Source organism: Argiope bruennichi, chromosome 2 (genome assembly GCF_947563725.1).
Source record: "Argiope bruennichi chromosome 2, qqArgBrue1.1, whole genome shotgun sequence".
NCBI lineage: Eukaryota > Metazoa > Arthropoda > Arachnida > Araneae > Araneidae > Argiope > Argiope bruennichi.
Genome location: NC_079152.1, coordinates 13,334,280 through 13,478,458, shown reverse-complemented (window position 1 = coordinate 13,478,458; position 144,179 = coordinate 13,334,280). Strand labels below are relative to the sequence as shown.

Here is a 144,179-nt window from a genome sequence, read left to right as displayed (position 1 = left end):
ACTCACAAACAGCACATGGCGTCACTGAGGCAACAATACTGATTCTTTTCCAGAGTTTTAACAATCAAATAAATATTATATTTCAGAGTTCTTTTTGCAACAGCAAAATTTTTGAGCCAGATTTTTTGAAGAGACACTGAGTTAAAGAGTCAAACAATATAGAAACAAAATATAGAGTACTTAATAAAAAAATTGATAAAATATTTTGCTTTTTCCTATATGGATTCAATGCAAAAAAAAAGTCAATAAGTGATTATTTAAAAACTAAATAATTAAGAATAATTTTACTTGCGATTATAAAATCTATATTTATTTAAATAAATATATTTCATTCAATTTTATCATATTTAAACAAATATTTTTGAAAAAATTTCTCAAAATAATTTATAATTTTGAATAAATACGAAAAAAATAACTTTTTATGCCTTAACTAATGATTTCTACCGAACAATTTGTAATTGAATCATATAAACACATTTATTTTTCGATAAGTGTAGATAAGATTAGTTTTAATGATAACACTGATTAGTATTAATAATACTTGTGATTATTAATAATAAATGGTCAGTGTGATAAATCGATGAATAATTTCTATCTGTTATTATTAATAATAATCGACTAATCAAATTAACCATAACATATATATTGCATATTAAAATATTTATCATACATTAGCACACTTAATGTATATACAAGGAATATAATTACGTTTAATTTCCTACACTATAAAACCCACAATCCTTACGAAAGGGCCCTAAAAATAAAAATCTGAGCACTGGTGTTGAAAATCTTTAGTTTTTACTCAGGGGAAAGAGTTAATACCCTTTAATTGAGAGGTCGGTATTTTTGAGAGTATGGTTAAAACATGATAACTGCAACTTTCAAGATGTTACACTCTTTCGGGCAGACGGACGGACGTAGGGCAGTCCAAGACCAGTTGAGAGTATGGGAAAAAATTTCAAGACCATTTCCGTCGTTTTTTTTTCCAAATTTGAAATGTAATTGAATATAATGAAATTAAATGAATGAAAGTTGAGGAATTTAATGAAAGGTGAGGAATACAAGGAATACATTCTAACAATTCCTATCACTTCCTCACCTGTTGAATAGTCAAATATGGCTTAATGTTTGGGAAATCTACAAATGGAAACCCACGATAAGTAAACAGCTGCACTGAACCCACTGGCCGGACGAGCGATGACACGACACCTCGCCCTAAAGTGCTAACGCACGTGCTTTAAATTCATCGTCTGCACATGCAAAATGTTTGTCTAAACAACACCTGCACATCTCTGAAGAGAATGAAATCGTTTGGTGATGTGCATCTATCGATGTTTTCAACATAAGACTATCGAAATTATCTTTCCCCAGTTTAATAAAGATCATGATCTAGATTCTCTCATTTTTATTTTCCCATACATGAAGTTTAAAGAATGTATAGCAATAATCGAAAAATTCGAAATTTTGTTGTATTTCCACGTTTTCGACCTCCCTAAGTTCGAAAAACACATTCTTGGCTGTCTGTGTGTGACAAAGATAACTCAAAAACGCTTTCAGCTAGACGGATGAAATTGGGTATACGGTCTTTATACCAAATTCCGTCGGGAGGAAGTCTGTCTGTTCGCCTGTTTGAATATAAATTAACACGATAACTACAAAACAAAGTGAACACGTGCTCAGGTAACGATGACGACACCTGAGCTGGCACCTCCCTCTCCAATCTTCTCCACAATACCAGCACGATAACATTTTTTCAATATTATTCAATAAATAAAATTCTGTACATAGATTTCACATCTGCAGTGTAGACATCTATTAAAGTTTGAGGCATATCAAACAAGTTGTTGACAGTATGTCAGTCTGTACTTTCAAAAGCTTGTAAAAGCGATATCTGAAAAAGTCAATTACTTAAAACTATTAAATTTGGTATGTGATTTTTTGACTACAAATACCTCGCCAAAGATGATGTGATGGAATAGGTAAAAAATACTAAATGCACGCCAAAGGTTAATATTTCGTAACTATTATACGCCAGTGCCATACAAAGCGTTCTCTGAGATAATTTCTTTATTGAAAGAGTGCGTGAGAGAGTTTTGAGGGGACCACTAGAGCTCATTATTACCAACTATCTAATATGCCTGGCATTTCACAGTTTAAAATATTTTCATGTCTAGTAGTGAAGAATTCCGCCCACCTAAGAGAGTTTTGCAATACTGAATCTAATAATAATTTTTCATTGACCCATTTTCAATGTTCATTAACTGCAAATATTAAATATGAAATGGGACCCAATTCTTTTTACTTCAACCAGTTAACTTTTTTTCTTCAAAAAAATAATGTTTTTGAAAAGTTTTGTGGCATTGTTCACTTTGGCAGATATACTTCACATGTCACTTTGGATTGAAATATTGTGAGTTAAGGTGTAAAAGCGTTGTTTCCTAGAAATTCTATAAACGAAAAGCTGATCTGAAATTCGTTTATTTTATTAAAGAACAAATTAATAAACTGACGATCATTATTAAATGAATTTACGATAACAAAGTTAAACAAATACTATAACTTCAGCGGCAATTTTTTAGTCCCACTAGAAGGAAATAAATTCATTAAGGAATAAATAAGGAATAATTCATTAAGGAATTAAATTCATTACTATTTTTTCAGTTTTAAATTCTACAACCCTTAAAACATAAAACACTAAGGCGTCATTAACATTTTCCAGGATTATAAGGGCCAGAATTTTTCCGTTTCTTTTATCTCTAATATTTTTGCAAGCTTCTGAACCATTATTATTCGTTTTCATCAACAATATCGAAATGTTTTTTTTTATTCATTTGCACTTTTCAAAAATTTTATGTCAATTTTTTAAGTAGTTTTGACTTTCTTTTAGTTAAAATCACGGATTTGCTTGCCGATTTGGAATTTTTTTTAATGAAATAGACATGGTGCATTTAAAAAAATAGCGTCAACTAATCCAAACCGACTAATATTTGTTGATTTATTCAATTCAGTTTGAATGGATTAGGCTTAGAAAAATGGTCGGTTAACTTTCGAGTACCCACCAAATAGCCTGGCTAGTGCAGGACGTGTTCCGGGAATTCTTGTTTTAGGAAAATCGAAAACCGGCTTCCTTGTAAAGTGATTTTACGAAAGATTAAGTTGTAGAAATTTGTGTCGATAAAGTAGATCCAGGAATTTTCAAAGATATCCCTTCTTCCCTGATTTTTGGTTCCGCTGCAGACAATTTCAAGGATTGCTTTCAATTGATTCTGGCTCTTTTCAACAAGTTGCTTAAAGTTTACGCATTTTGTAAGCGTCAAACGTAACGTAAAAACTAATGTAAACAAACTTAACGTAAAAACTAACATAAACAAATTTAAAGTATTTTGTAAGTTGTAAAATTTACAAAATATATTATTAAGTAAAGCGTTTTTTGTATAAGGTAAAACCGTCAACAAGAAGCTGTAATGAGCCACACAAAATGTATTCTTCCAACAGGTTTCATTTTGATTAAATATGGATAAATTGACTAAAATAAAAGTTCTATTCTGATTAAAAGTGCAAGGCCTAATACTATTTACAGATGGAAATTTTTATTATTATTTTCGGAAGGAGGATTTTAAACCGGTGGTCCGAAATTCTATGAAATGTATCAATTGCTTTCAATGTCCGAGAATTTTTGAAGAATGATTAAAAAAGGAAAATGTGGCGGAAAGGGTCTAATCTGATACATGATTCTTCCACGATATTGAGAAATGATTCAAAGCCATGTGTCGTACCGAAAACATCTGCGCGTGGAATTTCCTCTGTGCGATATGACCCTTTCTTCTCATTTTTTAATGCAAAAGCCACTTTTGTATAAAATTTATAATAGTCAAAATCCTATACTGATCTGAAATTATTTTTTTTTACTTAAAATGAGAATATCAATTGAACCAGAAGATTATTTATTAAAATAGCCGATTTTCACCGTATTAATAAAACTAAAAAATATTTATTCCTTAAATAAATCAGAAATTATTTGCTTTTAAGCTTTTGTTTTCGAGCTCTTCCAGCATTCCAGTATGTTTCGGAAAGGGTTCTTCTTTTGTATATTTGATATTTAATAACAATAAAAAAACATTGTTGCCCATATTATACAAATTGTGTTATAAAAATAAATAAGATAACTTTAAAAAAATAGAAGTGAATGCCAAAAAATAAAAAATGGAACTAATTCAAATTCTTATTTTTTTCGAGCAATGAAGTATTTACAAATTTTTTTTATTTGAAAATCGTCTGTGTCTGTTCAATTAAATTCTGAAACTTTAATAAAAATGGAAGCAAATATTCTCAAAATGAAAATAATCATTGAAAAAGAAAATTTTTCAGTCTTGAGCTGATATAAAAATATTTAAATGACATAATTTCTTCTATATTACCGTTGAAAAACGACAATATTTCGGTAGATTTTTTAATTAATTAAATATTTAATAAAGTTTTCACTTTGGAAACTTGATAATTTTCTTTATATTACCTTAAATAATAAATGTATAAAGATCGATTTAATTTGTCTCGGCTGTTTTGCAGAACATGTGGAACATACAGTGGCTCAAACAATGGAGAGTACACCTTACTTTTACTTGATAAATTCGACTTTCAATATAAATAACACATTACCGGGAAGTGCAAACGTGGTTTTATTTTTACACATAACAAATGATTCAATTTAAAGTAAAAATAAAGAAAAATCAACGAAATATTTTTAAATTGAAAAGTTTCAGAAGCACTTTAAACATACGCAGCTTTTTGCCTCAAAAAATTGAGAATACAAAAATGAATTTTTTATAATATCTCGCATAGAAAGAAAGTGTCAATATTTCGTTGTATGTCTTTTGGTTTATAATGGTCTCTAAACATCGTGATACCGATTCGACCCCTTTTTGTTGGTATCTGAAGATATTTTACCCAATTTTTTTTGAAACATTTGTTTTAATTGGGTTTTGTTTCTAATTTTGCGTTTTTGGTACACTGTTACGAGTGTGACCCACAGACATTCAATGGCCTTGACTTTGGGGTACTGTGGTGGTGTGTGTAACTGCTGTTTTACAATGAAAAAAATATCACATTTCGATTTCACGTGCATTCTGTTTGGGGTTGTTGTCCCGCTGGAAAAGGAAAGATATTTTTATACACTTAATATATTAAAAAAAAAAAGCATTTTTTAAAATAGAACTCAAAAATTTTTCAATTATTACTTACTTTTTTAATTGCAAGCTAAATTTAAAACTTAACTGCAAGCATAACAAAATTTAAAAACTTTATTAAAAGCACACTTTAAATAGAAACCTACTAAACGTGGAAATATGAGCAAATCCAAAAATTCATTTTTTTTTGTTATAATATTTTAGGTAGTTTCTTTGGAAAAATTTATAAAATTCGCTTAATTTTTAATGAAATAAAATTTGAAAAACAAATTATTCTGATGTGCACATTTTCTCCAAAGTATATTTGAGCCAAATTTGGTAGTTCATGGCCTAAAGGTTTTTTTCCTGCATAGTACTAGCGCACGCAGGAAAAAAAACCGTTAAGCAAAATTCAAAATATACAGATATAACAATAGTAGTGCATACAAAATGTATATATGGGCAATGCATTTGCAGTTCTTTCATTTTAATTAAAGTGATTTCCTTTCGTTTTAATTCAGTTCATTTTTCATTAATTTTTACATTTTAATTCATGTTAAAAGATTTCTGACGTGATTATGACCGCACGACAGAAATGAACTCGGAATAGATGCAAGAGACATTCCATTTAGAAAATCATTAGGGAATTGAACATTTCGAGATCCACAGTATCAAAAGTGTGCTGAGAATACCTATTTCAAGATAATCTCCCACCATGGGCAACTGAAATAAATATATAATGCGTCTTTATTACTAACTAGCCGCCTTTGGCGACCAGCCGGTTCGCCAATCTTAATGTTCATTTAAATTTTAATAATTAAATAGGTTGAACCGGAGTTTAACCCCCTTCTTCGCCCAGTTGCGATAACGCGCCAAAGCTGACAATCTCTATTATGCACTATAATTGAATATATGCTCCTTTGCTTTTGAACATTTCGCAAGACCGTTGTTGGCGATTTTTAAAAATTGTGCCACGCAGGGGTTAAACTCCGGTCGTACCATTAAATATTTTACGCAATTCCAACTTTAATAGATTCTTCAGCAAAATATTTTAAAACTTCAAATTTTGATAGTCATATAATTTACTCATAATATTATAAAGGCCTTCAGTCATAGCGTGATAAGTATCTCTCTAATTTTCTGTTACCCCTAGTAGAAATTATGCTTTAAAATAAAGTGTAAATGATTAATCTGCAATTAATATAATAATATTTTTTACTGAAACAAAGCATTTTTTTTAATAATATGATTACTGATAATAGAGTCACTGAGCGTTTAAACTTTATGGGCACTAAAGAATATCTTTCCTAATTTATGTAATATCTCAAGAATTTGTCCACAAAAATTTCTCAGATTCATCAGGAACAGATAGATTCATTAATAATGTTTCATTTTAAATGCATCAAACACTAAGAAAATAAAATGAATCGTTTAAAATAATCGGTCGAAAACAGGTTTAAAAAAACTACTTAAAAAACGATGTACTTAAAACTATAAGCATATACAAAAAAATATATAATTAACATAAATACAATTTAATTACAAAAGCATGCAATTAGCCTAAAAATAATTTAAATCATTGAAAACAGGTTAAAAAGAACTACTTAAAAAACGATGTATTTAAAACTATAAGCATATACAAAAAATATATAACTGACATAAAAACAATTTACTTACAAAAGCATGCAACTAACCTAAAAATAATTTAAATCGTCCGTTGGTTGTCATGCCAACAATCAGAACACAGTGCGCATGCGTGAATTTTCTTCGCCAGTTACGTTAACGCAAATGCGTGAATTTTTCTACGCCAGTTGGGGTAACGCTATGCAGATTATACATTTTTAATTTCCTTTATTCTGTGTTATTTTAATTCAAAAGTACTTCAGAATGAATCTGAAACAGGGATTAATTAACAATGTTTAATTTTAAATGCATCAAACATTAAGAAAATAAACAGAATCGTTTGAAATAATCCGCCGAAAAATATTAACCCTAGCCTCATTACTGTTGGGAGAAAAAAAAACTAAAGCCTTACTCATTTGGCGATGGAGAAAATGGAAGATTTTTTTTGGCGGAAAAGTTGGCGGTGGGGAAAATGGAAGATTTTTTTGGCGGGAAAGTTAGTTTTTAATTAATAATTAAAATTCTAATTAAAAATTCAAAAAAAGGCACCCGAGGTGCACATTCCCGACCTCTAAGGTATACATGTACCAAATTTGATAGCTGTATGTCAAATGACCTGGCCTGTAGAGCGCCAACACACACACACACACACACACACATTGAGCTTTATTATAAGTATAGATAAAGATGGATATATATGTTTTAGCGCTGTACAGAATAGACCTATAGAACAAAATTTGGCATACATACATTTTACAAGCTTAAAATGACTTTTTAAATTTATTAGAATTTATAATTAATTAAAAATTAAGTGAAATTTCGACATCTTTTTTTCGAAATAAATCCAGAAAATATTATTATTTTTTCTTCTTCTGAAAATTTGACTATATTTTTATTTTATTTATCTATTTATTTACGTTATTTTTTACCATGAAGTTTCATTTTTGTCCTGAAATTCAAACCGCTTTTATTGTTCCGTCAAATATTTAAAAGCGGGATTTTCTTCCATTGTCGAAATTTAACGAGAAGAATTCTGTTTTATATCGGTGTAGTTTACATGAGGAATAAAAAAGTGATGTTAGCATAAAGTGAAAGTTATAAAAAGAAATTCCAGACATTTATGTTTTTAATCGGCTTTCGTCGGTAAGCGATTAAAAACATAAATGTCTGGAATTTAGCAGGAGTGTCCTGCATTCCTACAGTCATCAATAGATGATTCATGTTTCTTTATTATCATCTACGTCGACTGCATATAAAATAACAGATAGTAATTAGAAATTATATATGAACACCATACACACACAGATATATGCATATAAATATATACAAAAGTTATAAAAACCAAGTTAATAGGAAAAAATCAAAATTAAACCAAATAAAAAAAAGAATCCGACCCGAAGACTTTTTCAAGGGTCACCTTCAAGCAGGGATTAAAAAAAAGGAATTTTTTCTGTGAAGGAATGCAGATTAAACAGTCTAATAACGATTCCTCGTAACCCAAAAATCCCCTGAAATTAGGCCTAAGAGATATACCATTTTAACAGAAAGGAAAATACAAAACAATAAATTAGAAGAATAAATCCACTAATTTTAGCAAAAATACAACAACAAAAATAACACGAAATAGCCATATAATAACACTCAAACCAGTAATGTAAACAAAAAGGAAAGACCATACCAGCAGCAGGCAAAGACTATGGTGCTTTTCCTGTTCATTTTTGGTTTCAGTTTGAATAAGAAATAATTTTTTGTTGCGATTCCAAAACTATTTAGTTTCGTTTTCAAAATATTTCTAACTTTAGATTGGTTACTTATATATATATATATATATATATATATATATATATATATATATATATATATATATATATATATATATATATATTATATATATACTTATTTTTTAAATACTCTTTTAAATGCATTTAAATCGAAATTTTTAAAAATTTCTTTTTGCATTTTCTCTTGTACATGCACATGCTAATATTTACATTTTGTAATTTTGAGAAAATATATATGGTATTTATTTTTTAAATATGTGTGGCATGGAAAAAAGGATTAAACTGATAAAAGTATTAAATATGTATATATATATTTTAGTTAGAAAATCTTTAACTAAAAATTATATATATATATATATATATATATATATATATATATATATATATATATATATATATATATATATATATATATATATATATATATATATATATATATATATTATATATATACTTATTTTTTAAATACTCTTTTAAATGCATTTAAATCGAAATTTTTAAAAATTTCTTTTTGCATTTTCTCTTGTACATGCACATGCTAATATTTACATTTTGTAATTTTGAGAAAATATATATGGTATTTATTTTTTAAATATGTGTGGCATGGAAAAAAGGATTAAACTGATAAAAGTATTAAATATGTATATATATATTTTAGTTAGAAAATCTTTAACTAAAAATTATATATATATATATATATATATATATATATATATATATATATATATATATATATATTATATATATACTTATTTTTTAAATACTCTTTTAAATGCATTTAAATCGAAATTTTTAAAAATTTCTTTTTGCATTTTCTCTTGTACATGCACATGCTAATATTTACATTTTGTAATTTTGAGAAAATATATATGGTATTTATTTTTTAAATATGTGTGGCATGGAAAAAAGGATTAAACTGATAAAAGTATTAAATATGTATATATATATTTTAATTAGAAAATCTTTAACTAAAAATTATATATATATATATATATATATATATATATATATATATATATATATATATATATATATATATACATACATACATACATACATACATACATACATACATACATACATACATATATATACATCCATACATATGTATATATATACATATGTAATTTTTAGTTAAAGATTTTCTAACTAAAAAGTAAATACATTTGATTATAATAATAGGCTGAGGAGATCCATAAATTTCGAACAAGTATAACAGTAAAAATAAGGAACACCGAAATAAAACTTATTAAAAAAATTTTTTTTATATTAGTTAAGTATTTTGATAATTTATTATTCTAAAATTTTGCATAATAAATTTTAATATGGTAATTATTATAAAGTATAATTAAGTCTTAATTTCGCTTTGATTTATTTAATATTGATTTTAATAATTCAATTAAAGCTGCAATATGTAACCACATATTACAACTTTAATTTTTTAAACTTTATAGAATTTGAATTTTTTACAAATTTTTAGCAACTAACTACTAACATATTTTAATCGACTTTCAGACATCTTTTACTGTCTGGTCTCGCAGGCATGCTGTTCCAATCTACCTGTACTATAGACGGAATATCTGTTTACATGAAATTCGAAATCTCTGCACTAAGCAAAATTGCAGTGAAAAGGCGCCATCTATTAACATTTATGAGAGTGAAAAGCGTTCCAAATTTAATGTTTATGCAACTGAGTATACGAAAAATTTGTTTTACTAAGCAGTTAAATCACGGATGCTTACCGATATCCTAAAATACTCTAAAAAGTATATAGAGCATTTTACAAAGCTTCAACAGACTCTATAACTGAAGAAAAAAATATGGAAAGGGAGCATGAATCAGTGGAAAGTTGCATGAAATGAAACCTAAATTCATTAACAACCTCAAAATAAATATGATTTTTTTTTCAACAAATTTGAGTAAAAAATATTTTAAAATCAAAAAATAGAAACTGGTGGGAAAGTTTTTTCTGAATCCATAAGTCTTATAAAAGATTTTTTTAGAAGAAAAATTCTATCAATCTTTGAAAAAAAATTCTGAACATGACAAAAAAATATTAAATAAATAAATATTCTGTTATAAAGAAACCAATAGCAATAAATATTGGTTTAAAAAAATAATGATATGTAGGAAAAATAAAAAAAACCCATACTTTCTTTCCAAAAACCAATCTTTTCCAAAATTTCACAAATCAATTACTTTTGATTAAAATTATATATGATAACTCATGAAAATATGTAAAATTTTACAGAAGGTCAACAAAGATGAAAAGCCGATTTTTGATGAAAATATTGTTTTTTTCAATTTATTTTTATTCAATATTTTTAATTTGCACAGCTATATAAAGCCATTTAAATTAAATATTTTTCATTCATTTTTTGGAAAGTTATATTCATTTCCTTATTTCTGTTACATATGTTTTGATACTATTTTAAATATTTAAATACAATATTCTCATGTCCTTAAGTTTAGCAAAATCTTCTTATAAAATATATTGCGTAGTCAAATTTGAATTAAAAAAAATATTACTTACGTTTTTCATTCAACTTCGCTATTTTAATTTCTTAACATACACTACAATTCCTTAATAATAATAAAAAAATTATTTAAGAAAGATTTTGCAGTTGTGTTAAGGCTTCATAATATGAATTTTTTTTTAAAAAGTCAATACTATTTCTCAGGCGAACCTTCGTATTTAAATATTGGACAGAAACAAATTTATTCCTTTGTTCAGAAAACTATATAATATATTTCTTATATCGTATGTAAAATTTTAACAAGTCTTTTGATAAAATTCTAAATTAGAAGTATTTAATTTTATTTCCTTTTTTTAAAGCCAAAAATCCGAATTGTTGGAACATTTTTCGCTTTGAACTGATGATGTTATTTTGCTTTATGTTTTGATGTACTTTCGCTTTATACATTTTATTTTAAAATTAAATATAATTATACTATAAAAATTTTCAAAATTTTCATTCCGAAAAGTCTCATACCTCAATTTTGTTCATTTTCTAGAGAAACATTTAAGAAATTCATAAAGCTCCAGAATTTATTTTCTTACAAAAGAGAGAGAGAGAGAGAGAGTTTCTGATTACCCCAAAAATTATTTGTCCCATAATTCCCTTACAATAAATAATTCCATGCAAATGTTTAAAAAATATTTTCTTCTTCTTAAATTATGATGTAGATTAATTTTAAATCACATTTTTAAAAATATTATTTAAATTTAAGAACCGGTGGGAGTGGTCTGTCCGAAGCTTTTTCTTACATTCTTTAATAAAGATGTTGTCTCTTCTCTCTCTACATAAAATTGTGGACTTTGTTAAAGACTGTGAAAACCACAAGTACTCAGATTTTTATTTTCAGAGTTCCTCACATGAGGATATGGAAATAGATTGAACATCGAGAGAACATATGAAAGAATTTCCTGATAAAACATAGTTCAATGATTGTCGTAAAGCTTATTAATAAACAATCCAAGCAGTATTCAAGTTAATTGAAGCAATATCCAAGTTAAATCAAAATAGTTATCCAAACATAAATGTTTATTGTTTGTTTACAGTGATGGAATACAAAATTGAAGACAGAAGCGAAGTAAATTTAAAATTTTGTTCACTTTTGTGAAAGTTACTTTAAGGATATCCTTCGTTACAAGGATGATTTCTAAATAATAGCCAATTCCACTATTACGGTATGCATATGGAATGCATTACGGGATATATATCCTTGAAATTAAGACACAATAATTACTGTCAGAAGATTTTGTTGAACCGCAAGCATAACTTCACAATTTTAAATGATTAAATCCGATTTCTTGTAGACATTCTGTACATGCTTTCCATAGACTAATCGTGATAGAAAAATCGACCGAAATTCGCCACAGAAATTTGCCAATACATTGGTATCAATGGTTCCACCTCACTATGTCTCAGTATGCCTGAAATGTTAACTACATTAGCAATATTAACCACATAGGGCAATTATTACTTTTACAAGTAAAATGGAAGCAAAATAAATATTTGCTTCAATTTAGCAATTATTAAAGTTAGTTAGTGACGTTTGCAAACTAAAAAGAAATAAAATAAACATAAATCAGAATCTTCTCAAGATAAAAAAAAAGTGCTCAAATGAAAGCCGAATAAATAATTGGCAATGAAAAAAAATAATAAAGTGGTTTTTTTTTATTTAATATTTCCTCACGGATATACATTCCATTTTTAAAATACTGGCGAAAAGATTTTAGTCCTTTTTAAAAACATAATTAAACGGCGATTTAATAACTTTTTATTTACTTATTAACAAACTAGAAGCATTATTTCCTTATGAAAAGGATTGATTCTCCAGGTAGTAAATTAAATTATTTTGTAAGCCAAAACTATGTTAATCAACGAGCTAAGTTAGCAGCAGACGATATTTGAAATTTAATAAATGTCTTTAAGAACAATTCGATTGGGTTAATTCTAATAGGTTGAATTCATAAATTTTTTGGCTGCGAATACTTAAATGAATGTTATTAGTAAACAAATGTGACTGTAGCTGTAATAAAAAAGAATAATTATAAAATCTTTCGGATTAGGTTTTTAATAAAATTATTCACTTATTATATTATTGATTTAGTAAGTTTCATCTTGTAAGCGCATTATTTATATATTGGCGGTTTCTTTTCAAACATTCAATATCTTACTTGAGTATTGTTTCTAGAAAATTTAACCATTTTTCACATGTTTATGGAACAAAGAAGACAACAACATTATCTTTGAAAAGTTGGCATTGAAAATATCAAAGTAAACCAATAATTTACTAAATATCGAATACGATTTGACAGTTAAACTGAACACTTTTCGATATTGGAAACAATGCGTTCCAGGGTGGAAAAATTCGTAAGACTTTTTAGAAATAACTAAATAAATTGAATGAATTTACACTTAACACAGACTAAATTTGAAGTTCATTTATTTATTTTTTTTATTTCATCTAAAGTTTTCATTCACTAATTTTTATTTTCCAGAGAAACCTCAAAAACACTTTTTTACTGTTCATATCCTTTAGGGAAACGCTTTGACTGAGTCCTACAGTCACCATACAGAATTCGGCGATGGTCACTTGTCCCATTTCCTATCTTCCATTTTCGAGAAATATCGAAAAATAAGCCTTTGGTCCCCCAGAGCTCTTATCCTCAACAATTATAACGAACTTCTTTTAGCATTTTGCCGCGTTAATTTTGCCACTTTTCAAACATAACTAACAGAAAAGAAAGTGCAAATTATTTGTACAAAGTATGGATAATCCGATTAGTACAAAAAACGGATAATCAGACTCCAGTTAAAGAAGATTTATTACATTGCAGAAATTCATTCAGATGTCATATTACTGTCCTTCTAATTAAATCAAATTCCTTTTATAATAAATTGTAAAGATTTTAGTAAACATTGAATACATATTCAATTCGCTGCCATTTTACACAGAAAAAAAGCGGTTGTGCTGCCATCTAGTAGACAAATTAGATTAAAAAGGTTTTAAGAGATTCTTCGAGTTGCTGGGTGAAAATAATAATAATAATAATAATAAAGGTAAGAAATTTTTGCAGCGATTGTACTTACACAAAAAAAGAACATTAATAAAGATATCAATTTTAAATTATGCATGAAAAAACTGCTAAATAAATAAAAAAAATTAATAATCAACTATTAGTGATGTTTAGTAATTTCTAATTAAAAAGACTGTGGTTATTTATATGATGAAAAATAGTCTGTAATTTTCAAGAAATAATATCATTCGATGCAACTATTTCTGAAATTTATGTTTATAAAAACAAATAATTTAAAATTTTTACATTTGAAAAACTGATATAGTATTTTATTTTGAATTTTAAGATATTTCATGTTGAAAAATTGAAACTTATTCAATCAGATGTTATTTGATATTCATAATTTTAATTGCATATTTGGAAGCCAAACACTAAATACATTTTAAATGTTAGAGTTACTATGATATGTTTTTATATTAAAAAATAATTCCTATTACGATGCTTCATTATTTTAAATAAATAAAATTCAGTTTCGTATAATTTTAATTAATTGCTGTTTTAAATATTTCCATATAAATATTTTCTATTCTTAATGAGCAATATTGATTGTTTAAAGGGGATGGTGGATTTTGCAATAAGTAAAAGTGGAAAGGAAACGGAAATTTTCTTTTTACTGCACCAACATTAAAATATGTTGTTTATATTCAATTAAAATAGCATTATAAAATGTACTGTTCAATTATATGAATATCTGAAGGGCCTAGAGAAAAAAAAAGTAATTATTAATGACTTTTCTTAAAATGCTATTCTAATTGGATTTAAATATCTTTGAAATGTTCTAAGTGTCTTAAACGTTGAGGAAATGAAATAAAAATGATAATACAGATTTCAGTTAAGCATTGAAAGAAAGCTGGGTATGAATTTTACGTTTCGAATTTTTTTAGATAGTTAAAAGTCAAATTTTTTACAGAAAAACATAAAATTCTTATAAAAAATTCAATACGTGTGCATAAAAATATTTTTAAAAACTTAACATTTAATTGAAATTGCAAAATCATCCATAATTCTGCTGCAAAGGAATTTTTATAAGATAGCAAAGAAAAAAATAGAAACAAAATTAAGTCACTTAGATTAATAATTAATTTAAAAATATATATATATATCTTTTAATTTTTTTTAATAAATAACATATTTTGCTTCAAAGAATTTTTTCAAACTTTTGACCTATTTATATTTTAAAACATACGCATACAAAATTTTCATGACCTTGAATGGATGATTCTCAAAAATGCCTAATAATGCACTTTTGCGTTCTGTCTTTGTCCCTATACATTAATCATGACAGTGTATCAGTTTGTCTTCGTGTTGGATCTGTCTTTAAATCTGATATGCGAGCACAACAGTGATGTTAAATCTATGTACCGAATTTTATTCATTTTCCTCCCTTCGTTTGTAGTTACCATGATAATTTACAAGTGCAAGTTAATCAGGCCTACAGATGATCAGTCCGTTATTGGATTTTGCTCAAAATATGATAGGTGCTTACAATATAAACATTAAATATATGTACCGACTTGTTTGTTTTGTGGTTATGGTGTTAACTTATATTCGAACAGTCGGGCAAGTCAAGCAACTGACTCTCCGACTCTCCACGAAGACACACGGATTTAAACCATAAGGCTGTATGACCGGACCGCCGCAACAGCAACACTGGCGCGAACTGTGGTTGAGTCCTAAGGGCCATCACCGGCCACGGTACAACCCTTCCCTAAGGAAGTACGTCCTGTCATCGATGGGAGGAGTCGGATCCCCCGCCTATTTGTGTACACTCTAGGATGGCGAAATCCAACCACCATGCCGGAAGCATCTCATCCTCATTTCGAGGTCCCCCCCCCCCGAGGGACAAACAGTCGGACAGACAGACTTCTTCTGAACGGAGTTTGCCCAAAATTTGACCGACCTCACTAGCACATATATATTGTACAATATGTTATGATATTAAACAATATTCGCAATATTGTATAATATCGTTGAATTTTGAGTAATATAAGGTAATATTGTGCAACAGGATAGGTTACCAAAGGAAAGCTACAAATTTGTCGTAATACCCGTATATCAAATTCATCCATCTAGCCCAAAGCGTTTTAGTGCTATTTTTGTCACAGACAGACAGACATTTTGCAAAGCATGTGCCTTTCAAACACAGGGAAGTCTGAAACGTAGAGATTCGTCAAAATCTGGAGTTGGAATTTATTGATGGTTACAATTTTTTCTCTGTGCTTTGTATACAAGAAAATAGAAGAAAAAAATATAGTTTACTTTTCTACTCCTTCATTTCTAATATCACCCAAGGCACCCACGCTGGGTTTCCGCCTTTCTGCGCATTGCTAAACGAACGTGTGCAGTCAGTGGATTGTTTGTCCCTGATCATCGGGCTTGCATACAAACACAAAATTGGGTGTCACTGATTTATGTAACATGAATAAAATTCAGCTTCATATCTCCCACAGGTGGGCACACGTCAGTGGGAAGAAGTGGAAAAATCAATAAGATTTAACCTCCTCGGAATTCGTCTCAGTCCAAACACCACGCGTGGGTGTCGACCGATGATCTAAACGAAAGCAGCGTGCTGCATGTTGTAGTATGTGGGATTTTATCTTACGACGCATGGGTAGAGGATGATAGCTTTTTTATTCTGCGAAAAAAAGTGAGTCATCTTCATAGTTCTAAAGATAGATCATCGCGTTAAACTCCGACGCTTTGAATATGTGATAGTTAAAATATCCCCGGTGGTAGTGTTGCGAATATGTAATGATTTGGAGTTTAAAATAATGGATTCAAAATAAAATTGTATCGTCGTTTGATGAAAACGATTTACTTCTAATGAGTTATGTGGCCACGCAATAATCCTATAACTCCATCCACGCGTGTTGATACTTTATGTTTGAAGGGAATGAGGAGGTTAGTTCTTTAGTTTAGTTATATTAAAATACCATTTTTTAAACCGACCCTAGGGACATTTGGGGAAGAACTTCGCAAATTTTAACAGCGGTCAGAGACCGAGGACGAGACCTGACCTCATCTCCAATCTTTCGCAACCATTCCAGCGAGAGACATTTGACATCGGTGGGGTAAAGAAGTAATCAGCAGGAGTATTCTCATTTCGAGATTCTTACACATTCAGTGGCGGATTTGGTTTCCTAGTGGACCTAGTCATAACGAATTATGAGGTCCTGATTTTAACAAGAGGACAATTTAGTTCCACATTTCAGCACATCTGTAACATGTTAATAAATTATTTTAATATTTTTCTATATTTTACAAACTTCGTGAATATGTTTTTTTTATTTATCTATCACAATTCATCATGCTCGCCATCAACATTTGTAAATAAATTATTAAAGTAGATGTTCATTTTATAAATATTCTAAAAATATAGAGAAAATACTGAAGTATATAATAACCTGGTCAATTACACTTGGTAAATTTTAATATCATTATTAATCGAATTTGTAATTCTTATGGATTTTTTTATTCTTTAAGTAGGAGAATAAATTTTTTAATCGATTTGCTTGTCATCCTCTTTCAGCCCTGCAGTTCTAGGTAGCTGCCTAATCTGCATAATTGGAAATCTGCTACTGGATGCACTTATAAAAAATAATTGGATTCGAAACAGCTCTATTTCTTACAGAAGCTAACTAAAATCGATAAAGTTCTATTAAGCCTTTTAAATTCAAAACGACGTCTCGTATGGCAAGTGAAGAAACATGTACCTATTTTAAAGTGACTATAATGAATTTATTAAAGCAGGTTATATCGCTCCTATGTTAGGAAAGAGAATTAAATATAATGGAGATCGGTCAGAAAGTGCGGTTTGAAAAACGTACGCTATACCATAATAAAAATGCAGGAATTTCATGGATTCTGTCAGATTGGAGGAAATATTTGCGATTAAAATTATAAACTTTCTTTGACTTGAAAATAGATCCGTCTTAAAATATATATATATATATATATATATATTTGTCGTGTGACTATTTAAGCCAAATTTTCCTCACTAGCTTCTGAGGGTAAAAACCCCTGAGCCCCCCGAGGGCAGAAGTCTGACTTCGTAGCTCAAACGAAGATAGAACACACACACTCGCTTGCACAACCCCTTTTTACATGGGGGGGGGGGCTCATTCACGCACCTCACAGAAAGAACACAAGGAACAGAACAACCATACCCGAACCAGGTCTCGAAACCGGGACGCTTAGATCATGGGGAGGAGGCCACAAAGCCGGCTGCTTAATATTAATAATAAAAATAAAACCGAAAAACGCACTCGGAGGGTGGAAGAAATCTGAGAAAGCATTTTTCAATTTTAACTGTTTTTCAAGTCACAAAAATTAACTTTAATCGTAAATATGACTGCCACTTTTAAAAATAACTCCATTTTTCTGTATTTTTTTTATTATGATTTCATTGTTAATCGATCTCTTTTTGTATTTTGAGTTATTTTTTGTATCTAACTTATTTTCCCATTAGGGATGCTGCAATCTGTTTCAGTAAATTCATTATGGACACGCAATAGGGTATATATAGCGTTAATATAGGTACATATTACTTCCCTGCCTATACAAGATGCCCTTTCGAATTTAAAGGGTTAAAAAGGATGTATATATCGTTTTACCCTTTCTAGGGCCGTGGGAAGTATTCTTCCCACCAAATTTATAAATCTTTGTTTGAAATTTAGATGCTTCAGTTCTTTATCTCCATCAAAATGATGTGTCTTGATTTGTTACTTAATTATTAATTAACACAATTAATTAATTAATCAAATTAAATTTATCTAATAAGTAAAATGAATCCCTTTTCTTATTCTAATTTCAAGCCTCAAAATATTTTAACATAATATGACTAGAAAAAAATGGCCCTTTAAAGGGTTAAGATCGAATCCTTGATGTTAATCCCTAATATGTTTTAAGGCTTATTCTCTCTATATTTCCTATATTAAAGAGTGCAAGCATATTCAAATGTCCACGTGTTAAGGTCATTTTATTAATTCTTGCTATATCTGTCTACAAATTAAATGATTACATAATTTACGTGTTTACCACGCCATATATACATAAATAAGTAAAACTTTCCTCTGAAAACATTATTTATGGCCACTGTCAATAAAATGCTTTCCCTTTTGTAAACCACTCAATCATTGTAAAAATGAGTAGACACTATCATTAAAGGAACAAGAAATTGTTTCGCTACCAGTCATCAGAACTCGAACATTAAACGTTGTCCTGAATGAATAAGATGGAAATACGAAATCTTTTATGTTTATCCGTAACTGTGACTGGCATAATACGAGCCTCGGGTTAAAAGGTTGAGCACAATCAACCGTCCTACTTTAGAGGCAGGAAATATTATTTTTCTCTATATTTGTAGAAACAGACGTCCTTCCTCAAGGTAAGTTAGAACGATTACGCCGTTCCAATTTCTACATTGGTAATTAATCCTGGACATAAAGCTGCATTCATTAAGCGATAAAAGCCAGTACTGAAAAACTACTCATATTAGAAGAAACGTATTATTTTAATTGAAGTTTAAGAGAAAGAATGGTCTTCAGAAATAAGCAGGTAAACATTCATGTATTTGAAAGCGAGCATATTTTTATTTTTTTAACAAAGGACACATTATAATTGTCAAAAATGACGATCTCAAGGATTTGATGAATCTCCAAGTTACAAATGAATCCGTAACTGAAAAATGCATTTTTAATTCCTCGTATAAGAAGTAAAGTGAGAGTAATTTAATCATAAAAAATTCGAACTCGAGATTTTGACAAATATCCACATCTGAGACCCTGAGTTCGAAAAACATATTTTTGGCATTATGTCTACCTATTTTGTCTCTCTCCTACTTTATGTCCTACTTATGTATTTTTACATTGATTAAATAACCAAAGGTAATAGTTTCAGAGGAATGAAGTGGTCTGATGAAACTGTCTGTCTGCCTGTGATGAAGATAACCCTTTAAAGGGCCATTTTTTTCTAGTCATATTATGTTAAAATAATTTTAGGCTTGAAATTAAAATAAGAAAAGGGATTCCTTTAGCTTATTAGATAAATTTAATTTGATTAATTAATTAATTTGGTTCATTAATAATTAAGTAACAAATCAAGACACATCATTTTGTCCGAGATAAAGAACTGAAGCATCTAAGTTTCTGTCTTTCTAAAAAAATGTGTCAGAACTTATGCCAACCTACATAATTTCATACAAAGATTGATAAATTTGGTGGGAAGCATACTTCCCACGGCCCTAGAAAGGGTTAATGCAAAAACACTTCGGGCTAAACGGATGAAACTTGATACACGGTCTTTAAACCAAATTTATAGAACTCTGTCAACAGGTTTCGAAGAACAGGGTTTGAGCAGAATCTGTTCAAAGGAAGTCTGTCTGTCCAACTGTTTGAATATAAATGAACGCGATAATCATAAAATTAAACTAGCTAAATAGATGAAATATGGTACACAAATTAAACATTTATATTGTAGACATCTAACAAATTTTGAGCAAAATCTATCTAGGGGAGGACTGTTTGTCGGTCTGTACTGTCAGACACATGTAAATACGATATGTGAAAAATACAATGATTTAAAACTCAAATGATCAAATATCAAACTATCTGACTATACATTTAGTTCTGTGTTAAATTTTTGTTTCAATAGATAGAGAAAAACGCATGTGAAAAAGATAATCGATTTTCGGATACTATTAATAGGATCCAGGGATTCATCGCCAAAAATCTCACCAAGAATGGCATGATAACTTCACTAACTTCATTCTAAGATTAATATTTCGCACCTATTGTTCGTATGTGCCATGCAAGGCGTCCTCTGGGACATTCATTACAGAGTACGCGAGAAAGTTCCGAGGCGACCCATCCCGCTGGTTGGAATTATGTCTGTGTGTTTGTTGCTGTGTCTGTTAACAAGATCACTCAAAAATACTTTAAGCAAAAAGGATGAAATTAATCTGTGTCTTAAAATCGAATTCGTAAAATTTTTCTCCACTTTGAACGATATTCTTTGGTAGAAAGTTTGTCTATATGATTGTTCAAATGCAGGAGGAATATAATTACAAAAAATGTGAAGAGAAAGACGGACAAAATTCTCACACAATTTTACCGTCTAAACTGGAAATCAATGTCAAATTTTCAACCTAATTTATCAAAGGCTTGACGTCGTCCTTCAATAAGTTGAGTATTCATCGGTTCGTACTTTTGATGCAAGTCAATATGATGATCCAAAAACTCAATATTTAAGATAAATGAAATTTTGTATGTGATCCTGATACCAAAATTCTATCCTATATCAAATTTTTATTTCAATTATTTGAAAAATACGCTTTGAAAATATACTTTTTGAATGTTCCCTATTTCGCCGCTTGGGGCGATGTTACCTGTGTCTATAAATTCAGCATTATCACTTTACTATAGGCCCACGTTATTTCTTTGACTACATGAGATGCCGTTTTGAATTGAAAAGGTATAAAAGGACTTTATGAATACCTCTGTATACCTTGAAGCGTGCCAAATTTGGCATCTGTAAATCAAACGGTTTTCCTTTAGAGCACCCCACCCCCAAGCATCAACATTAAATGTTTTTAATAGTAGAAATGGAGAGGGAGAAAAACTTTGTCTAGGCGAAAAAACTTTTGCAAAATGAATCATATATTGATTACCATATAAATAAAAATACTTCGTGGTTATATGTTTTTACTTATTATCTTCGAGTTAAACTAATTTTTCTTTGACCTTGCATTGAATGCAATTCAAGAAATCTCAAAAGGAGTGATAAACATGTTTTCAATTATTTTAATTGAAATTGATACGCATCGAGCTATATTTAATAACAAACGTGACTGGAGTTAAAATTTATGACGTTTTTTGATCACACCATGTCAATTATGTAGCAAAAAGAAGCTATAGTGAACAAGAAATTTTCTTAAAAATGCATGATTTCTTAAGTCGTGAGAAAAAATTACTTAAAAAAATTCACGTTTTTAAGATCTTTAAATTTACTAAATGTATTTTCTATAATTCTGATCTAGTACTGTTTATTTTTATTGTCAGAAATTCTAAAATATTTTATTCTGTCTTTAAACTTGGCGAAAACTCCACCTATAATTTTTTGTTTATATATTCGTTTAGTTTTATACTTTGTGCCAAACAATGAGAAAAAAAATGTTTCTTTCTTTTTGTTACGAATGCGAATCATTTTACATCTGAAATTTAGAAAAAAAGCTGCTTGTTTTCTATCAGAAAGCAATCGATTGTTAAAAATGTAAATTATTTCTAGTAATTATTCAATTTTTTTTTCTTTTGTGAAAGTGAAGATGTTTGTAATGCAGACATTTTAAATTATCGGAATGCAAACGATATTAAAAATGTAAATGAAATCTGGTAAAATTGTAGATGAATTAAGAAATGTTGTGGACTAATTTTTCATAGTTATCAGTTTTTACTTATTACTTTATTTTTATTTTTTGATTAAATTTGTATTTAAAAGGCTTCTATCAATTTGTCTTTTGTTGCTATTATTTACAGTATCATTAAAAAGTTTAAATCAATTGTTTCAAAAAAAACTATCCAGTTATTTTATAAAATAGCGACTGAAGTTATTATACTTCATAATTAGTTAGGAATTTAGCACATTCTTAACTTATTCGATGGCATAACTAATAAATAGTTGGCTAATTATAAACAGAGAGATTGAGCATTTTTTTCATTGGATACAAAGTTAAATACATATTTTAAAAAAAATATTACTTTGAAAGTAATTACAAACCGACTCCCCAGACCCGCCGGAAGGTGCACGGAAAAATCTGAATGACCGGACCGCCGCAACAGCAACACTGGAGGGGAACTGTAAATGAGTCCTAAGGGCCATCACCGGTCACGGTACAACCCTTCCCTAGGGAAGTACGTCCCGTCATCGATGGGAGGAGCAAGACCCCTTACCTTTTTTGTGTAATCACCAATGTAGCAAAAACCAACCACCATGCCAGACGCTTCTCATCTTCAACTACAAAGTGCCCCTTCCTGTGGGACTACTTTTGGAAGTAAGTAAAGAAACTTAATACTGGCACGAAGAGAAGACTATTTCGGATGCATCGTCAGTACAAGATAAATCCTTTATGATTCGTGATTATAATTATTAAATACATGTCGCCGTCAAGTGAAGCTGTCCCTTCCCCATCATCTGTGTGTATAAAAAAGAATTTAAGAAAACTAAAGAACCGTCCCAATCCAATACTCGAACGATTTCGCCAGTTTTTATTTTACATGACATTATTGCCGCCAACGGTCACATGAAAGTCAAATAAATTTCTTATGAAATAAATGGCACTTTTCTCTAATTAACATTCATTTCCCAGAAATATTTTAAAACATTACTTCTCTGTACACACTTTGTGAAGAAAAACCTTAACAGATTTCGTTTTCTAAAACTGCTAAATAAAATATCTAAAGTACCTACTTAACCAAGTTTTACATATCTAGGAGACAAGAGTTTCCATCTAAAACCAATTTTATTGAAATTGTTTCACTGGTTTTGGCTGGTGAAATTTGAATCGTTTGGCATCAAAAACAGAGAAAATGGCGCTTTTTTAAATTATAAATACACATAATTTCACGTGAAAAATCATTTGTTTTTAAAATATCGTCTGCGCTTTAGTGGTTGCCAAGTTATTTATTTGTACAAATAAATAGCATCTGTCTGCTTTCTTTTCTGAATTTTTTCATTTATGAAACCAATCATTTTAGTTCATTGGTTTAAAAAAATAACTAGTCAGTTCAAAAGTCAATATCCTTATTGAAATGGCTAATGATTGAGGTTAGTTACTCAATTAGAATAATTAACGTCTGTTTAAAAATTCAGCATCAACATAAATATTCAAATTAATACCCACGCATTCCACTTGAGATGTAAGCAATTCAATATTAGCAAAGGTGAATCTTATAAAAATAAAAAGAATCACTTTTTTCAATTAAGAAATGTTTTTTGTTTCTTACTTGTTCCAAAGTTGTGATTAACACCGATACATCAATTAGGGAAAAAAAATAGTGTTCTGAATATTTTTAATGAATTAAATATCAATAAATAATTAATAAAGCATGCTTATTATATTTAAATTAATTTAAACGAAGTTGAAAAAGATATGTAACCCTTTTATTAGATGTAAAAATTATTGTTCACAACATTTTAATAGCAAAATAGCAAATTCCAAATAAGATAAACTATTTTTTTTTTTTGGATTTCTTTTTAGAGGCTAGGACATATAACCAAATGTTTTTTAGATTTCCACACTTTATTGAACACAGTTTATAATAATACTATAATCCAAAAATCACCTGGTTATGTATGATATTTGATTATTATTAATTATATTATTTGATTATTATTAAACGTGACAATTTTATTTATATAAATGTAAGCATATAATCAATAATAATTGGAAAAATTGGCAATGCTTAGCAATAGATCAGAACTAACGAACATACACAGGATAAAAATTTTCTATATTAAATTCACAGCTGTGATTGAATTTTAGCGGGAAAGTAGGCAGCGCCATCTGGTGTTTATCTATGAAATGTAAATATCTGCTCCTGCTCTATAACTGAGAAGCTTTACAATGAGTTCCAACTCCAGTTAAACCTTCATATATCATATTTCCATGTATAAAGATTTTCTAGTAAGATTTTCTGCGTTTTAACTGTCTACCGAAATCTTTAATTTTTAATAACAAAACTTTTTGTGTATACCAAATGAAAATTCTGCAAGTTGAATAATGATGTGTACCTATTGCAGTTTAAAAGCGTCTATTACTTTCGTGCATCATTAAGAATATAAATTAGGTAGAGGCAAAAAACTTACTGGAACCTGGATTCTTAAAACTGTAAGTTAATAAATGTGTGCCATTTATGAGGTTTCGTTCAAAAAATCCCTTTTCTAACTTGTTGAGGGACTTTAAAACTAAACTGAATTTATAATTTATAGCCAAGAAGTTAATGTAAAAATAGATATGAGAAATAATTTTTAAAGATCCGTGTTTGTTAAAGAACCAAGTAGTAAAAAATATTTTTTGATTACTTTCTACTTTTTAATCCAATAGTTTTTACAGTCTACTTCTACAAATATATAATTTATTGCTATAAATATTAAGGAATCTTAAAATTAGTTATTTATTATGTCGTAGGGAATCAAAATTTAATTAAATTAATGAATCGATTGATATTTAAGTTCCTAAAATATTCAAATATATTATATTCCCAACAAGAACACATAAGACTACGTTATTTAAAAGTTCAGGCTTCGGGAAATGAACAAAACTTTATTATAAAATTTCATGTTTACATATCTAGTTAAATAAAAATATATAGAAAAATAAATAGTTTTAAAGTATTTTCTTATAAATAATACAAATGAGAAATAATTATTTATGCGTATTAAATAAATATGATTAAAAAATTAAGAATTGTAGCAGATACATAATTTACTACAACTTCAATTAAATTGCAAGCGATATATTTCAAAACATCATGAAATAAATACTGAATAAATTTTAATTTTCAACTGTTTTATCGTTTATATTCTTAGCGACTGTAAACTGTCAGCCAATTTTCAAGAATGTTTTGAACACTCAAAAACTCACGAAAAATAAATAAACGTTTCCAAACTTTTATAAAATTGTATTTATTCATTTTTTACATAGAATCGGCTCTTTAAAAAAAGATCCCGCTGACAACAATGTTTTATCAGTAGATGTTTCTTCCACACTGACAGGCGGCCATTGTCGACAGCGTGGCAATTGTATAGTCTCACGTTTTTCAAAGTCAACGCATTGTTCTGCAGAATTTTATGAGAATAAAATTTACCGTTTGTTGACATCATGCCAAGAGATTGCAAAGGGGATTCCTGCGGTCACAGTGATGACTCTGAAATGAGAGACAGCAGATTTTTGGAATAACTGAATTCACAATTGACGGGATTACATGATGAAATAAAAAGATGCTGCTGTTTCCATGTAATTATATTTATGAAATATATGTTAAGCTTTAAAAATCTTTTTTCTGAGTTTATATATATCTAATGATATTTTAAACTGTTAATTTAATCCAAATTAATTTCCAAGATTTTATCTTAATTTAGCCCATCGTAACTTCATTCTAAAATATTCTCTTATTTCGTGATCCATTTCCACTTTCGGTATAATTAATCCCTTTGTAAAAATAATGCGCCATCAGTACTAAGTATCAAATGAAAGTGATATCTTCTGTTCCCTTGAAAAGGTGTCAAAGGTCACCACATTGACGCGTGGCCAGAAATCCTAGGTTATATAAGACTAGTGATCATTTGTTCGGGCCTTTTCGCTCTTCTTTCGTACTTCTGCTTGTGTGCCGCGCTGTTCCTTCTTGTGTAAAAAATCATGCCTACGACTCGAAACAGAATAAAACGAAATTAAAAATACCAAGTCTCTTCACTGCTTCGAACCTGCATTCTACTTAAACCAAAAATTCATTACATATTATTTAGTCTACAGGATTCGAAAATTCATTACATATATATACTTTTTTTGAATACGAAGTATGAAAGGAGAAAACATTGTAAACTTATATTCGACGTCGAGAGTTTGAAGAAATCTTCACTTTTCAAGCACTCAGATAGCGAATTAGATCACAATCATATTCGAAAATGTATACGTTTAACTATCAGTAAACATGGTAATTTCAAATAGTTTCGAGCTTGATGAATGGAATTTTGTATGTGGTGCTTTTTATTTTCCAAATTACACACATGAGTGCTTTGTGTTTCTTGATATAGAAAAAAAGAATGAATTTCGAAAGACTTTTTTTAACCGATTTAAAACCAAAATTTAGCAGAGAATAGAAATTTTAATTAAAAAAAATTACAAACCTTTTTTTTTCAAATTACAAATAAAACATCTTGCATAGAATTAGTAAACAGTTCATTAGAAGAAATCAAACAATATTTTTTTTCCAAAAATCCACATTTGATCAAAATATACCTGCTAAATATAAATGGCCTATAATATTTGTATCAGATTTTCTATATAAAAGGTCCTTTTGGAAGATCCTTCCGGAAACTTAGAAAGTGAATGAGTAGCCGGTTGAAATATCATCCATAGTTCGCAATCATGAGATCTTTAGCAAGTCCTTGCGTTGTTTCGAAAGCGGACGTAATCTATGCTAGTTATATAGCAGATCTATGTTTGTTGATATAGTGTAGATATAGTAAACACAAAATTTATAAGCTCGAGGTATAAGAAATTTCTAAGAAATAAAGGATAATATAAGGTAGGTAAGGTTCCTAGGGAAAATAAGGCATTTCCTAGTTAAGATTATATTTTATTTAAGGAATAAGGTAAACATACCTTACTGAAAGGAAGTATAAAGGTCAAGTTGCCAACTAATATTGTTTTATATAAAATAATTATTGTTATATTTAAAACTAAATAAAGCAAACCAAAGATTAATATAAAATTATTGTTTTATGTAAAATTAAATAAAATAGGGTAAAATCTAATAAATCATTATTGCTTTATATCAAAATAAATAAAGCGAATTGAGAACGAATATTCCTTTTAATTCTAAACATGGGTGAGATGACAGTAATGACTTCTCAGCTATCATTCCCCTTTGCAAACTTCTGCACCATACTAACGAAACGGCTTCAATAACAAAAGGATGTCTTTGGATTTTAATAAATCAATAGATATTTCAAATTCTGTACTTTTCAGGAATACTATTTAAAATTTTCCAGAATACCGAAATTCTAGATTTAAGAACCAACAATTAAAAAATAAATGTCTAAAGATTTTGGAAAATCAAAAACCAAAAGATAAATATTCAAGGATTTTGAAAAATCAGTAATAGAAGGATAATTGATAATTGGGAAATTAATAAACATTTAAAAAAAAGGCTAAGTTTTGCATGGCGCCTGCAAAAAAAATTTCTACAAATTTCATATAAAATATATTAACATATAGAAAAATCTTTTAATTATTAAAGTGTTAACGCAATCAGGATTTTTATGGCGTATGTTAACAAATTTTGTCTGAAATTTGTAGAATTTTTCTTTCAAGCAGTTTTTGTAATGACGATTAAATTACTATATTACATCTAATCGTTTGAAATAAGATATATTGAAATTTTATTACAGTTTATTTTTTCCACTATAACAATTTTTATTTTGTATGAAATCATCAGTTAATTTTACATAAATAATACAACTTTAAGCACAGGTACTTATAAGCAAATAGATAAATAAAACGAGACAACAAATCATAAAAAAACTATTTATTTTTTGCACATAAAATTTCAAACAAACCCTACTGTTACCAGGACAATACTTTACTTATAGTATCAAAAAATAACAACAATATGCAGCTTTGTTGCCATGACTACAGTCCATGGCCTCTAAATAATAAATTTTCTCTTCTAAATGATCAAGTTGTAGATGTATTAGAAATGGTTGTACTAGTAAAATATGTTGTCAACTATGTATACTTAGACAATTTACCATTTTCGTTTCGATATTCTTTAAATAAACAATTTGCATCCCCTAATGTATCAGGGGATAGAAGTGGCGAGGGAGGCAGACGAAGTCCAAGTCTTTATAGATGAACCTGCATTGGTCGAACCCCTTTATATAATTTTGGTCTGTGAGTTATTACTCAAAAATGCACGAATAAGAAAAAATAAGCGTGTCCTTTTCTCTTAACTCAAAATTTGAACATTTTTGTCAAAATCTAGATGAAAGACAATCCTTCAGTTTGTCCGCACGCATGTGAACTCGATAAGTCAAAAACGTAAAGAGCTATGGGAATGAAATTTGGTACACAGGTTTTTCATCAGAAATGTAAATATATATTGTACTTTGCATCAAATCTATGCAAGATATGTCCTTTTATTTATTTATTTATTTTACCGGCGTTTTGGCATAGGGGTAGCGCATCTTCCCCGTGATCTGGCAATCCCGGGCTCGAATCCCGGTTCGGGCATGGTTGTTCTTCATCTGTATTCTATCTGTGAGGTGCATGAATGCGCCCCCCTGTGAAAAGGGGTTGTGCAAGCAAATGTGTGTGAGTTCTTCATATGAGCTAGAAGTCAGACTTCCGCCCTCGGGTGCTCAGGGGTCTTTACCCTCAGAAGCTACTGCACCCCCTTTCCGTGGAAACGCGGACACGACATCGTCATCATCATATGTCCATTTTTGAGTCTGTATATTCGCATATCTACAATTTTCATGTAAAAACTATATACCAAATTTCATCCTTTTAACCATAAAACTATATACCATAATTTCATCCTTTCTGATTTATCTTTGTCACAGAAAGACAGACAGACTCACATTTTTCAAAAATGTGTTTTTCGAATTCAAGGTGGTCAGAAACGTGGCGATTCGTCAGAATCTCGAGTTCCAATCTTTCGAAGGTTACTATTCTTTCTCTATAATATGAATACTAGAACACAGAAAATAATTGAGCATCTGTCGATTCGTATTTTCGAATTCATGGATACGAAACCAATTCAAAAATACCACGACTTAAATCAATGAAATTTGCCAAGTGTTCTTGTTGCTAAAATTGAAGTTCTCTGCCAAATTTTGGTTTTAATAGGTCGGGAAAAAAAGTTCAAAATGCATATCCGATTTTTCTTTACTAAGAAGCACAAAGCTCTCATATGTATGACTCTGAAAGTGAAAATCTAATCAATCGTGGCATTCACACCTTTGATCAATGCGCACAATTTTATGCGAGACCTTGATGGAAGATATGCGAGCAAATTTTGACGAGACCATTCCCATTGGTTTCTTTAAACTTCCATGCAGTAAGTGACCACATAGACATCTTCAAGCGCTAATGCAACAGGTGTCTCATTAACAGAACTTTTAATGTTGTAATCGGCTTTTTAATATTGATTTTTATTTTGAATCATTGTCTTCTTCAATGTCATTTTGGAGACGCGTGCTGAAATAAATGGAAGTGGAAAAGTTTCAATTGAATATTCCTATCTTAGTCACGAAGATTTCCGGATCAATAAATAGCTGCTCAATATATATTCCCTTAAACTTAAAACATTTTATTGATAAGTTGAATGTCATTTTGCTGATAAAAATCGTTTGTAGGTCATTCTGATAGAATAACAAAATATTTCTTCTTTCTCGTATTCGAAGTATAGAAAAGGCATTGTAATCATCTCAATATTCGAACACCAGATTTTGACAAATCTCTACATTTTAAGGATGAGAGTTCGAAAACACGTTTTTAGAAATTGTTCGTCTGTCTTCCGTCTGTTTGCCTGTCCGTCGGTATGTCTATGGCAAAGATAACTGAAAAACGCTTTGAGCTAGACGGATGAAATTTGGTATACGGTCTTAACATCACAATTGTAGATTTCTGTCTAATTTTGATCAAAATTCATTCAAAGATGGTCTGTCTGTCCAGCTGTTCGAATATTAGTGAACGCTATAACTGCAAAACGAAGAGAGCTAGATGGATGAAAACCGGTACACAGATTTAATATCTATAGTATAGACACCTATTCAATTTTGAGCCAAATCCGGCAAGGGGTGGGCTGTCTGTTGGTCTCTACTTTCAAAAACTGGTAAAGGTGATAAATGAAATATTTAATAATTTAAAAATATCAAATTTGGTATGTGATTTTATAGCTAAAAGTGTAGTTCGGTTGAAATTTTTGTTTCAATTGGTTTGGGGAAATGTGTCTAAACCACAAATTCTATTTTCAGTTACTATTATCCGCATGCCAGTGGTTATTCGACAAAAAATCTCCCAAGAATAACATCATTGATTCAATAAAAATGCTAAATTCACACCAAATGTTAATATTTCGTCACTATTGCAAGGCCATGTAAGTCGCTCACTGGGATAATACCTTTCATAGAAGTATGCAAGTAAGTTTTAGGAAATCGCTGTCGATATTTTTTAAAAAGTGAACAGTGTTTTCGTTGATGTGCGCAAGATTATTGCAGTATTTTTATCTTCTTCGATGTGCGCAAGATTATTGCAGCATTTCTATGTTCATTGATGTGCGCGAGATTATTGCAGTATTTTTATCTTCTTCGATGTGCGCAAGATTATTGCAGCATTTCTATGTTCATTGATGTGCGCAAGATTATTGCAGTATTTTTATCTTCTTCGATGTGCGCAAGATTATTGCAGCATTTCTATGTTCATTGATGTGCGCGAGATTATTGCAGTATTTTTATCTTCTTCGATGTGCGCAAGATTATTGCATTATTTTTATCTTCTTCGATGTGCGCAAGATTATTGCAGTATTTTTATCTTCTTCGATGTGCGCAAGATTATTGCAGTATTTTTATCTTCTTCGATGTGCGCAAGATTATTGCAGTATTTTTATCTTCTTCGATGTGCGCAAGATTATTGCAGTATTTTTATCTTCTTCGATGTGCGCAAGATTATTGCAGTATTTTTATCTTCTTCGATGTGCGCAAGATTATTGCAGTATTTTTATCTTCTTCGATGTGCGCGAGATTATTGCAGTATTTTTATGCTCATTAATGTGCGCAAGATTAATGCAGTATTTTTATGTTCAAAAATTAGCTAAGTATTTTAATTCTTTTTTTATTAATTAGAAAGAAATTCTCGAAATTTATAAGATGGATAACCAAAAAAATAGGAGAACTTCAACATATTGCGTACTAGTTACTCTTGGTGACCAAGTGGCTAATGGGGAATTTTTTTTATGTGTTTTAATTATTAATTAAATCTTTCAAGCATAACATCGATTCATTCCCTCAGTAAAGTATTTTTAAACATCAAATTGTATCCTACGTTAAGGTCATATTTCTATAATAATTTTGCAATAGTTTGCATCATTTCTGTTCATTTCATACATAGGAATTGCTAATACCGTTAAATCACTTGCAACTCATTTATGCAATCATTCCATTTAAAGCCTAACCTGTCCGTTTCATTTATTTGGAATCAAAATTTGTTAAGGTAAGGTAATTTCATGTTCTGATTTTTCATATAAACTAAACAGAATCTTTTTTTTTTTAGTTTACAACAATTGGTTGAAAATTTTAAAAATCATGCAAACATATACTTACGAAACATTTTTTTAAAAAAAACCATTTGCTTAAAAAAACGTTCTAGCAGTATTTATTGCTTCCTTGTTGGAAAAGGGCAAACACATAAATAACACCTACATAATTTATGAACAGGTTGTAGGTGTGTCTGAACCGTGATTGAATTCCCCAATGCAAATGCCTAAATCTAGCTCTGCTTCGAATCCCCGATTTAAATTCATGATGACGTCTTGCCAAATATCATGAGTCATTTCAGATTTCAAATCTCCATCCTTAATTTAATAAATCACATATTACTATTATGTGAAGCTGAAACCTATGATAATGTACTTACAGTATAATATTTACTATATCTAGATACATAGATTTAACTTTCTTTACTTTCTAGTATACAAACCAAAACTGCCTTAATTTTCAATAAACTCCAACGCGACATTTTTATATATTGTAGCGATTGAGATGCGCGAGGATAGAACCTGGGACCTTGTGGTTCGCAGCTCAGTAACATGACCACGATACAAAAGCAAATGCTCGGGTACAGTAGTTATTAATTGGCTTATAAGCTATTCACCACAGACTCTCCCTCCAGTGAGTCGGAGGTGAGACGAACGATATGTCTGTTGAGTGGTGATGTATTAGCTGTTGATTCTAATGTGCCTGTACCCATTTGAGTCGCGCCAAGCGTTATGGCGAGCATGTGTGGGTGAGTGGTTGCTGATGTTGTTGCTGCGTCAAGTGAATCTGACGACTTTGGGTTGCTGCGGCCTTTTTGTGTTGCTGCATCAAGTGAATCTGACGATTTTGGTTGCGGGTAGATGGCGCCACAACAGCGGTTCGAAGGTTAAAGGTTCATCGTCCGAGGTCACCAAAGTGGCGAGTTGGAATGAGCGAAGATAGAACCTTACAGTCCAGTAACATGACCACAATACAAAAGCAATTGCTCGGGTAGCGTAGCTGTTAACTGGCTTATAAGCTATTCACCACATTATCTCCTCGTTTTCGACTTCCAGAGTCCGAAAAATGCCTCTTTGGAACTATGTTTATCTGCCCGTCCTTAACCATAATAACCCAAAAACGCGTTCAATTATGGCAATGAAATTTGATTTTTTGAAATCTTAACACCATATTTGTAAATTCTTATCAAACTGTGAAAGACATGTCTGTTTCTCTTCTTATATGTGTATATGTCAACACAATAACTTAAAGAGTTCTCTTCGGAGCTTTCTCTTAAACTCCCTAATGATGTTGTTAAAGAAATTGGTTTAAAATTTGATATATAGATCGACTATTTGGATACATAAACTATGCAACAAATTTTACTCACCTAGATCTTGGTGGTTTCTAGTCATCATATTTCGTTCATTTGGTTAGACAACTTCTTCTGGATGTATTCCGTTTAAAATTTGATAAAATCTAAAAGTTTGATGATAAGACTACATACTGAAATTCATTTGTCTAACTCGAAATGCTTTTAAGTTCTTGAGTTGATAAAGAAACAGAGCAACATAAAAAAAGACATAATTCCAAAAATGTGTTTTTCGGATTCAAGTCTGAATTTCAGGCCAAAATCTCGAGGGTAAAATGTTTTTGACGGTTACAATTCTCTTTGTGTACGGGGAAGCAAAACTCAACAAGTTATAGTGCTAACATTTGGATATAAATTTATCATTAGAATTTGGACCAAATTTGCAAAAGGAGTAATTATTTATGTCATAATATTATCTGGTATATGAAATCGATATTCAGAAAAAATAAGGGCTTAGACAAATAAAATTTGGTATCCTATCTGTCATGGATAATTGTAGATTATCAAATTTCGATCCAATAAAAGGCATTCAAAATGCATATTCAATTTTTTCATTACTTTATGAAGCACAAAGCGCGCAATATTACGTCTTTGCATCTAATGAAGAGCCATTGACGCGGACTTAGATGAACTTCGAGGATTCGCAGCTTCCCTCTTAAAAACCCTATAATGGAATGCAGAGGAAAATAGAAAAGAAGATGCAAGATTCTCTAAATATACAAGAAAATCTAAGACCAACATTTCTAATTGGACTGTTATTATATTAATTTAAGGGTCTATAGGACCTGTAACTGTTAAAATAAACATCAAAATGGGTCAAATGCGACCCTCCCTAGCGTAAGAAAAAATTCTTAATATTTTTTACCACAGTTTTATAAGATGTTTAATCTTATAATTATGAACTTTTAAGTCAGTCAAATAATTTCATTAATCAAAATATACTTGGAAAAAAAAGAAACTTATTTCGTATAAATTGTTGAAGACAGAATTTACTTGCGAGTAAAAGTTTTCAGAAAATAAGCAACTTACATTGACAGATATTGTACCAAATTACTCCCAAAGACATAATTTGACAATCAAGCAAAGTGATAGATATTTTAATAGATTTACTGGAGTTATGTTTTTAATACATGATAACGCTTCAAACACATTTTTAGCATATTAGTAGCACTAAAAAAGTATATGTAATAATGATTTGATTTTGCATAATTTTCTTTCATAATTTCATAAGGTTACCTAAAAAAATTTCATATGGATACTATGAACCATTTTTGCTAAATCCTGTGTACAAAATCTGAAAATATAATATTGAGAAAAATAATTTTAAATTAAAAACCCCTTTATTAAACTTCTCTGTTTACGAATGCCACAGTCAAATACCACTTACCGTCACGTTTCTAAGTGAAAAATCAACAATGACATCACACTTTCGATTATATCTTTTAAACTAATTAACGTACACACATTTGCAATACTTTAAAATATTCAGGTTTCAGCTAAAATGAAACTATAAAAAAAAATCGAAAATTTAAAGATTTAAAGGTCCTATAGATATGCTCTTTCTTATGTGATTTATAATGACTTCAGAATCAAGGTGATAATGCTTAAAAATCTTATTCAATTTTCATTCAAAATATGACACTATCTTTTGGCTATAATATACGTATCTCCTTTTTAATCTAAGAAATAAAAATACACTTTCATAGATTTTTTTCTAGATAAAAAAATAACTTCCTGATGTAGAGTTTTTATTATTAATAAATCTATTGCGAGTTTATATTGACTAATTTTGTGCAATCTAAGAAATGTTTGCGGAAAAAAATTCAGGGAAAACTTTCAATTTTGAAAGAATTCACAATTTTTGATCTAATTGGGATATTTTACTTATTAACTTGTCAAAAATTCAACTGCAAAACTATCAATCTTTTATTCGAAAAATCGTTTGTTTTTAAATAACAATTCAAAAATCAGAATTATCGGCTAACAATTCAATAATTTAAATGGAAAAATATTCTGTCTTAATAATAAAGAGTTCCTCGAGCAATGTTTCAATGTGCGGTGAATATTTCCTTTTATAAAAGATTATTTGTACGTGAATAAAATAAGGGTAATGTATCAAAATAAATTATTCTGTAGTATCAAAATATTTAAAATAAAATATCCTTGCTAAGTTCCAAAGCAAGCACATCTAAATTTTTTCTAAATATCTATCTTGAGATTCCGGAATCTGCAAAACAGTTATTATTCTATTTTAGTATATAAACCACAAATCATTCAATCAATTCATAAGATGCAAAAAAAAAAAAATGTTAGAAATTATATTTTTTTATACATTTAAGAACAGGCATTATAATATTTTAATATTCTGCTCCAATTTTATGCAAATAATGCAATAATTTTTATTCTATTTTTGTTTTATAATAAAATGTTTAAAAAAAACATTTATAATAAATTATTTTGTAGTTTCGAATATTCAAAACAAATTATTCTTGCTATGTTTTAAAGCAAGCAAATCTAAATTTCTAGAATTTCAAAAGAATTATTTTGGAATTTCTGTACCAATATTATTAAAATGATTCAATAATTTTTATTCTGTTTTTTTAATAACAAAATGTTTACAAATCTGATCAAAACAAAAAATGGTGTATTGCATTAGTAAGAGAAGTATATCTCAAAAAAGACTGTTTTATCATGCCAAAATATCCCAAAGATGCCATTATTTCCAAAATCCTTAATATAAATAAATGTCAAATTCCTCCACCACCTAATGACTGAAATAAATTACCCTTCAATTTCAAAAAAATTTACAGTTTATATTCAACAATGAACATTACTTGTATAATTAAACCTAATTTAATATGACAAAAATATTCAAAAAAGAAATACCTAAAATAAATTAATCTGCCATTTTAAAATATCCAAAAAAACATTTATTTTTCCTAAATTTTAAAATAAGTAATAGACAAATTGATTTTTAACATCGAAAACAAACTCTTCCATTTCAAAAACACATGCGAATTTCTTATTTAGACTTTGTATTTAATAATGACTTAGAAAATGTGGAAATTTCATTAATCTCCGAATCATTAATCTAATTAATTTCATTAATCTAATATTATTTCCTTTCTGCAATTTGAAAATATGCAAAAGAAATCATTATTTCTAAAACCTGAAGTACAAATAAAATTCAAATTCTACCTAAATATCCAAACCAACTATTCTTCAATTCCAAAAACAAATAATTTTGTAATTTTTATTTTAAAATGGACTTTCGCTTAATAATAGAACCCTATAATAACAAAAAAAAACACCCTGAAATATCTTAAATAAATTAATAAACATTTTGAAATGTTCAAAAAGAAATTATTCATCCTGTAATCCAAAGTAAGTAAAAGATGAATGAATTCAAAAAAAGAATGAATCCATCAGGAAATTCAAAAAAGTAAAAAAGTAAAAGATGAATTTTTTCTAAACATCAGAAAAAATATTTCATTTCAAAAACATACAAGTCAATTCTTTATTCAGTCATTGTATTTGACAAGAAGTTTGTTAATGACAGAACATTCATAAATCTATGATTAGCAAAATCTTAAATAAGGCTATATTTCTTTTTCTGCACTGCTTCTGAGGTCACGCAATTAGAGTTTTTCTTAACTTCACAAGAAATATTTTTTTCTTATAATTATTTTTCCGTGGATATTCTGGACATTAAATCTGTGAACGATAAGTTAATCCAGAGCACGTACGATTTGCGTGTTTGTAGACCTCCGTATCCATGGAGTCGAGAAATTTTCGAGACTCTTGGTTTTTGCTGAAAAGAAAATTAACCATCGGATTTTCCAGTAAGCTTTTGTCATTGCCAGAGTGGCAATGAAAAGGAACAGATTGAAATTTTGTTGGAGCTTTGTTTCGAAGCTCCAACTATCTTGGAAAATCGTCTGAAATTCTAATTTCGTAATGGTATATTTGAAGATTATTTTGCATTCTAAGAAGTAGGCTAAATTTCGCTCCATTCAAGCTTAAAAGGTAAGTTCTAGGATCGTAACATAATGTTAAATATAGCACCTATGCCTTTTGTCCTGATTTTATTGACAGATACGCGCACAAGTGTTACACTTATAATCTATTTATAGTTCTGACCGGAAGAACAGTTGTTTAATCTTTTTTTTTTCTCTCTGTAGAAGAGTTTATCAAATTGTCTGCAATTTCCTGTGACGTGTAAAAGAAAAAAATTAACAGAATGCTTTTAAAATTGATTGTAGAATATAGCTCAGAAACTGAAATGTTGATTTAAAGTAAAAGACTTTTATTTTGATTAGCAAAATAACTTAATTGGTTAAAATAACTTAGCTTGGTTTTCGATATTCACCAAAATTATATTCCACGAAAACAATATACATATTCTAAATACATGCTTTCTTTTCTGTTAAAAATGTAACAGTATTTCAAAAGTCTCTATCAAGTATTTTATTCTATACATTTTCAAAAATTATTCCTAGTTAAATATTCACTGATTCAATCATTATTATATAAATAATCGATTGCAGTTAGATAAAAATCCAAAAAATTATTTAGAAAATGCTGTTATTCTATTTTAGTTCCACCTTAAATTAATTATTAATATCCTATTTTTTTTCCTCCTTGATATATCATTCATTCATCAGAAATGGATAATTAATTTACAGTCTTTTTTTTTTTCAAATTCGAATTCTAGATGTTTGACAATTGCTTTTGTTTATTAATATTATTTCAAATCATTTCTAATTTTGCGCTTTCTTTATCTAATAGATTTAATATTCTCGAATGATCAAACTGATTAAAGTAGAAATTAAATCAAACATTGAATTCTTCTGAATGTCGAATTTTTTACCTTCATTCAAGATTTAATTTGATTGAAATTCAAACTCGTGTTATTTAGGAATTTTAAACAGATATCATGCAATTTAAAGTCTTGTGCAATCCAGAGATAAGTATTTTTTATTTTAAATGAAGTTCACTCTTTTTTACATTTCTAATTATGATTTCAAATTTTCATGGAAGTAATAACTTAACATAATGTCAGTATATTTTGCGAAAGTTAAATTAAAAAGTCTAACATTTGTATTTATGTTGCATTCCTTAGATAATTTAAAAAAACTTTTTTTATTGTTGCTGCGTTAGCAATATTCTACTATTTTTGCATAATTATTTCAAGGATGGATTCAATTTGTGATCATTTTCAAAAATATCGCCAGACGTAATTTTCTTTAAATAAAACCCTGAAGTTTAATATTTAATCATAAATTATTTTGAGATGTAGCACGTTTAGTTATTTGCTTTTAAAACTAATACTGTTCTAAGAATTGAATAATAGTAAAACTAGACCACCATTATCTGATTTGTTTCTTATTTTTCACTCTTTTGACCTTGAAATCAATTTGTGTTTCAGGAAATAATTTCTAGCAGGCACTCGGCGGTAAAAGAATTAATTCCAGCAATTATTCAAACTCTGCAAGAAATGTTGATTCTTTCTTATCTATTGAAGAAATACTTACTAAATCGGCCAAAATTAAAAGGAAGTTATTTACAAAGGATATTATATTAGTAAAAATAAAACCAAGTTTTTCATTTTTTTAAATTAATTTTAGTCATTCGTTCCACTCTTCCTTCATTTTTTACCTTCTAGAGCACGAAATAAACAAAACAGTAAAGAATTATACACTGTAACTGTCAAAAACTTTGAACTCGATATTTTGAAGGATTTTTGCATTTTAAACCTCTTTGAATCGGAAACATTCATTTTTGAGGTTGTTTTGTACATGATCTTTATTTAAAATTTGTAAATTTCTATCAATTTTTAAATGAAATACTTTCAGAGCAAGTGCGTTCGAAATGTCGACTGTTAGTATGAATTTAGCATTTTTATTGAATTTATCATGTTATCCTTGGTAAGCTTTGTGGTGATTAATCCCTGTTATGCGGTTAATATTTCCAAAAATCAGATTTGTATTTTAAATATGTTTCCCCCAACCACTTGAAACAAAATTTAACACAGAAATTACACTTGTAAACACAAAATCAAAACCAAATTTGAATATATTTTAGTCATTGCATTTTTGGGCTATCGCATCTGCATACTTCTGAAAGTACAGATTCTCATATGGTCATTTCAATGTTCGATTGCACTCAAAATTTGACAAGTTTCTATACTATAGATTTAAATCTGTGTTTCAAATTTTATCTGTTTGGCTCCCTTTGGTTTGGGGTTACCGTGTTGATTTATAATCCAACATTCGGACAGACAGACTTCCTTTGAACGAATTTTATTCAAATATGATGGATATCTGTAAGGTTGGTATAAAGACTAGATACCAAATTTCATCTGTATAACTGAAAGCGTTATTGACATAACGCCAAAAATGTCTTTCTTGTACTCAGAGTTACAACTGTCATTCAGTTAAAAATTCACATACCAAATTTGATATATTTAAGTCATTGTGGCTTTGAGTTATCGCTTTTACATGTTTCCGACCGACAGACTGTCAACCCCTTGTTGAATTTCACTCAAAATTTGATAGATATCTTAATTATGGATATTAAATGTTATCCACTTTGCACTCTTCAGTTTTTATTATCCTGTTAACTTATATTCGAACAGCCGGACAGACAGACTTCCTCTAATTAGAATTTGCTCAAAATTTGATAGAAATTTGCAACTTTCGTGTAAAGACCGTGTATCAAATTTCAAAAACCAGCTCAAAGCGGTTTTGAGTTATTCTTGATAAACAAACTTATTTTTAAATGAGTTTGGGTGATAGGTGTCTATAAAATAGGTTTTAAATCCGTGTACCGAATTTTATTCCTGTAGCTCCCTTTGTTTTGTTGTTATTTTGTAAATTTCTATTCGAACAGCTGGACAGACATACTTCTTCTGAACGGATTTTGCCCCCAGGAATCTACAAATTTGGCGTAAACCCAGTATTTTTATCCTTCTAGTTCAAAGCATATTTCTGTTATATTTATCAAAGAATCACAGACATAATGCCAAAAATATGTTTTTTTTTTGTACTCAGGGGGAGGGGTGGGGGCTTAAAATGTGGAGATTATTCCCCAACATCTCGAGTTGGAATTTTTTGACGACAACACTACTTTCTTCATATTTCGAATAAGAGAGAGAGAAAAAGAAAAAAAAAACTTCTTTTTTCAACCTGTTTGCGCAACTTTTTTCTACACCATTCAGAATTCTATATGAATTGCTTTTAAGCGGCTCCGTCGCTTCCTATTAATTCGACGCTTCCTCAATTTAAGCTTAATGGCTGTTTTCATACATATTGGGACGAATGCTTCGTGGAAACATTATTTCTGTCCGTCTGTCTTAACACAGTCAGGCCGGCTCAAGGACGTACGTTTCCATGGTGTAAGGTTAGTTTTCAAGGATGCGGTATGTTAATACGCGTTAATAAATTCGTATTCACACAGAAGGAGGTCACCACATTTGGGACGGACAATGGGTCGTGTCCAGCCAGAAAAAAGGAAATGCATATTAAAGCCGGTATTTCAAAGATAACAAGAATTAGTTAAATTTACGAAAAAGGAGGAGATTTTAATTTATTTTTTTGAAACATCATGTTCAGTTGATGAGTCATTAATTTCAAGTGTGTCAGGCTTAACATTGTCGACAAAATATTAACGTAACTGAACTATCTAAGCGATAGTAGAGATAAATATAAGAAAATGTGTAAAAATCTAGGTACTTATTTACTTCTAGCTTAATTTTAATTAAAAATTAAATGAGTGAAATTAAATGACATTATAATTAAACTTTAATTCATTTCTACTAATAATAAATGAGAATATATGCATGCTGATGCTCTACGGGAGATCATTTGACTTAAGACAACGAAATTTGATCCAGATTTATTTTAACCCTTTAAATGGACATTTTTTTCTAGTCATATTATGTTAAAATATTTTTAGGCTTGAAATTAGAATAAGAAAAGGGATTCATTTAGCTTGTTAGATAAATTTAATTTGATTAATTAACTAATTTGGTTCATTAATAATGAAGTAACAAATCAAGACACATCATTTTGTCTGAGATAAAGAACTGAAGCATCTAAGTTTCTGACTTACTACAAAAATGTGTCAGAACTTATGCCAACCTACATAATTTCATACAAAGATTGATAAATTTGGTGAGAAGCATACTTCCTATGGTTCGCAAAAAAAATTTTTGTTTGAAATTTTTATTTAGAAATTTTAATAATTAAAAAGCAATGATAAATCTAAGAAAATGAGTGAAAATCTAAGTATTTATTTATTTTAGAACTCTGTTAAAATTTAGATTAATCAATTGTCTTAAACGGCAATATGTAAACCATTTTAAAATTTCAAAAAACTGGAAATTTTTATGACATCAATTTAATTTCTAAACTTAATTCCAATTCATTTCTCAATCAATTTTTTTCCCTAAATTTTCGCAATCTTCTTTAATTATTTTTTACCTAATTTTCTACAGTAAATTTTATTGTTGTAAAGGCATTTAAAATGTTTTAAACAGGATATTTTCTTCCATTGTTGAAAGCGTAGGAAGAAATATTCTGCAGATTATCTATGCAATTAATATGATGAATTAGAAAATGAAATTACATTAACGCAAAAAATATCATGCAATTTGAAATAGATGACAAATTTTTTTAATGACACTCGATTCCATTAGAAGATAGAAGAGATTATTTAGTCATTTATAATGTATCATGATTACGCTACTTTCATGTTTATATTCAATATTATTTAAGCTGATGCTCGGTGTCAAGATATTATCGTTTATTTTGCATTAATTTGCTGTTTTGGTTGGCAACAGCTTTTTGTGGACGATCTTATTATTAATTTTAATTCGAGCCAGAAGTTATGCAGAATTCTTTTTGTAAATATAATTTACAAATTTTATAGTTTCGAGGTGGGTTTTTTTTCAAAGGCATTTTAATGGAATACCCTATTATTGTTAATGGTCTGGCAATGTTAGTTGTTATTGTTAATGGTTAAAGCAGCTAGTTTTTTATTGTTAATGCTAATTTAATTATTATTGTTAATAGTCTAGCATTGTTAATTATATTTGTTAATGGTTAAAGCAGCTAGTCTTGTAAGGATAATTACTTACAAACTGCTAGAAATAAATTTCTACAAAATTATAAACCGATTTGAATATAAATGTGATTTTTTAAGGATGATTACATAAGAACTTCTTTAAATAAATGTGTTTTAAAATTATCAACCTCTTCGAACACAAACGCATGCTTTTAAGGATAATTACTTATGAACTGCTTGAAATAAATTTGTATACAAATTATCAACCGATTCGAAGACAAAAGGTAATACTCAATGTTTGTAAGTACTTCAATTACTAAGTGAACGTATTTCACCAATTACACTTGACATAGTGTTAATATTTTCCAAACATTTTTGTAATTTTTACAACTTTGTTTATTTAGCAATTTGGCTAAAAATATTTTTTGGAAAAGTAAAGCAAAGTATGATCTTCCAGATAATTATGACATTATTAATTAAAACTGATAGGTATTTTAACACCAAAATAATGTTTAATTTCCAGTTACGTTTCATATAATTATTTAAATGCGAAAACACAAGCCAAACTGTAATCATTAAAGATAGCAGAATATGACTACATTATAATTTATTCTAACGAAATCGAGGAGCAGAATATGATGATGGCGACGGTTTCTTAACAAATGCCAAAAATTACGCCAGCCAGATAAAGAACGATATTTCTTTTCTGAAGACATCTGGGTTTCCTAACAGTAACCCTATTGCATATTCAGCGTATAACGACCTCAAATTCAAGAACACAATTCAGGCCTTGCAAAACTCGAGATAAAACTGAAAGAACAACAACAACAACAAAAAAATGCAATGAATTTTTTTAAAAAATAGCAATTTCAAACTTGATTAAGTTGACAGGATACGCAACAAACTATCCGAAATTTCCTCACATTATTTCTAATGAAGATATAATCCCCCTTTTCCTCGCCTAAAATTGGAGACCTTGCCACAAGATTGATAAGGCTATGGATGTTCAAATTTTTATTGTCAGAGCCCCGTACATAAGAGTTTTCTGTTCTTTAGTATAATAGAAAAAACAAAATATGCATTTTTGACGCCTTCCTACCGTATGAAATCAAGATAAGCAACAATTGTATTTACACGCACCAGATTTCATTTATCTAAATCATTGCATTCTACAATTTCAGTCAGCTCATTTAACATGCATGAGAAACTGCAGATTGACAGACATACAAACTCTTGATGGATGTGGCTCATATTTTGATTTATTGTTTTCACTTATACTCCTTTAAAAGAAAGGCTTCTAAGTGTATTTCGCACAAAATTTGATAGAAATATGGTTTTGAGATCGCATACATTTCATCTGTATAGCTCCAATATTAAGTTACCAGTTCAGCTATTACTTTCTTGTTAGCTAGTATAGAGAGAGAGCATATCTTCAAAAAATTTGAACTCGAGACTTTAGCGAATCTTCATGTTTTAGGCCTTCTGAGTTACAAAAATACATTTTTAGAAAATATCTGTCTGTCTGTCTGTGAAAAAAAAATAATTTAAAAACGCTTTGAGGTAGATGAGGTGAAATTTGATATGCGTTCTTTACACCAAATTTGCATATTTCTATCAAAATTTGAGTAAAATCTGTTCAGTGGAAGTCCGTCAGACCGATTGTTTGAATATAATTTAACACGACGCCTACACAACGAAGAGAGCTAGATAGATAAAGTTCAGTACACATATTTAACATCTATAGTGTCGTATCGAATTTTGAGGCAAATCCAACTATGTGTTGGCTGTCTGTATGTCTGTACTTTCAAAAACTAGTAAACAAGATAATTCAAAAACGCAGTGACTTGAATATATCATATTTGGTATTTTAAGGGATTCAGGTTATTTTAAATATTTAAATAAAATTAAATGTCTAACCTAGTTTAATGTATATTGGGATTGACGACAATGTTTTATTTTCAATTGACTAGTCAGAATAGTAGAAACGATTCTTCTGTTACACGTTACTATGATAAGAGAAACTTTCCATGCTATTTTAACATGTTTGACAAGTAAAAAAAAAATCCTTATTCTGTTAAATAAATATCTAATAGACATTGAGATTTATTATCACTTCAATTAAAAGACGAATCCATTATAGTAGACTGCCAATAAGGTACAAGCTATAATGTATGTTGACCTTAAAAGCTCTTAATTTTTTTTTCATTCTCATGTACGATACAAATAGAAAATACTTTTTTTTTCAGTTATTACGCTTACATACCTTCGAATAAACAAATCGATAGACGGTCTATTCATTCGCATGCTTCTTCATAAAGTAATTCCACTTCGATTGTTTCAGGAACCTCCATATTTCAGACCCTTCATGAGTCCAATAAATACGTTTTTTCCCTGTCCGTACATAAGATAATAAAAAAACATTGGGCTAAACGAATGAAATTTAGTACGTAACCTTCACACGAAATTTAAATTTGTATCAGAATTTGAATCCAATCACAAGAAGTTTATTACCAATCTATCTATACTAAGCAAGTGAATATTATAATTACAAAATGAAAATAACTTTATAGATAAAATTTCAGGTACACACAGATTTAATATCTAATGTGCATATCTGTATTAAATTTTGAACCAAATGCTTCATTAAGTTGACCGTCTGTCGGTTTGTGCATTGGCGTACAAGTAAGTGCTTAGCTCGGGAACTAGAAAACGCCCATGTGAGGGAATTAGAAAATAAAAATCCAAACACTTGTGGCGTTTACAGCCTTAATCAAGATGTACAATTTTGTACTATAGTGAGAGGGGAAAATAATATTTTTAATAAGGAATTGAGAGAAAGTTTTGGAAAGATCACTGCTGCCGGCTTTGTAATGTATTTTCCTTGTTCACTTATCAAACACAATAAATGCTACGATTTATTTAACTATAGCATTGCTTTAGCATATAAGTAAGTGTATTAAATAGCACCAAGGATATATCTAGACATAATTTAATTTCTGTCTTTCATACAACAAATCTTGTTGGTCAACCTTTTGATTGTTTTTATTTGATAAATGATTAGCATTTTCAAATCTTAAGGCAATCAGTATTTCAATATTCGTTTGTTAAGAAATCGATTTCCAGTATTTTCTCGTGTGTCCTGAAATTTTGTTTAATTAATTTTTTTATGCAAAATTTTCCACCTGCTTCAGTGCGCGTTGGGTTCATCTCTTACCACCTGCCTACCTTTCGTAACTCGTACAACCTACGCATCTCTGAATCACCACTCTTAATTTTTTTGTTTTTGTTTCGATTGTTTCTTTAGCAACTAACTCTTCTGAAAGACTTCCTGAGAGGCTGAAAATACTATCATAACCATATTAGGAAATTTCGATAAAATGGATTATTAACTTGTTTACTAGAGTCAAACTGGTTTGATTCCTTCTAGTAATTTCTATTTTGGAATAATTAATTTTATTTATTTATTATTTTCATGTACTATAGCATTAAATAAGCAAAAAAAAAAAAAAAAATCAAACTCAAAATTTTGATTGAGTTTTATGTTTTATTGCATATAAAATAATTGAAACTGTAATAATCATAAATAAAATATGGCAGCAACTTTTTTAAAAATGTGGAAATGAAATGAAAAGAAGCATTGCAGTTAAACTGATATAACTGATTTTTTTTTTATTTTAAGATGAAAATATTTCGCCTGTTAATATTTATGGATATAAAGATTTAAATTCTTAATTACAAATTATTGAAAAAGATATTTCGATCGTTCTGGTTTTAAAATTAGAGAGAAATGTTTGAATATTTTGATCGAATTTCATGTTTCATTACCAATAAAATAAATAAAATTGTAATAATGATAAATAAAATATGGAAGTAATTTGTTTTTAAAATGTTTAAACCAGGAAACGAGGCATCGCAATTAAACTGATATAACTGATTTTTGTTTTTAATTTTAAAGATGAAAATATTTCATCGGTTAATATTTATGGACAGAAAGATTTAAATTCTTAATTAATTACAAATGAATGAAAAAGATGTATCAATCATTCTGGTTTTTTAAAATTAGGGAGAAATGTTCGAACATTACGACGAAATTTCATATTTCATTGCCAATAAAAGAAATAAAATTGCAATAATGATAAATAAAATATGGAAGCAAATTGTTTTAAAATGAGAAAACCATTACGGTTAAAATGATGTAATTGATTTTTTTTGAATTTATGATGAAAATATTTCTTCGGTTAATATTTATAGTTAGAAAGTTTTAAATTTATGATTAATTATAAATGAGTGAAAAAGATATTTCGATCGGTTTTGTTTTAAAATTAGAGAAAAATGTTGTAATAATTGCCGCTAAAAATTTGAAAAAGATCATGGAGGAATATCGTTTTCAGGGAACTTCAATTTTAATTATTAAAACGTTTCTGGTTAGGAGATTGTTTTTTTTTTTTTAATTTCTCGATTTTCTATAAAATACTAAATGAGAAATATCAATTAAGTTAGAATTTTAATTGCTATATTCTCTTCAACGGTGCACTCATTTTTTTCTTCAATTATTGTCAGATAAATTATCGGAAAAATCACAACTTTCTTTATTAATTTTTAAAACTCGCCGCCAAAAATCGAATCACTATTAGGAATGCCTGTATGTTTCTTTTCTTGCATGACAAGAATGGCAATATTATAAGTTAGAAGGCAATATTATAAATAAAAAGGCAATATTATAAGTTAGAATTAACAAAGCATCACTCAAAAAAGACAGTTTAAAACTATGCCAACAAACACATTCTCTATTTCAGCATTTTGCGTATTTATTTTTCATCACAGAAAAGTATCTCATTTTTTTTCACTAAAGGCAGCTGAAATTCGGACACATCTGTCCGTACTACAGGAAAATATTTACAGACGAATTTCACCCTATCCCACACCCCCGTTCTTTCTCGTCACCATTCCCCGTCACAATGACAATAAATAAAACTCAGGGTCGAGCATTCAACAAAGTTGTCTTTGTTGGCGAAACGGAAATTATTTTCATTCACGGAATGGCATCATTATCTTGATGTCAATCAGAAGCACATTAACATCCATATTTAGATAAAAATGGAAACGAGTTTGTAGAATTTTAATTTAGTACAGCATTTGATTAAGCAACATCATTCATTTAAAGGAAATTAAAAAAAAAAAGAATTTCTGCTGTTTCGAAACAAATACCAGACTTCTGAATCGTATATCCATCCCTACTAACAATAAAGATAAATTTATGCGTGTTTTTCTTTCTTTTTTCTTTTTCTCTCTCTCTTTTTGTGTATTGGTGTTCTTCAGATAGTACCTTTTAACATAAAACTATCAAACCTGGCGCATATATACTTTGGAATGTACAACTCGGAGTGTTACTTAGAATATCTAATAGAATAGTAATTAAAAATTAAGCGGAATTTCGGTGTTTTTCTACGATAACTTCGAAGAATATTGTTGCACATAAATGGTTTTTACATCCTCTTAAAATTCAAAAAAGTTATATTTCCAATTATACTATTTTTTTTCTATATTTAAATGATTTTTAAAAATATCATTTGCATATTTTATAAAAGTATATTTCATAGTTGGAGTGAAACAAAAAATGTTTTTATTGTTGTCAGGAAACTAAATTTTTTTAATTATGTTTGTCTGTAAATACAACAGCTCAAAATTTTTTTGATCTAGATAGGATGAAATTTGGTATGCTATTTTAACACCACATTTCTGTCAAATTTTGAAAGAAATCTATTGAAAAGAAGTCTATCTGTCCAATTATCTGAATACAAGTTAACGTTAATAAATTGAAAACAAATTGAACAAATGAATAAAATTTGGTATAAGGTTTATTATCTAAAATGCAGATACGTATTAAATTTTAAACCAGATCCAACAAGGAGTTAGCCGTCTGTTTTTCACATACATGTGAAAGTGAGAATTCAAAAACACACCAACTAGGATAAATGAAATTTAGTACACCAAATGAAGCACATAAATTGTATATTTTTATTAAATTTTGAACAAATCTATGGAAAGGTTTACTGTGTATCTGTTTATTTTTCATATGCATGCAAACCAGATAACTCAAAAATACAATGTCTTAAAAAAGTGAAATTTGTTATGTGATCTAATGATTACAATTGTAATTCTATATCAGTTTTCGATTTCAATCAGTTAAAAAAAAGACGTACATTTCGATTTTCGATTTTCTGATTCATGTGTATTGACCACATCCCAAAGATTAATCCTTTCCTCCTAAAGACCGCCATTGATAACACTCTAATAGGTTCTTTTGTAACTATTATTCCACAATGGCGGTTAATACGATACATGTAACTGGATTTCTTTACTATTCTATGAAGCCCCCCATTCTCATGTTTTGTATTCTGAAAATGAAAACCTGAGCATTCCTGGCCTTGCCGAAAGTCCATAAATAATGTCATGCTTTTCACAATGAAAGTTCAGTGTAATAAGAAAAGGCCAAAAAAATGTAATACATATACGAAAAAAATTTAGCATGTAATATGGAAGAAAAAATGTTTCATTATAAAAGTTCGTGTGATGAGAATTTGGAAAAATAAATTCACAATGAAATTTAGTGTAATATAAAAATAAAAAAAGAATTAATATGAATTAGCCATTTTTTTTTAACAGTGAAAATTCATTATAACGCAAAAGCGAAAAAGAAAATGAAATAAAAATTTGAGTATTCGCAGGTTCACAGCCTTGTCCCTAGTTTTATGCCCGGAGGGGGGAGGAATAACTCCTTTATTAGCGAATAAGTGAGAGCGTTTTTTGAAATTGTTAGTTGCTTTTTTTTACACTCCCATCTTTTATCACGTCTAAATTTCATCCATGAGGCTAATATCATGTGGAAATGTATAATATGAATTCTAGTAGCTCGATTCAGATGTGGCCACTGAAAATTGGGATGTTTTCTTTCAATAAAGATATATTGTGACAAACAAAAATAATTTTCCACTTTTAAAATCATTAGAAAATAATATCTGAGTTCTCTATCGAGCTCTCATGGGGTTATTTATTCTTCATTTTTCTCAATAATAATGAAAAAAAGCATAATAAGTTGCAAAAGGAGTAATAGAAACAATTCAAGGTGGTTAGAAAAATTAGGAATGTCTGCAGGATAAAAAATGAAATACGAATGCTTTTTTGGTACGGAATGCCCCCCCCCAACTGGTAGAGAAGAAAGATAAGTTCAAGTTTATATTATTATTATTTTTTATTTTCTTGCATACGAAGTATAGAAAAAAAAAATACTTTAATCATCAAAAAATTTGAACCCGAAGTTTTAACATTCTTTTCATTTCAGATCTTCCTGAGACTACATTTATCGAATAAAGTGTGTCTATGAATACTATAACTCACAAGCGATATGAGCTAAATGGATGAAATTTGGTACGTAAACTTTACATCAAATTAGTAGAATTTTATCAAACGAAATCCATTAAGAAATTCTTTGCCTTGCTGCCTAAGTGGAAATGGCATCGATTATGTATAACTTAGAGAGCAAGATGAATAAAATTTGGTACACAGGTTTAGCGCTTAAGCTGTAAGTAGTTTCAAATTTTGAATCCAATCCTTAAACGGATTAAATGTCCATCACTCTGTATTTTTAATTCAAGAATGTAGTGACCTATATACATGATATTTATTGTAGATTTATTACGAAAATTGGAGTTCATTGTGAAATTTTACCTTTGATTCAATGAAAAATATAACTAAATTGCATATTTGATTTTTTTTATCTCATTCTATAATGAAGCACAAAACACGCATGCGCTTGACTCTGAAAATAAATTCTAAACGCGGGTTGTTCCCTGTATCGTCCGTCATTTTATTTCAAGGTCCATCATTTTTATGTGGGGTCTTTAAATTTATTGGAATGCGAAAAAATTTCAAGGGGAGTATTCCCGCTGATTTTATTTCCAGCGGTTAACTAAATATTATGAATTAAAAAAAACAAACATTTTTTTTCATTACTTTTTTTTCACCATTGATTCATTCAGCAACTTTTTTTTTGCTTCAATTATTAACCTATGCTTTTCTTGCCATGTGTTTGCGTTACATTTAGCCGTATGCTTTATTCATAAGTACACCTGGATAAATAATTCCAGTCAATTATTATACATTTAGCGTAGGAGACAATTAGATCCTAATTATACAAAATTATTTCCTGGTAAGCATTTCACATCATTATTTACCAAACATTTTTTATTTTTAAAGAAAGAATGAATAGGAATTGCTTCTTCCAGATAGAAAATCACCCGCTTGCTGTATTGTATAAAAACATAAGAGAACGATAAAAATATTAATATGCATAGACAGATAATAACTTTATTAATAAAAGTGGGGAATGGAAATGAATAGGGAAAAAAGAGAAAGAAAGAGAGAACAGAGGAAATGTTCTCTCCAATCGCTCTCGCACAAAAGTGACTCTCTAATAAAGATATTGTCTTTCCAGCAAAGCAATTGTGAACCTTAGACAAGATAATAGTAGAGAATATTTCATTTGAAAGCATAAATTACTGTGCTATACAATACAATTATTACTATACAATAAAAGGATGCTATACAATACAAAATTAATTTCAAAACTCGAAAATTGAATAAACTTAAGATTATTTTCAACTATGCAACTTTATTGTCATTGCCAACTTAAACTATAAAATTACTTTTAACTATAATAATCTCTCCAACTAATATTTCCTCCAAGCGTTTCGATGGTAGCGCATACATTCATTATTCAAATAGCATTTAATGCTGTGTGAAGGTTAATTTAGTTTAGATATGTTAACGCCCCGTTTTAAAGCAACACTAGGGCTATTTTGGAATGGGACCTCGTCATTTTGAACCAAGGTCAGACGACGAGGACGACACCTGAGCTGATATCCACCTTTCCAAACTTCAACGTCACCGCGATGGATAATGCTGTGTGAAAAACGGGATCTTCTTCAGACTTAGATATAACAATAAGCATCCTAAACATTGAATTTATTTATTTTATTTAGTTTGTTATTTTTTACTTTTGCGTATACATAATATAGAGAAAATATGGTAATCGTCACAAAATTAGAACTCGAGATTTTTGACGAATCTCCACGTTTTGGATCTCCTTGAGTTCCAAAAAACACAATTTTGGAAAATGTTCGTCAGTCTGTCTGTGGCAAAGATAACACAAAAACGTTTTCAGCCAGACGTGAAATTCGATATGTGGTTTTTATATCAGATTTTTAGATTTCTATCAAATTTTGAGCAAGATTTGTTCAAGGGAAGTCTTTCTGTCCAACTGTTTGAGTATAAGTTAACATAATAAATACAAAAGCTATATGAGAGTATACAGAGCTATATAGATAAAAGTCGGTGCATAGAATTTACGATGTCGATACTTACCAAATTTTGAGTCAAATGCAACTAGAGGCAGACCATCTGTCGATAATGTACTTTTAGAAGCAAGTGAAAAAAACACTCAAAAACGCAAGGACTTAAATATATTAAATTTGGTGTGGGATTTTGCGACTACAAGTCAAATTTTGAGTCAATTTTTTTTTCAGTCGATTGAAAAAAAAATGTCTGAAATATAAATTCGACTTTTAGATATTGTAAGTCCATGCCAGGGAATAATCGCCAAAACACTCGCCAAGGATGACGTGATAGATTCAGTAAAGAAGCTAAATTCATGGCAAAGGTTAATATTTCATAACTACTGTACGCCAACTTTGGATTATTTATTAGAGGGAATGTGAGGAAGTTTCGGTGTGCTCACTCCCACTGGTTTATATTTGAAATCAAGAAATCTGCATATGATATAGTTGCTCAAAAATTTTTCAAAAGGATAATAATTCAATCATTAAAGTGCTGAAAATTTTACACTACCCACTCATACTCTCGATAAAGTTCACTTAAAAACATATAAATTATCAATTGTATGTAGTTTTCTGAAAAATCAATAGAAGGTTTTAAATAAATGACATTTTAATAATGAAAAAATACAGTATATGAAAGAACAGGAAGAAAAATTGTCTTCGTAAAAAAATGTTTGTATGAAAGGAATCATTATTTACGTAATAATAATAAGGATAGAAGAGGATATAAATTAGAATATTGAATCAAAAACTACATTTTTTTTTTAATATTTAAAAGAAACAGGTGACTTATTATAAAATTTGAATATTATTTTCGAGAATCATAGTTAGATTTGGCTCAAATTTGACAGATGTCTACATTGTAGAATTTAAATCTGTGTATCAAATTTTGTCTATCTAGCTCTCTTCGTTTCGTAATTATCATATTAACTTATATTCGAATAGTCGAACTTCCTCTGAACAAGTTTTACACAAAATTTGATAAAAGTCTAAAACTTTCGTGTGAAGACCGTATACCAAATTTCAATCCATCACCTTTTCAGTTATCTGTGCCACAAACAGACAGACGCTCATTTTCCAAAAATGTGTTTTTTTTTTTAACTCGGGTAAGTTAGAAAGTGGAGTTTCTTCAAAATGCCGATTTCGAATTTTTTGACGATAACTATACTTTCTCTATACTACATATGAGAGAAATTAAAAACATGTAATGGATATTCTTTTCAGAAATTTCAGAGAAAAGATTGTTTAATCAACAAACATAAAAAAGGGAAAGAATTGGCATATCTGAAACTTGTCTCGAAATACGAATGCAAACTTTTTATTTTTATTTTGCTTCGGAACTTTTGGAAAGACTCTTTGAGTTCCTTGTTGTTTTATAAATCCAAAGTCTCAAATATAATTTTATGGTTTAAGCACTGATGGGCAGATGCAATTGATTACTTTTTAATACGTACTTTTGACTCATTAATGATGAAATGTCAGAAAATAGAAGAAATTGCTTTCATTTATGCCTTCAATTTTCAATGCTTCTTTTCCTTGTAAAACATCAAAAAACAGCAAAAGCCAAATCTTTAAAAAATGTCATTATATTTAAAATAAGATATAGAAAGAATGACGTTAGAAATGTTGGATAACTACGTAAAACTTTTACACTGAAGCAAAAGCCAAATCTTTAAAAAATGTCATTATGTTTAAAATAAGATAGAGAAAGAATGACGTTAGAAATGTTGGATAATCACGTAAAACTTTTACTCTGAATGTAATAGTCTCTGAAACAAAGAATATATTAAATTTTATCAACTGCAATTTATCTTCAAACGGTGGACATTCACTTTGTGTTGGCTTTTCTCTTCACACCAAAAAAAAAAAAAAACAGTAACCAAGTGTGCCTGGAGCATTCGAACCTGTTTTAAGCATTGCACAATGTTAAACAGTCTTAAAAAAATAATAACTTTTTCAGAATTTGGTATACCAAGAATTCGGAAAGTTGGAACTCTCCAGTCAACAAGTCGATGTCAAAGATTTAATAACGTCTTTTGCATATTTTTATGATCGGATATAGATAGGCTCTGAAGACAGAATACACCTCCATTTGTCGTCACTCGGAAGAGCGGTATTGATAACGAAACCGCAGACAAACTTCCCGGTCAAAAGACGTAACAGACGGGCCGTATATGGTCTTCCTGTATATAGGACAACTTAACGAAGTCTTTGGTAGACCGTTTGGAGCCAATATTTCGCCAAACGACTGCTAACATTTCCGGTTTAGAAGAGGTTTTCTTTCTCGTAATACTTACCAGGTTAAAATAAACGCAATAAAAATGACAAATTCATAAAACAGTAATTAAATAAGGATAAAAAATAAATATTTTTAGTTTTAATTAATTTTTTTAGTCTTTAAATGGTAATCAATTGTTTTTACTAATAATAAAGAGAACATGTATGTATGTATGTTACTGCTCGATGGAGTAATCTTGTGGCGCAGAGCTTCCAAATTTGGCGCAAATATGCATTGGAGAGTAGTAATGTACGATTTGGAGCAATTTCTAAAAAAATTAATTACAATTTTAATAAATTAAAAATTAACTGAGCTTTTTTGTGTGAATTTTTGCAATTATTTCTTCAAATATTGTCGCTTAAAACAATGTTTTGCATCATTTTTAAAAGTTAAAAAATTTTCTTTAATATCAGTTTAATTTTCGAGCAAAATATTCAGGAATTCTTGCAATATTTTAAAATATTTTCTTTTGCATAATATTCGTTAATAGACTTCATTATTAAGAGGAATTTCAAATCTTTTTATCTTTTCATCGAATATTTAATCGCGCAATTTTTTTTTTTTTCATTCTTGAAAATGGGAAAGAAGAATTCTGTTTAATATGGCTGTAGTTTATATGAGGGATAAGAAATTAAAGTTATAGTATGGCAATTGTTGGAAGATAAAAGAACCGGATAATTAAATTTTCAGACTTGATTCCATTTGGATGGCTCAAGAAATAGAATAGGTGTAAGGCTGTTAGAATGATACAGATTTATTGCCTATCACAATTTAATGCATAAAAATATTTTATTGGAATAAAATGTTATAAAACGCTATTAATTAATAACCAATTTAAACCCAATTCCGGTTAGTTAATACTATAAACCCGGTCTACATATATTGCTATTTTTTATGATATTATATATACCAATCCCTAAACGACATCATGGTCTCACATTATAAAGCATTTTGAACTGAAGGGATTGGAAACCAGGTGAATAAAATAACACAAAAACTAAGCATTTTTGAAAGATATTGGGTAAAACTCTTGTATTTAGATGCAATTATTATAAAAACTTGTAAAATTTTCATTCGAGAGCATAAACCTTGAAAGATATTCGGGATTAACCTTGAAGATTCGATCTTAAAAGGTAATTATTAAATATGACTTTTTTTTATTGCATGCGAAGTATAAAGAAAGTATCGCAATCTTCAAAAAATTCGAGTTCAAGATTTGACGAATCTCCATGTTTTAAACGTCCTTGAGCTCGAAAATTTCATTTTGGCATTATGTCAATTTGTTTATCCATCTATGACAAAAATAACTCAAAACCGCTTGGAGCTAGACGGATGAAATTTGGCATACGGTTTTTAGTTAGTAAATGTGTAGATTTTTATCACATTTTGAGCAAAATCCGTTCAGAGGAAGGCCGTGTGTCTGGCTATTAGAATATAAACACGATAATAACGAAACAAAGAAAGCTAGATGGGTAAAATTTGCTGCACAGATTTAACATCTATAGTGTAGACTCCTATGTAATTTTGGGCCAAATTTCCACCAAGGGATTGATCTCATGTCTATTTGAATTTTGAGAAACGCGATAAGTCAAAAACGCAATGACTTAAATATATCATATTTGGTATGTGATTTTATGATTGCAAGTGTAAACCTGTGTAAAATTTTTGTATTAATCGGTAAGAAAAAACTCTCCCGAAACAGAAATTCACTTTATAGATACTATTAACCGCATGTGAGTGATTAATCACCAAAAAAATCGCCAATGATTGCAGATTGATTCAGTTCACGCCAAAGGCTAATTTAATACTTTGTTACTATTGTTCGCCAATGTCATGTATGTGTTCTTTTGGACAGCACCTTATTAAACAATACGCTAGAAAGTTTTAAGGAGATTACTCACATTGGTTATGTGAAATTTTCTAGCTAGAAATGAACTATTTGCTTAAGGAATGCGCGCTCTCTTCTTAATCGAATTTGTCCAACTTTGATATAAATTTAATATTTTTGAGCCGATATCATTTACAGAGTTTCTTTCTTCTAATTTGTCGTGTTTGTTTTTCATCGAATTATGATTGACCCAGGCACAAGACTTTCTTGACCTTTCAGATTCTATAAAATCAAATTGTAGATATAATAGATATTCATCAAAATCACAAGGCAGAGTTTAGAATTTATAGTTGATTCCGAAACGATGTTGATTTCTATTTTAAAATATTAATTTTTGGCTAACATATCGAATATTATTTTATTCATTATTTTAAATCTTAGAATAATTTCTTTTTAAAACTTTCGAACTTCGTTTATCATTTCATTCTTTGAAAAATTACATTCATTTTCATGTTTACATAATTTGCATTTAATTGCCGTTTATATCTAAATGCCATTTCCACAAATTCTAAATTTTGGTAAAATTTCTTATGAAATACCTTATTAATAAAAATCTAATGATCGGTTTTGGTTCATATTTAATATAATGATTTTTTATTTTTTTATTTTGTTGATTCATAATTCAAAGGGAATATAAAATTTCATGTCACTTAACTGTCGAATCAAAATATTAAAAGATTGGATAGAATTTCAGTCAATATCTTAGCACAAGAATTAGGTAGTATATTTTTTAAGTGCTATCAGATTTTGAGCAAATCATATGATAAATTGTTGGTCTAAAAAGATTTTGCTTTATACCACTTTTCAGACAAAATAAAAAATTCACACTTTTTCCAATTCTCAATGCAAATCGATTTTTAACTGACATATTTTTATTTTATAGGTGATTTTTCAATCTTTTTTATGCAAAAATTTAAAATATTAATATTTTATAACATGTTTTAAAAAATCACACACAAGCGAGAAATGGAAAAAGGTGAAAACCAATTTAGTATTTTTTTCTACAAATTCCATTTTGATACATATGGCAAAAATTACGTTTGTTTTTCTGAAAAGCAAACGCCGACGGAAAATGAGAAATCATCCAAGAGAATCACTGTTTCACACCGAAACTGCAATATAAGAACAGTAGAACACGAGATTTTTAGAATAGCAGACGATCATTTTGCCGCCATAAACGCAACACACAATTCCACACCTTCCCCTCCTCCGAAATCAAAGGTTATACGTGAACGGTCTTCATGGTTTTTCTCACGAAGTGGTTTTCCATTTCGATCAAAATGTTTGGCCCAGTTTTTGCGAATGCTTGAGACTCGTTGCCTTGGTTACCGCTCTACAAACTTCCCGCCCTCAGTTTGCGAGAAGCAGATGAACGCCACGGCGCATGCGCCTCAAACTTGCCACTGTTGCGAAAGTGGGATAGTTTCAATTATTTTTACGTAAATGGGTGGATGAAAATGTTGTGTGTTAGATTCTGAAATGAGAAATTAATTTATTATTTCACTTCAGTTTGCGTTTCAGTATTCAAATACATCATAAATGTGAACTTGCATTCAATTCCGGTTTATATTTGAAGTTTTTTTTTCAGCGTGTGAAATTTATAAACAAGGAAATGAATTTCAACAATGGTTTGAAAATACTTAAATATAATTATCTGAAATGAAATTCAATTTAAACTCGGGAACGTTTTCATAAGAAAAACAGAGTATATCTTGAAAGTTAATTACTTCAAACGCCTGAATATCATCTAAACATTTTGGAAATTTTTAAAACTTTAAAGGAAGTAAAATTTATATATTTCTAAAATATAGTATGTTTATAAAAACATTTGTCTATAAAACATTTCAAAATCTAAAAATAACAATTTATTAATATGTTTGTCACCAGTTTTCAGTTAAATATATTTGTTAGCCAATTTTTAAGGAATTCAGAATTTTAAAAATGTTCAAAAATCACGACTGGATATATTTTTTTTAATTCTGTAATTATATTTTTATCCAAAAAATAAATATATAATTGAATGAGCATTGATTTCTCTAGGAAAAAATCATGCAAAAAATAATTTTCTAAGTAATTTTCTTTAAAAAAATTTTTTTGAGTAGAAAACATTCGAATTAAATTCTATTAAGTATAGCCATTTAAAAAAAGAATAATTCCAATATTTACATACTATATTATATTATCTTAAACCATTTTATAATCAACTTCATCTTCGTATTTTTTTAGCATTTCATCAGATTTTTATACACGTTGCCACCAAATGCATTTCAAATATAATAATAAAGGAAAATTTCAGATTGTGCATCAGAGATTATTACATCTGACTTCCGATTCGTTGATTGTATCATCAAATTTAATTCAAATAAAATTCTCAAAATAAACTGCAAACATATAACAGCTCAAATTTTGATCTTAAATTAGTGTATTTTTTAAAAAAAATTAATGGCATTCTTACTATGTAAGAAGTAATTAAGAATTTATTTTCTCACGTATTATTTTATACAACACGTCAGAAGTTTCATTCATACATCGACAAATGAATTTAAACTATTTTTTTTACCAGATTAAAAGTTTTAAAGCTAAGCAATGCGTTTTAAGTTTATTTAACTAAGCACAATTTTACAAATTTTTCAGCAGGCATACCTAAATGATTCCACGAATCATCAATTTATTTAAAACATGATGTCAAAACCGAACACTCTACACCTCATCCTGTATTCCATCCCATAAAGAATAAATCTGTCAAATCGACAGAATGAAAATATGCTTCTCCAGTTCGATTTCGAAACTGAAAACTTGCCCGATTCATCACCAGAAAGCGAAAACCAACGCATGCGCAACGCCTTTCGGAAAGCCATGCCTATTATTTTTCCTTTTCGGGACGAGTGTGGGACAACTACTACACAGGCACTATGTCACAATGCAAACCCAGGCAAAGTTATGAGTTAAAAAGGCTGGAGAGAGGGAGAGAGAGAAAACGAGTTTTGGAGGAGAACACGCAACGGAACATTTTTATGATACTTAATTTATTCGTAGGAGATTTCGCCCGGGGTAGAGTTGCAAAGTGATCCGAGGAGAAATCGCTCGGTGTTTAGAACAAACGGTTTTGTTTTGAGAGCGGACGGGTTTGTTTGGGAAGGAGAAAAATCGTCTGCTTTTAGAGTTCCCGCCGTATCACGCAACATAAGTAAGTGAATGGAATATTTTATTGAATTATGAAGATGGTTCTTTGAGGAGTTTCAGTGCAAGCGTTTTATTCTTTTTAAATATTCCACCACCTGTTTCCACTTAAATAAATACTGAATATCATTTTCGTTTGGAAGGATTTTGGTGAGAATTCTTTGTAACTGCTGAAATGCATTTAAATTTTTCGAACTTATGAATAATTTTTATTTAACACAATTCATTAACTTACTGTTTGCGATTATATTTTGTTTATTTATTTTTATTTTAATGTTTATTTTTTACTAGTCTCCTATTTCTAATTTAACGAATGCGGAAAAATATTCCGTTTCATTTTGATTCAGACTGATTTTTATCAGATATATACATTTTGTTCGAACTGATATTTATATATTTCATTTTCTGAATTATTTTAATTTTAAATTAATGAGAATATTTATTATTTGCTATTTGCTCTATTTTAACTAATATTTTATTCTTTTTTTCTCAATTATAAACTTCGAGTGAAAATCAATCAGTTTTTGTTTACTTAAATTAATTACTTATTACTTATTATATTAATTAATAATATAATAATATAATTAATTACTTATTACTTAAATTATTTGCTTATTTTACAAAATTTCACACAGTTTTGTTAAACTGACAGCGTATGAATCATGCTAAAGATTCCTTTTTGGTAAATGATTATTTATTAAATATCATGTTTTTAAAATTCTTCTCATTGGAACATTTTATTTAAAAAAATATATCATACTAATTTTGTTCATTAGTTAGAGAAATAATCAACCTAAAATCATCCAATATTTTTTATGATACGGTTTGAATGCTCTTTATTTAAAACTCATTTTGAAAGAATGTGACAGAAAAAATGTATTTGACGAATTATTATCCAAGTTTTTCGACTTGTTCAACGCAAAAAATGCTTTCTAATATTTACATTGTATTTTATAGAAAATGTTGTCAAAGTTCCTTATTATAAAAAAGTTGACAGTATTTTTGCACTTCTATTATATTCCTTAGAAAAACATTGATATAAATAGTTGCTTCATGTGGCCAAATTTAAAATCATTGAATGAAAGAAATATATCTATATACATATTAAGGTTTATTTTATTAATCCGGTAATATCAATAATAACAAGTCAATATGATAAATCGATTAATCAAATTATATACATATCAGTTATTATTGTTAATAATATTAATTAGTTTCATTAATTTTCTATTTTGTTATTTATAACCGATTAATCGCACTGACCGTAAAATGATGATGTTTATTTGTGAATTTTTTTTATATAAATCGATATTTTTGCCCAACTTGGTGAAATTTGTCACACGTGCTGTTCAAAGGGAAATTACTGTGAACAATATTTTCTGACAAAAATTATTTTTGCACTATCTTAAAATACAAAAATTGTTGTTTTAATTATCTTAATTTCGGTTCTGCACAATTTTTTTTCGAAATTTTTAATCACTATTTATATTTAATTTTGCATACAATAAATTAAAATGTTTTTATTGCTACGAGGAGATTCGAATTAATTTCATTTTCGATAAAACCATACAGTCGCATATTTTTGTCGACATTAAAATTAAGAATAAAAATGACTTTCTATGCATATTATATCCGAAGCCCGCTTTTTATTTCGTAGTCTATACACTTTTTAACCTGTACCCAGGAAAATTTGTAGTAGTCTAATTCCATGAAATTCTCATTTTTCAATCATAACAAATAAGATGAAATTTTAAATGTATGCATTTCATGTTAATAATTTCACAGCTAGAAGAGCCAACAAGTTGGTTACCACAGGCGATTACTTAAATATATATATATATATATATATATATATATATATATATATATATATATATATATATATATATATATATATATATATATATATATATATATATATATATATATATATATATATATATATATATATATATATCTGTTATATTTTTCTTTATAAATGTGCAGAAAATAAAAGCCATAAATTTAAAAAAAAAGTATTCTCTTTTACTGGCAATATATGAAAATGGAAGCATAATTTTATTAATAAACCAACGTGTTCATTCTATTTGTCGGAAACCAGACGCAAGAAATTAATACTAAAGTGTGAAATGAAAACTTTTATAGATTATCTTTATATAAAAACAACTAGAAAGCTTTGGAAAATTACTTTTAAATATAAACGATTAAAAAACATCGAAAAATTACTTTCGAATAAAAATGATTAGAAACTTTTTAAAAATTATTTTCGTCTAAAAACAATTAAAAAATTAGGAAACTACTTTTAAATAAAAACTATCTTTTCAAAAACATGCTTTTCTTTAGCATGCTTAAAACATTTTTATTTTATTTTATTTTAATAATTCTATACTTTTTATTATCAAATTCACTATTCGTTATTTTTAATATTAGGGAAATTTGTGTCCGTTTTTGTTTTCCCAAATCTTACCCAAATGGCATCATTCGAATAGAATAAAAAAATTAATAAAATTACTCTATCGACGGATAGTTCAGCTCTAAAAGTAATAAAATAGAGTAATAATAGAATGTTCATAGAATAATATCAACATCACAAACTTTGAAAATATTAGCGCATCCAAAACTAAATGCAAAATAGGCCATAAAATTCCATATTTACGAATGTGGGGCAAAAAATTGTTGAATAAAAACGATTAAAAATTGTCCCTTTTGTTGCCAAATATGAAGAAGTAATTTTAAAGTGCTATAGCAACGTTCAGAATATGAAGTGAAGCGTCATATTTATAAACAAACCAACGTGCTTTCTATGTGTTGATAAAAACATAAGCCAGATAGCGAATATTAAAATGTTAAATATAATTTTTTAGAAAGATTTGAATTTCAAAATAACTTTTGGAAAATTGAATATTTTTTTGTTTCCTTTTATAATGAATTTATATTATTCAGCGATTTTATGTAAAAATTAATAGAGATTATAATAAGCCAGCGGAAGTGGCCTCCTACAAACTTTCTCGCATAGTTCCTGATAATGATGTTATGTCCCATCTACCTCTTAATTTTTTTTTAGTTTGGATAAGTACATGAATACTAAGAGTGCTTATTTTTTGTTATTTAATTTATTTTTGCATTTTATGTTGTTTGCTTATTATTTATATTTTGTTACTTAAATTTATTTTTGTACTTTTGAGTGACTTCTCTTACATTCATGAGAACGAGTAAACTGACAGGAGGTCAAACCCTTAGCGAATTTGTTTCAAAATTTGGCACAGATATGCACTTTAGATGATACAAATTGCATACCAAGTTTCATCCCTTCCTGACTCTTTATATTTCTAAGTTAACATGTCAGCTTAAGATCTCATACTAAAATTCATACGTCTAGCTCAGAGTATTTTTGAATTATCATACTCACAGAAAAACATAATTCCAAAAATTTGTTTTTCGTACTCAAAAGAGGTCTGAAATATGGAGATTCATCAAAATATCGAGGTTGAATTCTTTGGCGATTACAATATTTTCTCACTGTATTCTTTTTATACCAGAAAATTAAAAAGAAGATATTATATATTTTCACAAAACCATTTTCTATACAAATTTAAAAAAATAAAACGAATATTAACTGTAATCGCTCCGCCGAAGAGAAATCAAACAGAAATATATGGTTTTTGGCAGGTGCTAATGAGAAAATAAAAAGAGGAAATATAAAAGAGTCCATTGTATCAATCCTTTTAGATCAGACATTTTTTTATGAAATGCTAAGTAATTTTACACTAAATTTCACTGTTCCAAATGAATAAACCTGCAGATAATATAATTCTATAAATGTATATATCAGCTTTTTGTGACCAGATGGTCCGCCGGGAATATTAACTTTGTTTATTTATTTCAATTATATGATTTGCACATAACTTTTTAAATTCCTTCAAGAAAATATTTTTAAGCATAAAATTGTGATAGATGTAGTCTGTTTTAAACTAGCCGCCTTTGGCGATCAGCTGGTTCGCTGGGAATATTGTTTGGGTTATCTTTTTATTAAATCTCTCATACATAACTTAATTTTCATGATTGCCTTAAGAAAATATTTTAGAGCAGCAAATTGTGGTAGACATCACAGCCGTGATATTTTAATATCCTTACACTTGTTCTATGCATTGTGTACATGAACCATCCTAATGCAGTTAAGTACCATGGCGTTATAGACCTATTAAAAATGTAACTGTCTAAATAATTTATTTTCTAATATTTCATATACCGTAACTTCACTTTCTTATGCATTATATGAATCACATAGATGTTAAACAAAATCCTTCTTTCTTTATTTTTAATAAAGAAAAAAATTAAGGAATTAAATGCTTAATAGAAACTTATTATTGCAAAAAATATAAATAATTTAATATAAAAAATGTAAAATTTACTATCGTAAATTATGCAAAAAATATTTTTTAATTGCTAAAATCCAGAAAAAATTTGTAAAACAAATTAATATATATAATTTAAGAGACAATTTTTTTAAAATTTTTAAAAAATATAATTTTTTGCAATAATATTATGAGGATTTATTGCGGAAATGAACCAAAATTTTCCTAACTTTTAATTATAATTTAAAAAAAAATTATAATTAAAAGCTAGTTTCATGACCATTTAATACCGTAATTTTTAATTATAAGTATAATTTTTTAAAAATCATACATTTTTGTCTTTATCCATTTAAGAGGTACATATTTCTGTCTCCCAAGGTATGCATGTCCCAATTTGGTAATTCTAGGGCGACATCCCACATAAGCACATATTCCTCTTTATTATCAATAGAGATAGAACTATAGAACTTGCAATATTGACAATTCTTTACTATTGATGCCATTTTCACAAATTTCTTTCAAAACAGTTTTCTGCCATATAAATAATATCAGTGTCAATAAGTGCTGTCTGGGACATGCAGCTCCCGCAACAAAAAAAGGATTGTAACTTAACAAAACCGCATCTGAAACGCTATTATGTCGAAGGGCTCTTTACCGGAATATATTCCATATACAGAAGTTGAAAGAAAAGTGGTTCTTTGTCATTTTTTGTCGTCATCAAAGCTCCGTCAAGAGCTTCTTCGTCATACTTTTTTTATGCTGTGTGGGTTGTTCTTGTTTTCCTTTTCTTTTTTTTATCACCGATAGAATCTTTTAACTAAATGATATTTATATATTCAGTTATTAAAGCCATGTTTGGTTGCATTGCTTGATTTACAAGAAATATATATATATATTATGAGGCATACATTTTTGTTAGTAACTTTTACCATTTTTTAGAGTGAATAATCAGCCATAGGAGTACAAAACAAACAAAAAAAACTGGTTATTTTAATTATGGTATAGTGATAAAAAGTCTTACGGGCGTCTTTTTAAAAAATATTCTATCTAAAATTTAATACAGATATTTTCATGTGGTTTCAAAACCAGATGTAGAATGCCTTTTATCTAAATTCTTACATTTTTGTTTTGCATTTATACAAAATCTATAAATAGAAAATATCGTAATGCTAAACAAATTGTCATCTCGATATTTTGACGTATCACTACATTTCAGTCCGGAAAACATATATTTGAAATGACGTCTGCTCTCACTCACAATGTCTTGATTAAAAAAATGAGCTAGATGAATGAAATTTGGTATATGGTATTAGCAGAAAATTTGCAGGCTTTTGTCAAATTTTAAATTAAATATATAAAATCTGTTTACTTATTTATTCTTAAATGCGAAAGCTATTCAACGTAGAAAGTTAAAGAAATATGATATATTAAAAATGTGATTCATAATTTTAGCACTTAAAACGACATCCGTATCCAATTTTGAACCAAGTCCGTATTCGGGTTGACTGTCTGTCAATCTGTGCATTGCATACATATTAATGCGATAATTCTTAAAATGCCCCAACTTAAATTATTGAAATTTGGTGTGCGGTCTTGTAATTAAAATTGTATTTCAATCAATCATTGAAAATAAATATTGAAACATTGAAAATAAAAATCGGAGTATTTTTGGCTTTTACGACCTTGCCTACGCTGGTTGAGTTGCCGCGTTCATATATACCCAAATATACATTCAACGCGTTTACGGATTTTATCTAAAGTCTGCCATCTATTTAGAACTCTGATAATAAGACGGTATGATAAGTCTCATGCATCCTCCTTTCAGCTATCATGTTTAACATGGCCGAGTAAATGGATAAACATCGCACCCGTGAATATCGATCATATTTTGATTTGGTATTAGCCCTATAATTCACGATTTTTATTTTTAATTTTTTTTTACAAAAGAAATTTGTGGGGTTTTAATAACTGCATATAATTTAGGAAAAAATGTTTTTTAATATAATTATTTTTTCGTGATTTTTTTTAAAAATTGAAATTGTGCTAAAGGGCCGTATTATGAATTAAATAATATCCCTGTGATAAAATCACACTGTAATTATTCTGCAATAAAAATAAAAAAAGACCTTTTTCAATATATAGTTTACAAAGCTGCTTTATATAAAAAAAATGATAGTATTTTTAATGGTCAAATTATTTATACAACAGCCATCTTGGTATTTTTCCAAGTTTCCAGTTTAAATCTAATTCCAGTACCGCTATTACCATATGTAGCTCTTTTTTTATAAATATTTATAACAATGAATTTAAAAAAGAATTTTGAAACACTCAATGTTGCCGTTTGGAACAGCCATGTGAAGCTTATAAATGGAAATAAAAAATGTTGTCAAGTGTCTACACGATGCACTTTTGGATTAAAACCACATACTGAACTTCAACTTGAGTAGTGCCTTTGTGTTTCTAGTATTTTTTGGTTTATTTCTAATTTAGAAAGCTTTAATAAGTGGATATAAAAACAAATCTAAAATTGGAAATATACAACATTATAATATTTATATAATTCCACTTATATATCCACTATTAATCGAAACCAATATATCTACTATTAATCACTATTTGTATATATCCACTTATTAATCGAAATCTTTAATAAGTAGATATAAAAACAAATCTAAAATTGGAAATATACAACATTATAATATTTGTATAGCTCTTGCATACGAGAAATTAAAAGGCTTATATTTCAAAACAAAATGTTATAGATATTCAGATCACTGCGTTAATCTACAGAAAATCGAAAGCAGAAGTAACCGATTAGGAAAAATAATGTTATTTTTAGTGTTTGTTTAAGTTTATCATAAAAACAACTTTTAAACATGGAATAATGAAATACCATTGCATATTTTTATTTTTGATAACACCCTTATTTTTGAATATGAGAAAATTTTGAGAAGACCAGCATGCTGCTTGGAATTATTCTTCAGTTTCTTCTTTATATGTGACCACAATAAATGTTTAATGAATTGAGCTAAAACGCTGACCTTTTGTATATGATTTTTACGTTACAACTTTAGATACATAAAATCTGTCAAAATGAAGGCTGAATGTTTATCTGTATCTTTTCTAAAATAAATCAAGCAAATGAATGTTACATGAAATAATAATAGTCTTTGAGAACCTTTCTATGAAAATGTAAAAATAATTATAATTATAATGTACTATTATTTATCTAAGATGACAACTTTAAAAGAAACTCAAGTTGTTTTATGGAAATTATATTGAAATGAATATTTAAGATTTATTCCCAATTGTAAATATTTAATTACAGACATTACTGAATGCTTTTATGTAAATATTTTATGTTATTTTAATTTGCAAAATTAAAGTGTGTTTTCAGTTTAAAATTTTTTTTTTTAATTTGGTACTGCAGTTTTAGTTCCCGAGGTTGTTGTGGCTTTCCAGAAATAACCTGGCGTTTGCTGGAAATACACTTTTACATTCGTCTGATCAAAAACCAGAATAAACTGAAAATTCTTCCCATTAATATATATATATATATATATATATATATATTAATTTAAATTTTTATTTGGAAAGCTATAGATTTTCTTCGTCAAAAATCAAGTGTTTTCTTGAGGTAATATTATAGAAAAAGAATAATATAATAGAACAGATTATTAAAATGTTATAGAAAAAATAATATTATTATGTATAATATATACATAGCAGCGACAGAAGATGGAAGGTTAAAATACTTGCGAAATCTTGAATAAAACTGGATATATTATTACTTTCTTATTTTCCTCAAAAAGAAAAAAATAGTGTTGTCTCAAAAATTTCGATTTCGTAATTTTAACAAATCTCCACGTTTTACATCTCATTGGATCCGATAAACACGTTTTTGGAATTATGTTTATCTGATGAAAGATAACATTAAAACGCATTGAGCTAGAAGGATGAAATTTGGTATTCTGTCTTTATACTACAATCGTGGATTTTTAACTAACTCGAGAAAATTTCTGTGTGAAATTCTCATTGGTTGGAAAGAATCACGTGTTTTTATTTTCCTGATTCTCTGTGAACAAGATAACAAAAAAAATCATTGAATTGGAGCGATGAAATTTGGTAAATAATTCTAATATCAAATTTATAGATTTCTCTCAAATTCAGGTCGAAATCCGTTGAAGATAAATGTTTCTCTTTCTTCGATTATGAACACGAGAGCTCTAAATGGGTGTAATTTGGTTCATAATTTTATCATTAGAAAAGTAAATATGTATTATATTTTGGAACAGTCGGTCAACAGAATTATCACCTATTTGTTTGTTTATTTGAACGTAATTACTCGAAAACCCAACGATTTAAATAATTTTTTTCTGCGATTTATCCTTAGTGATAGAAAGGGGGGTATTTAAAATTCATATCCCGTTTTCTCCACTATAATAAGGGACGCGAAAAGGATATTGAATCACTGCATGTGTAGGATGAAAGGAAGAACTCACTCTTGCGGAGTTACCATGACTTTGGAGGATTTGCCGCATTTCTTCCCACTCTACTCCTGCGATATAATCAGGATTTTACTACGGAGAACAGAAAGAAATCCTGTATTTTCCAAGTATAAGAGAAAGCTAAAGGGAAGAAAATCCTTTAAGTTTATTTCATTCTTGAAAAAAACCTTTTCTTTTATTATTTTAAATTTTATGAAGAATCCTTCTAGTCTCTCTTTTCCTAATTACATGCTATTAGTCAAGCAAGTCTATTTCCTCTTGTTCACTCGATCTTTAGTGTGCCAAATGTGATTGATTTGATGTTTTTGATCAAAATGGAGCCAAATGTAATCTATTTTAAGCTAGCCGTCTTTGGCGATCCATTGGTACCGTGGGAATATTCTTTTGGTTTATTTTGGTTTAAATCCTCATGCATAACTTAATTTTCATGATTTCCTAAGAAAATATTTTAAAGCAGCAAATGGTAGAAAACGTCATAGCTGCATTATTTTCATGTCCTTACACCTGTTCTGCTCATTGTGTGTATGAATCATCTGAATACAGTCAAATCCCATGACACAATAGTGCTATTAATAACGTAAATATCCAAATAATTTATTTTCTAATATTCCATATTATTATAAATTAAATTCCTTGTTTCTCATGCAAAATATACATACAAAACAGAATAGTTCTTCCTTAGTATTCAGCAACGGAAGAAAACCACGCCGTTAAATAATTGATGAAATAATGAAAGCGGTTTGAATTTTCAAATAGAAATGTAATCCTATGTTGAAAATAGGGCCAAAAATATTTTTTAAAAAATGCCAAAGTTTGAAAGACAATTTAAATTAAATAATATGTAGCGGTTATATAATTCTACTAACTTTTCTTTTGATACAACAGATGGCGCTACCTTTTTAACATCAAGATATATTTTCCATTATCCTTATTGGGGGGGGGTCATTGTTAGATTGTATCCTATTGAGTGTCGTGTATTTTCGTGTTCGTGTTTGTTTTGTCTTATGAAATGTGGAACTTTGAAAATAATTAAATAACTGTTTCTGAAACTTGTCTATTATTTTCATTTACCTCATAATGAAGTTATAAAGAGTCTCGTCCCCCTCTTTTTTCAAATTTTTTAAATGGCATACTAATTGGCTTTTTGCAATAATATTTGAAACAGTTACTGAGGAGCAACTCGAAAATTAGGCTTAATTTTAATCGATTAAAATTTCAAAACTATCGCTCCTATTTTCAACCAAAAGAGTATAATTATGGCAAATTTGGTGGTTTTGGATCAAATGATCTGTTTTGGTGAATATCAACACACACGCGTCCGTACTGCCCCCCTTCACTCACACTTTTATTATTAGCACAGATTAATGTGTCTTTAAAATTACATGATAGTTATTTTTAACGGCCCTCCTCTGCACAAATCATGTTCATCTCTCTACAAACTTGCACACCACACCATCGATTGGATATTCTCAAATATATTGTATGTGAACCAGATTAGAGGAACACAATAAATGCTGAAAAGAAACCAGGCCACTGCGACTAACAAAAATATAAAACTAAAACAAAAACCATTAAAAAACGGAGAATAACAGAATTGTATTTTCTCACTAAATTTCCATTTAATTTTCTTGATAATAACAAAGAAACTGTCTACTATTTTTTTTCCTTTGTTCAAAGAGGATTAGTCGAAAATGGTACTGTTTACAATGACTCGTTTTTCATTAATGTAAACAAAAAGTAGAACGAAATGGAGAATGGTAGGTGTCAACGAAACAGTGCTGCTGCTACATAATGCCTTCATTATGCTTTTAAGCGAAAGCTTTGCAATATCGATTGATATGTCAACGTTAGTGTATTCATTATCGGTCGTGATAATTTGCCTTTTAATATCGATTATTCTTTCAAGGAAATAATGTTTTCATTATTTCCGAAATATCATCTAAATAATATTATTTTTTCATAACTACTAACGTGGAATAAAGTAATAAAATGCAATAAATGACAATAGAATCAACTATGAGATGAATTTCAAGGCCATCCTTAAAAGAACTAGCTGCTAGTTAGCTCTTTAAATATTTGTTTTTCATCAGAAAAGAAAAGAAGTAATATTCTCATGAGATTTAAATCATTATTTTCTTCGCACTAAATTGGAACTTCGTAATTCTTATTCCTAATAAAATATTTTTGATGCAGAAATAAATAGCGAAGAATAAAAAAATTTCGGATTAAAGTAGTTTAAAAAAAAAGGCAAGCATTGCTTTGCTCTTTGTAGGTTAATACGCTATCTCTTGGGTTATTAATACCTACAAGCAATTTGTTTAAAAAAAGTAACCATAAAAATATTTTTTTCAAAATTACCAAATTTAAGGGGTTTCTTTTATATATTTTTACAAAAAAGAAATCTGTGACCCGGAATCATCCAGAGAACGAAGAATGCCAAAACGTGGAAAAATTAGCTTCTGGCCACGATTAGTATGGTCATCCTGTAAATAACAACTTTATTATTCAGTCAAGGATCTACGAGTGGTAATTATCCGAATACCAAGGAATGTGTAAACGCATCAAAATAATTATTTACAAATCTATGACCAGTAATCATTCAGAAACCGAGAAATGCAAAAACATGGGAAAGTGAACTAGCTACTGGTCGAATTTAGAATGAAAATCCTGTATATAACAACTTTATTACTCAGTGAAGGATCTATTACCGGGAATCATCCCAAGAACAAGGAATGTGTTCTCTTTATTAATAAGTGAAGGATCTATGACTGGTTATCACACAGAGAACGTGAAATGCAAATATGTGTAGAAATTGCCAGATTTAGTGTGGATACTATGTAATAATAACATTATTACTCAGTAAAAGATCTACGATCTGAAATCATCCAGAGAACAAGGCACGCGAAAACGTTGAAAAATTAACTATTTATTGATCTATGGCTGATAATCATCATGGACAGAGAGAAGAAATCATAGAAAGATAAACTCAAAAGCGTGGAAAAACTATTGACCAGATTTAGAATGAACATCCTGTATATAATATATTTATTACTCAGTGAAGGATCTACGACCGGGAATCATCCCGAGAACAAAGAAAGTGCAAATGAAAATTTCTAATTCCAACACTATTAGAAATAATAATTATATTACTCAGTGCAAGATCTATGACCGTTAATCATCTAGAAAACGAGAAATGCAAAAACGCGGGGAAATGAACTAGCTGCTTGTCAGGTTTAAAATAAATATTCTGTATATAATAACTTTATTACTCAGTGAAGGATCTGCGACCAATAATCATTCAGAGAATGAGGAATCCAAAAACGTTGAAAATTTTACTACATTTAATACAATTTTAATACAAGGTCCACAATTCGCACTGCTTCGCTTTAAATATGTGGTTAATTCATTAGGAAACTTAATGTATAGAAATACGATTGACACTATGATCTGAAGTATTTAGAATTACAAAACTAGTAATGCTATCCTTTTATGCTCTATGTATTAACTCATTAATTATATCTGCGGTTATTTAATGCGATCAATTCAAGTAATTATTTTCTCATAGCCCAGCCAATATTTAATTATATATTGTCTGCATGTTTTTGGTGACCAACTGATTTACCAGAAATGTTGATTATATCTTATTTAAAATTAAACTTTTTATGCATGATGTTCATGATATCCTAAATAAAATATTTAAAGATGATAGACATTAAAGCCATGTTATTTTAATAATCTTCCACTTATTCCTTTTATTGTATGAAAATGGATTCAAGTCCATCTATGACTGATACATCATGATATCAATATAAACGTTATAACTATATGTAAAATTCTTCATCCATTAAGCAATTATTAATGATTATTTGTTTCATTTTTTCTAGGAAACTCCATCAAGATTGATTATCAAAGCGTACGAGGCCTGAATCCAAAAGCTAGAGGAAAACAGATAACGTGCTTAAAATGTTGTTTGCTCCAATGATAAGCATTATATAGATCTTCCGTCCACTCAGTACTTTTCAGGAAACAACCGCCGCGATGCCGTCTGCCCGCAAGAAATGCATCTGTCAGATATGTACCTGTGGGTAAGTGAGAAACAAGACTTATTGAACCTAATAAGGACTTCCTCCTTCGAAATTGTGTTAAATACGTGACCGCGGAGAAAGTGAGGACTTAAAGATACATCGTAGTCAACAGTGTTCTATTTCTTAATGGTGCTAGGGTCTAAAATCATATTCTAATTAATTTAAATGCAAATAAAATTCTTTTTTTCACAACATCTATGATATAGTTTTACTTGCAGATTAAAATTCAAACAAAAAAAATCTGGCACAGAATTAATCGCAAATAAATTAACGAACTTGTTTTTGGAACGAAATTGTTTTTGTAAAACGAGGGTTTTGAGTTCCATACGTTGGAAAAAAAATCGCGGTAGATAATAATATGTATATTTATATTACTAGAATCGTGTTTCAATTAATTTCAATGCGAAAAAGAAGCTCTTTTTTCAAAAGAATTGTAACAACCTTATACTTTACAAATGAGATGCAAACGAAGAAAAATCTGATACAGAATTAAGCACCAATAAATTAACGAATCCTTTTATAGAACAAAACTGTATTTGCAAAGATCAGATATTATTTGAGCTCCAGACGCTGCAAACACATCGCGGTGGACAGTAATTTGTGTATTCACATAGTAAAATCATGCTTTAACTAATTGTAACAACCTTATACTGCAAATGGAATGTAAAGGAAGGAAAATTTGGGATAGAATTTATCTTGAATGAATCAATTAATCCGTTTATAGAACAAAATTGCATTTGCAATGGGAGGATTTTATTTTAGTTCCAGACTTTGGCAACACATCGCGGTAAATTGTGATTCGTGTATTTACATTACCAAAATCATATTTTAACCCAAAGAACTTTTTAAAAAGAATTGCTACATCTTTTTTCTTTGATAATGGAATATAAAACAAGGAAAATTTCAGATAGAATTAACTGAGAATAAATCAAAGAAGCCATTTTTGGAACAAAATTGTATTTACAAAGAGAGGATTTTTTTGAGCTCCAGACGCTGAAAACACATTAACCGAAGATAATAATTTTATGTGTTTACATTAGCAAAATCAGATTTTAACTAATTCAAATAAAAACTCTTTTTACAAATTATTTGCTACATCGTTTTCCCTTGCGAATGAGATGCCAAACGAAGGAAAATCTGACATATAATTAACCCCGAATAAATTAACAAACCCGTTCTTGGAACAAAACTGCATTTGCAAAAGGAGGGTTTTATTTGAGTTACAAACACTGAAGACACATCGCGATAAACAGTGATTCGTGCATTTACATTACTAAAATCACATTTTAACTAATTTAAATGCAAATAAAAAGTTTTTTTCCAAAAGAATTGCAACATCTTTTCCTTTGAAAATGGGATGCAAAGTGAATTAAATTATGATACAAATATATTAATGAACCTGTTTTTGGAACATAACTGTATTTGCAAAGAAAGAGTCTTATTTTAATTCCAGATGCTGGAAACACATTGCCGAAAACAGTGATATTTTCCTAACGTTGCTAAAATCATATTTTAAGCAATTTAAGTTTAATTAGTAACTTTATTTGTAAGTGGGTTGTAAAACGTAGAAAAAAATTCGCAGATAATGAAGTTTCTAGAACAAAATTATATTTGAAAAGTGGGGATTTTATTTAAATTCTAAACGCTGAAAACGCATCACGATAAATAGTGATTAATATATTTTAATTGCCAAAATGTTATTCTAACTGAAATGTAAACATAAATTTTCTTTAAAGAAATCTCAATATCGCTTTTCTTTGCAAATAGAAGAGCAAAGCAAAATAAAATCCAGTAGAATTAGCCACCAATACATTAAAGAAGACGCTTCTGAAATAAAATTGTTCGTCGAAAATGCTTTTTTTGGCGAAATTTCAATTACTGTCTGTTTTTTTCTGATTTCAATATTAATTTTATGAAAAGATAACAGTTTTTATGTCTTGTTTTGTAATTTTTTGATGAATTCTACGTTTGAAACTTTTTTGAGTACGAAATTTATGCAATTATATTTGTTTGACTATGTATACGAGATCTCAATAATTCATATATTTGTTTTGTATTGAAAAAAATAGATTAAAATAAATAATTAAATATGTTGATTAAGTTTAAAATGCTCTGCAATGTGAAATGAAGTTTGTAAAAGAGGATTACGTAATATGTACTTAGTAGAGCCACATAAAATGTCAAAATTCATTCAGTCAAAACTCATTTAACTAAAACTAATTTTCTTGTAAAAAAATTTCATCGAAAATTTGAAAGAAATCTAGAATTTTGATGTAACTAAATTTCATACACTCGATAAACAGATAATTTTCTAGAAAAGAGATTTCTTCGAAAAATAAAGACAAATTTACAATTTTGATTTAACTAACTCTTTTGCATTGGCATACAGGTCATCGTTTTTTTTTTTTTTTTTTTTTTTAAAGAAAGATTTTTTCCAAAATTTGGCAGAAATCTACGATTTTAGTGTTGAAAAATCATAGATTCATGCATTTGGCAGATAAATATTCTTGTACAATGGGTTTTTTTTTAAAAATTTGACAGAAATTTAAATTTTTATTGTAACTAAATTTTATGTATTTGGCACATAGGTAATTTTTTTGAAGAGAGATCTATCTCTTTGAAAATTTATCATAAATCTATAATTTTGGTAAAACCAGATTTCATGCATTTGACAAACAGATAATCTTCTTGAAGATAAATTTTTTAAAGATTGTAGCAATCTAAATTTTGATGTAAATAAAATTTCGTGCTTTTAGCAGGCAGTTAATCTTCTCGTAAAGAGATTCTGTCGAATATCTGATAACAATCTATAATTTTGGTGTAATCAAATTTCATGCATTTGATAGACAAATAATGTACTCGTAGAGGGAATTCTTCGACAATTTCACAGAAATCTACTGTTTTGGTGTGTGTAAATTTCAAGCATGTAGTTCGTTACATCTTTTAGATAGACTGTTCACCAACTGATATAATACCAATCAGCTATGGTGATCTTTCTGCAAAATTCTTGGATATTCCCTAGTAAAATTGTTATTCCTTTCTACTTTAAATATGGTGGACCTTAGACGATGCCATTACCTACAAGGGTGACCAGATTTTTATTTAGACAGTAACACGAACGTTTTGCGCTTCTTTGTATAATGAAAAAAAAAAAAAAAAAATCTGAGGATACATTTTGGATGTTTTTTAAGTCAGTCCACTAAAACTAGAATAAGAAGAACTTTATAATAGGATTTTCATATTATAGATTCAAAACTCTGACTTAAATAACAGGATATCATATTATAAAGACTCAAGATTCTGAGTTTAATGATATGATCTCATATTGTATAGATTCAAGACATTTACTTTAATAATAGGATCTCATATTCAATTTTACTTAGTTAAGTCTGGGCCGGGATAGCCTGGTTGGTAGGGCGTTCGCATCCCTCGGGTTGTGAGTTCGAACCCCGCCGTCCGAAGACTCTCCGTGTGTGTGGCGGCTGACGCACGCATAAATCTGTCGGGGTCACAAAGTCCTCCATGTCGAGAATAATACCACTGGGAATGCTGGTTCAGAGATGGTCGATCTCTGATTCAGGTCTAAATTACGATCTGTGAATGAAATGCATGAATGAACCCTGTAAAAAGGGTTGTGACGCGTGAGTAGCTAAGACGTATCTTTGACCCTAGATAGTGCTCTGAAAAACAAGAGACGATCTTTTGGCTTAAAATCGCTGACTTCTTCAGCGGGCTAGTCTATGACAAGTGCCATTAGAAACAACACTTATTTATGTCCTTGCCTTTTTGAGTTATCGTTTTCATGTATACATTCATATAAGAAACAGATAATCAACCCGTTGATAGATTTAATTCAAAATTTTATGGAAATCTATATTTTAGATTATTATCTACATTTTTATTTATTCTAATTCTTTGAGCTTTGTAATTCTCATGTTCAATTTCTCTCAAACATAACAGAAATATTTCTTGAAAATGGATTTCTTACAAAAATTTCAGAAATCAGCAGATTTAGTATGAAAAACCGCATATCTAATTTCATCCATTTATCTTAAAGTGTTTTTGATCAGTCTTGTTCACAGATAGAAGGACTGAATTTCGAAAGTGTGCATTTAGAAATCAAGAAAAAGTCTGAAATATAGCGATTTGTCAAATCTCAAATTTGGATATTATTGACGTTTACATATCTTTTTCTTTGTATATTTCGTATAGGAGAAAATAAAAAAAATTTCATAGTGGCATATGGATGGGTATATAAGAAATAAATATAGTTATGTAATAAAAAATGGTTATATAAAATATACAAAGCGTAAAAATGACTGCATAAAATATGAAAATTCCCCAAAATCTGGTGATTAAATATTTTATGATTAGAATAATTTCCCTATGTGTGTTTGCATTAGAAAATAAGAAGAAAAAAATTACTGTTCTAAACCAGATACAGTACCATCGTTGAATACAGCATAAAATCAATTTGACCTACATCCTCTGCAGAAACGTACTTTCCTAAAGAAGGGGTCAGTATGCCGTGTCGCGGGACCTACATTTCCGAGTCCCTTTTACACAAATATTGATTTTTTTTCAGAGCCATATTCGTTTCCGGAGATGAAATAATAATCAAGATAAAATTACATTTCGTCGCTTCTTATAAATGGAGGTTTCATCTACAAATGGATTCCATTCGTGTTTTAGCAGCCATGTGCAAACGATTCGTGTTTTAATTTTTTTTTTTTTTTTTTATGACCGAAACAGCATTTTTTTTTCTTTTCGACAGAAAGGGTTATTATTACAAGCAAATTCATATTTGATCGCTTTGAATTTAGATGTCTAATGTTTAATGCGATGTCAAAAAAAAAAAGAAAAAAAAGGGAGAGAGAGAGAAGAAAGGTAAAAAAAATTGTGTAAAGGGGAAAAAAAATCTGACTTATGTTAGAAGAGTTAGTTAATACGTTTTATCATGTTCGAGCGTACTATAGCTTTGAGAATGATGTCAATGGTATTTGAATAGGCAAAAAATATTCCTTGCAGTCATTAAAGTACGAAAAAGATTCTACTTTCAAAATTTGCTTTTATAGAGTTGTTTGAATGGTATAGTTTGTGTCTTACTGACTCATTTGGTTATAGTATTATTATGTTGTCACTTTTGTCAACAAGTTAGTTTGCTAGGAATATTGATTATATTTAATTTTAATTAAATTTCTTGTACATTATTTGATTTTTAAGACAACGTTAACAAAATATTTTAAGCATCAAATTATAACAGACATCAAGGACATGTTATTTTAGTAGTTTCACACCTGTTCTGTGTATAACATACGAAAGCCTTCCTAATAGAGTCGAGTCCCATGACATCATAGTGCCATTAAAAAGTTAAATGTCAGATCCTAATTGTACATTGTCTTTTGTCATTATGTTATATAATTCTCCGATTCCTCGTGTAAATTGCACGAAAAAAAAGGGGGGGGGGTATTTCTTATTTTCGACAATGGGAGAAAAATTAAGCAATTAAAAGTTACAACAAATTAACTATTAAAATTTGTCAAATTTTACTTAGTAATATTAACGTCCCATTTAAAAGCTATTAGAGTTATTTTGGGATGAACCTCGTAAATTGAGACGTAGATGACGAGGATGGCGTCTGGACTGCTATTCCTCCAGCAGCCCGAGAACATTATGCCCCGATGTATTTTATGAATACCAGAACGGCTTATGCAACGGTTCTTTAATGGAATCGACTCCCAAACTGAAATTGTCTGGCTCCTAAGCCGAAACCGTACCACCAAAACGCCAAGGACTCTTAAAAATGCTCAAAATTTAGAAACAAACTGCACGGGAATGGATAATAAGGCTTAAAATGCAGATTCGTGAGGTATTTTTTTATAACATTTATTTTGAGTCAAAATATTAGCGAAAGAATGTAAAAATCTGGCCTGATTTTTAATTGATTACATTTTTTTTAAATGTTCCAAGGTGCACATTTCCACCCTCTAAAGTATATCTATTGCAAATTTAATTATTTTAGGTTAAACTACCATATATGTGAAATATTTTAAACTCTTACACAAATCCTTGAAGTATGCTTAAAAAAATGGATAAATTTATCTTAGTAAAGCTAGACCTAACTCCTAACATCATGTGTTAGAATTCTACTAACTAAAATATTAATAACCCCTTCATGGAAACCAAATTTATCAGCATCGACGGACTTGCATTTAAAAAAATGACTCTTTAAAGTGGAGTGTTCCATAATAGAATAAATTTACTGCCTTTGATAAAATTTGAAAACAGTTTTTGAGGCTCACAAAGTGGGTGATTGCTGCATTCATGAAAAAAAAAAAAAAAAATGTCGCCCACACATTGTAACTGGTTATCCTCTGCATTTAGGTTCGCGAAGACTGATTTGAGGAAGGAAGGTAAAAAGAATATGCTAATTTATACTGGTGACGCAACCACCTTTGATTAACCACATAGTTAAGCGATTGCAAAAGGTGAAATCCAAACTCGCTTCAACCAAAAGTTCCGGTTTGAAAGGGCGGTTGAAGATCTTTTGTCCGATTCGTATTTCCAAAGCGAAAGACGCCATTTCAAAATAAAATGAGATTCTATCCAATATTGCTCTCGTGACAGAAAGTCTGCCTTCAAAGTATTCTAAGAATGTTAAACGAAATTTATCACATAATACATATCAAAATCACAATGCTAATTTAATTTTAGAATCCACTGTGTACCTAATGGAACGAACAAATATGTGATGCCAAGGCAATGTTGAATTTGGAGACAGATGATGCGTGCACTTACGTTTATCACGTGATTTAAATAATAATCGAACACTTTACTTAAATTTTTTCAACAAAAACTCTTCCAAAATTAATATTTTATATTAAATTATATTTTTATGATGAAGCTAAATGAATTTCATTTTCAATTTCGCAATATCTGTTGTTTAATTTTTTTTATTTTCAAAGTGGAGAAAAAGCTAAAATTTTGCCATGCCATGATAAATTAAATTTAGAATTTTTTTCAAAATTTAATACAGTGGAACTTCGATCATTCATAGTTAATAGAGCCGAAATGAAAATTCTAATTAAACAAAACTAGTTTCTCTTTAATAGAAAAGAAAACAGAAAAAAAGTAGGATTATCGAAGAATTCTAATTTTAAAAAAAATGAGTTCGAATAGGCAAAGTTTCTCTGTATTTTCTAAATTTCTATAATTAGCTTTTCTTATAAATGATTATTATTATTTATCTTGATAGCATTTTTTTAAAAAAAATTAGTCTCATTTCTTGTTAATTTTAAAATATCCTCTAATTTTATCGCATTTTATGTATATATAGATTGTTGAATATTTTGACTCTAATATATTTTGATACATTTTTCCTTTGTTAAACTTTGACATCGAACTACAGTAACTAATTCTGGTACAGTAACTGACTATCCATTCTCTATAGTTATCAAAACTAATTTATAAATAATAAATTATTATAAGATGATGCTTTGACAAGCTTCCAGTTTGTCAAGTTCGTCATACGTTTCAACAAGCTTCATGTCAAGTTTATCACATAAAAAAATAATAAATTTGAAAAATTATCTAGTTAAAATAGGTAGGCTAAAATATGTAGGAACATATGAGCAGATTAAACAGGTAGGAGACAGTGGGTAGATTGAAATAAGTAGGAGCGCATGGGTTGATGAGGCATGATAAAAAGATAATGATGAGGTGATTGAACATTTTTACATGCGTGATCATTAATTGCATTTATTTATTAAATTGTTTGATTAATATATACGTAGGTAATAGATGCTATTCGCTGAGTTTTTGATACTTTGAAAATAATTATGAGTTTTGTATAATAGAAAATTATTCAACAAATGGATTTATTCTTTAATTGCTGTTGAAGCGCTAAGTTGAAGCGCTTCGTGGGTGCGGTAGAAGCGATTGCTCGGGACTAAACGAATGTCATGCGCTAGACGCATAGGCCGTAACCAATGGTTCTGCTCGACGCATATATCAGTCCTTCGCAGTTAAAGGGTTAAAGTTGTTAGAATATATATTGTGCGATACCTCGACCTAGCCAGAGGCCATGCAGGAAACTTGATGGGGCTGCTTAAGAGCAACCCCACTTAGCACGTAGGAACAAACGACACTTGATGACATTGGATCCTTGCAAACAATAAAGAACCCTGTAGAGAAAACGCATATTGGTACAGAAAAAAAACATTACAAGTTGTTAGAATAAAATAACTTTATTATAGAGTAACGAAAATAGATATAGTTTACGACACCCTTCCCCACTACAAGTTACGTTGTTCTTATAGCATTGGAATTGTTCGTTTGTTTTTTAATCTTTATTTGCGTATCTTCCAAATATTTGCTAACCATCTATGTGGAATAACATTACAATGATCGGTTTTCTTAAGTGTTTTCAATTTTTTATTCTTTCACATATTTCCTAACTAGCTGTCTGATCCACCAAGGATATTTACTGTGATTACTTTCAATTATATCACAAATGCATAGCTTTTATGATTCAAGAATTTATCCTAAAATCAGACATTTCAATTTTGATTTTAAGATCATATTCTAAAATTTATTTATGTTATAGCGTTTTTATTTTCTCGTATACAAAATATTTCGAACTCGCGGTTTTGAAGAATCAGGCCAATTTCCTTCCTTCAGCCAACCTTCCAGTTAAAAAAAAATGCATTGTGTTCGTCTGTCTGTCTGTCCATCCGTGTATCGGTTTGACCGTCTATCTGTCTATGGCAAAGATAACTCAAAAACACTTTGACCTGAACGGGTAAAATTTGGTGCATGGTCATTACACAAAATTTGTAGATTTTTATCAAATTTGGAGCAAAAGCAATTGGGAGCAGTCTATCAGTTCGGATATTCGAATATAAGTTCAAGCGTTAATTGAAAAACGAAGAGAGCTAGATGAATAAAATTTGGTATATTGATTTAACATTTTTAATATAGACACCTACCAAATTTTAAGCCAAATCTAATAAAAGGCTTAAATTTAAACGCGATAATTCTAAAACGCAATGACTAAAAATATCAAATTTGATATGTAATTTTGTAACTACAAGTGTAATTTTATATAATTTTTTTGTTTCAATCGATTGGGGAAAACGCGTCTAAATCACAAATTTGACTTTCGGATGCTATTAACAGCATGCCAGGGATTAATTGCCAAATATTCAATAAAATACTACTCGGCAATATTCAGATAAAATACTAAATTCAGGCCAAAAGTTAATATTTCATACCTATTGCACACCAATGCCATGAAAACGCTTAACAATTTTATAAGAGAGCTTGCGAGAAAATTTTGTGGAGACCACTTCTTCCAAGTTTAATTATTATTTCGGACATGATATGAAAGATTGACCGACGCACAACCATATTTTGAAGGATTTAATAAAAAATATATGTGTATATTGTTTTGATAATAAAAATCTTATATCGAATTTCACCGATCAAGCTTGTTATATTGCCTAATTATCATCTTAAATAAAATGAAAGACACTGAACGAGCGAGTGGCGAGTCCTTAGTATTTCTGAAGAATTCATTTCTTAAGAAAGAGTGTTGGAATTTTCGGCCATTTACCTGAAAAACCTACCTTCCCAAAGGCCTGCTCACCCCAACCTCTGCAGTAATGTGTTTTGAGGCACGATCTGCTTAATATGCATTCGACGTAATAACTCGTCTGCACGTAGGCGTGGACATTTCACCTTGACTTCCTCGTAGCTTTGCTTTTCCTTTTCTTTCTTTTCGCATTCTGGGCTGCTTTAAATGTGTCTGATCTTTTTGACTCTTTTGCGGAGGCGCCGGCTTCGTACCTTCGCGGATGTTCGGGGCAAAACAGAAGAAAAAAAAATCAACTGTTTAGTTTTCTGCTTAATCTGTGGCTTACGTCACAGACTATACGTATGCCCTTGCTGTGCAGCAAAAGAAAACAGTCATAACCAGTGTCGGATTTAGGCCTTTTGTAGTTCCTGCTGTTTAGTTTTTAGTCCCTCATTTCAAAATCCATACGTTTCAGAGACCATACGTGTGAATTTACTGTAGATTACCAAAGATGAAGCAATAAAGAACTTGATAAACATTGGTGGATTTAGGCATTTTGAGATCCTAAGAAGTGTACATTATAAGGCCTTCTATTAATTGCTGGTCAATTTAGTAGTTTCATATTTCAACAAATTCGTAATATAATCAACATATTAATGATTGGTGTTGAGTTGATATTTTATGAGAATTACTTCTTGTAAATGTTAGTGTAATTGGGAAAAAATTTTGCAGATGTCGTAGATGTCAGAAAAAAAAAACCTGCTGTTATTTTTCAGGATATACATATGCCTTTGCTGTGCAACGAAAGAAGACAGTTATAATCAGTGTCAGGTTTAGGCCTCTTGTGGCCCTGCTTATTATACCCCTCCGCTCAGAGACCTTACGTGCGCATTTACTGCAGATTACCAAAGATGAAGCAATAAGGTACTTGGTAATCAGTGGCGGATTTAACTATTTTGAGACCCTAGGAAGTATACATTGTATCATCTTCTTTTAATTTCTTGTCAATTTAGTTACATATTTTAATATATTTTTAACATTATCAACATGCTAATGATTAATGTGAAATGATTGGTTTTTTTTTTGTCATAATTATTTCATGAAAATGTTGATGTAATTGGGAAAGAATTTTGCAGATGTTGTCTGATTTTTCAATTTAAAACAATAGTATTAAATATAAAACTGGTTTTATAATTTTTATGAGTGAATAATAATGTTCTGTAAGGTCATTAAACAATATCCTTTTCCCTAATTTAATTTATGAATTATTCCCCCTCGATTTGCAGGTACTTTCATAATTACTCGGGTGTGTTCCCAATGACCACAAAGATTATGGGATAGTTTGGAATCCATGTTTTAGCTTCTGATCACAATACTGAGATGACCTTAAGAGGATGCATTTGAAATGATAAGAAACCAACTGTATATTGTCCCAGAAAATAATTTGCTCTCCGCTCCCAATTACCCTAAAATATTGTTTTTCACTGCATTTCTTTAAAAATTAGTTATATTTAATGAAATGTCATATAGTTATCATAATTATTTAATAACTTCAATTTTGGAGTAATTTATAATCTTTGTATATCCAATTTTGCTGGGAAATGAAAATTCATAAAAACAGAAATAATTGAATATTATTATACATTAGAAGGAAACGATTAGGATTTAGACATACACGCTAAAATTATTAGGAACTTGTAGTCCAATTTAGTAGTAGAAAGAAGAGCTTTCATTTGAAGTAAAACGTTCAATCCATTTTTCTTAGACATTTTCGATATCTGTAAAAACGCATACTTCTATACTAACATCTAATTTGCATTAGGATTTGTCAATATTGTGCGGCTCTAAAAAGTTTCAAGTGGTTCTTCATCTCAAAAAAATTTTGATTTAGCCAAACTGGTGCTCCTATAATTTTTTACAGCCATTTCACTTCTGCAATTCCATCAATCATAGAGATATACGAATAATGGGTCTTCATTTTCTACCTTTAACATAAATTACTGAAATATATATATTTATTGAAATTTCAAGCTTGGATGATAAGGGATAAATTACCTCCATCTCTACAGTCTCTGTTTGTTTGTTTTTTGCTGATGTTAAAAAGAATCAAAATTATTATCTTCCGAGTCCTTCATCAACATCACATTTTCTTCTCTCTCGATTTTAGTTTCATGATTTCAGTTTGATATCAGTTTTCTTCCAAAACTGATATCAAACGGCTTCAAATCATTACAAATAACCAAACTGTACACGTAAAAAGTAACATATGTGTAGATAATAAGGTATATTCTTTAATATTGTCAGTTGCTAATAAACTTTATTGACTGTACAGAGGGCAAACAAGTTCCTGGATTTGATATTCCTTTTTAACATACAGTAATTACTCTGAATACATTTAATAATATCGTTTGTATTACATTTAATTATTATTTTATTTCATTTTTATTACATTTTTTACATCTCATTTCCCAGTTATCCAGGGTAATTGGGAAATGAGAATTGTGGTAATTGAGAACATTGATCCGTTTCATTGGAGATAATCCAAAAATGAATATTGAATTTAACTGGTAACTATTACATCCTACATATTAAGAAATTTACAATTGCATAACACTGTTATTCTAACTAACCTGTATGTTGAATTTTATTAAAGGAGTTTCCTTTAGTTTTTATAAATCCCTTTTTTTCGTTCGAACTTTTTTCCAAGAACAATATTCCACTCACCTGCGGAGTTTAAACCCTCGCCCACCCGCCCATGAACGACATGGCCCTCACCCTGAAAAAGAACAGAAAATCTAAACGCCTCCGCTGAGTTATTACTCGATAGCGTGGGCGCTGACTGTAAGACTAATCTCGAACTCAGGTGGAGGTTATTATTTTGTAATGTTCTGGGAAACGACTAGAAAAATCAGTAGCCCTGTGCGTTTTTGCACATAATCGAATCAGTTTTGATTTTATCGAAATAGGGAAAAGATACCGGATGGAGACTTCTACATTGAGCAAATGTATAAACTAGATAACTCATTGAAATTTTTAGTAGCCATTAATTTCAACGAATCTGTTGATTCGCCGGATTAATGATTGCTAAAATTACTCTATTAGCATATATTATCATTGCCAGTTTAGTTCTCAATGATTTAATTAATACTAGTCACCTTTGTCAACCAACTGGTTCGCCACGGTCAACGGTTCTAAAAATTTCATGAAATATTTTGCACAACTGATTTTAATGGTTTCCTCTGCAAAATATTTTTTCTTCCAAATTTTGATAGATATATTATAAAAGAGCAGAAATAGGGAAAAGAAAAGAATAGAAGAATATTCATTGAGCAAATGGACATCCGGGATATCTCAATGAAATTTTTAGTAGCCATTAACCTTGGAGAGTCATTTGATTCCCCTTATTACTGGTTGCTAAAATTACGCTATTAGCATTTATTATGATGACCTGTTTAATTTTCAATGATTTAATTAATGCTGGCCACCGTTGGCAGCCAACTGGCTCACCAGGTTTTGCATAAATGGTTTTTATGGTTCCCTCACCAAAATATTTTTCAAAACTTTTAACGGATATTTGATAAAAGAGCAGAAATAGGGAAAATATAACAAATGGAGGAGTCTTCATTGAACAAATAAACATTCTGTATATCTCATTGAAATTTTTAGTGGCCTTTTACCTCAGAGAATCAATTGATTCTCCGTATTCTGGTTGCTAAAATTACTCTATTAGCATTTATTATGATAATCTGTTTAGTTATTAATAATCAAATTAATACTAGCCACCTTTGGCAACTAACTGGTTCGCCAGGTTTTGCATAAATAGTTTTAATGATTTTTTTCTAAAAAATATATATTTTTCAAAATTTAACAAATATATGATAAAAGAGCAGAAATAGGGAATAGGTAACAAATGGAGATATCTTCATTGAGCAAATGGACATCCTGGACATCTCATTGAAATTTTTACTAGACATTAATCTCGGCAAATCTACTGATTCGACGGATGAATGATTGCTAAAATTACTCTATTAGCTTTTATTATGCCTACCAGTTTAGTTCTCAATGATTTAATTAATACTGGCCACACTGGCAACCAACTGGTTCGCCAGGGTCAACAGTTCTAAAAATTTCATGGAATATTTTACATAACTTTTTTTAATGGTTTCTTCGGCAAAATATATTTTATTTCAAATTTTAACAAATATATAATAAAAGAGCAGAAATAGTGAATAAGTAACAAATGGAGATATCTTCATTGAACAAATGGACATCTCATAGAAATTTTTAATAGCCATTAATCTTGGAGAATCATTTGATCCGTCGGATTAATGATTGCTAAAATTACTCTATTAGCATTTATTATGATTACTAGTTTAGTTCTAAATGATTTAAAAAATACTAGTCACCTTTGTCAAACAACTGGTTCACCTGGGTAAACGGCTCTAAAAATTTAATGAAATATTTTGCATAACTGGTTTAATGGTTTCTCTGCAAAATATTTTTTATTTCAAATCTTAATGGATATACTCTTTTAGAAATCTTAGACCATTCTGTTGATTTTGCTATGATTTTTCCAACCTATATCTAATTCCAATTATATATCCATAAATAGCTGCAATGCTTAAAAAATGATACATTTAAAAAAATATCGCTATTGCTTGATTCTGAAGTTAAAAATTATTAATACAACAAAATTTCAAAGCATTTGTTATCTTATACTGGAAATGACTCATCATGGAAAAATAAACCGAATCTGCATGCCTTATTTATGAACAATAGACAAGAAACCAGGTTTAAATATAAGCAGTGACAATGAAAATGGTTTGAGTTTTTATTCAAAAATAAAATATATTTCTGCAAAATATGTTTAAAATATTTTTAACTTAATTAATAATAGGAAAAGAACTATACAGCTCAAAACTTGGTATAATCGAAGAGATAGTTTTTTTGAGTTTCCAGAAGATGTAAAAATCTTTTTGTGCTGTAATATTTGCAGAACTTATTGCAGAAAAACGCCAATAATTCGCTTGATTTTTAATTACTGAAAACGATAGTTAAATTTTTAAGAATCGCTCAGAGGTTATTAGAGGTCATTATTCAGAAGTTATATTATACTAAAAAAATGAAAGTGGAACTTTCTTTATAATCTTGCTTATTAAGATTAAAATTTAAATGAAAACTGTATGTATGAAAAACATTTTTTTTTAGTTTTTGAAATTTTTTTCTGCATTTTATTGTTTAATACACAATGTTGTCTAGACTTTCAGTGTCTTCTGTAAAGTTTGTTGTGTGCCAGTTCCTTAGTAACGTCTGTTGAACAATAACACATTTTTATTTATGTTAACAATAACTTATTTTATATAGAACTGACTATTCATATTTATTCTATTATAAGGAAGATAAAAGGATAGCATATCCCAAAATGTGTGCATCTATGTAATATAACTATAGTTTGTTGTTTTTAAAAATGTATAGTTTTCAAAATGCGTCGGAATGTTTGCGTTAAGGGCTTTGCTATCTGATTGCCATTTCGAAATTTCGTAACAAATTTGCTAATTTTTGCGGTTTGTAGGATCTTCAAAGAAAGTGAATAGATGACCTATATTAACCAGTTAAATATTGCCCTAAACTATATAAACGTTTCAAATTGATCCTAATTTTAAATTAAATATTCTATATTACTCCATTTTTTTCTTTTCTCAAATCAGAATTTTTTTTTTTTTAAAAATATGATTTTATTTTTATAAAATAATCTGCATAAAAATTATTTTTAGAAACACCTTTTTATTAGTTTCTAAAGTTTATTTATTTATTTATATTTTAAAATAATCGGCAGAATCTAAGAACCGGCCTGGCAACTCCAAATGTTGGTCTGATTTCGTTAAATTTTATTTCATATAAAAACTCATAACTTCTAGATTTGCCACCCTTTTGTCCTTCACGAGAGTTAATATTTTTGAGGAAAATCTCAAAAACACAATCTCACCATTTCTATGGGTAAAAACAACATGATAGTGTCCTTCAGAACCCATCATTGCACCGATTTCACTCAATTTTATTTCATATGAAAACTTTTAACCCTTCGGATATATCACCAATATCCTTTTTTCTCTCAACAAATAAAATTAATATTTTGTAGGAAAATTTCAAAAACACAATATCACAGTGGGTAAAAACATCATAACAGTGCCCTCCAAAACCAATCACTGCATTAATTTCGCCCATTTTTATTTCACATGAAACTCATACCCCCACCCCAGATATATCACCGTTTTGTCCCTCAACAGAGTTAATATTTTTGAGGAAAATCTCAAAGACACAATTTCATCCAATATTCTCTAAAGGTAAAAACACCATGATAGTTTTCTCCAGAAACAGTCACTACACAGATTTCATCAATATTTATTTCATATGAAAACTCATAATCCGTCCCCAGATATATCATCAATACTCTTTTGTCTCTCAATAAAGTTATATTTTTGAGAAATATCTTAATTTCACTGTACATTTTCTATGGATAAAAACACTATGACTGTGTTCTCCAGATTCAACCATTGTACCGATTTCACCAATTTTTGTTTCACATGAAATCAATATTCTTCGCTATCCTACTTTTAAGAGAAATTAGATAACCGTTAGTTCACATCTTTATTAAAGAGTATGCGAAAAAGTTTTAGAGAGACCACGTTCGCTGGTTTCTGCTTGTTATTTTGAATCGCTTTATTTCATTTTTAATTAATAACTTGCTCATTTATGGGTTATTTGCAGTTACTATCCCATCTCATTCCGCTGATGAATGGGATTTAGTGTTTCGCTATATAAAATGCAAGTATCTCCTCCTGTATCTTTCGTCTCAGCCTTATTTTTATGCCACCCGGCCTATTCTCAAATGGTAGGTTGGTTTATGCAATTGAGAATGAGCAGTACTGTTCATTTTTGAATTCGGAAAGCTTCCGTGCTTTTGCGCATACGTCAGGGGGAATTGATTTCATAACAATAAAGGTGAGATAAAAGAAGACAGAAGATTTAAATCTAATAATAGGTTGAATTCTGATTATTTGCGGAATTAAGAAAAATATCTGCTCTTCTTTTTAAGTTGTTGTTGTTTCTGATGGCACTTGTCATAGACAAGTTCACTGACTTCAAGAAGTCATTTGTGGTTTTAAGCCAAGTGTTCGTCTCTTGTTTTTTCAGTAGCGCCATCTAGGGCCAAGAGTACGACTTAGCTACACACACGTCACATCCCTTTTTACGGGGCGGACTTCATTCATGCATTTCCTTCATTCATCCACAGATCGTAATTTAGACCTGAATCAGAGAACAATCACCCTTGATCCAATACCCCCAGTGGTTTTACTCTCTAGATGGAGGACTTTGTGACCACGACAGATTTGTACGTGCTTCAACCACCACACACGCAGAGAATCTTCGGCCGGCGGGGTTTGAACTCGCCACCCATGGGACGCGAAATCAACCAACCAGGTTACCTCTACCTTTCTTTTTGCGTACTACCACTTAGTGAAGTGGAATCGTAGAAAAGTGTTAATCTCAGAATAATGAAACGAACAGTACACTTCGTTATTTACTACAAAGCTCAGAATAAATATACGGCCCACTCCCTGCTCTTAGCTGTTTCCTTCGTCGTCGAACGTTGGGGAGCTTCTGTGATCAATCACTTAGACCCTTTTCGGTTGCTGACCACTTCCTTCCAATCCTTCGAAGGAGAGGAGGATAAGAAGTACGTCCATTCTGTCTCCTGTGGAAGGACATCACGACTAGAACCGGATTAAGCTTTATAGGGTCCCTTATACAATACAATATTTGAGGCCCTCGATTTCTCCATCCAAGTATCAAGCTTTTGTCTTTTTTTTATTTTCAATTATTCTTTATGTAAGAATTTTTGTTGTTGTTTTTGTTTCTTATGGCCCTTGCCATGGACAAGCCCACTGTTACGAAGACAGCGATTTAAGCCGGTGGGGGATCGTCTCTTGTCTTTTTGGTAGCGCCAACTTGGGCCAAGAGTACGACTTTACTACTCACGCATCACTCATTCGCTTGCACAACAAAAATTCAAGGGCACATTCACACATCTCACAGATAGAACAACAACCATGCCCGAACCTTGACTCGAACCCAGGACGCCCAGATCACGGGGAAGACGCGCTACCCCTATGCCAGGACGTCTGAAGAATGTTTAATTATTGCGTATTACGAGAAAATGAAATATTAAGCAATTTAATTGAAGGTGATTTCCAGAGTGTCTATTTCATTGTCTCTTGTGTGAAAGCATTATTAAATAAAACATTTTAATTTAGTTTAGGCAAAATTGCTAAAATAATAAAACTTTTGTTAAAGTCATCTAGATGCTTTAATATACATTTCATTAGAACTTTAGGCCAATCGGCCAAATGCACAAAAAAAAAAAAAAAAAAAAAACGGAATAGTCTCCCAAAATATCTCTCGCAGACTCTCTAATTAAGGTATTATCAGTTGCGAAATATTAACCGTTGACTCAGTTTAGCATTTTTACTGATCCTTGGCGAGTTATTTGGCGATTAATTCCTACATGCAGTTAATGGTATCCGAAAATCCACATGCAGTCCAAATATCCAAAATTTGTGTTTTAGACGCGTTTTACCCAACCGATTGAAACAAAATTTTTATATAAAACTAGGCTTCTACAATATAGATGCTATCGAGTTAGGTGGTATAGAATTATCGTAGTCATTAACCCTCAGACAGCTATTTTTTAAAATATTGTATTTCAAGCTCAGGAAGGAGTTAAAACTTTGAGAGGCATTAAAATTTCGAATTCGAAATTTTCGATCATTACAATTCTTTCTCTTTATTTCGTGTACAAGAAAATAAAAGCAACAACTGATCTACTAGCGACTTTGAAAACATGAGAAAAAAATACCTCCTGAGGATGTTTTTTTTTAAATATTTGATTATATTTCATTGAAAAAATAAAGTACTTGGTATTCCTAAAATAATGGACGGTATTTGAAACGATACTTCGTTTTAATTTGAATATTTCCCATTTTTTGTGATTATAATAAATCAACTGAAAGCACAAAATTGGGTAACCCTGAAAACATTTAAATATATATATATATCAAGGTCTCAGGACTTCCAAAGTGCAGCCAGTAGACAGTTTCCTACTTTGGCTATATTATAATTCAACTGCAGCCGGCAACCTGGCATAGGGGAAGTACGTCTTCCCCATGACTTGGGCGTCCTGGGTTCGAGTCCCGGGTTCGGGCATGATTGTTGTTCTATCTGTGAGATGCTTGAATGTGCCCCCTCCCCCCTGTAAAAAAGGGTGTGCGTGAATTGTGAAAATGTGATGCGTGAATAACTAAGACGTATTCTTGGCCCTAGTTGGCGCTACTAAAACAAGAGACACTCCCTTGGCTTAAACGCCGACTTCGTCAGCGAGCTTTCTCATGGCAAGTGCCATTATAAACAGCAACAACATAATTCGACTGTGATAACCATGGTAAAGTGACTAAACATCCGACTTATAAATCTCCTCAAAGAATAAGTCTTATGTCACTACTTATCATCATCCCTTGAATGTTATTTCAAGCGTCTCGAAATAAAATTCAGAAAACCTGGCCTCTTCCTATACAAACTAATAACTAATTCCGACTATGCTTTTGCAGACTTGAATAACCTAGTTAGGTTATTTTAGCTCGTCGCGGTAAAGAAAAAGAGAAGGAAAAAGACGCAAACAAGGTGTGTGTCGGGGTGTGTCCTTTTATCTTAAGAGAAAATCTGTCTACCCAATTTTTAGGATAGATTCACAACCTCGTACCATTTCTGATGACCTTAATGGCGATAATTGTCATATCAGCATATAATGATAGAAACAAATGATGTAAATATTCCCAAATCTTTCTCATAGACTCTCTAATAAACTTATCATGCCAGAGAATGCCTTAAATTGCATTGTTGTACCGCAGCTACGAATAGTTATGTTTACACACACACACACACACACACACACACACACACACACACACACACACACACACACACACACACACACACACACACACACACACACACACACACACACATATATATATATATATAAAGAGAGAGATCTAAATACGAAACAAGCCCTATCGTGGAAGTACGTAAGAAATTCGAAAGGAAATTATTTTCATCGCTTAAATTGATTTCAAAATAAATTTTAAAATTTAAACTTTGAACGCAACAATATTCATCTATTGCCTCTATAACAAAATAATGTTCGACAATTTATGTGTATTTTGCGCTGTGTAAATGCTTTGTGTTATACAATTTTGGAATTCTTTATATTCAGCAGGTGCGTTCTTAATGCGTTTGCATAATCTATTTCTAATTGCACGCTCTCTTTCGCGGTAAAGCTACTTCCTTTTCTAAGTTCTCTTATGAATGATATCATAATTAGTAGAATTATTTATTTTAAGCTTTTGGCAATGAAAGAAAATCACGCGATTAGATATTCGATGACGCTATGTAAAGGAGGCGAATTTCGGTGTAAAAATAATATCTATAGCGGAAAATTATGTAATTTCCTTTTTAAAAAATTTCCGTGGCAACAAAATTATAATCATTTAAAAAACCTTTTTTAAAATATTAAAATTATGTAAAAACCAGTTTTATACGATTCTGTTTTTGAGAATTATTGTAGAAAAATGTCAAAATTTCATTTAATTTTTAATTGATAAACATTTCTAAATGAAAAAAATTCTAATAGATCGTTTTCGAGGTGCGCATTATTTTTAAAGTATATCTGCAGCGAACTTAATAGATCTTGGTCAAACGGTATGTCCTACTGTCCACACATTCTCTCTTGTTTTTTTAGTAGAGACAGAGATGTGAATTAGTATATAATTTAAATTCAGATTAATAATATACTTTGTGGCAAGACTTGAAGTTGTTGGAACTATACTAAAGTTCGGTTCATAGAAACATTCGAAATAAGAAATATGGTTTTAAAAGGAGTATAGCAAAAAGAAACGACAATTTTTGGACTATTAATAATAGTAAGCGATCAATTTTTAACAAATTTGAGAAATACTACATTAATTAATTAAGGTTCCCACACATAGACACATACACATTACCCTTTATTATTAGGAAAGATTTAAAAATAATTCCTGACTTTTACCCAAAAAAACTGATACCACTTTGATGATTTAAAAATCAAATTTATTCGTTGCTATTTTTTTTATTTTTTTTTATGTTTAGTAGTCAGTCAGCGGATATTTTTGTAAAAAATATTACTGACATAATTTTATAAGAATTGCTTGAAACATTCCCACAATTCCACATTGTGGCAGATTCCAACAATTACATTTCGTGATCTTTCGATTCATGAGAATTAGTACAGACTTTCTGACAAGTCCACTTCGAGTGAATTGGAAGGTGACTTTAAAACTAACGTTTCGTTTTCGTCGACAACGCCCCACTCTTTAGACATGGATAAAAAGAATTTCATCTAAATGATAGTTTAATGTGCTATTTAACGTAGCATTCTGCAGATCATTATCTACGCTTACGAATTACCTCGGTAATCTCGTTGTTGTGTACAGCACCTTGACCAGTAGAAAAACAAATTGGTTGCCCTTTTTTTTCTCTAAGAAAATAAACCTACTTGATAATACAATATTGCACCACATAAACTTCACGCCGATTGGTCTAACCTGGGATTGGTTAATATTTAATCAACCTGATATTTGCACTTAAATTCATAAAATGTATGAAAAGTGTAGTATAGCTCATGATCGTTCTTTGAGGCATAGTCTTAAGTTTTCAATACAGCATCATCAGTTCTTTTATATCAGCTGAAATTTATGAAAAAGTACAAATTAGAGAAGAATGTGCTGTGGCCAAGAGTGTAGGAGCCCAGGGCGCGATGATATTTAATAAATTCAATTTTGGAGGTAAATTGTTTTTCTCTGCATATATTATCAGAATGGTCTTGTCTTATTTACAATTTAATCGAAAGCATTCCATTGTATCACTAATAATATCAACTATTAGTATTAGTTGGGCCACCTTTTGCTGCAATGATAGCTATAAGAAAAATTATCCACTAGTATTTGGAATATTTCTGGAGGAACTGCACGTCTTTCATGAAACTAAAAACTGGCAAGCTCTGTCACTGATAATAACCATTTAGTTAAATGTTTAATTAAAAAAGGAACGCATTAACTTCTTTTTAACAGTCAGAAAGAATCCGGACACTTTTGATCGCTTAATTTACCTTCATAAGTAGATGACTAAAATAGAATGAAGAAAGTTCAAGGCACTTCCGAATACACTCATTCCAAATTACTTCTCATTTCAGATCTTCTTAACTGATAACCTGCAATTACCTAATTAAGCCGAAAAAAATAATAGCAAACAGGAACCAAAAAGAAACTGTTCTAAATTTTTTTAACGGATAAACACAACATTTCGTGTCCTTGGCGATACTTGGCCAATCAATAGGGTGTCTGGGTATTGAGAAACAGGAAGCGACGTAGTAAGTACCACAGCAGTCACGCTATAAAACATGGCCTTCAACAACTTTTCCAAGCTAACTTTGCATCATAACAAATAAAAAGCTCCGTCCACCGTTTTGTCTTTTGATACCTCTTTTTTTGTGAGTTTAGAATTGCCCGGTTCTGAAATGCTTTCGGGCATATACTTCATTACCTTTCTGTCGCTCTTGTTTTCTCTCCTAGTGTCCTCTTTTTGACCTTGGACTTAAGTTCTATTTACTGGGTGTCAAGGTGAAAAGAGGTTCAGGGCAAGTGGGATCATAAATGGATGCCTCAGATTATGTGGTATCTAGTTTGACAGGGTTCTTTGAATGGGGGGTATGCATGAATGCTGGTTTGAGCACAGACAACGAGCGATGGAACGCCCACCTATTAATCTAGATGACTTTAAACACACCTTAGTTTTTTGCAGATCTGTGAGGATCATCTTGCTGGACATTAAGTCTTAAAATACTCGCCAGCAGACATTGCATGGAAATAAGAAGAAGAAATAATGTGCATGAAAAATAAAAAACCACCGCTACAGGTTTTGTTCCAAACACGATTGCTTTTTGTTTTGACCAAGCCTTAATGTGGAGCATTTTCGATTTGCCAGAGAATGGCCAGATGCAAAACGGGGAGAAAAACTGGTATCTGTACACAGGGGTAAACACAATGGTTGTCCCCCCTCCGAAACCTTAGACAATATCTGGAAGAATTGAGCAATCGATCAGGTTATATATGATTGTTAGATAAAAAATTAATATCATCAGTCTTGTTTCCCATAATAAATGATTAAATTGGTATGGAGTTAATTCCAGGTGAAAGATTATATGTCGCCATGCTTGTATGAAAGAGTTATTATGGTGCTACAGATTCCAACGCTTTAACATTTTCTAACGCATCTTGGTTACTTGTATGTAAATATCTATTTTTCTCTACGCATAAACATACATTCCTTTACTTCATAGCACGAATCTGAAGCTTTCACGAGCAAGATTATATATATATATATAAACATGAGTAGTCTCTCCGAAACTTTCTCGTGTATTTCCTTGCATGATAAATGTGTTTTCCCCTGCATAAAAATGTAGGTATAGGAATTTCATAAGCATTACAAGTTTTCAAATTTTTATTTTCAAAACCCCGCACATGAGAGTTTTGAGATTCGTATTGTAGTAAAGCAATTGAATATGCATTTTGAATATCTTTTTTTTTTTCCAACCGCCTGAAAGCAAAATTTTGCACAAACTAAAAATTTTAGTAAATAATAACATACCAAATTTCATTTATTAAAAGCTTTTTAGTTTTATATCTTTCATTTATATCTGTGATAAAGTATATACCAACAGATGACCAACAGTTCAAAAATGGATTTAATGCATTCAGTTCAAAATTTTATGCGGATCTATACTTTAGATGATAAATCTGTTTATTAAATTTTATCTATTTATTTCTATACGTTATTCAGTTTATCTGTATTCGGACAGACAAGCAGACAAACACACTTTCAAATTTTGTTTAAAATTTGAAAAAAATTCTCAAAATCTGTGTTTGGAATATATGCCAAATTGCACTTTTGTAACTCAAAGCGATTTTAATTTATTATGTTTATAAATAGATAGATATACTTTTTTAAAAAAATTATGTGTGTGTGATTATAATTTTGGCCGAAAAGAAGAAACTTTGAAATTTAACTTCGATTTATTTCACTATGGGAGACATATTATGTACAGGGTAAAACCGATAAGAAATGCGTCAGTCTACATCGCGACACAAGAGCAAAAGAGACAGAAGTTTGTCCCTTCAGGGATTTTATGATGAGATTCTGATAGGGATTTCCTTTTAACTTATGAAAGGTAATCTTAGGTATCTTTAAAAGAATTTTGAAAGCATTCGGGGGGTTTATTCTTTCGCTTTAAGCATGAGAAAAAGAATAGTCATCAGTTTTCTAGAACGCAATTAAAAATAACATAAATAAGAGAACATTTTAGAATGAAGTTAACATCAGCGAATTTAAGAAAAAAATTAGGAAATCAATTAAGATTGATTCAAATTAGATTTTAAAATATCATTACACACACACACATATACAGTACAGGAGGGTTTGAAATGTGGAGATTCGTCAAAATCTCATTTTCGAATTTTTTCACGATGACAATATTTTCTCTGTATATACTACAAAGTAATAACAACGGTGATATTTCGTTGTGAAATATTTGCGCAATTCTTGCAGAAACAATTGCAAGGTGTTGCCAAAGATCTTATTTATTGAATGTATTCAAATTTTTCTTTATTTTTTTTAACTAATAAATATATCGAACTAGAGGCTTTGTCTTAACTCTTTTTAATTTTCTTTTCATGTTTCCCCCAAGTGTTAAAACATGTGAATATATGGTAGCAGTAATTCAAAGGGACACAATGGACAGTGGCATTTTATTGCAACGTCTTTTGAGTTGTAGGCACGCATCTGAAAATAACGGGTTACAGGAAATCCAAATTGTTTTTTTGAAAAAATGAAGAATTGACTTATTCTTATTTGTGAAATGCTAAAGAACGCATGCGAAACTTTTGTAGACCTTGGTTTGTTCTCTGTAGAATTATAATAACTTTTTGAAACCGTGTTTTAATGTAAGTGTTAGAGAAATGCGCTATGGGATTTTTTGCAGAAGTGCTTAAAAGTTGAATCTAGAAGCTAAATATGCCTTCTTCAGTATCAAAGAACAATTCTTAAATTTCTTTTTAAATATACTTTTGAAATGCACTATGGCTTCTTATACAGAAATTCTTAAAAATTAATTCATAAAAAAAATTTAAATGCCTTATACAATTTTTTTTTCAATTGTCGTTCTATGGAACATTAAATCTTAAAATAAGTATGCTTTTGAAAAATATTTAACAAACGTAATTTCAAATGCATTGCTACCTCTCTTGAAGAAAAATCTTAATATTTAAAAGAAATCGAATTTTTTAAAATTTAATTTTAAATTTACCGCGATTTATACAAAAATTCATGAGTTAAATCTTAAAACAAGTGTTTTTTTTTCAAGTGTCTTTCTTTGAAGCATTAAATCTTAAAATAAGCGTGTTTTTCAAAATCATATAACTAACATCAAATGTGCTAAGGCTTCTCATACAGAAGCGTTTAAAAGTTGAATCTCGGTCACATATGCTTTCTCCAATAGCACAGAATAAAGCAATTCGTCAATTTATTTTTAAATGTAGTTTCAAACTGCAGCCTGTATTATGCTGTAAATGCTTAAATGTTTGCCTCAAAACTGGCTTTTTTTTTTTTTCAAATGTTTCAAAACGTTTCTTTTCAAGTGTTTTAAAGCAAGTTCCTTTTCAAATGTCTTTCTTTCAAACATTAAATCTCAAAACCAAGTATTTTTTTCAAAAGTATTTAACTAAAATAACGTCAAATGCCCTGCAGTTTCTCATGCAGGAGTGCTTAAAGGTGGAATCTCAAAGCCATAAGTGCTTTTTTCAGTAACACAGAATAAATCAATTCTTCAGTTCCTTTTTAAAATTTAGTTTCAAATGCACAGCGGTTTCTTATCAAGAAATTTATAAGAATTAAATCTTAAAATGAGTTTCTTTTTTCAAGTGACTTAAAACAAGTTTTCTTTTTCAAGCATCTGTCTTTCAAGCATTATATCTTAAAACAAGTGTGTTTTAAAAAGACATTTAACTAACGTAACTTCAAATGTGCTGCAGCAATTTTTGAAGAAGTGCTTAAAAGTTGAATTATAAAACCACAGCTAACGCTAAAACCATAGCTAGTTTCAATAACATTTTGGTAAAATAGCATCCACAAATTTGAGTTCAATCATAGCAACTAGATGCACCAGATGGGCTGGGGCTTTTACTTTTAGAATTTTCCAAACTTCTGAATGTTTCAGAATGTTCTGGAAGAATGTATTTTCCATATGTGCACCAAGCTCTTTGAACCCGTCGGATCTTTAAGAATTACTCGAAACCGAGACCACGCCGTTAGTCCGTTGAGACATTCTTAATACCTACCAGATATTGCATGGTTATTAAAATAAAATTGATGAATCATGTTTTGTCCAGGAATGGAATATTTTTACTTTTTATGACATCTCCTTTTGGTTTTAGGGTTTAGTCTGTCTACTCTGTCGATGTACCTACAATCGAATCTCAATTGTTGCAGTTTATTAGCTTAAGAAAAAAAAGAATATTTTAAATGAATATTTTAATTCGATAAATATTTAAAAAATAGACCAATAAAGATCATTTGGAGATAGTATTTTTTTTTTACTCAAAAGCATCGATTGCAACAATTTCTATTAATAATAATAGATGTGTGTGTATCGGCGGTCTACAGGTTAGATAGTTTTTGAAAAAAATTTGAATAGCTAGTCCTTTGATAGCTATTTAAATTCTTTTTTAAAATTTTATTTAAGAGCTTTTATTCGTGTAACGCCACTTTTGGCATACACCTAATCATCATCAGAATACTTTTGAAAAGTGAAAATATGTACTTTGAAATGACTTATTTGAAATGTTAAATAAAATTTTATTTTATAAAAAATTAACCTTATTTTAGCGGTTTTCCTTGATAACTTCCAAAAATATTACTGCACCAAAAAGTTTTTATAATGTTTTAAAATTCAAAAAATTATCTTTTATATGTTACCGACTTAATTGCTGCCCATTTAATTAAATTTTGAAGATGTTTTTAAATATATCTTATTACAAAATTTCATTTTTGAATACAAAAACCAAATCGTTTTCAGTCTTGCTACTACTATTTCATTCTTTTTTTTCCTATCGTTTGGTGACCTAGATATTCAGACTCTGCTTATTTTTTTATATTGAATAAGTTTCGGTTTAAAGCACACGTTTAATACAATTTTTGAATAGTGTAGCGATTACAGTTAACTTTTAATTCGTAAGTAAGCAATGATAAATTTTAAAAAATTGTGGTTTTTAAAGGTTTTTTAATTTTATGGTTCTATTAGTTTGATGCTTTGTCTTCTTATTGTAGAATATTGGATTTTTGAAATGGAATCAGAGAGATTTCAGAGTAATGCCCACTAACAGCACGGATATAGCAATAAGCATAACTGTAAACGGCTCCTAAATTGAAACGAATGACATGGCTATAAAAATTGTTTAAATATTTTTTTGAGGAAGCTATCAAGAGTAAGATATATAAAAAAAGGATTCAATTAAAATTTAATGTAATCAATAATGGCGGCAAAGAAGCTGGTCACAAACAGTGGCTAGCATTGAAATAAATTTGAAGAAGAATTTTTACTTTATCACTGTTTTCTGGATATATATGTTATAAGGCCGCAGCACACCTCAGTTTTTCTTTTTATATATTTAAAATGTTGATCACGTTTTCAATCTTTTGATTACAGAAAACTGAATGGCATCGGCTAGTAATGGAAATACTCCTTGTTGAATTCGGTTTATACCGGTTCAATCTAGAAAATAATTACTTTTTTGTTCTATAATAAACATGACGTAAATACGTTCTCAACAACTTTCAGCGGAACTTGGCTACTAGCTGGAGGCGATATAAATCGAGGTTACTGAAGTTAAAGATCACAATGTTCCATTAAGTTTCAAATGCAGAAATGGCGCACTTTCTTTTGCAATTATATTTTGCATTTTTCTCGAGTACGATGTAAACAGATAGAAAGTATTTTGATTGTCCATTCATTCGAGCTCTAGATTTTGATGAATCTTCGTAATTCAGACCTTTTTGGTTCTGAAAAATACATTTGGATTAGTATGTTTGTCTGTCTGTCTCAGAACACGACAAACTCAAAAACAATGAGAGTTAAACAAAGGATATTTAGAGTTTTATGTTTACACTGAATTTGTACATTCCTATAAAATTTTGAACAAAATCTCCTAGCAAAAAGTTTTTTGATATGACTTTTCGAATTCATGCAAAGACGACAATTGCAAAATATAAAGATTTAACTTTCAATATTAGCATCGAATCAGTATCGGAATTTTAACCAAATCTGTCAATGGGCTGACCATCTGTTGGTCTGGACTTCCGTTTTCATATAAATGCAATAACTTAAAATTGCAAAGATTTAGATAAATGAAATTTAGAGCATAATGTTAGCATTTAAAATGAAAATCAATATCAAATATCGAATGAAACCCGCCAAAGAATTAACCATCTGTTCGTCTGTACTTTCAAATTCATGTAAATGGAATAATTCCAAATTTCAGCGATTTAAATAAAGAAAATTTGGTTTGAGATACTATATAATGCACCATACAACGAAGCACAAAACGCTCATGTGATGGATGCAGAAAATAATTTGAGCGTCCATGGATTTCACAGTTTTGCTCAAAGTTCACAGTAGGAAAGAGGGAGCAATAACACCTTCACACCTTTAGGGAGTGGGTGCGAGACGGTTTCGGGAGACCTCTCAGGCTGGTTCGTATATATTTTTTTAATTACTAGAAGAACAAAAGCGACGACAGGTTTCCACAAAACAGCTGTAATAGACAACCCACTCTTCACGCTTCTGGAGGGGAATGACACGTTGTCATAGCATGGGTGTAGGCCAGCCTCCGCTTACTTTAACCTGACCGCAGCGAAGGCGTACGATCAGTCTGTCGGTCTGTCAGTTCTGAATTATGCTAATTAACGTCACATCAAGGGTAGAGCCCACGACTTCCTGCATCGAACTGAATGGAGGCGACCTTGCCGTGCCTTAGGATACCATGTCACAACATGGGGTTACTTGCGTGCTATCTTGCTCCCCCTTTTGTAAATAGTGTATTTATCCTCATTGTTGTACGCTGTCGTGATGTTTAATCCGACAGATATTTTATGCCTAATCCGGCTTATTCAGCTTGAAAAGGAATTGGCGTTATCGCCAAGCAGCGTTTTTGAACATTCATTGACAGAGTCCCGTATATAGAATTGTGAACCTTGGACAAAGCTGTGAACACTTTGGCATAGAAATACAATTCTAATTACTAAATCGCATACTAAATTCCATTTATTTACAATAGGGCCGTTTTTTGAGATATCATGTTTGCATGCATGAGAAATTGCAAACCAAGACTTCTCTTCCGGTCAACCTCTCGACGAATTTGATTCAAAATTTGATACTTCTTTATACTTTAAATCTTAAAATTGTGTCCCAAATTGTGTTAAATATTCAAATGTTTATTTTATTGAATTATCAAATTTATATGTACGTGAAAGTGCAGGGCAACATAATATCCACCTCCGCACGGATTTGAAACAAAATTGGAGGCAAATCTCCACTTTTGATACTAAATCTCTCACGGATTTGAAACAAAATTGGATGCAAATCTCCACTTTTGATACTAAATCTCTCACGGATTTGAAACAAAATTGGATGCAAATCTCCACTTTTGATACTAAATCTCTCACGGATTTGAAACAAAATTGGATGCAAATCTCCACTTTTGATACTAAATCTCTCACGGATTTGAAACAAAATTGGATGCAAATCTCCACTTTTGATACTAAATCTCTCACGGATTTGAAACAAAATTGGATGCAAATCTCCACTTTTGATACTAAATCTCTCACGGATTTGAAACAAAATTGGATGCAAATCTCCACTTTTGATACTAAATCTCTCACGGATTTGAAACAAAATTGGATGCAAATCTCCACTTTTGATACTAAATCTCTCACGGATTTGAAACAAAATTGGATGCAAATCTCCGCTTTTAATACTAAATCTCTCACGGATTTGAAACAAAATTGGATGCAAATCTCCGCTTTTAATACTAAATCTCTCACGGATTTGAAACAAAATTGGATGCAAATCTCCACTTTTGATACTAAATCTCTCACGGATTTGAAACAAAATTGGATATAAATCTCCACTTTTGATACTAAATCTCTCACGGATTTGAAACAAAATTGGATGTAAATCTCCACTTTTGATACTAAATCTCTCACGGATTTGAAACAAAATTGGATGTAAATCTCCACTTTTGATACTAAATCTCTCACGGATTTGAAACAAAATTGGATGTAAATCTCCACTTTTGATACTAAATCTCTCACGGATTTGAAACAAAATTGGATGCAAATCTCCACTTTTGATACTAAATCTCTCATGGATTTGAAACAAAATTGGATGCAAATCTCCACTTTTGATACTAAATCCCTGTGACAAATTTAATCCATGTAGCAGTTATCGTTTTCACTTGTACGTGGACAGAGATAATTTCTGTTAATGGATTGTGTTCAAATTTTGGTAGAAATTTACAAATTTGGCGTAAAGATCACATACCAAATTTCCCTCTAGCTTAAAACGTTTTGAATTATCTTCTTCATAGACGGATAGACATAATTCCAAAAATGTTTTTTTTTCGGACTTAGGGAGGGACGAAGCATGGAGATTCGTTGAAATTTCTAGTTCGAATTTTTTTATATTTGCAATACTTTCTCTTTGTATACTTCGGATACAAGAAAGAAAAAAATATTTGACTATTCTTTAATATTTATTTTTAGATATGCCATATGCTGCAACTGCGTACTTAAAATAAACTTCTAATCGCACGAAAAGGGCGACATTTAGGGTAACAAAAAATTTTCTGTAGTTCAATTCCCTCGGATATGCAAACGAAAAATAACTTTCTGATTTGTTTATGTTTTAGCACCCGGACGTCTAATAGTTACAGTAATTCCATTAGTTCTATTTATTCTGAATATCTGTGGAAAAATTCTGCGTCGCGTGTTCATTAAATGAATTCTGACGGAAAAGGATTATTTTTCAGCAAAAAACAAAGGTTGTTATTAACCTTAATCATGAAAAGTACGCTTTCTATAAAGCTTGGCTTTTGTTGTGGTTGCTATGACAACTAGGAAGCATTTTGAGTATTTTTTTTTTTTCACTTTCGTATACAAAATATCCAAAAAGAAAAAATGTTATTATTGTCAAAAAATTCGACTTTGGGATTTCCACGTTTTTTTCACATTTGGTCTGTTTGTTCTGGTGTATCTGAATTGTTCTAAAATGCACTTTGGAGTAACTGAATACTTAATGACAATTACTAAATGATTTCATCTTTCTGCTTCTTTAAAATTTTGCGTAATTCTACTCATATGTACGGGACGGACAGACAGACAAATTTTATCCATAATTTATCAGAATTCTACAATTTTGATACTGGACACACCAAATTTTACCCATCTAACTTGTTCTTTTTGAATTATTTTGTTCATGCAAGTATAAGTGCAAAAATGATTCTCGGGAAATTCTGAAACATAGAGATTTGAAAAATCTCGGGATAGAACTTTTGGCTAATTACAGTACTTTCTTTTTATTTAGGATAAAATAAAAGCTGAAAACTCTTTGCTCAATGTAATGACATTTCATTCATCCTTATTGTATATCTATATCATTGCAATTTTGAGCAATCATGCTCGTATGGATACACATTGCACATGGATGGATAAACAGACAAATTTTTTCCAAAATTGATCAGAATTCTACATTTTTGGTATCGAAACACACCAAATTTCATCCGCCTAACTTGTTTTTTTTAATTATCTTATGTTTACAAGCAAGTACCAGTAGAAAAAGGATATCATGAAGGTGTGAAACACATAGATTCATAAAAATATCCAGGTAAAACTCTTGGATAATTACAATACTTTATTTTCTGTTTGAGAAAAAGCAAAAAGATCATAGCTCTTTCTTAAGTGTAATATCACTTTATTCAACATCGTTTAAGCAGCGGCAGTATTATACAATGAATGAATAAACCCCGCATGAGTGCGCCCAGTTTCTCAGCATGCCTACCTACGCACAGGAAACATTCAATCGTCCTTGTAGTTCCTTACATAATGTTCCACAGTTTCATATCACTCTGTCTCCCAGACAGCAAAATAAAGAGACAGAATTCTTTGTAAACTCCCACAACGCCCTTGAATGCGGGGTTCCAAAGTGCGTGCGTTTTCTGCAAATGTTGAAATGGGCCCAGCTGTTTAATTATTCTATGGAAAGATCTTATCATAAGGCGCTGCAATATTGAAAAATAATAACCACTTTGTTATGGTTTAGGTGTGCCTTAAATCAATACCCTCTTTGTGGGCTTCAAAGTTTTAACTACTTGTTCGGCCTTTTTATTGATTCGTAGAATCATCACGGATATCTGATTTGCGTGAATTTAAGGCTCTCGACCACGCCCATCTAAAATTTTGTAGTTTGTTTCGTTTCTACCCTAACATGAAGCATTAGGCGAAAAGGCAATGCACTTTACTCATTTATCTTATACTAACCAAGTATGCAGAACTCGCGTTCCACGAACAGCATATGATTTGTAATGTAAGCATTTCTGGTTCAGTCTTAACAATATCGAACAAATTTGCGTTTGAACTTTGTACCGTATACTTAAGGCTTTGGATCTTGATTTATATTTTTAAGCAATTCTCTAAAACACCGTTTATGAGAAACACGTTTTAATTTTCTTAGCTCCTTTTTTTCAGACAAGATATTCTGCAATATTGTTACAAAACGTTCTACAATATTGTTACGATATATATTCACGATGTTGCGTGGCACTTAGTATATCGAATAGCATTATGGGGATATTGTACAATATCTTGTTTTAATTGGGTCCAACACCTCCGTTTCGATTTGCAGCAGCTTCTGCTGAAGCTGAAATAGGTCAAGCTGTTTAGTCACTTTTTGAGAAGCTCTTATTGTGTGGCATTCCAATAGTGAAAAATGATAGCCAATTTTATTGTAGTTTGGGCGTGTCTAAAACCAATCCTTTCTATGCATCAAAGTTTTAATGACTTGTTCAGCCTTTTTGTCTATTCACAGAATCACCATGCATATCTTATTTGAGGGAACTTGTGCCTCGCGGCCACGTCTATCTGAAATTTTGTAGTTACTTCATTTTTACCTCAGCATGAAACATTACATATATAAAAAGCCAATGTACCTTTCTCTTTTATTTATTCAAAAAACAAATGCAGAACTTGCTGATCGCTGGCGACATACTGGTCTGGCTTAAAATCCAGATTCCATTTGATAAAATAACGACGGACCAGTGTTGCCTTTTTCTAAATTATTTATTGACATCACACAAGACAACACAAAACATTAATATAGATGACAGTAAATTTTGTTATTGTGGGTTTCGATTCATACTTTAGCACAGTGATTACCCACGTCCGTTATTGCCGAAATCCTGACGGCGTCTCCCCGGGTTTCCCCTTGTTTACACTCATGATCACATGACCGGTTGGGAGCACGCATGCGCCAACACATACTACTCGCAATACAATCATCTATGGCGCAACCCATTTGACAGTGTGAAGCTAATTTGAATTTGAATTTGAATTTCCTATGTTAAACTTAACTTTTTGGATGCTGGCTTATTTTAACGAGCGGAAGGTTTAAGTTCTTGTTTATTCCGTTATCTTGTTTTTGTCCCAGCGGGAAGCATTGCACGAAAAGGTAATATACATTTTTTACAGAAAGATGCAGAACTCGAGATCCACAGGGCATGTCTGATACAAGATATTTATGGGCTAGTCAGTTTAATACATCGCTGCACATGCCTCTGGTATCGTAAAGACTTTCTTTCGCCACAGAATATCCCCGAACTTGGAATCTCTAGGATTCCCTGTCAGTTGAAAGGATATACGTGGGTGTATTTATTAAAATAAAAGAAATACACATAAAAAGATATAAAATATCAATATTCACATAAAAAGCCATAAAATATCATCAACACACATAAAAAGTTATTATATACACTATTATAATGATGAAGGAGGTGTTCGGTTGGGAGTATGAGTAGATGAAATCTATTGTAGTTAATATATTCTGGAGAAGAGCTTGGTTGAGAAATGAAACGAAAATTTATACTGGGCTTGGGTCTGGAGAAATCAATTCCTCTATCGTAAAGACTGATTTCCAGTTTAGAGATGGGAAAGTGGGGATTGAAAAGTGGCTGTTGCCTTTTTTTAAGAAGTTTAATATAATTATATTATCGTCCCCACTTGAAAGAAATATCAAGGTTATGTCAGGGCGGATCTTGTACCTTTGAATCCCTGAAGGCACCTATGTTGCCATCTGTCTTTCCATGCTTCCATACCATGCCAGCGGGAGACCATTTACTCTCCGAAGTTAGATTGTGCGCTCGTATATATGGCGGATCGTTAACTGAATCGGATTTCGAATATGGTGCCCTTTGTCCTCCTGGCAGAGATCTTATCACTAAGCCGCCGTGGCTCTTTAATTTTATCGAGAAATGCTAGCAAAGATCTACACATGAAGACCAGTTCAAACAAACAAACAAAAAATACGGCTGCATTGGTCCTTTGCAGATATATAAATAAAAATGTCCTGGGCCCTAAATGTAAATCTTGATTAGAGAATAAGCTCAGATATAAAAATTGAATAAAATAATTATAAAAACGAAGAATAAAAAAATCGAGAAAAAAACTGTAACAAAACAATAATCAGAGACAGAGTACCGGTATGAACGAGAAATAATGTTTAAAAAACATTTCCAAAAGTTGGAGCCAGAGGAATTGGAGGAAATTCATATGGAGGTACAATATGTCCGAGACAAGACACAGAAAATTTATCGAAACATGGAATACATGGTTTTGTTATACGTAAAGAGTCCTCTGTAAAAGATAAAATCTATGAAAGTGTCACTGAGCCTTTAATGAAATGAACAGGTGATCCTTTTTAGGATTCACTTTTAGCGAAAGTGATCGGTCAGTTGAGGAAATAGAACTGGACGTTAACAACCTTTCCAAGGACGACTTTTAACCAATTGGACTTATTTGTCCCAATTGGGACCCGCTTCAAAGCGTCTCGCACCTCAATGTACCAAATACTTAACTTTTAATTAAATAATGTACTTTCTAAAGAATGAGAATGTGTTCAACATTTGTCAAAATTATCATCTTGCTCCAAAATCAAAGACATCTTGCCTTAGTGTTGCGACAAGATGATACTTTTTGCATTCTCTTTTTGAGAAATAATAATGATTATATTAAAATAACAATTTATTTTGTTAGATACTGTTCGGCATTTGTATAAAGTGACGTCACATTCAGATGGTGCTACTAATTTATCGTTTGGTCTCTTACTTTTAATTAATTAATCTAGCATCAGAAAGAATCACGAGAATATCGTTTGCTGTTTTTGAATTATATTATATTTTAACTACCGTAATTTTGTACTCTTTAATGACTCTTTGTATACTTTATAACCTCATTTGTACGATTTTAATCGCATTCTCAAGAATTGTAAGTATTTTTTGAAGAATCTGTAAATAGTTACAATATAAGAAAAAATAATTATAATAATGTAAGCAAATAAAAGATTTATTCCAAAAATTGTATTTATCAAAAATTGATTGTTAACATTATAAAATTGTCCCGATTTCCATTATATGGAGAAGTTAGAAAAGAATACTACTGATACTAATGCTGGTTTCTTTTAACAATAATTTTCTCTCAATATTTTTTGACAGATGTAGATATCAAAACAAACGCATCGAAATAAATTATTTGTTGCCACCATACTGCCAAATTACTTGTCAAGCCTTAGCAATTTTCATAAAGCGGGTTAGTTTCGACCACACCTATGCACTATTTTGAAGCTTATTTATCTTTTTATGCCCAGTATAAAGCAATTCCCGAAAAGGCAATGCACCTTCTTCGCATTTATCATAGAAAATGTTATAATTTCCTCTTCAAAGCCTTCCTGGTAATGCCACCAAACTCAACAGTGGTATAATGGGGGGATACCCTTCTAAAAATTAATTCGTTAAGAGGGCAATCAACGCAACACATGACTTTGTGGAATATTAAGTGGATATTTAATACTTCTTTGTAAAAAGAACTATCAAAATGCCAAGAATGGATCAATATGGAGTGAAAGAGTCAACGTCCGCTGGCTTCAAACATTGTTTCTACGGTAACACAGACATTATAATGTGTGTGTGACCAGTGGATTTGGAGGCCAAGTTCGAGAATGTGGTTTGTCCTTATTTCTGGAAATCAGTTAGTGTTGGAATGACGGGAAATTGATGATTGGATTGAAAAATGTGCTTTTTGGATAATCCGGACGTGTGTTCCGGAGAATGTGGGGAAGAGGAGTAAGTTCTTTTTTTGCATGTTTCGAATGTTTTGATACCTCCGATAACTTTGAAATAAAAAGGTTATTGTTGCATACCATTACAATAAATATTATGATGTTATTAAATGATTTGAATATATAAATTATGCTGTTACAAATCATTACATATATGATGATATAAAAATGATCCTGAGATAGAAATGAGTATAGTAAAATGTTTACAACCATTATCATTTATGATTAATGGAAGCTTAGTCTCTCGTGATATAGGTAAAAGATTTTGTTACCTCAGGTAATTTTAAGATAAAAAGGTTAGCGTCACAAATCATTGTAACAAATGTTTTGACGTCATTAAAAGTATGCTATTAAATTGTCTCTTGGAATTATTGTGAGTTTAAACTGGTATGATGTATATAAAATACGATGATGCTACAAATGATTTGAATATATAAATAATGTTGTCACAAATCATTACAAAAATATGCATAATGCCATTAAAGCACAGAGAGAAATAATGTTTGTAAATTGTTTACAACTGTCATCTATGCTTATTGGAGACTTCATCTCTTTTGATGTAGATAGAAAACATTGATACCACAAGTAATTTTAAAATCAAAATATTATTGTCACAAATCATTATAACAAATATTATGATGTCATTAAAAGTATGTAATTAAATTGTCTTTAGGAATTATTGTGAGTTAAGTTTAGTTGGATGTATATAGAATACGATGATTCTAAAGATAATTTCAATATATAAATTATGTTGTTGCAAAACGATGTACGGTGATATAAACGTGACGCAAAGATAGAAATGATTGTTATAAATGCTTACAATCATCATCCTCTATGATTATTGGAAGCTTAGTCTCTTGTGATAAAAAACGCTGATGCCACAAATACTTTTAAAATAAAACGATTAATGTCACAAATCATTTCAATAAGTATTATGATGTTATTAAATGATTTCAATATATAAATGATATTGTTACAAATTATTGTAAAAAATATCTGAAATGACATAAAAGTGAAACAGATATGATTATTTTAAAATGTTTACAATCAACTTCGTCTATACTTTTTGTAAGCTTAGTCTCTTCTGATGAAAATAGATAACGTTGATGCCACAAATAGTTTTTAATTAAAAAGATTATGGTCAAAAATCATATATAATATTATAAATATATATAGAATACGATGCTATTACAAATGATTTCAATATATATAAATATTGTTGTTACAAAACATAGTAAAAAATACGTATGATCCTATTAAAAGTAGCACAGAGAGATAAATAACGATTGTAAAGTGTTTACAATTATTATATATGTTTCATATATGCTTATTGGAAACTTAGTCTCTTATGATGTAGATAGAAAATGTTGATACTACAAATAATTTAAAAATAAAAAGATTGTCACAAATTATTACAACAAATTCTTTACTATTATTAAAGGATTATTGTAAAGTATTTACGAGATATATGTATTAATTTATGTATGAGGTGAACATCATATCTGCATATTCTAGAAATTTTAACATAATCCTTTATAATAGAATCTTTGTTTCTAGCATATTCATATATGGAATAAGATTTCTGTTTCGAACATTATCGTCTAAAATTATTAATAGCTTATTAATATGATGCAAAATACGATGCTGCTACAAGTGATATTAATGTAAAAATGGAGTTTCCAATCATTGTATCGTATATTTGATGATTTTACAAATGGTTTAGAGATATATGAAATGATTAGAACCTGTTTATAAACTTAATAATATTTTATTTGTGAAAAGAACATCTTAGTAGAATCTTTATTCCTAATTTATTCATGTGTGAAATAAAATTTTTGTTTTGAATTATCTTTTACTTGCTGAAATTATCGATGAGCTTAGTCTAGAACGAGACATAATTCTGTGATGCTACAAATGATTTCAAAATATAAACTAGTTCATACAAGTCATTATATTCGATGCTTAATGATTTTACGAACGTTTCCAAGATTGATATAATGATAGTGCAAGTGTTTAGTGTTCTATAAAATTATGAATGAGTTTAGACAAGTATTATGTAAAATGCAATGATGCTACGAATGATTTCAAAATATAATTTATATTTTAACAAAATATTACAATTTCTACGCATAATTATTTACAATAGATAATCAAACATTTACCAGATGTAAATAGTAAATAATTTTTAAGCTAAATATAATAGTAAATTCATTATCATTTTTTATCCATTAATATCGGATAAAATGTCAAAAAAATTCAATAACATATAAAGAAAAGAAGCATTTTAACATTAAAATAAACTATTATTATTATTTTGTAAAAAAGGTAATTAGCAAATTTTAAGAACAAAAATCTTCCATTTATTCATCATAATTTAACGTTTATTCCCCTTACAGTAAATAAAAATTGCTCTGAGATATTTTATTGGGAATTAGTGTCTTTTTCTGACAGTATTACGAGTTAGTTGCAATTTTTATGTCTCAAAGGTTCACGAGTTATACGAGTTTGTTAAATGTAAACATCTCATCTTTTCATTTTCCCTCTCACCCTTACTTTGACGAATTAAACCCACCTAACGCATGCGCAAAAACGCAGACGGTTTAAAATCCTTTAGCAAACAATCATTAGCATTGGATTTAAGAATTTGTGTTTTTTCGTATTTGTTACTTCTGCTTAATCCCTTTTTTTTTGTTTGTTTGTTTGTTTATATACATATTTTAATATTATAAATTTCGTCAAAAAAATACATAAATTTTTGACACCCTTGAATGGCGATGGCGTACAATAAATACGAAATAGTAACTTTTGGCGTTAATTTCGCATTTTTACTGAATCTATTATGGCACCCTTGGCGAGTTATTTGGCGATTAATCCCCGGCATGTGTTAATAGCATTTAAATTAAATTTGTATTTTAGACCCTCAACGTTTTTTCTCAACGTTGTTGAAACAATAATTTGACACAAAACTGCAATTGTAGTCACAAAATCCCACACCAAACTTGATATACTTGAGCCTTTGCGTTTTTGAATGATCGCGTTTAAATGTTTCTGAAAGCGCAGACCGTCAGACAGTTAACTCGTAGTTGATTTTGGCTCGAAATTTGACAGGTGTCTTCACTATAGATGTTAAATCTGTGTACCGAATTTTATCTATCTAGCTCTCTTCGTTTTGTAATTATCGTGTTAATTTATATACTTTAAAACAGATTTCACTGAAATTATGATAGAAATCTGCAAATTTGATTTATACCAATTTTCAACCGTCTAGTTCAAAACGTTTTTGAGTCATCTTTGTCACAGAAAAACAGATAGACATTTTCTAAAAAAATGTGTTTTTCGAACTGAGGGATATCTAAAACGAGAAGATTCGTCACAATCTGGATTTCGAATTTTTTGATGATCACTATTCTTTCTCTATACTACGCATATGAAAAAGTGAGAAAGGGGAAAAAAATCATCAACAATCCCGATTTAGTTAACGGATCAGTTTTTTTATTATGTTTATGACAATGATTCATTATAAACACCTTCTTATTTTGTTCATAATGGGATTTTTTTTTTTAATTCTTCTTCTCTCTAATATATAAGTATAGTAAATGAAATGAATCAATCATATTCGTCAGTTCTCTCTCTAAATATAAATGAGAAGAGCTTGAAAGTTTCAGTAGATAGTTTATTTTAGTTATATTAACGTCCCATTGTAAAGCAACACTAAGGCAATTTTGGGATTATTAGGGCTATTTATCTCGTAATTTTGAACGGCGGTAAGATGACGAGGACGACACCTGAACTGGCACCCCCCCTCTCCACACCGCACCACACCACACCAGCGGGAGGACGTTTGGTCTGACAGATTTAACGTGCAACGACCCCCTTACACGACGGTTCTTCGGTGGAATTGTGTCACGAACCTGAAACCCTTCGGCTCACAAGCCGAGACCTTACCACCAGGCCACCGCGGCCAAAGTTTCAGTAGAAGAAAACTGTTTGATTAATATGAATAGCTGATTTAAGACTGTTGTAAGATCAAATTATGACTGGTGCAGCATTTTTTAATCTTTAAACTTAAAACAAAAAGGTTATGATTTAACCACTTGCAGTCGGAAGACGTGATACGTACATCGAAATGCGTTTGTCACAGAATCGTCAACGACGTGCTATACACGTCAATAGAAGTAAAAATGGTGTTCACGACCCTCTCTTAGATTGCTAGAGGAAGCTGCCTTTGCTTGATGGTAAAGTCTCGGCTTCGAAGCTGGAGGGTTTCAAGTTCGAGACCCGAATCTACCAAAGAACCGTCGTGTAAGCAGGTCTGCTGCTCGCTTAATCCTTCAGATCAACAGAGACTTGGGGTGTGCTAACTCAGGTGTCGTCCTCGTCTCTGACCGCGGTTGAAAATTACGAGATCCGTCCCCCAAAAGCCCTAGTGTTACTTTAAAACAGGACGTTAATATAACTAAGATTGTTTGCTGGAACGTAGTTTACACTAGCACAGGCTTAGTCGAAAATTAATTCATTTAACAAATATAAATCTTTTTCCCATTTCTTTAATGTATCGGATTGTCGTTTGGAATTACAGTGCACCTGTTTTGGCACGCCCACTTGTTAATTTCTTGCCATCGCAAGTGGTTACCTAACTAAATATTATTTAATGGAATGACACTGATTTGTTGAGAGAAAAAACAAGTGTCCTTTAATTATTTCACAACTTCAAAAAGGGAAAAAGTGTTTATTCGTTTCCTCTTTAAAAAATCATTTCAAAATTTGCTCATTTTATCAATCACTTTATATTTTCAGAAACATAAACAATATTATTTCGTAGAATTAATCGAATTTCACATAAAATTAATTCATGACCTAAATTCAGAAAAATTCCGGAGTTGTAAACTAATCTATCAATGTTTATCATTTCCATTAAATCTTGCGAAAGTAATTCTTTGCATATTTTGTGTTTTTGAAATCCTTGATTAGTGGTTAGTTGTTTTGAAACAAGCACTCAATGTTAGAACAAATAAAAAATAATAAACTTGGTTTGCAAGGGTCCCAAAAAGGCAATTTTTATAAAAAGTTAGATTTATTTAATAAAATAATTTATAAAAAAAAATATAAAGAAAACATTCATTCTATTATTTTTTTTTTTTTCATAATCGCTTTCAAAACTATCATAAGGTAAACACCATCATAAATTGTGCATCTTATTGTGCAATGAATGTAATGTCAGAGCAACTTTTTTGAAATTTTAATTAGAATTTTTAATTAATTAGAATTTAATCGACATTTTGTCGCTTTCCCGCGAGAACATTCCGAAAAAGTAAAGCTCAAAATTCATTTTTAAATCATCTTAAAATTATCTTTTCAATTAACTTGCTTCCCGTATAATTTTTTTCTATTTTCATAAATTTTTTTAAAAAATATTCTAAATGTATTTTACAGCAATATATTTCATTGTTAAAGCGAAATTGAAATCGGTTTAGTTTTGTTTCAAATATTTAATCGTGGTATTTTTATTATTGTTTATATGAAAATTCGCTCATGATATGCTTATTTTCTACATTTAGAGTAGATTTCAGAATGAGGTATGTTTTTAATAGAATTCTTGAAACTTTATTGTAATTGTAACTAAAGTTTAAAATGAAACAGCGGCGAACATTTTTAACGTATACCCATTTTTAAATACTGCTGTTCTTTTCAATAAATATATAAATAATGGAATGTTTAAAAACATTGACAGAAAATTAAGAAAATGAATTGCATAAAAAAAGAACAATGTAAGGTTTCTAAAATGTTATATATCTATCAAAATGTGAAGTTTTAAAATATTTGTCAAGGGAGAGCTATTCAGACATAATAACACAAAATATTTAATTTTTAACAATCGTTAATCTTAGTTAATCAGCTAGTCACAGAAGTCAGATAGTAATTTAATAAATACAATTCCTTGGTGCTATTTTTAATAGCATTTCCCTTGCATATCCTTATCTGTTTGAGTCTCCGAATGATGTCACTGCGATGTCTTGCGGATGAAGCTTCATGATTAAAATAAATTTAGCGAGACTTGATTTAGATCATTCCTTAGGATTCCTTATTTCTATTGACTGCTGAAAAAAATCTTTGATATGTTGAATGAAATGTTTAATTGAAAGCTTGAAATACAGTTTAAAGTTTTTTTTTTTTGTCTTAAGCTTCAGATAACAGAGTTGATGATTATAATTCTGAGGTTTGATGTAATTTGATTCAAAGACGCTCTAAATAATTTCTTATTAATCTGTCAACTTAATGGTTCTTTGGATCGATGTTTATACTTTTATATTTCTTCTATTATTGAAAATAGCGACATTTCTGACTTCCATAATGTGAGTATTGTACTTTTATTGAAAATATTTTTTTTTAAATTATCTCATTAAACAGAAAAGAGATTAGACTTAGGAAAATTTTCGATTTTTCGACAATTCAAAATCCGGAAGTGTGTCCGTTATCATCCTTGTCTGCTAACTGTTGCCATTCAGTAAAATCAAAAATATTGGAACAAGATTTCAATTTTTAATGAAATATATATATATTCTAAATCCTCATTTCTTTTTTTTATCATTTTAATTTTTTTTTATTTTGGTTAGAAAACAATTTTCAATATTTAGCCATTAAAAAATTTACAGATTTTTTAAAATTTTTAAGTTAAAATGGTAGTTAAATTGACCGAAGTAAACATTTAAATCCAGATACTGATTTGTTGGGAATTTGGCTGGTTATGATTATGATCCAGAACTTTAAAACGATATTAGGATTGTTAAATGGCATTGGGAATGTTAAGAAAAATTATGTTTGGATCTAGATATTAATTTGTTGGGATTTCAGACTTTCCAAGATTTTGCCATGATATTACGCTCCAAAATGCTGAACTTACATTAGCCTTGTTGGAAGACGTATGTGGCAATGTTGAACTTCAAAGTGCTGACACCTAACCAGCAACACTTTTTCAGTTTTTCACAAAAATGGAAAGATGTTTAACCAATAATAGGACTATTATGCATGAGGTCGGAATACTTGACGTTTATTCTGTAGAACTCGGTTTTTAATTTGAAATCCTATCTCCAGGCCATTGTGTTCCAAATAGATGTACTACGAATTTAGTTGTATTGAATATTTGGATCTAGGTATTGAATTGTTGGGAGTTCGGCCATTTGGATTTTAGCTTGACTGGATTTCGAATTCCAGATCAATAAATTTATAAAAATGTTAAAAGGCGAGCGTGAAATTTCACCTGTCACAACATCTAATCTGGTATCCCTTCTTCAAACTTTAATGTAAACGGGAAGATGTTAATCTATGGCAGGATCAATATGCATTAGGTCTGGAAACTTGACGCTTATTTTGTAGAATCCGGTCTCGAATTTGAAATCTTATCATCAGGCAATTTTTAACCAAAAAGGGGCATTGCAAATTTAATTGTATATTTAATCTAGTGTATTTCTTGCATCGTCCCAGGCGTTATGAATATTAAATCTAAGTTTTTAAAAACATTCCTAGATTTAAAATACTCTGGCATCTATTACTGAATGATAGTGCTTCCATGAAGAATATATTTTGTAGATGTCTGTATAGTGATGCTGGAAAAATATTGCATAAATTTTTCATATTTTGATCATGAAACTTCGAATTTAGCAGTATTTGATATGTAATTCAATTAAAATTCTACTCATACGTTTTATTTGATCATTCATGAGAAAGAGAATTGGTAATTCTGATAACGAGAATTAATAATTTCCGTTATCAGAATTCAGTGTACAAAAATTAATTATTTATTCAAGGGCTGCGGTGGCCAAGTGGTAAGCTCTCTACTTCTGAACGAGAGGTTTTAGGTTCGAGACCCAATTCCACAGAAGAACCGCCGTATAAGAGGGCCTGGCACACGTCGGGTCCAATCGTCCTAACGCTGGTGTGATGCGGAAGTTTGGAGAAGGGGGTATCAGTTCAGATGCCGTCATCTTTATCTGATCGTTGTTCAAAATTACACTCGTCTGAAATTAGCGCCAGTAGTGCTTTAAATAGGAATGTTAATATAAGTGAACTAATTATTTATTCATAAAATGTTAACCTTTATTTAATGGACAAAAGGTTATTAAACGTGGTTTTAGAAAAAATAATTTTAGCAATCAAATTTTATTAAGTAAACTATGTTTTGGAAAACTTCTTTTGTGTTTTATCATTAATCTTATATAAAGAAAGCTTATATATTTTTACCTTGACTTTTTAAATATTTGTAAGGTTATTTTGTAATAGATTCTTAGGCAAAGTTTTTGATGTTCTAGAATTCTGAAATTCTCTACAATTGCGTGCTCCAGGTGATAATATATCATCTAAATATTTTCAGAACTTAATCATCAGTTAATCAATTGATTTTTTTTAAAAAAAATCATTATATATGTGGTGCCGTCTGGTAGTGAAAATGTGATTTTTTTTGTAATAATAAATAAAACTGTATTAATGATTAAAAAGTAGAAAATTATTCAAATGATAAAATTCCTTTTATTATACTAAGAAAAAGTGTTTTTTAAATACTATTTTTATTAAATTTAATTTCTATCGTTTCTTTTCAGGAAACACATATGCCCACATAGGAAGAAGACTCAGATAGTTATAGGCAGCGATGAGCAGTCAGCATCATCAGTGAAAACAACCGTCCGCCGTAAGTTCATATTTGATTTCATAAGTGTCTGAAAAGCTATTTTAAATTCTTAAAATGAAAAAATGTATTCATTACCAAAAGTTTTGTACAAAAATCGTTACTTTTCTACATAATTACATTGACGATTCAAGCATTTGTCTTACCGGTGGACCATATTTCCTATTTTACTTTCTGACATAATTTCTGAATATTCAGGCATTTGTCATATCAATGGACCAAGTTTATTGTTTTACTTTTCAACATAATCACAGTGAAAATTCGGACATTTGCCACATCGATGGATGAGATTGCCTATCTTATTTTTCGACATAATCATCTTGGAGATTAAGGCATTTCTCACATCGAGGGACCAAGTTTCCTACTTTACAACATAATCACCGTGAAGATCCAGGCATTTGCCACACCGGTGGACCAGACTGCCTCTCATACTTTTCAACACAATCATCTTGGAGACTCAGGCATTTGTCACATCGGTGGACCAGATTTCCTATCTTACTTTTCTACATAATCATCGTGAATATTCAGACATTTGTCACATCGTTGTACCAGATTTCCTATCTTACTTTTCGACACAATCACCGTGAAAATTCAGGCATTTGGCACATCGGTGGACCAGGTTTCTTATCTTACTTTTTGACATAATCACCGTGAAAAGTCAGGCATTTGTTACATTGTTTGATCAGGTTTCTTACTTTTCGATATAATCACTGTGTAGATTCAGTCATTTGTTACATCGGTAGATCAGATTCCCTATTTTATTTTTAATCACCGTGGAGATTCAGGCATTTGTCATGTCGATGGACCAGGTTTCCTATCTTACTTTTTGGCATAATCACCGTGGAATCGCGTATTTGTCACATCAGTGGATGGGGTTTTCTGTCTTACTTTTTTATATAATTACCGTGAAGATTCAGGTATTTGTCACATCAGTGGGCCAGTTTTCCTGTTGTACTTTTCAACATTATCACCGAGAACATTCAGGGATTTGTCACATCGGTGGACTAATTTTTCCTAGTGAAAACAAATGCCTTAGTGAAGACTAAGGCATTTGTCACATCAGCAGACCAGGTTTTCTATTTTACTTTTCAAATTAATTGCGATGTAGATTCAGGCATTTGTCACATAATTGGAGCAGGTTTCCTATCTTATTTTTCGACATAATCACCATAAAGATGCAGGCATTTGTCACATTGGTGGACAAGATTGCCTCTTATACTTTTCAACATAATTACAGTGAAGATCCAGGCATTTGTCACATAATTGGAGCAGGTTTCCTATCTTATTTTTCGACATAATCACCATAAAGATTCAGGCATTTGTCACATTGGTGGACAAGATTGCCTCTTATACTTTTCAACATAATTACAGTGAAGATCCAGGCATTTGTCACATAATTGGAGCAGGTTTCCTATCTTATTTTTCGACATAATCACCATAAAGATTCAGGCATTTCTCACATTGGTGGACGATTCCAAGGAATTTTATGTTAAAAAAACACATACTTACATCGAGAACTTTTACTTCTTCTCTGATTTGGCAATAAGCCAAATTGGCTACTTCGAATTATCTTCATTTTCAGTTATTGTTTTGATTTTTATCGTTTGTAGTTCACGAGGAGCAAACGATACATTTTATTTAATATCACAATTCTTTAACTCAATAATATAATTATGCAACATTCATTATTATTTATTTTGCTTCATTTCCATATCTTCAGTTAAGGTTGTAGTGGTTTTGATTCCGTCCATATAAGTCATGTAATTCTCGAAACTGCGCCGGTTCTGCTTTTGCTTTTACTTTATAAAACATTGCATTATTTTCTTTTTTTGTTAGTGAATTAGTATTAGTATTCACAGATATAGATATTTGTGTCCGATCTTCATGAAAATTGCCACACATGCTTTAAAAGGCAACAGCAATGCCAATGTCAGTTTATCGACATTCAACAATAAATTAAATTATTTGTTTATAAAAAAAAATAAGTATTTGGTGTTTTTTCAAATTAAATCTTCCGAACATATTATTCCACAAAAAGGAAATTTTATACTATCTTAAAAATACTTTTTAATCAAACTTATTTATTTTCTGAATATTTTATTTCTGGTTTTAAATTTTTTAAAGTATTTAATTTAATGCACAATTAGTAACAATGGTTTTACTGTTATGATGAAATTCAAAATAATTTCCTTGTTCTATCAACTAATTCATTCGCGCGCTTTTGCCAATGATACATTTAAAATAAAAATTCTCTTTGGACATTTAACTCCGAAGTAGAGTTTTCACTTCTACTTTTATTTCGTAGTTACATAAACTTTTTAATCTTTACGCTCTTGAATTTGTATTAATTCTATTATTCTATTTCCTATCAATAATTTTATAGTCATGAAAACCGGTGACCAAAAGTTACTTGTAATCTTATATAAATATTTTAATAATTTACAAAATTGATTTCGCAGCTATATACACTTTTTAATCTGAGTGTTCGGTAATTTGAGACCTAATAATACCATTATTTCGTATTATTCATTTTCATCATATAACAAGGTGAAATTTTAAATAAATACATTCCATATGAATAATTTTAAAATCACGAAAACTTCAGCGAACACGCTACTTGTCAGAAGTAGTATTATATTTACTTAAATGATATATTGTGAAATATTCTTTTTTAAATTATGCTATTTGAAATCTCAGCTTGAAGCAACATAATAACTAGTTTGGTACAAACCTCACAATTTTGAAACTTGGTCAAATAACTAATTCACAATGGATTTTAATGGAACTGGATTTCAAACCTGTCTATATCGCACCGTAGCCGAGAACTTTACATCTGATTACCGCTTTATTATTTTCCCATGAACCATATATATACAAAAAAAAAAAGAATTCTAATCGTAAAAAGAATTTGACTTAGAAATCTTGGCAAATCTCAATCTCAACGTTTCAGACACTCCTGAATTCAAACCCGACCTTCAACTTTTTTTTTGCAATTATGTCTGTTTGTAAACTCAATAGCTCAATGCAGTTTTGAGCAAAACGGATCAAATGTGGTCTTTACAAAAAATGTGTAGATTTTTATTTAAAAATTCTTAGACAAATCTGATCAATATCCAATAAGATTTTCCCCCACAAAGACTGTATAATAAAGTTTTGTTTAATATCTTTTGTAAATGGAATATAGTAGCGAGAAAAACTCCATTGATTTGATATTATTATTGATTATCTTAATTACTTGATGATCTTATGAGTTAAAAATTAGCGTAATAGGTACAATGTTTGTGAAAGAACGGTTCATGTATTTGCCATATGTTACTAATATATAAATGGAACGGCTGGTCGCGAAAGTCAGCTAATATACCATTTTAATTAGAAATTTATGTATTTTTTTTTATATGGCTAGTTTAATTCTGCGGATTATCCGTAGTTATTATATCACCTAATTCTTCTGGAAATTGGGGTTTACTAATTGTAACTGTAATTTTTCACCATCTTTCATCTCACCCCTTTTTTTCGCGAAATCACCTCCTGGCACGTGCGCAAAAACGCTGTGAGTTCCTAAATCAGAGAATAAATAATGACATATGATCCTCATGCAAGTGTTTGTTGTTATTTCTGGTCTTTCGAGAATTTCTGAAAGAGAAAGAAATTGCGAAATATTTATTTTCTTATTTAATTTATATTCTTACTTATGAACAAAAACAATAGTAGTTTTTTTATTGCAATAAATAATACATAATTTTCATATATGATTCTTATTCGATATGACGAGTTTTCATTCCATGTATAAGAAAATTGTTTTTTATTGAAAATCGAGAATTTCTGATAGAAGCTTGATTTATAAGAGATTTCCGATGTAGAGAAGTATGATATATGAAAGACTCACTGTCCTTTGAAACTCACTGTAAAGCATCACAGTTGTAAAACAACACACACACATATATATTAAATAGTCCCCTAGATGGCGCTGCCTATTTTCCCGCTAAAATCAATTATTTGGAGAAAAGTTTTGCCATGTGTGTGTATTCGCTAGTTTTGATCTATTGGAAAGCATTGGCCATTTTGTTGCAATAAATATTCATTAATTATAAATATAGAAATAACCTACCATAATAATTAATAACAATATAATTTCACACACACACAAAAAAAAGATTTTTTTTTTGTTATATATCCCAGTCTTTAGTTTAAGATCGCTAGAGAAAAAAAAAATGTCTCCTTTAGAATCTGTATTCTCATAAATAAGCATTCTTATTAAAAACTATATTGAAAAGGTTACACAATATACGCTAGGGTTATTGGGATCATATAATATTCCAACAATACTTAGTACCATTATACTACTGTGAGTTATGTTTTAATAAAAAATGATAACGCCAATAATCATAATTAGCTGGACTTGTACAGCTAGCTAGACTTAATAGCCAGTTTTCAACGGCTAAATGGTTTTAATAGGGTACTATCTGAAAAATAAATGATTGAACTGTTAATAAATCATAATCGTTTTTATAAATATTACTATTTATTTTTGTTTTTATCATTTCAGAAGAGACCATAAAGCACAGGAGGCAATGGGGTAAGCAAGAAATCTCATCAACAACTGACCAGCTAAACGCTCAAGCACTCCTAGCTGAGTCAGGTGACCTCGCAACATCGGTATGTGTAACAGATAAGGGTAACAGGAATGGAATTAGTGGGAGCAATGGAGCTGCCACTTGGACAGCAAAACAGATTTCCAAAACTCAACCAATCAAACGACCCGACAATCTCAAACAAGAAGGAGCTGCCGAGTTCATAACGACACACCAAGTGGACTACAACGAAAAAAGTGTAGAATCTCATGTCAGCAACTCAGTTAATGCATCTTCAGAGACGGTGCAGGCTGAATCATGGAATAGACGGCAAATTCCGAAGACCCAAAAGATCAAAAGGGCCGACAATCTGAAACTGTCTGGGTCGCAGGAGTTAGAAACAACTCAAAAGGCAACTTTTAATGAAAGTGTATTTAAAAGCAAGATGCAGGAGCAAAGCGAGCAGTCTGAAACCTTTAAAAGACCCCGAACATCCCTTAAGCTGAGTGGAGAATTTCAGACGGATAGTTCTTACCACGAGGCTTTTACGCCTAAGCAAGGGGATGTTCCTTATAAAGTCAAAAAAGGAACCTCAGTAAGTCATTTAAAGTCTGAAGGGGAAATGATTTTTGAAACCACTTCCAAGGATTATAATGCCGTCAGCACACATCTAACCAGAACATCAGAAAATGCTGAAGGTGCTGCAGCTCTTAAAGCCAAGAAAGCCAGACCAGAAAGCGAAATAAAAATCCCAGCAGTTCCACTTTCGGATGAAACAACATTAGTTAGTGATTATAAAATGTGGAAGGTTGAAAGACCCATCATTCACAAACCGAAAGATACCCTCGATTTAACTGACCCTGAAGTTGTAGATTTGAATAGAACATTCATTAAAGAAAGTTCCAGAACAGAATCTTCCCAAATGGAAACATCCATAAGTGATTATAAGAACTGGGAAGTGACTAGGCCTGTTATACATAAGCCTCAAGATAATTTAAAATCAGAAGGCACCGCTGAGTTTGCGACAACCACTGATACCGACTATTCCTCTCGCCGGGACATGACAAGCAAAAAAACTTCCAATTTGGAAGTTGTAACAGAGCGCACAGAAACGGAATCGATTGCAACATCCACTCATGAAGAACAAACTACGGTATTGCTTGCAAAGTCAGAAGTAGAAATGGCTCCAGCAGAGCACGCACATACATCTGAAGTAACTGTGGCAGAAAATTTGTCAGACAATAATAAGGTTAATACCAGAACCCAGACATCTGCACAAGCAGTGGAACAAACTACAAGAAGCGATATGCGCGTAGAACAAACAAAGCACACAGAAAACATCGCTGAAACATCAACAACACAAACTGAGCAGCGAACTCATGAAGAAACCAGTGAAATAGCATCGCAAAGTGAAGATCAAACACAATATTTGACATGGGATCAGATACGACCGAAGCCAATAAGACCACATAGCAATCTGCGACAAGAAGGAGGAATGGAATTCGATACAACAAACAGGAGTGAATTTGTTTCAAGATCTGTTGAGAGGGTAAAAGGTGTGAGACCGAAAACGAACACAAAACTTTTCGAAGGTGATTTCGATTCGACGACTATGAATCAAGTAATGTTTCCAACAACTCACGCAGAAAAAGTTACGCCTTTCCGTCCCAAAAGTAATCTCCATCTCGAAGATGGAACTTTTGTAGACGAAACAACATCAAAAAAAGAATTTCAACAGTGGGAAATTCAAAAACCTTCGCCAATAATACCAAAATCGAATCTTACCCAAGAAGGAACGATGGATTTCACGACGACAAATACTTCCGAGTTTAGTGAAAAAAGATCAGAACGAGTGCAGCCTATCCATCCTCCTGCAACTAAAGGCATCGAGGGAGAAATCGATTTAACAACAACCAATCGTGCCATGCATGGTGAATATCAAATAGAGCGAGTGCAAAAGATAGTGCCACAATCGACTTTAAGATTAAATTCTGGAGTTTTTGAAGCTGAAACTACTAATAAGTCACAATTTCAAGAATGGGGTATTGAAAGACCCAAACCAATTAAGCCTGTATCTAATCTCACACAGGAAGGTTCCATGGATTTCACAACAATGAACAAGCTTCAATTCGAAGAAAAACCATTAGAAAGAGTTCAACAATTCAGACCTCAGACAACAGCAAAAATAACAGGAGAGTTCGATGGAACAACAACTAATCAAGTTATGTTTACAGCTCAGACTTTAGAAAGGCCACATGCGGTGAAGCCGAAAGGAAATTTAGAACTCGAGAAAGGTACATTTGCGTCAGAAACTACAAATACTTCAGAATTCAAACAATGGCAACTATCTAAACCAGAACCAGTAACACCAAGAGATAACTTGCACCAAGAAGGATCTGTCGATTTTATTACTACGAATCGAACAGAATTTGCAGCCAAAAATATAGATTCAATCTCTGATATAAGAGCAAACATAGTGAAACCAAAAAGCAGTTTACACCAGGAAGGATCTGTGGATTACACAACCGTTAATCGATCAGAGTATGCAGCGAAAAACATCGATTCAATCTCTGATATAAGAGCAAACGTTGTCAAACCGAAAAGCAGTTTGCATCAAGAAGGATCAGTTGATTATACAACAGTTAACCAATCAGAATACGCAGCGAAAAATATACATTCAATTTCTGATATACGGGCAAATATCGTTAAGCCTAAGAGCAGTTTGCACCAGGAAGGATCTGTTGATTATACAACAGTTAACAAAACAGAATATGGAAATAAAAACGTCGATTCTTTCACTGAATTACGTGCTCATGCAGTCAAACCGAAAGACAATTTGGAACTTGAAAAGGGTAAATTCGGTTCAGAAACAACAAATCATACAGAATTCAAACAATGGGAACTTTCTAAACCAGAAGTGGTCACACCAAGAGATAATTTACACCAAGAAGGATCTGTTGATTATACGACTGTAAATCGAACAGAATACGCAGCTAAAAACGTCGATTCAGTATCAGATTTAAGAGCAAATATAGTTCGGCCTAAAGGAAATTTGAGACAGGAAGGTTCAGTTGATTATACAACTATGAATCAAACTGAATTTTCACCTAAAAATGTCAATTCAGTCTCTGACTTACGAGCAAATATCGTCAAACCTAAAAGCAGTTTGCATCAAGAAGGTTCTGTTGACTACACAACTATGAATCAGGCAGAATTCGTACCAAAAAATATCGATTCCGTTTCTGATATAAGAGCAAATATAGTTAGACCAAAAGGAAATTTGAGACAGGAAGGTTCAGTTGATTATACAACTATGAATCAAACTGAATTTTCACCTAAAAATGTCAATTCAGTCTCTGACTTACGAGCAAATATCGTCAAACCTAAAAGCAATTTGCATCAAGAAGGTTCTGTTGACTACACAACTATGAATCAGGCAGAATTCGTACCAAAAAATATCGATTCCGTTTCTGATATAAGAGCAAATATAGTTAGACCAAAAGGAAATTTGAGACAGGAAGGTTCAGTTGATTATACAACTATGAATCAAACTGAATTTTCACCTAAAAATGTCAATTCAGTCTCTGACTTACGAGCAAATATCGTCAAACCTAAAAGCAGTTTGCATCAAGAAGGTTCTGTTGACTACACAACTATGAATCAGGCAGAATTCGTACCAAAAAATATCGATTCCGTTTCTGATATAAGAGCAAATATAGTTAGACCAAAAGGAAATTTGAGACAGGAAGGTTCAGTTGATTATACAACTATGAATCAAACTGAATTTTCACCTAAAAATGTCAATTCAGTCTCTGACTTACGGGCAAATATCGTCAAACCTAAAAGCAGTTTGCATCAAGAAGGATCAGTTGATTACACAACTGTCAACCAATCAGAGTACGCAGCTAAAAATATCGATTCTATGTCAGATTTACGGGCAAATATCGTTAAACCAAAAAGCAGTTTGCACCAAGAAGGGTCCGTCGATTACACGACAGTGAACCGAACAGAATATGGGAATAAAAATATCGATTCCTTCACAGAATTACGTGCTCATGCAGTCAAACCAAAAGGCAATATAGAACTTGAAAAAGGTACATTTGCTTCAGAAACAACAAATCATACAGAATTCAAACAATGGCAGCTCTCTAAACCTGAAGTAGTGACACCAAGAGATAATTTACACCAAGAGGGATCGGTTGATTATACAACTGTTAATCGAACAGAATATGCAGCCAAAAACATCGATTCAGTATCAGATTTACGAGCAAATATAGTACGGCCTAAAGGCAATTTGCGCCAAGAAGGTTCCGTTGATTATACAACAGTTAACAAAACAGAATTCTCTCCTAAAAACATCGATTCAGTCTCAGATTTACGAGCAAATATAGTAAGGCCAAAAGGAAATTTGAGACAAGAAGGCTCTGTTGATTATACTACTATGAATCAAGCCGAATTCGTACAAAAAAATATCGATTCAGTTTCTGATATAAGAGCAAATATAGTTAGGCCAAAAGGAAATTTGCGCCAAGAAGGTTCTGTTGATTATACAACTGTAAATCAAACCGAATTTGCTGCTAAAAATATCGATTCAGTTTCAGATTTAAGAGCAAATATAATAAGGCCAAAAGGAAATCTGCGTCAAGAAGGCTCTGTTGATTATACAACTGTGAATCAAACTGAATTCGCAGCTAAAAACATAGATTCAGTTTCAGATTTACGAGCAAATATAGTCAGGCCAAAAGGAAACCTCCGTCAAGAAGGCTCTGTTGATTATACAACTGTGAATCAAACTGAATTCGCAGCTAAAAACATAGATTCAGTTTCAGATTTACGAGCAAATATAGTCAGGCCAAAAGGAAATCTCCGTCAAGAAGGCTCTGTTGATTATACAACTGTGAATCAAACTGAATTCGCAGCTAAAAGCATAGATTCAGTTTCAGATTTACGAGCAAATATAGTCAGGCCAAAAGGAAATTTGCGTCAAGAAGGCTCTGTTGATTATACAACTATGAATCAAACTGAATTTGCAGCTAAAAGCATAGATTCAGTTTCAGATTTACGAGCAAATATAGTCAGGCCAAAAGGAAATTTGCGTCAAGAAGGCTCTGTTGATTATACAACTATGAATCAAACTGAATTCGCTGCTAAAAGCATAGATTCAGTTTCAGATTTACGAGCAAATATAATTAGACCAAAAGGAAATTTACGTCAAGAAGGAACTGTTGATTACAGAACTGTTAATCAAACAGAATATGCAGCCAAGAACATTGATTCAGTTTCAGACATACGAGCAAACGTCGTCAAACCGAAAAGCAGTTTGCATCAAGAAGGATCAGTTGATTATACGACTGTGAATCGAACAGAATATAGAAATAAAAGCATCGATTCATTTACAGATTTACGTGCACATGCAGTGAAACCGAAAGGTAATATAGAGCTAGAGAAAGGTACGTTTGCTTCAGAAACAACAAACCATACAGAATTCAAACAATGGCAGCTTTCTAAACCTGAAGTAGTGACACCAAGAGATAATTTACACCAAGAGGGATCTGTTGATTATACGACTGTTAATCGAACAGAATATGCAGCTAAAAACATCGATTCAGTTTCAGATTTACGGGCAAATATAGTAAGGCCTAAAGGTAATTTGCGCCAAGAAGGCTCCGTTGATTATACAACAGTTAACAAAACAGAATTCTCTCCTAAAAATATCGATTCAGTGTCAGATTTACGAGCAAATATAGTAAGACCTAAAGGTAATTTGCGCCAAGAAGGATCAGTTGATTATACAACAGTTAACCAATCAGAGTACGCAGCTAAAAACATCGATTCTATTTCTGATATACGGGCAAATATCGTTAAACCGAAGAGCAGTTTGCATCAAGAAGGCTCCGTTGATTATACAACAGTTAACAAAACAGAATATGGAAATAAAAACATCGATTCATTTACAGAATTACGTGCACATGCAGTGAAGCCGAAAGGTAATCTAGAGCTAGAGAAAGGTAAATTCGCTTCGGAAACAACAAATCATTCAGAATTTAAGCAATGGCAACTTTCTAAACCAGAAGTAGTCACACCAAGAGATAATCTACACCAAGAAGGATCTGTTGAATATACAACTGTAAATCGAACAGAATATGCAGCTAAAAACGTAGATTCAATTTCTGATATACGTGCAAATATCGTTAGACCGAAAGGAAATTTGAGACAGGAAGGTTCAGTTGATTATACAACTATGAATCAAACTGAATTTTCACCTAAAAATGTCAATTCAGTCTCTGACTTACGGGCAAATATCGTCAAACCTAAAAGCAGTTTGCATCAAGAAGGATCTGTTGATTATACGACTGTCAACCAAGCAGAGTACGCAGCTAAAAACATCGAATCAATATCTGATATACGAGCGAACATTGTTAAACCGAAAAGCAGTTTGCATCAAGAAGGAACCGTTGATTATACGACTGTCAACCGAACAGAATATGGAAATAAAAAAGTCGATTCCTTCACTGAATTACGTGCACATGCAGTTAAACCGAAAGACAATTTGGAACTTGAAAAGGGTAAATTCGGTTCAGAAACAACAAATCATTCTGAATTTCAAACGTGGCGACAATCTAAGCCGGAACCAGTTACACCAAAAGACAATTTGCATCAAGAAGGATCTGTTGATTTTACAACAACAAATCAAACAGAATTTGGAGTGAAAAATATTGAACGTGTGACTCAAATACGACCCAAAACCAATTCTAAAATCACTGGTAAATTTGACGGAACAACAACCAATCAAATGATGTTCCAAGATTCTCCAAGAGAAAAGGTACAACCTTTTAAACCTCAAAATAATTTGAAATTAGAAGATGGCAGTTTCACAACTGAAACTACTAACAAACATGAATATCAGCAATGGCAATATTCCAAACCTTCTTTAATAAAGCCTCAAAGTAATATGAAGCAAGAGGGAGATATGGAGTTTTCGACAACGAGCAACAGAGAATTCCCAGGGAAGACAGCTGAAAAAATTTCTCCAATAAGACCGGTGACTTCTACAAAATTAGCTGAAGGGGAATTTGAGGGAACTACAACAAATCAAGCCATGTTCCAAAATAAGCCAGCTGAGAGAGTGAAAGGTAAAAGACCACCAACTAATCTTCAACTTGAGAAAGGAAAATTTGCTGATGAAACCACCACTCGTCGAGAATTCCAGCCAAGGGAAACTCAGAGATCTCAACCTATCAAGCCAACTGGCAACCTCATTCAAGAAGGCAAAATGGATTTTACAACCTCAAATAAAGCTGACTTTGAGGCAAAGCCAATTACAATGACCGAATCCTTCAAGCCACGTTACACCTCTTCGCCTGTAAAAGCAGAATTTGATGGTACAACTACTAATAAGGCTATGTTTAAAGCTCAAACTACTGAGAGAGTCCATGATATAAGACCAAAGGATAACTTACGATTAGAAGGTGGTGAATTTGCAGGTGAAACCACAAACTCGAAAGAATATAGTTATAGAGCAGCTGAAAAAGTTGAGGTTGTAAAACCCAAATCAAGTCTCAAACAAGAAGGGGATATAGATTTTACTACATCTAATCAAATGCAGTTTGATAAAAAAGAAATAAATAAAGTTACCCCAGTTAGGCCTAAGACTCTGACAAAAGCATCAGATGGAAAATTCTATTCAACAACAACAAACCAAGCTTCGTTCCAAACTCCTACTAAGGAAACTTCTCGGGAAATAAGACCAGCTGATAATTATCAACTAAATTCGTCTCTGAAACAAGAAGGAGACATGCAGTTTGAAACAACCAGTAAAACAGAATTTAAAGAAAAAAATTTCGAAAGGGTGCAACAGGTTAGACCTAAAACGACAAATAAGATAGAAGGTGAATTCGAGGGAACAACAACAAATCAGGTCATGTTCCACCAACATGGAACTGTTGAAAGAGTCAAACCTATTCGCCACGAGAATAATTTACAGTTGGAAGGCGGGAAATTTGCAAATGAAACGACAAACAATAGAGAATTCCGCCAGTGGGTGAAAATGGAGACTAAAACACCCCAAAACAAAATTAAAAAACCAGCCGCTGGCGTTCCTTCCCAGGTGGAGAAGTCTGAAGTGAAAAAAGATTCAGGTACCCAAAATATTACTGCAAGCAAAGAAAAAAGCGAGTACGAAGCTTGGAAATTGAGTAAAGAATCGGTTGCAGCTAATATTAAGGAAAGTCACGTGGTAAAAAATCATTCACAAAGCTTAAAAGCAGAAAATGAAACAGAAACTCAAACTCAGAAGGAACGAATGAGTAGAAGTGAAGATTCAACTCAAATTGTAAAGACCAGAATTAATGGTGATGCATCAGATAAAACGTTGCAAAAACATGAAACGGATTCTCGTTCCACACAAATAGTTATGAAAAGTAGTGAAGTAAAGCAGGCAACAAGAGATGTTTCTGCTGTAACGGCAGATTATGGAACAAAACAGACACAGCAAAAAGTTAAAGCCATTATACCGGCTGGAAACCTATCTAGTGAGGGAGAAATGAGTTTCACTACGACATCTAAAACAGATTTCTCGCAACAAGCAGTCTCCAGGCATAGAAGCGAGACCAGACAAACCACCGTCAATGTTAATGGAGCCGCTGGAAGTAAAACCACCCGAAGATCAGGAGAAAATGCCAAAATGGCTATAACAGGTGGAAATTTGTTCAATGGAGATATGAGTTTCGAGACTACATCCAAAACAGATTTCTCGCCAGTAAAATCCGTCCAAACCAAAGTGGAAGCGAAGCAAACGAGCAGCAGCGTTAAAGAAACGTCAGTCGTTAACCAATCTCAGAAATCAATGGAAAGAGAAATGATCAAGAATTCCCAACTATTCAGAAAAGAATCTCCGTCAAAGAGTTCGAGTTCCCGAGAGGCTTCTCTGTCTCCGCAAAAGACTCCCACAAAAACGAAGCGATATAAACCCGAAGACAATCTGAAGTTGGAACCAGTTCCTTTCGATGCGACGACGACAACGAGAACCGAATACAAAAAGTGGGAGGCAAAGCGGTCTTCTTCAAAGCGACGCACAGAGTCTCTGAAGCAGGAAGGAAGCATGGCGTTCGATACCACATCCAATGATTATTCATTGGCTGCATACCAGACAGCCAGGGCAGCTGTAAAAGCGAAGTAAGTAATTTCTACTGTCTATAGAAATATATAAAATGCATGCATATATAAAATTCACATATGTAAAATACATACATATAGAAAGTAAACTAATATATATATATATATATATATGCATTATTATATATATAAAGTATACAAATATTAAATACATACATATATTGTATAAAGTATATGTATATAAAGGGAACATGGAGACACATAGAGCAAGAATTGTAAAGGTCTAAAGGTTTGACTTTCATTGAAGATTTTTGACGAATCTTCACGTTTTATACCTCCTGGAGTTCGAAAAACACATTCTTGGAAAATATCCGCCAGTCACAAAAATAACTCAAAAACGCTTTAATCAAGATGGGTGAAATTTGGTATATGGTTTTTACGCTAAATTTGCAGATTTCTGTCAAATTTTGAGTAAAATCTGTTCAGAGGAAGTCTGTCTGTTGGAATATAAATTAACATAATTACAAGCATGCTACATAGATAAAATTCAGCACACAAATTCAACGTCTGTAGTGCAGACACCTCTCAAATTTTAAGGAATGAATGGATTTCCTGTGTATATTAAAGCAGATATACCTTAAATAAAACTGAATGATTGAATTAATATTATAGCTATTTCAAAACGTCACAGAATTTTTCTCGCATTCGTTTAAAAAAAGAAAATATTATATTTTATATGTATTCCATTTTATACAAACACATGCTGAACGTTATATTTTCTTAGATTTAGTTTGCAGAAAAGAGTTAACTTAATCTTTCAGTTTGAGTCTTCGTCACCATTCCGATAAAAGTTAATTTTTCTCACGTGATCGTGCAGTTTAAATCTTATTTTCACTTTATGTGAAATAAATTACTAAAAAATATGATAAAAATATTTTTTTTAAAAATTTATTAAAAATAGAAACTTAAATCTCTAGTATTAAGGGATGACAGCCTTTGCTGTTAAAAATCTCAAATTTTCCATTTCAATAATAATAATAGAAACTTAATTTATAGGTTAAAATATTGATATCATTGAAAAGATTATTTTTTAAACTTTAAGATGATGTTATAAATCAAATTTTTGCCGTGATATTTTAGGAAATTATAGCGGAAAAACGCCAAAGTTTCACTTAATTTTTAATTAATTAAAATTACAAAAAAAAAAAAAAAATCGCTCCGAAGTACACATTCCCACCCATCAAAGTATATATGCGCCAAATTTGGTAACTGTAGGTCAAAGGGTCTGGCCTGTTGAGCACCAACGCAAACACGCATGTTGATCTTTATTATGAGCAAATATGATAATATAATAAATAAAAACGTTTCAAAAATCGTATTTTTTAAAAATTTAGTACCTAGTTAAGTTTTTATGCCTATTTATAGTTAATTATATAGGTCTTTTCAATACCTGCAATTTTTCTGTTTAATGCTTTTAACAAAATTAATATCTTTTCATTTAAGTTCAGAAAACCAGTATCACAATTCCCTCTACTTTTCTTTAGCCGATAATAATCCAAACACAACATAGAGGCCTGTTCCCGATCGGCAATTCATCAACTTAAACCAATACAATTGTTATAGATTTTTCTATATTTTGATTCTTTTCATGACAAATCGACTGGGTAAAATTAAGAAGCGAACGAAGCTCAATTCAGCACTTGGCCTACTGGCATAGTGTGAGAGATAATGTGGGAGTGAATATACTGAGAAACCTAAAACGCCTCTCTTTGTCTCACCAGATTCAAATACAATACCCTCTCGTGTTGGCACCAAGGGTAATGAGATAGGGGACACCCTGGCTAAAGTGGGAGCTAGTGATGCCTCTGCGCCTACTGAAACTTACCAACATGGATATTTTCTCGAGAGCTAAAAGTTAAAATAAAACCACTTGGCTTGTCCCACCAGTGTATCACTGGTATAAGAGTAGTCATCCAGGGGTCTCTCTGACTTTAAATTATAGTAAGCAGGGTCTGACTACTTTTACTCGCTTTCTCAGTGAACTATACTATGTACTATTCAGTACTATGAAATATTCTTAGAGTTCTAAGGGCTTTGAAGTCTGCCTCGTGCTCGGAAGAGGCCTCACCTGATTGCATTCTTATTTGTCTGGACCTCTCCAAGCAGATCTTATTGACAATCCATTGTTAGTATTGAACTTCTTCAGGGTGCTTCATAGACTTGATACAGCTATGCTGTTCTTGGGGTTGTGCAGCAACAAGATGCGAATGCGAGATATTTGGATTTCTATTACACAAGAATAGGCTTTCTCATTGACCTACGACTATTAAAGATAAATTTCAACATATCATTTAATTCTAGCAACTATTTTTGTTTGCAACAGAACTACAGATATGATGTCATTTCCATTAAAGTAATCGTGAGAAAATTAAAGTTAAGGGTGATTCGTATTGAATAGGGGAAAAAAATAGCATAATGCGATTTCTGTAAATGATTTATTTAGCCGGGGAAAAAATTATTCTGAAACTACAATTACACCTGGCAACAAAAAAAAATTCTTCCAGTAAAAATCGCCGCAAAAGATCGGCACCGCTATTATCAACTATTATCAGCGTTATCCGTAGGCCAGGATAGCCTGGTTAGTTGGGCTTTGTATTCGTGTCCCTTGGGTTGCGAGTTCGAACCCCGCCGGCCGAAGACGCCGCGTGTATGGTGGCTGACGCGCGTATAAATCTGCCGTGGTCACAAAATCCTCCATGTCGAGAGTAATACTACTGGGGGTACTGGTTCAGAGGCGATCGTTCTCTGATCCAGGTCTAAATTACGATCTGTGTTGAGTGAATGAAATGCATGAATGAAGTCCGCCCCGTAAAAAGGGTAGTGACGTATGTGCAGCTAAGTCGTACTCTTGGCCCTAGATGGCGCAACTGTGAAAACAAGAGACGCACTCTTGGCTTGATTCACAAATTACTTCTTAAAGTCAGTGGGCTTGTCTAGGACGAGTGCCATTAGAAACAACTGCGTTATCCCTGCAGGAGAAAACATTCTATGTTTTAGAATATCCGAAACATCTTCACTTATTTTCATTCAAAGAAATTTTCGCCCTTTGTTAAAAGAACCACCGCATCGTCACAACATCGAATGGTGGATGAAGCAGTTTCGGAACACCGGGTATTGACCAATCACCATCAAATCCGGAGAGTTGAAAAAAATTTTTGGACTCTTTTCACAAAGCCTCCCCCCCCCCAAAAAAAAAGCATCGTGCGAGTACAAAACTTGCCTCAAACAACTAAATGGCTTGTGTTACGGAGATGTGGTCTGTATTAACTGACATGTTGAACTTATTAACAAGTGTTAATCTATTACGCGTGTGGCAGGAACTGGAATATAGCATAGATATTTGCTATGTCATTGGAGGGAGACACATAGAACAGATATAAAAAAAACTTGGATAATTGTAGTTTTACGATAAGTTTGATTTATCAAAATTAATTAATCGCAGCATTCATTGGTATGCTTTATTTTTGCTCGAATCAACATGAATCACCCTGTAATTTTGGCATTTTTGATGCGAGACTTTGGAAGTCATGTAACGGTTTTCTATACTGACTGATTCGTTTTCATTTTAATTTTTTAAAGAATGTTTCATGTTATCAAACTGCTCTTTCAAGAAACAACACTAATTTCTGAAATAATTCTATTTATTGTTTTCTTTACAGAGGCAAAGCTGACCAAAAAGGAAGTCTGGTTCAAGATGGTACAATGGAATTCCAAACCACAGCAAACTCTTCTTTCACAGGCAACTACGGTTCTGTTAAAGCAAAAAGCTTAAGACCGCGATCCTCGTTCAAATTGGGTTCTGATGACCAAGCCAACGACTCTATGTCAAGCAGCAGGTCCAATCCGGAGATATCCACTGGTAAAAATCAAGAGATGTTATCCACCTCCCGCGCTTCCTATGTCAGCCATACCACCTCCAGGAGATCAGTGGCTAACCGACCACCAACCAATCAAAAGATCGGAGAAGGGTCATTTGAAGGTCAGAGCACAACAAGAAGCACATTTAAGTCGTATCAAGGCAACGTTGAGAAACCTCGACCAATAAAACATGAAAGTCACAACATTTTCAATACTGAAAACGGATTTTTGGGATCAACTACTTACAGGACCACTTTCGAGACAGAGAAGATACACCAGCACCACTGTCCAGTTCTTGACCTACAAGCTTCGAAAGGACAGTTCTCATTTAATGAAGAGAAAAATGGGCACATGTTTTATGTCCCAAAGCCTCAGGCTTAGCAGATTCTGCTTTGTGGGAGGTAACACTTTGCTACTAATGAACACAATAATATGATTAAAATGAACATAATCTGTGATTAACAGGAACATAACATTTGAAAATGTATAATGTGGTTTGATCGATGTAAAAGTATTTTTCGGTGACTATAGCTTCAGAAAAATACTTTCTGAAAGAAAAAAAAATCATCTTAACTCATTAACGTATATATCATCTCCATCAAGGCAATAATTTTTCCGATTGAAATCAACTATAATGTGTTCCATCATATTGCAAAGGATGCCAAGTCAAAAATTAAGATTGTTCACAAAGTAAACAATACTATGAAAGGATTGTAAGAACAATTTCTTTTGTTTTGGGGGGGGGGCAACCAAATTGGCGACAAATCCAAGGGACACATTAAAGCAGATTTCGATCAATTTTTTTTGTTTGCTTTTAACAAAAGCTATGCACATGTTTTTTATACCCAATTTAACACAAAAAAAGATGATGTAATATAACTGCTTTTAGAGAATTTTGCAATTGCTTTTTTTTTATTTTCTAATATGAATTGTTCAGAATATAATGCTTAAACATGCTAGTTATGAATGCTTTGTTTTGCCAATTGTTTTTTAAAAATTTGGAACATATTGAAAAAAATTTTTTTTCAATATTCATCTTATTATTTAATAAATAACTTTTATACTAATTTTTTTATTTAATTGCCTTTAAATAATCTGAAAGATTTTTAAATAAATTTATTTGCACAGAAAGAGGCAGCATGATTTTTTAAAAACATACAGCACTGTTATTTCTTTTAAATTTATTATTATTAATTTGCTCACCTTCCTCCACTTATTTTATTATTGGTTTATGATTTTAAAATTTGAAGTAAATGTAATTATTTAACTTTAAACATGCACCACTTTTCTATTTATTTCTTTAAAATGCACCAATCGATTCAACTAGAACACGAAATTAATAATTTTACTGTTTCTATCAAATATATTTCAAAACAAAATTATCATGTAAATAACAGAGAAAAAGAAGAAAGCTATTTGTTGTAAATTAATTTACAACAAGTTATGCTTTCAGAACAGTTAAAAGGTATAAAAAGATCATTGGGTAAATGAAAAAGAAGAATTGTAAGAACAAAGAAACTGGCAACACGAACTTAATGCTGTCTCTTAATCTTTGCACTCATGTGAAGAGAAAATTGAGACAAATATATAAATGAAGCAGAAAAAAAAAAAAAAAGTGTTCATCAAAAAATATTTACTTTTTAAATTTTTTATTTAATCTAGGTGTAATTTTATTTTGCTTTCGATGTGAAAAACTATCAGCATATTTTATTCATGTACTCAGGAATTGAAAAAATTTCAGTGAAGAATAAGTAGAAAAATTGAACTCAGAATCGAGAATTATACAATTAGTCTCGCATCAATTTTTAATATCTATACTTATTGTATTCTACAATTTTTTATGATTTATGGAAGCAATTGTATGAAAACTATTTTATAACGATTCAATAAAATCGCTTTTGTAGAAAGAGTTGGGATCTTTTTGAAGTTGCAAATTAAAAGGCAATTTAATTTTAAACAAAAACAAAAGTTGAAATTAACAAAAGTTGAAATTGATACTATAAAAGAGGACTGATATTTTTAAAACTTTCATGGATTATAAAAAAAGAGATAAGAGTAGGAAAAAAAATGAATTTATTGGCAAAAGTTATATACAAACATGATTACTTTCCGTCGTGAAGAATCAGGCATTTGTTATATAAGTGGGCCAATTTTCGGTTCTCGGATCTATGAAGATTGTTGCCACCAGTTGGCATATATATACATATATAACAAATAATTTTTATGCAATTCGCAGCCGAAGAGAAAGGACACTTTGAATTTTTAAACTTCGTTTTATTTCATCCCGGGAGGCTTCATTTATATACAAGAAGCGTGGACAAATTGATGTCCGTTCACAAGCGATACAAAATCAAAAGTGAATGAGAAAAGTGCGAAATATTTATCCCCGGTGTGTTTATATATTATGAGATTCCGATAGGGATTTCTTTACACATGTCGATTTAGGTAAGAGAATTATAGGAATCTTTTAAAAGAATTTGGTTGGATTGACAAATTTTTATCTCTTCATTCGTAGCGTGAGAACCGCTGATTTAAGCCTTTTTACAGAACTTCTGCTGCATTAATTAAACAAAAAAGGTGGAATTGGATCAGGAAATAAGACAGCATTTTAGAATGCAATTAATATGATAAATTAAGATAAAAATTAGAAAATTATTTAGGATTCAATTAAGAGATATCATTTAATTTAGAGATACACACACACATTAAAGAATATTTCTAATTTTGAAGAATTTCGGGTTTTCTATAGGCTTCTTAATGCATTTTAAGTCTTTTTAAAATCGGATTTTTTATAATGTTTAAATATTAAAAACATATTTCCACAGACCATTACCATCATGTCTTCCCGCTCAAAAAATAAAACTTCTTAAAAAAAAAAAAAAACTCTAAGGACACATTAGATCAATGCACAAATTTCCCAACTCATGCTATTTTTAAATTTTGCTACGCCCTGTACAAAAAGAGCAATAGAATAACAATTAAAGAATGTTTGGGATTTGAACATTAATTTTAGTAATAAGTATAATCTTTAAATTTCATTTTATTTGCATATAACGAATGATTAATTCTCACCAGCGTTGGTCTGCAATGAGATTTAAGGTGGGTTTGCACTCGGCCAGCTACAAACCATCTAGCAAGACCACGCATGCGCAGACACTACACAGTAACAAGTATTTGTCAAGTCGAGACAAGAACTTGCTATTGTCCACTTTCTCAGCGTATGCGCAATCTTCCTTCTGCGCATGCGTGACTTACTGAATCTTGTAACTGGCCGAGTGCAATATAACCAGCTTTATATAATGATGAAAAGGATATTTGTACTATCTAAAAATGCTTAAACCGCAATGATGCCATTTTGCATTTAAAATATTTGTATATTGCATTGCCATGACCAAATGGCATTTGTAATTTTTCATTAACACAAAATTACAATTTATTGAACAATATTTATCATTATGGCTTCAAAAAACATTTTTTCCAATTGCAACATTTTCATGTCTTTTCGAATCCAATTCTAGAAAGAGTTAGCAGATTGAGTTAGTCATCTTAATGAAATCATTTCAGTATTTACAACATATTTAATTTTACATTAATAAAGTACTCAGAATTGTGACTACAAAAAACACGAGTTTTGAACAAGACGATAAGTAAAAGTTGTGTAATAACCATATGAGATACAATGGAACTCACTTAACAAACATAATCTTATGCGAAATTTACTCGTAATGCAACAATTACGAAATTCGATTAATTTATACAATTTTCTCCTTAGAAGTACATGCAAAATAGGAAAATGCATTGCATTTTATGAGGGAGGGGGAATACTCAAACAAATTTATAATCCATAATGTCTGCTTATTTTACAGAATTGTCGTTAAATGAATCTGTATAAGCAGAGCTACTACTTTATCAGAATGATGCTTCTCCATGCAACAATTTCCCACGCTTTCAGAAGAAAATTTCATTAGAAAGTGTCACCCCAATATGTCTATTTCTCTTTCTGACCAAATCTGCTCTGCAGCTTTTTGCTGTGACATATAATGCAGCCCCATAAGCTCTAATAAGACAGTTCTGAATATGTTCTTCCAACAGTTCAACTATGCTATTGCTATACACCTACAATCCTGGCTAGAAACAAAATTTCGTCGATTAAGGCTCTACAGGTACTTGCTCAAATCCCTCGGAGTCGTGTTCAACAACGCTATCCAGTTAAAACTTGTTCGTATAAATATAACTTTTCTTCAAATGAGCGCTCAATACAGAATGATACAAGCCAATCCAATACGTGACCACACTCGTTCAACGGAGCATCGCTCACTGACTAAGGGAATCACTTTTTACACTTTATTTTGTTCGCTATACGAGGTTCGATTGTGTGTGTGTGTGTGTGTGTGTATATATATATATATATATATATATATATATATATATATATATATATATATATATATATACGGAAATTGAAGAAACGATAGGCTTGATATGACCACACTATATTAAGATATATATCATTATTTCAAAAATGTTTTCTTATTCCAAAGTTTATATGTTACTCATTTTCTTATTCTGGAAATTTATATAAAAAATCATCTATGTGAAATCATTTCAGAATTTAACCTAAGGATCAAAAGTCTGATCAAAAAGTGAATTTTGAATATGATGATAAAGAAAAGGTGCATACAGGGTATTTGGAAACAAGAAAAGAGACGATATGATCTCACCATATTGAGTCTGTGCCATTCATTCACTATCAGTAATGGCATATTTAGAAAAAAAAGTTCATTAATGAGGTAAATTCTGCAGTATTCAAATAAGTTCCTACGAACATAAAATCCTCGAATAACATTTTTTTCTCTCAAAATGTCTGATCCGCTTGCACACATTTTAAGTACAAATCCACAATAAACAAAAAAGTTAATAGTACCTTGATTTTGTGAGTGCCTGCTCAATAAGACGATTATATCTTAACCATCCGTCAACTGCAATCGTTTTCATCTTTTAAAATAGTTACGATGTAGTTGCACATATAAAATAAATTCAATGTCAAGTTAATTCAGTTTTGACATTTTTTTTATGATAATTATTTCTCATGAGAATTAAATGAATATTCTGTAATAAAAATACATTTTGCAATGGAAATAAAAAAAAATAACAATACTGCATATCCATTACATATTGCAAGCAACATAAGGTTAATTAATCATTAAGCTGCTTTAAATCAGCCAAATCATATTTCATGATAAGCAATAAATGCATTATAAGATTACAATTCTGCAATTTATTCTGGAAAACCCCACGAACTCAAATAGCATTTGAAAATTTCTTGAAAGGGTAAAGAGATTTGTTCAACAAGATTTTTCCTTAATATGATTACAAGATAAAAAAGAAAAATTTTCTATCATGACTGCTTGATTGCGGAGATGAAAATGGGATTATATCTTACCTGCAAAATATACTACATCTTTAATCATATTTGCCACTGTTGGAAATCACTAAAACAAAACTTATTTGCATATTACAATAAATACAGGAGACAATAACAAACTTGTATATGTTTCCTTAAGTAGATGAATATTGAAACTATAACTTACTTGATTGAACTTGCTCAGTGATTATTCATAAATTAAATTACAAAGTATCTGGTCTCTTAAATGGGTTGATCTACCACTCATCAGATGAGATATAGGTCTACCAGATTCCACCCAGGAAATTTATTAGTTATCATTTTTAGTAAAAAAATTGCAGAATAAAATGAATGTATCAAATACTAATAGAACATGTCTCCAATTGTAGATGAATGTTGTAACAACTTCTAACCTGATTAAATTTGCTCAATCATATTCATAAACAAAATTACAAAATCTCTGATCTCTATAGTTGATTCATCTGTTATTCATCGAGTGAGATATATCTCATCCAATACAAAATTTATTACATTTGCCTCCTTTAATCCAAATGTATCCAAAGGTGCTAAAGCGAAATCCATATGCCCATTAAAATGTATACAACATACAATAGCATATGCTTCCAACTCTACATGAATCCCGAAACATCAACTTACTTGATTGAACATGCTCATTAATATTCATAAACTAAATTATTAAGCACATAATCTCTTGACCTGTTGCTCCTCAGGTGAGATGTAATCTCTCTAGATATTATTTGCAACATTTAGCAAAATTTATAATTTTCATTAAAATGAATTTATCAAGCAAGATCAGACATGCTTCCAGCTATCAATGAATGTTGTGACAACTTCAGACAAAAAAAATTCATGGACATATTAGAGAAAGTATTTGAAATTGTTAGAAATTCAAAATTCAACAATGCCTCTGAACAAGAGTGATATTTTTTTAAAAGATGTCTGTATTTGATGACTTCTACAGGGTATTTCAAAACACTGTTTACAAATGTTAGAGTCTAGCATGCAAACGTAGAATTTTATAGAGGCTTCTTTTTCAAGGAAATAAAAGAATACATTAGATAAAATAGTATGCAATAATAACAGCATGTGAAAAGTGTATTGCTTCAGACAGCAAGTATATCTGTCCTATTCCATATGCTTTGAACTGTTATTTAAGAAAATGGATTGCAGCGAGTGCTATTGTATATTAGCATTTAGTTACAGCTGTGTCATATATTTTATCAGGTGTATCCTTTTCTATCACTTAATTCAACATTCTTTTGAGACACCCAGTAAAACTGAAAACAGTACAAATAATAAATTGTTCAAGTTAAAAGTTATAAGTTGCCAATGTTGCACAAACATTATGTTCTCTAGAACTAGTGCATTTCTATATAACATTAGAAATTTTATAATATATATGTTCACAGAGCTGTTTTATCTTATAGTTAAATTTAACAGTAATCAAGCTTTAAATGATAATTTTTACACTAGGAGTGAAATCATTCACACACATAGTGGTGAATTTTTACAAGAGGCTGGAGATGAAAAATTGTTTTGAACTCTTGCCCCCTCTCCAGTTATATATTTACATTTGATTTGTAACTGTGTTGCATGACAAATAGATTTTGAATTCTTTTCTCTAGTTTCAAAATATGAGGCAAACATTTCTAATGCTTGTCTTACAAATCACACACACCCATATGTACTTCTTAAAATTAAAAATAGCTTTAAATGTCAATAAATATATCATACTTTAAAAATTGTCATTTTCAGAAAATATTGGAACATACCAGATAAACTGTTGCACATAACATCTAGAATATGTCAAATAAGATTAATTTTTCTTACCAATCCTTTGATGACATTTTCACCAAATCAACACTGCAACTTCTTCAGGCGAATTAACAAATTTACATAGCAAAAATTATTTAAGGTGGGTTCAAATATAAAGTAGACCACAGTTTTGTTTAAAGAAATTTAAATATTATAATTATGGCTGGAACAGTACAATTATAAATAATCGCCACTGACATTAAAGCACCGATCTCACCATTTAGGAAGAGAATGGATGGCTTTAATCTTGAATATTTGGGGTTGCTAATGAATCCAAATGCTTAAACATACATTATGCACAAATTTTGCCATAAATAAGCTTTTTGTGGATTATCTGATACACAGTTCCATTGCTGATTGACGGTTCAACAGCAATTTTACTTGTAGTAATCCAACATTTCCGCCGTATGAGTTCTTCCACAAATACGTGGTATGATGGTCACAAAACGTGCTTGCCAAATATGTGATAAGTCATTGATGTTTACTCATAACACTGACACACTGGAATATAGTGCAACATGTGAGATACTGTTTGCTGTACACCACTGTTCTTCTCCAACAAGTTGTAAAGAATGCTTCCCTTCTGTGCTAAGAAATTGGATAATTGGTTTTAGTGCTGACCCAAAGATTCCATACTTAGATCTATCATCCATTTGTGGAAACGACTTAGCAGAAATGAGGATAGTCATGCAAACTGTTATTGATGCATTTGTAACTAGAAATTTCACCATGACATCTATCACCTAACACATTAACTAACTGGGAATTTATACAATGTCATTACAATTAATATCTCCTTTGCATTTGGGTGCACCTTATATTTTTGCATCTCCATAAGAGCAGACATAAAAATTGTTTGATGCACAGTGCTGTGCTGTCTTAAATGGATAAAAGGATGTGTTATTAATCCAAGATGGTATCAAAAGACAATACATTTTTAGGAAATTAACTTTATAAACATTCTTGTACTACTCATGAAAGTTTATATGTTCTTGAAAGTTATTTGTAAACAAGCAATTTTCCTTGCTAAGTATGACTGAAACAAATTAATTCTTGAACAACAAATAAGTACAAAATTTATTTTCCATAGCAGCAGTTCTCAACTTTTTTGTTTGTGCAGACCATCTGTTCCACAAGAAATATTTTAAACCCCATTAATCAAATGTAAAAGTAAAAAAAAATACTAACATATAAAATACATAGTACACATAAACAGATATATAATATTATATGCATCTCATGCTAGTAATTAGTAAAGCTTACAATAAGATTAAAAATATATTGCCTATTAAATAAAAAAAACACCATTGTTAATATTTAATTATTATAATGAAAAAAAAAGACCTAGATCTAAACAATAAAAAAAAAATGAATGAGATTTTTCACTGTTTGTATTGCACGATAGAACAATAACTCAAATGCAATTTGACAGTTTCAACTGTCAAGTCACTTTCTACATTCTGTTTACTTCTGTATTTAATGCTAAAAACAAAGAAAATTAAAATTGAGAAAGCACATTCTTACAGATAGGTGGTCAAGGACTGCATCAAATTCTCAGGTTCAAAGTTGGAAATAGCTAAATACTGTTACCAAACATCATTCCAGAATGAGACAGGTAATGATGTTCTAAAATATGTTCAATTAATGGCTTTCTTTATTCGACAGCATTTTCTTTGCCTTTATGCAATTTTCTATGAACTATTGCTTAAAAAAAAAAAGAAAAAAAAAAGGAAACATTTAAAAAACACACACACACAAACCTGTTCCATAGCCTACTATGATGCTATCCAAAACTCAAAATATTCTAACTTGTTTATATGAAAGATAATTATTTTTCAAAATAGATTCAATTTCCTTTTATACACATTTTTTTAAAGATCTTGGATGCTTATTAAGACGAAATTTGCATCGCTCTTGTGTTCTGAAATTTCAATACACTATCTTAATCAATTAACATATTTAAATTTTTTATTTGGTGCAAGTGGTTTCCCCAACAGCAAATCTGGAAAACTATTCCAAAATTCCTTAATACATAAAGAAATAAATTGTAAATTAAGAGACCAAAAAGTAAACAATTCAAATACCCCCCCCCCACACACACACTATTTAATAATGTTTTTAAAAACTGTGTCATTAAAAATATTTCAGC

The 144,179-nt window shown here is 30.5% G+C and overlaps 1 protein-coding gene across 1 annotated transcript; it reads left to right on the top strand.

Annotated features, from left to right (window-relative positions):
- Positions 1-59,143: 59,143 nt before the first annotated feature.
- On the top strand, positions 59,144-136,662 carry LOC129961815 (uncharacterized). The gene is made up of 5 exons (XM_056075395.1): positions 59,144-59,351; positions 72,092-72,292; positions 117,102-117,190; positions 121,734-130,932; positions 134,592-136,662. The coding sequence occupies exons 2-5, from the start codon at positions 72,246-72,248 to the stop codon at positions 135,169-135,171; spliced, it is 9,915 nt and encodes a 3,304-aa protein (XP_055931370.1). The 5' UTR covers positions 59,144-59,351; positions 72,092-72,245; the 3' UTR covers positions 135,172-136,662.
- The last annotated feature ends 7,517 nt before the right edge of the window (positions 136,663-144,179 follow it).

Coding starts and splice junctions, on each gene's coding strand:
- LOC129961815 (XM_056075395.1), top strand. CDS start 72,246: ATGCCGTCTGCCCGCAAGAAATGCATCTGTCAGATATGTACCTGTGG. Junction 72,293..117,101: donor TGTCAGATATGTACCTGTGG/GTAAGTGAGAAA, acceptor GTTTCTTTTCAG/GAAACACATATGCCCACATA. Junction 130,933..134,591: donor AGGGCAGCTGTAAAAGCGAA/GTAAGTAATTTC, acceptor TTTTCTTTACAG/AGGCAAAGCTGACCAAAAAG.